Source organism: Neofelis nebulosa, chromosome 12 (assembly GCF_028018385.1).
Source record: "Neofelis nebulosa isolate mNeoNeb1 chromosome 12, mNeoNeb1.pri, whole genome shotgun sequence".
In the NCBI taxonomy this organism is placed as follows: Eukaryota; Metazoa; Chordata; class Mammalia; order Carnivora; family Felidae; genus Neofelis; species Neofelis nebulosa.
Genome location: NC_080793.1, coordinates 72,579,972 through 72,724,150, shown reverse-complemented (window position 1 = coordinate 72,724,150; position 144,179 = coordinate 72,579,972). Strand labels below are relative to the sequence as shown.

The following is a 144,179-nucleotide window of genomic DNA, read 5'->3' as shown; positions in this document are numbered from 1 at the left end:
CACAGACCATTGCTAGTTCTGTCCATACCCTCTTCTGAATAGACACAGTGATGTGCAACACCCTGAGTCCCTCAGGTGATTGGACCCAGGGTAGTTACCTAACCCAAAGTTTGCCTAAATCTACATTAGTCAAGGAAAGGTCATGGTTTCCATGTCTTCCCAGCAGCAGGACTTGTAAGTCCCCTCTACTAGCTCTATTTCCTGATAGACCCCATGAAACCTCATAAGAATTCCTTGCTCCTTTCTTGGACTGGTTTCAGTGAGTTTTTCCTTCTGAAATCAAGGAAAACCATCACTACCAATTTTGAGTCTAATACCGCAGCTTCTCTGTGCCTTTCAATGCCATCAAATCTGGGAAAACACTCCAAAGCCTGAATGTCTCATAATTCAGTGGCTCCTAAAGGACTTTCTGTTGGTATTTTGTTTATTGGATATGATGGATTCTATTACTGTTGCTCCACATTCAACATGTGTGGAGACATCAGTCAGTACTGAATCACCATAACAGGTTATCTCCATTTGCAAAAAAAAAAAAAAATTGTCTTGGCATCTACAGATTAATTCACCTATAAATATTAAAACATATCCTGAGCTGGGGCACCTGGGTGGCTCAGCCAGTTAAGCATCTGACTTCAGCTCAGGTCATGACCTCACAATTCATGAGTTCAAGCCCCACGTCAGGCTCTGTATTGATAGCTCTGTCTCTGTCTTTCAAAAATAAACATAAAACGTTAAAAAAAATTAAAACAAATCTTGAGCTAAAGAAAAACACTGGTTAGTATTTCTCAGCAGAAAAACAGAATCAACAGATGAGTTTTCAAATCAAACTTCTTACCCTTCATTGTGAAACTTAATCAAAGGATGCTATGGAGCACCTGGGTGGCTCAGTTGGTTAAGCATCCGACTTCGACTCAGGTCATGATCGCAGTTCGTGCTCTGAGCCCCCATTGGGCTCTGTGCTGACAGCTCAGAGCCTGGAGCTTGCTTCAGATTCTTTGTCTCCCTTTCTCTCTGCCCACCCCCCACACTCAGGCTCGCTGACTCTCGTGCACGCTCTCTCTCTCTCAAAAAATAAACATTAAAAAAATTATTTTTAAAGGATGCTGAATACAAGAGGATAAAGCCCAGAGGTAGGAATCAAGAGGCACTGGTGCCAAATCTCCCTTTAACTAGCTCCATGACCTTGGGTGCTTGTCTACCAGAACTTGCAGGTTCCTTCCCATACTAATGAGGGTAACAACGCTTTCCCAAGCTCACAGAATTGGTAGAGGGAGTCAGTATGGCAACAGAAGCACAGAGATGACTAAATACTTACAATGTAACATCAATAGGTTTTAAGAAATAATATATTATTTACTGTTATAAGTAGAATTCCACCTTGATTATTTCATAGTATGATTATGCCTCCATTTTGAAATGCAAGAATGTGACGCTTAAAATTTAAGGAAATGTCCTCTTATCTAACAAGCGTGCACTTTGACATGCAAAAATCTACTCAGGAGAACCTGCAGCTCTTCTTGCAGCTCCCCACCTCAGGCCTAGCTTGGACACGAGTTGGGCTTGACAAGTGCATGATGGCTAACATCAACTTCCTTTCCTCATCCACACATCTACTTCCACTCTTCCTATTTCAATCTTAAGCATCAAGTAAATCTACCTTACTGTGCATTATACATTTGGTGCTCCCAAAATTCTGTGTTCTATAAATACTGCTGAACACTTTTCAAATAAATAAAACTTCCCTGCAAATTACTCCTTCTTGTACACAAACTACACTATTACAACACAAATTTTCTCATCCCCTCATTTAAAAAAAAATTTTTTGGGGGGGGGCACCTGGGTGGCTCAGTCGGTTGAGCGGCCGACTTCGGCTCAGGTCATGATCTCACGGTCCGTGGGTTCGAGCCCCGCGTCGGGCCCTGTGCTGACAGCTCAGAGCCTGGAGCCTGTTTCGGATTCTGTGTCTCCCTCTCTCTGACCCTCCCCCATTCATGCTCTGTCTCTCTCTGTCTCAAAAATAAATAAACGTTAAAAAAATTTTTTTTTTAATTTTTTTTAATCTTTATTTATTTTGAGAGAGAGACAGAGTGTGAGCAGGGGAGGAACAGAGAGAGAGGGAGACACAGAACCCGAAGCAGGCTCCAGGCTCTGAGCTGTCAGCACAGAGCCTGATGTGGGGCTCAAACTCACAAACTGTGAGATCATGACCTGAGCTGAAGTCAGATGCTCAAGTGACTGAGCCACCCAGGAGCCCCATCATCCCCTCATTTTTATTTAGGAATCCTCATAATACCTTTAGAAAAAACATACACATTACTCTTCCAACTTGATTTAAATTACTGAAGTCAGGAAATTTGCCTGCCTTTTTATATCTTTTCCATTGCCTTTAATGCAGAAGGAAAAAAGTAATCTGGTTGACTGGTTGGATAACAATTTGAAAATTTAATGAAATTGTCAATTCATTAAAAAAAAAAGGTCAAATCTCTTGTGTGATGAATTGACTGATTGATCCCTCAATCTTTTATCATACAAACTCCTCTGGCTTTTAAGGAGCAGTGGTTTGAACCAGTATGTCCAGAGAGTCACAGGTTTTTAATTCTTAACCTTCTTATTAATACATTACACTATTTTATTAATTACTCTGTGCTTTCAAACCTACTTTGTTTCAATAGGGAAAGAATACGTAAGAAGAATATGTAAAAGAATATGTAAAAGACATCCCTGGGAAAAGAGGATGGAATTAAATTTGAGGTTTTCTAGTTTGAAAATATTAAAAAGCATTCCAAAATAAAACAAGTCAGCATTCTCAATACTGGAAAATGGCAGTGACTAAAAGTCTTTCGGCCTGTATGAGCACTGTCCTCTGTCCCCATCCCCAGTGCTAGGTAACTCAGAGATATAATTTATGATGGATTCACAAACAGAATGGTCAATGGTTCAGCACAAACCAAACATGAGCAGACACATTTCTAAACCCAACCGTCATGCTGCTTACACAATCTGTTGATCCATTGAACAAATATATGTTGAAAGATTAAGCGGGAGTTGACTGCCATTCAGGAAGATAAATGTAGAGTAGACTCATTTTCCGCCTGACTTAATGCTTAAGGATTTGTATTAGAAGGTTGTTGGGGAGGGGGATGTCTGCAAGGGATGGGAGGAAAGGAAATTCCAGTCACCCAGATCTTTAGAATGAGATTATCTCACCAAGAACCTCACACAGAGGCCTTTACCAGCCACCTTTCACATCCAGGACCTTACTTTTCCCCTTATTCTTTTATTGTGAGGGGAAAAAATCCAAGGAAATAAACAAGTGTTTCAGGAGCACTTGCCTTGGCTATTCAGGCCTTGTTGAAGGAACGATAGGAGACAGAATGTCTTATACAGTACAGTTTGAGATTTAAAAGGGGAAAAAAGAATCAGGCTATCATAAAAGCACATTGTTATCCAGCTGTCTCATAAAAGGGCTGTGAGCCATTAAGCTATAGAGAGAACTGAAAGCCTGAAGCTAGGAACTCAGTGTTCCCACTGTTGGAGCCAATGCCATCCCCAAGCAGAGCCCCAAGCTGGGCCAGCCTTGACTCAGCTCATACATGTTGACACCTTCCTCAATGGAAGTATGAGGCCAGGCTTCTGGAAATGCATTTGTCCAGCTTTGCCAGGCTGAAAAAGACAGCCCTTCACTGCTGTTGATCCTGTTATAAATAATGTCTGAGTTTCATAAGAGGGCTTTGTTAAAAAGAAAGTAAAAGAAAGAAAGGGGAGGGATAAGGAAGAGATGATGAAGGGAGGAAGAAGGGAAGGAAGGGAGGGACGGAGGGAGGAAGAAGGGAATGGAGGAGGAAGAAATGAGAACAAAAGAGAAAGAACAACCATTTGTAAAGTAAAATGGAATTTCCTTGATGTGTAAACCTGAGACATGTCTGCAATGCAATAATACAATCATGCTGCTTCCTTGTTTAGCAAGCTGTGAACAATTTTCAGAGACATCCAACAACTCTGGCCTAGTCAGGAGCACATTCAAAAAGAAAACCACTGAGCACTGCTAAAAGAGATGCATCTTGACCTACCGAAGTACATTTGCCAATAAATGCACTGGAACACAGTTCACTTCAATTCGACATTTACTGAGTGCCCATATGGGTTGTGGCATAGAAGAAGGATCATACAAGCTTACCAGACACCGTGGTCTTACCCTTGCAAAGTACATATCCCAACAAAGACCATGTGGACATGTGCAGGATGGTGGCTAGATGTCCAGGGAGAGGTATGTTTCCTTTTGTATTGAAGAATAAGTTGAATCTTCTAAATTGGGAAAAAATTTAGGCAGGTGCTAGATTTAAGGAGTGCTGTGAGGACATAAAGGGAGATGAGCATGGGCAGCTTCAAATACACAGGGTGAACATGAAGGTCAAAGAAGAAATGGTATTCAGAGTAAGCTAAGAAGATCTTAATTTGCCAAGCAAAGTGAGGAGTTTGAAAATCAAAAGGGTGTAGGGTAAAAATGACTGATAATAGGTTTTGAAGTTATTTTTATCCAGTCACGAGCCCTTGTTTTTCATTTTTTAAATGCATCTAATACAGGATGAAAAATTGCTAAAATACAAATATATGCACATAATTCTCTAAACCAGACTCTAACTTTATTCTTAATTCTTTAGTCCTCTTTAACTTTTAACTTTGTTCCTTTTCATCCAATTTTCTACCCTGAGTAATCACAACCCCCCAAAGTTGAAGACATAAAAGACCAACATATTCTCACCCCCTGTTTTAGTTTCTAACTGTTTTTGTTGTTTTATTTCACTTGGAAATGTTGCCAGGACTTAAAATGATGCCACACAGCAGATGAGAATGGACCATTCCCTCAACATAATATCCCCACTTTCTCTTTGGTGCTGTGGTTATTGGCTTTATTTTTCATGAGCTCTTGACTTCCGAGTAAAACCAACCATCTAATAGCACTAAGTCTCAGTCAACGAGTTTTAGCTTTTGGACCTGTGAGTCTGCAGTCCATTTTATTCCATTTATTTATTTTAACCAAATGTCACTGACTTTGAACTGTTTAATCTGAAGCATCTGATCTCTCCTGTTCTTGGATGGCTAGAATTTGGCAAGCCAAAATGTTAACTACAAGAATAGAAAAGAAGAAACACTGAAACTAATGAATTCACTGGGAATGGTTTGCAGTCTAAAGAAAATACGACCATCTGGGTTAAGTTATTGTAGGTTATGGATTGGGCTTTCTGTTTGCTTTGGCTTGGAGCAGAGGGAAGTTCTCCCTCCTATCACCCTCTATACTTATGTCTACCAGCACAGTGTCAGATTGTATTATTCTATGAGTGGCTTTAGGTCTTCTGCAAGGCTATCCCATTAGACAAATCTACATGAATCTTGCATATGATGGGAATTGGAAGCATTCTCACATACATTCACACAGCCTCCCTAAACTTTGCCCTGGAGTACACAGGAAACATAGTGTATGATCTACTCGCAGTAGATCCGGGTACCTCAGGTCCAGGTGAGCAACTCTGTCTTTAAAAACCTCCACAGGTGACTATGAGCTAGCTGAAGGCAAAGCACAATCTGAGAGAATCTTTTTACCAAACACGGGCAAGGACTAGTACAGCCTCTCCTGACTGATTTGCGGCTGTCCCAGGGAAGGGAAAAGGATGAATGTGAGCCCAACCCTACTCTGGCAAGAGGTAATACTGGCCTGGATGCCCCTCAATAAAGGGGTACAGAACAATAAGTGGTCACTGGGGGATTTCAAGAAGAAGAAAAGTTAATGATTCTGCCACAAAATTCTATTCTGGATTGAAAAAAAATTCATTTTTATCCCCTAAACCTAGGAGAAGTTCTTCCAGACTAGCAAAACTAATGATAGCAAAAGCTAATGAAGTGTTTTCAAAAGTATTTTATTCTTTCTCAGTGAAGCTCCCTGTATGATTACATTTTCAGAAGGAGCTAAAAGTTATTTTGCCAAAATTAAAAGCATAGGTAGAAAATCTGCTCCAAATACAATGGTCTGCTGGATTTGAAATATTGCTCCAGGGACAAGCCACATGGTGCTAGAGAATACCTGAATCAGCAGAAGGTGGGAAGGACCATGAAGACGGTATTTATTATGTCTTGAGACGACTCCATAGGTCACTGCTGATTTCTGTTTACACTGTGCTGACCTTTCACACTCCAGAGCAGTTTGTTCAGCTGTGATCTACAACCAAGAGCACACGCAGTATGTTATCTGCAGGGCCCTGGGCTAGCCGATCGGTATACCCAAGGAAAGAGGCAGGACACAGACCGAAAAATGTCCATCGGCCTGTTCTTTGCATGGTCTGCTTTCTCACTTTCTACTTTTGTACAAAAATTTACATGTCTTGGGATACTAGTGCAAAGCATGATCCTAACAGAGTGCATTTTAACAAAGTGAGAATTTCACTTTACATTATGGTAACTGGAAAATGAACCTGTAGAAACGATCCTATCTCTAGGTCATTATTTCACCCATCTCAATTAAGGTATGTTCAGTATCGGAGTACAACAAAATACATTTTGTAATGGTCTGTGCCTACTCTTTTGCAAAGCATTATTTGAGGTCACCAAGCTGTGACTGTAAAGAAACCATGGGCAGTTATTTTATCCTTTGAGATAAAAAGGATATCCCCTGACTCACTGGGACTCTGTTTCTTGAATTTGGAGCTCCCTGAGCATTTTACCCACCCATGCAAAAGCAGATTCCTCCTATTCTTCCTAGATGTGATTGCTTAACTCCACTGCCACAGGAAAAATGTATTGTGATTTTCAAGACTAAAAAAAAAGTCTCATGCACAGGTAACATAAGCAATAATAACATAGTGTTTGTTTCCCAGACAGAACTCCAGTTCCAGGGACTAGACTCCTTTATGCACTCCTCTCCTACAGTATTAGCTCATATGAGATCTCTCAAAGAGGAACTCCCATGTACAGATTATCCTTAATGATGGCCTCCTTCAGGAAACCTTCCGCATATTCTGTGTTCACTTTGCACTGTGTACTTCTCCCTAACAGCTCTCCACACGGTACCATCACCCCCACACAACTGGGTATTTGAAAGCAGGTCCTTATTCATCCATAAAGCATCAGTTCCTAGCACAGTGCCTGACACACAGTAGGCACTTAATAAATGTGGAAGTAAATATTGATTCTTTTACTTCTTCCTTAAAATCCATTGCTACATTGGGCTCTAGAGCCAGGGATTCCTTCAAAAAGGAAGAAGGATTGAGAAAGAAAAGAAAAAAAAGAGAAGGAAAGGGAGAGGAAAGAAAAGGAGGAGGAAAGAATGAGAGAGGAGGAAAGAAAACAAAACGAAAAATTGAAAGAAAAAAGGAATGGAAGAAGGAAAGGAAAGAGGGAAATGAAGGGAAACCCACAGCTCAGTGTCTACCATAAGAAATGAGGGAAAATAACAGAAGTAATGCAGATGAATATAAAGTAATTAAGTAAGCATTATTTTTTGAAGATGAAACAAACAGAATTTGGAATTCTGTTTCCAGCAACATGGCAGATTCATCCCTCCAGGCAGAGCTAAAATGCTGAATAAAATATTTAAAATGTCATTTGAATGCATGGCTTCGCTAGCAGGAAAATACAAGGATGGATTGGAGGCCAGAGATGAAAACTGTGAATCCAGAACAGTAAGCAAGCAGTAAAGAAAGAACTTGTCTTAGGATTATCTAAAAATCTTCAAGAGACTTATAACTCATTCTTCCCTGGGCTGCACCCCAGTTCTAGCATGAGAACAGGTCAGTCTGAGAAGCTTGGGTATAAAGTTCCCCACACCTCCACCCCCTTACCAAATACACACACTCTCAGAGGACAGAGGAAAAAAATACTCCATGCACTTTACAGAGGGAGATTCTGGGAATATATGCCTCACTGAGCTTTGGCTTTGGCTTCAGATGAAATAGAAAAAAAAAATTATGCCTTGAGAATTTCTAACCACAAACCCCATTTATTTGGGTATGATAAAAGAATTCCCCTCTGGCTGTGTGACTCCCAAGAAAATACACATTGAAGAAAAAATTCCTTCAAGTGGTCAAGCCATCACATTCACATGCCATGAATGAAAGAGAACAGGAGAAAGACATATCACTTCCATTTCCCAGAAGTTGTACACAACAATTCTGGCCACGACTTACTCATGTGACCTGACCTAGCTGTGTATGCCATCTTTATTCTGGGTTCCAGGACTCTACTGATAAAGAGAAATGGATGTATAAATATTGGGGTGGAGAGAGTGGAAGTAAGCTCTATCTTTATTTTTAAATACTGAAATGACTCCCAGGAGACAATCAAGGTAATACTTGTTCCCTGGACATGTTTCTGGTTAGCGACAGAATTTTTGAGTTTTATTGTGGAATAAATCAATTTTGTTTATCTTCAAATTTTCATTAAAAAGTATAATGAGATAAAAAATATATTTGAAATTAGCAATCAATTTCTTAAATAATAAAAAAAAGGCGAAGAAGAATCCAAGAATAAGAAGTCATTTAAACTGCAATTAGAGTTCTTTTTCTAGGAGAACTTGGCAGTTTCTAAGCTAGACAAAACTGACCAGAACTGAAGCACCCTTATTATTTCTTATCTCTTTCCTTTCATTTTTCTCCTCATAAGACAAATTTCCTCAAAAGAGCATAGTGGCAGAGCACTCCTGCAGAGGTAGAAAAACAGAGAAATAACTGAATGGTTTCTTTTTGATGAATGAAGCATAGGAAATTGCCATCTTAAATTTTAAAAAGGTTTAAAAAGAGATTTTCTATAATAAGATAGCATCTTACAAAAAAAAAAAAACAGCACATCTACAGCTCATGTTACTAAATGTTCTTTGCAGAAGGGAACTGTAAGTTTCTCTTTATAGGATTACCTTTATATCCAAAACAAACAAACAAAAAACCGCAATACCAAATCTGAAAATCCATAACAGAGGCATGTGCATTTCCCAGATATAAGGGGGATATTTGCGCGCGCGCGCGTGCGTGTGTGTGTGTGTGTGTGTGTGTGGTGCTTCCAGCTAATCTACCAAAAATAAATAAATAACACTTACTATTGTGCAAATATCAGAGTAACAGCCACTGGTGGGAATAATTATTCTGGCTGAGTTAAAGAGAGAACTATTACAGGCTAGTTTCCAGATGCAAGGAGGATGCTCTCACACTCCCTTGCACACTCAAGCACACATGTATATCATATACTTTTGTTGAGTTGCAACAACCACTTATATTAGCACAAAAGATCTCCAAATGATTCAGCTCTATTATCTGAATTTTCAGTATCTCTACCAACTCCCTGCACACAGATAGCAATAAATCTACAATAATCTAGTGCCACGAGGGAGAGGAAAACAAATAGCCTCTGCTAAAAAGTGGTTGCTTGCTAAAGAGCAGACAGCTTGTCATCTAGCTTTTTAATGAATCTAGATCTATCTGTTAAGTGTTTTCCTTGCAGCAGGCCATAGAGCAATCCTCTCCACTCCAGTCTTCTTTCTTCCCCCCTCTATTTCTGAAACTCCCTGGCTCCAGGATAGGAAGACACCAAAATGTAGAATTTACCCAATGGACTTACTAGTTCTCTGAAAGACTGGGATTACGGAAAATACTAAAAATAGTTAAGTCGCAATTTGATATGGGTGTATTTTGTAGGATTGTTTTGGGGTTCAATGTAATGTAGATCCACATAAAAAAGGTTGAGCAAATAGGGCTTTGTTTTCCTCTAGTGACAAGTTGAGGAGTAGGCCATCCTGCTCTATTATTATCTTTTCATGCTGCCATCTTTAGCATTTTGCTTTCATCCTCATGGTCTCTATATGGCAGCCATACCTCCCAGCATCACATCTATATTTCAGACACACAGAAGAAACAAGTGACAAAGAGGAAAATGATATGTCTGTATCAAGAAAACAAAACTTTCCTTGATATCCCTAACAGAACTTAACTTAGGTCTTGCTGGCCAGCCAGAATTGAGAAAAAAGCTGCAGGAAAGGCTAGACAATGGATTGTTTTCACAACACATATTGCCATCTCAAACAAATCAAGGTTCTAACAGAAAAGATATGAAAAGATGGTATAAATACTTAATGCCAATATTCTGGAATTTCAATCCATAGAAAAAGTAATAAAGCTTCTCAGAGGAAAGTACAATATTATATTCATTTTTTGCTCTCCAAGTGCTGAAACATAGTACACAGTCAACTACTTCTTGAGTTCCTATTATACACCAGGTGCTACCTTAGGTGTTTGGGATACACCCAGATAAAAATTCTTGTCCCCTGTCAGGCTCTGGGCTGATGGCTCGGAGCCTGGAGCCTGTTTCCGGTTCTGTGTCTCCCTCTCTCTCTGCCCCTCCCCCGTTCATGCTATGTCTCTCTCTGTCCCAAAAATAAAAAAAAAAAAAAAAAAAAAAACGTTGAAAAAAAAAAAATTCTTGTCCCCTTAGATCTCACATTCTAGCAGGCAGAGACAGATAATAAACTATATTCACAATAAACAAATACATTCTATAGTTTATTCAAAGGTGATAAATTCTATGGAGAAAAAGGTATAGTTGAGTAAGGAAAATCTGGAGTAAAAAGGTCAAATGGATGTGTTATAACAAAAATAAACAAGAGTTGTATATTAATTTGCTCCTCTTTTTACTTTATACCCTTATAATTTCTGGGACATATAGTGTGCTTTTATCTTTGGGAAAAACAGTTCATTATTTTTTCAACTTTCATTCTTGAAAGTGCTGAATCCAGCTGCTGTTATTTACACAAGAAATGTCAACGATTGTGTCAGGTAGTGTGTTAGGCTAGACACTGCTTCACACAGGGGGAACTGTTTGCAATTTACTTAAAGGGTCTAATTCTGTGAGGAAGAAGGAAAGTTCTGAAGAAAAAAAGGAGCAATCAACAGAGAAAATGCTCTTCTGACCTGGTGCCTTTTGAGTGTCAGAAGCATAGTCTTTCTGGGGAATTTGGCTTTTCAGCGGGCACAGTGTACTTGGACTAACTCTCCTCTGGTTTAAACCATAAAAATAGGAACTAGACACAACACACACACACCACACACACACACACACACACACACACACACACACAGTTACACTTCAGAGTTTAAAAAAAAAAACAAAAAACTCCAAAACCAACATCTCCCAAGGGATTGGGGTTTGACTGATTTTATTTAAAGTCTGGGTGGGTTTCTGACCACTAAATATTTGCTTAATTATCCCAGCAATGAAGAGTGATGCTCTCATTAGCAAGGGTTAGAAGCCCATCTGTGTTCTCTGTTGGTTTTTTGTACAGGACTGTAAACCTGCAAATTGCATGTACAGTTGGGGAGTTGGAAAATTGTAATTGCAGCTCTGATATTCATTATCTTATGAACTTGGGTAATGCAATTTTTTCCCTGGGCCTTGGCCTATTTGTGCATAAATTGTAGCTAATAGTACTCCACTACAAACACAATTTCGATATTTTATGCTAAGCCAGAAAGTCTTGTCTTGTGTACTACTCAATGGCAAAAAATGGTGCTCTCCAAGATCCTGAAGCTGAGATTATTACACAGAATCCAAAGAAATTACTGCACAGTTAGAAAGCAAGAGGAATCCTGCCACTTTAGAATTTGTAAACACATACATCACAAACATGCAGCGTTCCCTGTCCCTGAAGAAAATAGAAAGTGAATACTTCTCCAGAAGGATGTGAAATACGGTGAGCTGAATTTCACAAGTGTTTGGGGAAATGACCAAACTAAAGTCATTTGATAACTACTCTCAGCAGGGGCAAATCCAGATTCTGCAGGCCTGGAGCTTTTACATTTTTGTCAGAGAGAGGGAGGTGCTCTTTAGCACAAAGAATACTTAGTATTTCTTTAGAATGAAAAAAAGTCACAACACATAATCATTTTTTTTTAAGTGGAAAATATCACAAAATTCACAAGATATGTAAAAAAAAAAACTGACATCTGTAACTTTCTGATGCACCGGACTAATATTTCTCCCTAAAATTTTTTGTTTGCATCCTTGACCATCTCTTCACACAATTGTGAAAAGCATTTTCAGAAGCAGATTTACCATGAAGCAGATGAAGCTTCAGCTTCAGGGCCCCTCACTCCCATGGGTCCTTTGCAAGGCCCTATACCAATTTTGTATTTTCTTCAATTCCCATCACAATGGGGAAAAAATTATGGTGTTTTTATAACTGTATATGTTACATTATCAGGCTATATTCCTGAGAGGAAAGAACTTTCATTTACTAGGCTTCGATGAGAAGCAAATTTTCTACTAAGAGCTGAGGACTGAACAAATTGTCCTTATTAGTTTCTGACTCTGTGTGTTTCAATTTTTTTCTCTCCACTACTCACACCCTTACAGTGCTGGGCTCTGAGATGTTATGTTCACAGGGCAAGACCACTCCTTCCTCACACCTTCATGGCAAAACACTGCCTCAACTGGCACAGTGGGCTGTAGGGACGTTCCTGGAAGCCATTCTCACAGCAGGACACCTAGCCTAACCCTCATTCTAAATAAACATTCACTATGTCCTTCTAAAAGTGACTATGAACCACATAAACACATCTCACTAACTCCAGACTGCACATATCCTCAATTCAGTTTCTTCTTCGTTAGATTCTCAACACATATGGCCATTCCAATACCACCCTATGCAAAGGAAAGAACAGTGGAAGGAGTGCTGGAATGGAAAAAGACCATGATTTTAAACAATATGTTTAAAATATTTTACTTTTACAAATTTCATACAAATGACCTTGCAAGTGAGTGGCCCTGAAGTTGAAACATCATTTGCTTAATGGTAAACCTTTACTGATTCTGAGTCCTGAGGGCTCCACACATGCTCCCATGATGGGGTGACGCTTCGGAGGAAGTAAATGGCTACACAGGTGTAGAATTCTCTGAGCCGCAGAAATAGCATTTTGGCATTTCTAGCTCATTTGAATCTGGAGCTATGAATTCTGGCTTGGATTCAGAGGACACAAATTATTCATTCAGCTGTGGTTCACTCATCTATCAAGTCACCCCAAAAAATACTTATCATCAAGAGACTATGTGTAGTTGATGGAAAAATAAGTAAGCTGCAGTCCCTACCCTTAAGGAATCTAGAGCCTACTGGAGAAGACCAAAAAAAAAAAAAAACAAAAAAAAACAAAACATAATGCAAGGCAGACTGCGTTGGAAGAACAAAGAAAGAAAATGTTCAAATTAGAGTCCAAATGATCAAACTGTGGGATCATGCATCTGAATAATTTTACAACCTCTGATCCTCTTTGATCCTCAGTTACCCTATCTATAAAAGGCAAGTAGTATTATTCATCTCACAGACTAATGTAAAGATTAAAGAAGATAAAATTACAAAAAAGTTCCCTAAATAGAAGGCTTTCTGTAAATATTATTCCCTCAAAGTAAAAATAATCTTATTTTTTTATATATCTCCTTTTATGCTAATGCTCAATAAATCTCTGTTGAAAGCAGGATAGTAGGGTTTCAAGTGGCTCAGTTGGTTAAACATCCAACTCTTGATTTCAACTCAGATCATAATCTCACAGTTGTGAGATGGAGCCCTACACTGGGCTCCACACCCAGTGTGGAGCCTGCTTAAGATTCTCTCTCCCTCTCCCCAGCTTGCACTCTCTCAAAAAAAAAATTTTTTTTTAAGTAGAAAGTATAATAGTAAATAAAAGGGTAATAAAATAAAAATATAAGAAGATGTGGGGTGCCTGGGTGGCTCAGTCAATTAAGCGTCCGACTTCAGCTCAGGTCATGATCTCACAGTTCATAGGTTTGAGGCCCGCATCGGGGTCTGCACTGATGGTGCAGAGCCTGGAGCCTGCTTCACATTCTGTGTGTCTCTCTCTGTCCCTCCCCTACTTGTGCTCTCTCTTGCTATCTCTCACTCTTTCTCTGTCTCAAGAATAAATAAATAAACATTAAAAATATTAAAGAAAAGAAGAAGATATGAGGGCATCCCAGGGAATATCTGATCTTACAATCTTACGCAAGCCTTGAAGATGTTTTGAACATGGCAAAGAGATACCAAAAAATGCATCAGACAGGAGTCTTTCAATGACAAATGACAAACTCAAACTGGCTTCATTGAAAAAGAGGGAATGGTTGGCTTATGAAACTGAGAAGACCAAGAGCAAGTTTGGCTGCAGGCTGGCAGAACCCTGGTATCCAAACAATATTCTCAGAACCAGGCTCTCTCCACTGCTCAGCTTTGCTTTTCTTCATGTTAGCTTTATTCCTAGGCAAATTCTTCCCACACCATGGCCAACAGTCATCTTCAGCTCCAGGTTTATGTGGGCCTAAAACTGCAATCTCTGTGGAGTGTCTCAAATTTGGAATATGCTAATGAGCCCACACATGAAGATGGCTGGAGGGATGGCATACATACAGGGAGGCATTCCACCCAACCTGAATTTCAGAGACTGAGAATGGGGACTGGGTAGATCCCTAACAAAATCCAACAGCTAAACAGAAGGGGAGAAAGAACTGCTGTGGAATTCTACAAAGGACATTTCAGGTAGAGAAGAAAACAAGAGCAAGGGCTCAAATGTTTACTGAGTACACACTGCCCTAGTGTCTGGGAGGACAGAGAGGTGAGAAGGATGTGATTCTGGCCTCAAGTAGGGGAGGTAAGGCATGTCTGAAAAATAAACAGCCATCCTCCAAGATAGGAAGCGAGTAAAGCCCTAAAAAGGTACATAAACACCATTCATTCAGAGAAGGCAGAGATCTCTTTCAACTGGAAGGACTGGAAGCCTTTTAGAAAAGACTTGGATCTGAACTGGATTTTGAAGGAGCCTGTAGGAAAAATGGTGTTCATAAATCATCTCAAAATCAGCCCTAGCATTGGCTTTTGGAACTGTGGACATCAGAACTTCCAGTCATCTCTCAAATCATCCTCATGGTCAAAGATTAGAGTGGAAACAAAGGCAGACAAGAAAGGTTACAGGGTAGTTTGTATTGGGGCAAGAGTTAGATCGCCTGGGCTAAAATGTCCATTTTATATAATAGGTAATTATATGTTCTTCCATTTGTCCTTTTATTCATCAATTTAACCAGACATATTTCTTTTACTGAGGTAAAATTCACATAACATAAAATCAAGCATTTTAAAGTATATGATTCAGTGGCATTTAGTAAATTCACAAGGTTGTTCAATCATTACCTCTATCTAGTTCCAAAATATTCTCATTTCTCTAAAAGGAAAACCTGTATCTATTAAACAATCACTCCCCATTACCCCATCCTCCACATCCCCTACCCCCTGGCAACCACTCATCTGCTTTCTATCTCTATTGATTTACCTGTTCTGAGTATTTCATATAAGTGGAATTATATACTATGTGAATTTCTGTGTCTGGCTTTTTGACGTAACATAATATTTTCAAGGTTAACTGGACCTCTTTTGATATTCCGTCCCATATTCTATAATGTGGGGCTATATATATCAACTCTATACCTAAGTTCCACTACCTAGCAGCACTCCTGGAATGGATCTTCTACCCCGCAATGTCTACTCACCCTGGTAATCAGTATACCCCCAGGGGTCACGTCTTAAGAAGTTCCTTGGGGTCTTCTGTAGACATAAGCAAGTCTTGATGCATAATGATCGGTCAATCAGCTGGTTGCATGTTGGCTGCTTACAGACTCCAAAACACATTCTTTGGCCAAATAGAACTCCTTCTCCAAGGATAGTCAGTCAAGGAAAGCCCAAGAAGGCAGAAAGCAGAGTAGCAGCTCAGCCTTCAAGTCCACCCCCAACCTTTTTACCCTTTATCACAGAATTTAACATCTCAAAGGGTTCTTAGAGAACATCCATTTTTTTATATAATGAAACTGAGGCCCTAGAAGCTTAAAAAAAAGTACCCAGAATCACACAGGTAAAGTATATAAAAGCTCAGAGCTCATATAAAAGCTCAGAAATTCGTGGGCTAAATTCAGTGTTCTTTGATATGACATGATATCCAGTACTTTTCTCTCTAGAAGCAAGCACCAAATGTAAGAAAGCAGCAAACCTAAAGAAAACCTCTCAACTCTGGGAAAGCTGAGAGGAGTCTCATTTAGCTCTTTTTTAATTTGTGCAAATAATAAAAGGTAACACTATACTTCATAAGGGAAGAGAAGCTGGTATATCTGCATCCCACCATCTCATTTTGGATTTGCTCCCAAGGGCACTGAAAGTGAATGACCCAGTACTGGGGAAGAGGGTAGGATTAGGGGACAATGCTTAGGGTTCAACGGCAATGAGGGCATCTTATTCATTCAGGAGCAGCTAAAACTCTCTTCTCCCTCTCCAAAACTATAGCTTGTAAATGCAAGCTGAGATCCTTCTAGGTAGAAATACAAGCCTGTAAATACCATGTCAGGATCTTGATTTTTTTGTAACATAAAGTTAATGATGCTTAAAATATGCACAATATGTACCCCTGTGGAACACTGAATTATCTTGATGTCTGAACTTCTGGGGATGGTCTATAAAAAAAATAATTCCGAAGCAAGTAGACATAGACGGAATTGTAAAACGCAATTAGGGAGGAGGGCGGGGAGGCCCCAGATGTATGTGCGGCAGAACCAAGGGGGAAGCAAAACAATGCTCCAATGTGCTCATCTGTGTTTTTTACTCTCATCTTTGAAAGATTTACTTCCTGGATTTTTGCCTGAGAGATCTGTGAGCATTTCCTTGGGACAATTTACTTTTTTTTTCTTTTTACCTTCAGGAAAAGGTGTTTTCAAAAACAAGCCAACTGGACCGTTTTCTCCCTGCAGACCCACAACACTCAAACACTCTGCGCCTAAAACAAACAAATAAACCAAAAAAATAAAAAATAAAAAAATTATTTTAACTAATATTTAGGCTTTCAAAAGCAGGTTGGCTTCGAGCCTCGCTAGGATAATCATTTGCACCTTCCTTCAGCCACACATAATACAGTCTTTATTCAGCAAATAGCAAAGTCGTTTCCCGGCAAGTCAAAGGTCACTTCTTGCTGTATTAATAGCTGCTCTGGGAGGGTCAGTGTTGTGCTATCCTACATTTTTTCCAGGGCCTGGAGATGCAATTTCCTACAATCTGCAGGCAATTTCCTACCAATTTTCTTGGGGAGCTAATAGGCTGTGACAGGAGATGGAGCTAGCAAGCAGCAGGCGGCTTCAGAAAAGACAAATTGCATCTCTGCCACCTAACTGGGCAATCTAGATCGACAGAGTTTATAGCTTTGTAGTGTTATTGGGCCCCATGCTAACAGCAAATCATTCACGCTGCTCGCTGAATTTCATATTCCCTTCCTTCTGACTTTGTTATTGCCACATATCACTTTGTAGCACTTTCCCTGGAAATTGCGGTAAAAAGGGGGATCACATTTATATTAGTGACTTAAATGTCTCCTAAATTGCTTACCAGAAATTATTAGCATTCAATAATTTCTGTTTACAGAGTTAGGGCTGAGCTGGTGATTTTTAAGTGACGGGATGGGAAGGTTGGAAAAAAGAGTCAAAAGGGAAGGAAGAAGGTGATGTGCAACAGGTCACAGCCCTCTGGCCAGCACAGGAGAGATGATTTCTTCTATCTAGCATGTCCCTGTGCTTGTGTACAGTCAAATGCATTTCAAAAGATAATATAAACATTTGCAAAATGTGCTGATGACACTGATTTATCCTTTGTCTAGACTGTTTTTAAATTTTTTTTTTTCAACGTTTTTTATTTATTTCTGGGACAGAGAGAGACAGAGCATGAACGGGGGAGGGGCAGAGAGAGAGGGAGACACAGAGTCGGAAACAGGCTCCAGGCTCCGAGCCATCAGCCCAGAGCCTGACGCGGGGCTCGAACTCACGGACCGCGAGATCGTGACCTGGCTGAAGTCGGACGCTTAACCAACTGCGCCATCCAGGCGCCCCTGTCTAGACTGTTTTTAAAGTTAACAGTTTAATATAACAGTGGAAATGCTTTCACAGGATTAAAAAGAAACCTTATTTTATTGAAACATTCTGTCTTCTGTTTCAGGTTGTACAGTCAACCTGAAAAATTTAGAAAAGGTAAGTAAGAGAAGGAAAAAAAAGTCTGATTGAAAAAAACACCTAACCACTGTATCTTTTTTAAAAATTAATTTACCAGAGTACAGCTCTGTACCATGCATTGCACAAAAATGAGTAAGACAGCCTCCTGCTGCCAGGGATTTCAGTCTAGTGGAGGAGACAGGCATGCAAACAGATACATTGTAAGACACTGTGCCCTAGCATCTGAATGCCAATTGTGAAGAAAGGGGGAACAGACTGCCTGCAAAAGTAAATTGAGGAAAGAAGCAGAACAATTCAGATGGAGTTAAATAGTGCTGGTAAATAAACAACAGAGATTCAGAGTCAGCTCTGCTTTCCTAAAGTAGTCTTATTTGAGAGGATCGATGTGGAAATAGTAACCAAAAGCACTCTCATTATTTACATCTAGAGACTGTCACTTGAAAACAGAATAAACAGTAATGTTTTGGACAACATGATTTATGTTGTAATGACTGTACTAATATCAGAGTAATAGTACAGTAACTACACCCTCATCCTGGTATAAGAAGGCTAGAATGAGCCTTAGGGATCCAAGGATCTGCACAGGAAAGGGTGTTGAGCAGAGTATGTGTCAGACAGAAGTGCAGAATTCCTGCCTACTTTTATGAATTTTATTTCTAAATGATATCTAACTCCAAAAACTGAGAGAAAGCTGGAATGTTAGGAAAGAAAGAAAGAAAGAAAGAAAGAAAGAAAGAAAGAAAGAAAGAAAGAAGAAAAGAAAAGAAAGGAAAAAAGAAAACGAATGGAAAAAAGGAAGGAAGGAAGGAAGGAAGGAAGGAAAGAAGGAAGGAAGGAAGGAAGGAAGGAAGGAAGGAAGGAAGGAAGGAAGGAGGCTCTAGGGAGGCCAATCACTTCCTAGAGATTACCGATCCTTACAGATGAGTAAAATTGAAGCAGAAACGCCTCTCATTTCTCTGGGCTAGATTAGGGGGTCACTGGTAGAACTGTGTGGTCTCTGCTATATTTGCTGACACCTCCATAAGAAGTAGTGTTATGATGCTGTCTTTTTCAGCTATCATACCAGGTATGTGTAAAGGTAAATAAACATAAAGGATCACCTCAAAGAGGGAAAAGGAAAAGTTTTGGTGTGGAAATGTTTAAACCTTGGGATTTGTGGGGTTGATTTCAGCAGATCATCCTAGCTCGATGGTTTTGAGGGGAGACAGGGGAGGTTCACTCAAGTAATAGAAACATGAAGGATTCCAGCAAGATTTTTTCTTCTAAGTGATTTCTTCCACTTGCCATTTGTGAAATCTGAAATTTTATCATCCATATTTGTTCCTATCTGGAAAGCTTATTTAGATGACCAGCAGCCTTAAAGACAGAATGTGTTTTAATCTCAAGGTGTTCAGAGTCAGGCCCATAATGATCCTTGGTATACAATGACTGGACGAATTGAATAGAATCAAGAATTCCTTGATTAAAATGCACATACCCTCTGGTATAACCCAGTCATTATCCATCTACTGCCACCGGCCACACCCGAGGAAATTGAACAGGTCTGGGCAAAGGCCTGGAATCTGCAGGTTTGACTCTCCTACTCACTGTTTTAGGAAGCCCCTGAGATAGGTTTAGGTGGAGAGGGGTAGAATAGACACCAAAGTACACCCAGAAGGAATCTCTAAGGAGATGATGACACATTGTGGAAAAAGCCTGTGAATGGGCCCTCCATTCAAAGCCACACTTCAAATCTCACGAGCTATGGGAATTAAGCCAAGTGACCTAGTCAGAACATTTCATTTACTTATCTACTACAGCGTAGGTGGTTGTAAGTGTCACAGCGTAGGTGGAGGTAATGCTTGTGAAGCTCACCCTATCAAGGCCAGGACTGGGAGAGCATCTTGCACAGGGGGGCTTACAATAAATGACAACTCTTCGCCCTTGCTCTCCTTCTCCTCTTCCTCATCATCCTTTCCCTCTCCTTCCTTCTCCTCCCCCAAGGTTGACAGCGGATGTTCTATCCTTCCCTGCCCAAGCCATTCCTGACAACATGAAGTACAAAGTCCCGCCACAGTTTCTCAGGATCCACATGGATTCAGTCCAAGCCCTGGGTACATACAGTGTTCTCTCTCCATCCTCCCTCTTTCCTTTCTCTGTCACTGCATTGTCTTGGGCATAACTTCCAAATGGGTGAGCCATTATAGAATATTATTACACCAGAATGGATGCTTTCAGTTCCTTCTTGCCATTTGCAGACATAATGGCTTTTAATCAGATTTACCACCACTTCTTGTGTGCTACAATCATTTCTCTCATTCCATAAGTATCAGAAAAGTGAACCCTAAACTGAATACCACTGGAACTGTATGACACAAAATGGCACCCCGTGGCTTGAAAGAGTCAAAGGGCTTCATTGAGTATTTTACTTGCTACTTGAAGAATTAGGTGAGGGAGAGAGAATTTAGGTCAGTAAATTTCCTTCATAGCTAAAGTGAGGGACCTGTCCAAGATCACGCAACATTTCATATATTCCCTGATGTTAACATTAAAGAAAAACTTACAGGCATATTTTCATGAACTTCATGGACTTAGATATAACGGGTTCAGACTCTATGACTTTCATGGGGCCACCTAAGAATCAGGAATGAACTAGGAAAGGTCACTAGTAAGACAACAAAATTACATCTTTCATTTCTACTTAAGTTTTAATGCTAAATGGCCATCAGTTACTGAATCTAAGAATACTCAGAAAGAAATAATGTTAAATAAAATTAGTAAAGCTTGAAATTTTTTGTAATATGTATAAATGAGACAGAATTAAAAATATTTCCTACTTAAATTAACACTGTCCAGTGGGAAAGAAAATTAGTTTATGCTTAGTGGAAAGATACATAAAATTTTACTATAATTCAGCCCTAAGGAATTTTTTAATTACCTCAGTAATGAAAATGTAAAATTACTGTGAGTGCATGTTCTGGGATCTTTCGACACCCATTCCTCAGCTTTAAACCACTTTCCATTTGAATATCTAATTTCGTAAATATTAGATTTCCAAAATGTTTGGCCCTTCAAAAGACAGGAGTGAATATAAGATAGCATCTAGCAATAACTTGCACTCAGCAAAGAAAAAAATGGTAATATCCACAGATTGTACAGATTCAACTGAGTTTAAATTCCAGCCACTCATTTCTTAATCAAGAACAGTGACAAAATCACAAATTCCATTGCTGCTCTGTCTTCAGAATTAGGTCCAACAAATCAAAAATAACGACCTTTACTAGTCTGTGTGATCTGGCAAAGGATTAAGCCAAAAAAATAAAATATTTTCCCAATCAGCAAATGTTCCTATGAATGGATTGGCCAACAACTCCAAATGCATTTCTTTGAATTATATCTTGCATGCAATCCCATTTTTCCAATGATCCATTAGTTAACCAGAAATACTGTACATATTTTAATGGGTTAGGAGACCTTAAGGGAATGGATGCATCTCAAATGAATGCCTCAGGGGACTCTGGTTCATTGCATAGAAGATAATTCTTTCCTGAAAAGGGGCAAGCTTCATTTCAAATTAAGATTTGGAGACCATAAACAGAATCAATCCAGCCAAGAAGTCTTGTATAATGTATGGAGCATGGGAGGGAAATGAGCATTTGAAGGTTATGTAGGGAGTAAAAGGAAGGCCTAGTGGAATTATAGAACCTTTTCCCCTACCTGTGTCACTCCACAGGCCTGTAAACAGTATGTTTGGTGAAGGAGACTTACAGGATTTCCTAGTCAATGTGCTGCACTAAGAAGTTCATTCTTGAGGGAGAGAGAGAGGGAGAGAGGGAAAGAAAGAAAGAAAGAAAGAAAGAAAGAAAGAAAGAAAGAAAGAAAAGAAGGAAGGAAGTTAGGAAGAAAGAAAGAAAGAAAGAAAAGAGAGAGAGGTGGGAGAATAAATGTTGGTCATGTTCCAGAATATCTCTGACACCGTTAACCACAAAATAAGTTATTAGCTTATTGTAAGTGCAGCCAGTTTTTAAAGTAATGGAGTAATCCACTGTGGATTACAGCAAGGAAGTGGAACAAAGGGTGTGAAATGAGCAGATGGATTTGATTTTAAACAAATTAGACCCATGACAAGGGACGTAACAAGTCATTTTTCAGTTTTCCATGCTATGGGTTAACTTCCCTTCGTGACCTTTCCAGCCTGCTAGCTCATTTTTCCCCTACCCGGATCTCAGGCCTTTCTGGGAGAGCAGCTTTGTGCTTTGCAATTGTAAACCACTGTCTCTTGCTTCTACTAAACTGATCAAACAAGGCACCACAGGGACTGCCACAGCTGAATCCTTGATGACTTAATCTCCAAACTATTTGTTCTTTTAATCTCGGACTCATTCCCGGACACACTGATAAATACATGACCAAATGTTCAGGAGATGTCACACCTTTCTAACTCTGGATTCTCAGAGTATTCAACAATCCCATACTGGTTTACCCATCAGTGTGGCTGATGCCAACCCCAGGCTGACTCATGACATGGATCATCGTTGTCCCTTCCACTCTCTTTAATTCCATGCTTGCCTCCCTGCCCCAACTTCACGTGGTCGATGACTAAAAGCTGCCAGAGGCCAACCCTGTGCAGTGAGGTGCACCCCTCCACCAAGCCTGTGACCACTGCCTCTAAATATCCTGTTGTCATCTCACTACCTCAATAAAACTCCCATGTCTTTACCGCTAATCTTAGAGTTTTGGAGGGAAGCAATAGGCATATAAAAATTCATACTAAGAGGTGAATGACTGACCCCTTTGACCTAAATTGCAAGTGTCCTAACTGACCTTCACCCTCTAGTCCACCTTCACAGTGATACCAGGATGATCTGTCCAAAAAGCAAAATTGACCATGTTCTGATGGTTCCCTGTGACCCACAGAAAATGTTTACGCTCCCACCCTCACTCCATCTGCATCCCCACTCTCCCCAAACACCCACCATTTTGCCCAGGACTCAGACCTTGTTCCTCCCTCTTCCATCCCAGAACCATACTGAAATATTTACCTTTCCTCTAAACTTTCACAACTCAACCTAGAACACACTTCCTCACGCACAACCATTTAGAAAAATCTGATTTCAAAATCTCAGTTCAAGCATCACTTACTCTGGCAACTTCCCTGACTCACATCCACCCAGCTAAGATTGCGGCTCACTGCTTGGTACCAAACCCTCACCTGGTTCATAACAGCAACTCCCAGCAACATTCACTTGATTTCTGCAAATTCGACCAAATTGTTTCAAAGGCCAACTATAAAATGTGCGTGGAAGGACACCTGTGCATCAAGAAATAAAAAATAACCCAGTGTATGAACAAAAGTCAAAACAGGAGTGCGCGGCAGAGTGGAGCCCACACGTGGAGGTTCCCTCTCGCACTCCCAAAGGGCCACTGAGGCCGTGTCCTTTAGTCTCACCCCACAGTTAGACGCAAAGGGACAGGCCAAAGCGGGCTGAGGTGGGGGAAGCCTCCAAGGTTCCAGAAATGATGTCAGCCCCCAGTGCCACCGTGCGAACAGGTCAGCGTCACCTGTCTTCCCCTTCTCTCAAACACGCCCTCCAAACCCATTACCTACACAAAGGTCTGTCTCTGTGAGCCTAGTCCGCGGTCTTGTGCGGACACAGAATGCAGAAAATGTGCAGCAGGCACGACGTGAGAGGCGACAGGAATGCGGAAAGCTGTCTGCCAGGGGATCCGTCCTCAGACGTGCTCCCCCCCCGCGCAGAGGACGTGCAAGGCACAAAGCAGAACAGGCTGCTACAGGTCACAGACAGCGAGGACCCGGAGGGAAACTGAAAAGGTACGAGGGCTGGGTTCCAGGAGATTCTTCAGGTGAGCTGAGAGAAGCTTTCAGACCTCTCAGAGGAGAGAGGGAAACTGTATAAAGGAGGAACGTGTCGTTAACTGCTACGGCAGATCTCGCGAGAACGGAAAAACCGACTTCATCCAAAACGGTGGTTGCCTCGGGGATATTGACGGAGACGGGGCGCAAAGGAGTCTCCCGTGGTTCCGGAAGCATTTGCATACCCTGACCTCGGTGGTGAAGCCTTGCCAGATAAAATCGAAGACAAATTTTTAAAAATTATTGTTTACCCAGGGGCGCCTGGGTGGCGCAGTCGGTTAAGCGGCCGACTTCAGCCAGGTCACGATCTCGCGGTCCGTGAGTTCGAGCCCCGCGTCGGGCTCTGTGCTGACGGCTCGGAGCCTGGAGCCTGTTTCCGATTCTGTGTCTCCCTCTCTCTCTGCCCCTCCCCCGTTCATGCTCTGTCTCTCTCTGTCCCAAAAATAAATTAAAAACGTTGAAAAAAAATTTTTTTTAAAATTATTGTTTACCTGAAATTCAAATTTAACTGGGTCTCTTGTATCTGTATTTGCTAAATCTGGCAAACTGAGGATGGTGGTTACATGGGTGTGTAGACCAGTGCTTCTCAACTTGGGGTGATTTTGCCCCACTGGAAATTTGTCAACATCTGTAGGTATCTTTGGTTGTCATAACTGGGTGGGCATGCTACTGGCACCGAGAGAGTAGAGGCCAGACATCCTACATTGCACAGAGCAACTCCCACAGTAAATTACCCAGTCTGAATGTCAGCAGTGTTCATCTATGTAAAAATTCAGCAGCTGACATTTGATAGGTTCTTTTTACTGTGTGTACAACACAGTAAATGAATTTATGACAAAAAATTCTAAACCAACAAAATTAATTACTCTGCAATATTGGAGACCTTAAATGTATAAACATTTTAATTGATCGGGATAAAGCATCTCAGGAACACCTTCAGAAAAAAAATGAACTCCCATTTTTTTAAGTTTATTTATTTTGAGAGAGAGAGAGAGAGGAAGGGGCAGAGAGAGAGAGAGAGGGAGAGAGAATCTCAAGCATGCCCCTCTGTCAGTGCAGAGCCTGATGTGGGGCTCGAACTCACAAACCATGAGATCATGACCTGAGCCAAAGGTGGATGTTCAAACAACTGAGCCACCAGGTGCCCCTCATTTATTTTTAAAACCGCTTTTATCAAGGTATGGTTGACAGACCAAAAGCTATATATATTTAATGTGCACAGCTTGATGAGTTTGGAGATAAGTATATACCTGTGAAACCATCATCACCAAAAAATATTCCTTTTTGTAGAAGGAGCTTGTTACTCACAAAAGAAAGTAGCTAAAGTATGATTTCAGCCAATGGGATAAAATACAAAAACCCACAAGAGAGATGAGAAAGGAAGTGAAGAAAATTGGGGACCAGAAGATTTGAGTAGTAGGGTTTTCTTTCCCTGTGTCTTGACATGACACTGCAGACACAACAGCCCCCTCTGTTCGTGGGCATGGCTTGGCCTTCTTCCTTTCAGCACAAAAAGCTGAAAATAAAATTTCCTGGGCTGAACATTAGAGAAACTGATGTCACCACATCTATCTCATAATCACCAGTGGAAAACAGCCCATTCCTCCTCAAGTTAGCATAGAATTTTTCAGATGTGTTCAAAGCACTGCCACAGACATTGTCATGTTGTCATCTGCTTCTCACTTAGCAAACAGCACAAACACCACCAGACCCCAAAAAGCCTGGCCCTGGTTAAAATTCTCTGGCTTTCCAGAAGGCATCCAGGCCTCTCTGCTTTTCCACAGGGCAGCATCCCCTTGACCTTTTGCGGTTTTCCACAATTGTGTCATATCTAGACACTCACAGACAAGTACAATTAAGTTGCATCGTCTGGTGCCAGGGCAGAAATGCCAAGCTGGTGAGGAAATGAATCAAAATGAATTGAAATTACCTGCAGAGAACTGATGAGGAAGACTCAAGCTGCAGAAAAAAAATCAATGAGTAAAAAAAAAAAAAAAAAAAAAAAAAGATCTGCCTGAGAAAATCAATGAAACCAAGATGGGCTGACCATAGAGAAGAATTCTCTCATATACTACACAGGCCGTGCCTGACCTCAGATATGTTTAGCAAATCCAGCACTCGCCCAGCTTGCTAAAGAGAGCATGACCTCTTTCCTCTGTAGCAGTGATTCTCGAACTTTATCGTGTCCATGAGTTACCTGGGGATCTTGTTAACATGCCGATTCTGAGTCAGTGGGTACAGGGTGGGGCCTGAGAATCTACACTTCTAACAAGCTTCCAGGAGATACTGATGATGCTGGTATGCAGACCCCACTTGAGTAGCAGGCTTCATGGTGTGTTCTCCCTGGACCAAAAACATCAGCATCATCTGGGAACTTATTAGAAATGCAAATTCTTAGACCACACTCCAGACAGACTGAATCAGAAACTCTGGATAGAGGGTATAGAAATCTGAGTTTTAACAAGCTCTCCAGGTAACTCTGATGTGCTCTCAAGTTTGGGAACCACAAACCTTCTAGATCTAGACCATTTTCTCACATACATTCATGCCCTTCTCTACCATGAAAACTTCCCTTGGTAAGCAAACATTAAGATCTCTTGCCTTCCTCTGAAATCATCATCCTTTACCTCCCTTTTAACTTTTCACATGCCCTTATTTGTCTCCTAAATTATATCAATAACTGTTGTCTTGTCTTCCAAGCTATCTCAACAACTACTTGAGAACAGGGACTGTACTTTGTTCAGCTCTATCTCCAGCTCAGCAGTGTTTGCCATATACCAAGTGATCAATAAATACTTGCTGATAGGTTGATGATATAATGTGGATTCATAGTGAAGCCAAACATGACTCAGTGAGGGGTAACAATTTGGTTGCTAATTTGAGCATTCTCTTCAAATGGATAAAATATAGGTATTTATATTCATTATCTAATATTGCATAACAAACCACAAGAAGAACTTTAATGGCTTAAATCAACAATACTGATTTAGTCTCTCATGGCTTCTGTGAATCAGGAATTTAGGGCAGGCTTGGCTGGGCAGTTCTAGCTTGGCTTGGGGTCTCTGATGAGGTTGGAGTCAGATAAGGGTGGGCTGAAGCAAACCAAAGGCTTGACTGGGCCATAAGAATCTGCTTCGAGGGGTGCCTGGATGGCATAGTCAGTTAAGCAGCCAACTCTTGATTCGGCTCAGGTCATGATCTCACAGTCTTGGGATTGAGCCCTGTGTCAGGCTCCATACTGACTGTGGAGACTGCTTGGGATTCTTTCTCTCCCTCTCTCTCTGGCCCTCTGCACCCCCTCTCAAAATAAATACATAAACATTTAAAAAAAAAAAAAGATTGGCTCACTCACATGGTTGGCAAATTGGGCTGGATGTTAGTAGAGCCCTCACGTCCTCTCTATAGGGTTGCTTGAGTGCCCTCACAACACGGCAGCTGGCTTCCCCCAAAGGAAGCCACCCAAAAGAAAATGTTATGTTGTCAATTCCTTAGTATTCTATTGGTCACATATTCCTGATTCAGTATAGGAAGGGATTACACAGGGCCTAAAAGGGATAACTGGAGGCCATCTTGGGGGCTAGCTATTATAATGTATATCTTCTGGTTGCTACAGATAGTAAGTTTGCTCTCAAGGAATTCAACGTCTTAGGAAGGGAAGAAAAATAGTAAAGTTCACAAAAAGGATTTGAAACAAACACGTGCATAAAGAAATAACAGAAGGAGACAAAGTGGGAGAGTGACCTTACATAATAAAGTCGGGGGACTCTCTGAGGTAATGATAGTAGAGCTGAATGGCATATAGGAACCTCCATGCGGCAACAAGACAGAAGGAACAGTTTGTGCAAAGGCACTGGACCAACCTGAACAAGCTCGATGTGTTTCAGAAACAGAAAGAAAGCAAGTGTGTCTGGAGGGTAGTATAGAAACAGGGAGTGCCAGTGAGAAGAGGCCAGCATCCAGAAAGATAGATGGCAACCTAGAAGAATTTGGTGTCTCCAAAACTGAGAAAAGAGAGTTTCTAAAAGGACAGAGTAATCAACTGTTTTAATGGCTAGTTTCTGGGGCGTGGCGCCTGGGGGGCTCAGTCGGTTAAAGCATACAACTCCTGATTTCAGCTCAGGTCATGATGTCATGGTTCATGACCTCGAGTCCTGTGTCGGGCTCTGCGCTGGCAGCATGGAGGCTGCTTGGAATTTTCTGTCTCCTGTCTCTCTCATAAATAAATAAACTAAAAAAAAAAAAAAAAAAAAAAAAAAAAAGCTGCTGAGAGTTTGAACAAGTCAAACAGAAAACATTGGTCAATGGATTTAGCAGGAAGAGCACCAGAGACCTTGTCACAAGCAGTTTCCAAGACATGGTTGGGATTAAAAGCCTGAGTGTGTTAAGCCGAGGCTGGACATGAAGAAAGGGAGGCAAATGGTATGGAATTACTCTGAAAAGAGCTGAGGTGACACAGAGAGGACAAATGGCCAGTCCCTCTGGGGCATGGAGCTCAGCGAGCTTGTTTTGCTTTGACTTTGGGATTTGAGTTTGGTTTTTGGTTTAAAGATGGGAGATAGGCCAGCCTGCATGGGCTGAAAGGTAAGATGCAGAAGTCTCTGGAACACCGCAGTCACTCAGTAAATGCAGTTTCCATCCTTACCCTTGTGACTAGATTTTATTTAGACCCAACTAATTTGAGACAGCTAATTTGGCAACTTGGGACATTTTTGTTCCTAATTTAATTGAGAATGGTAATTCTTCTGATAGCTCTTCTCATTTAACCCATGAGTAGCTATTGAGATTTTAGCATCTAATTTGCTGAGTTTATGGAAGTAATAAAAGAATCTTTTTTCTACAGTATGCAATTTTAAATTTAGACTTGTCTCTTCTCTTACACTCTTGTGGCTTATTCCTACTGAGCTCTTGTGATTAAATGTGGCAGGGTGTAGACTCACAGCCCCAGGTGGGCCCAGTCTAGAGAATGTCCAGTGATCTCAAGCGGTAGTGAAAAATATCGTACAGATTATTAAAGGTCAACTTTGATCTACTGTAATTACATATACATGCCATAAAAGGAAGTTTTTTGGTTTTGTTTTTAACAAATAGCCAGATCTTCCCACTGGTTGCCCTGAAACACATTCGGGGGAACCACCGTCCCCTCAGTGGTTGTGATACTCAGCAGCAGCTCACTCTATGTTCCCTCGTAGTATCTTATTAATATTTTCCTGTTCTGCATGTACCACAGCCTGAAGGAGGTTAAGAAATAATTACTTAAAAACAGAGTTGGGGAGGGGGGCACCTAGGTGGCTCGGTCAGTTAAGCGTCCGACTTCAGCTCAGGTCATGATCTCACCGTTTGTGGGTTCCAGCCCTGTGTCAGGGTCTGTGCTGACAGCTCAGAGCCTGGAGCCTGCTTCAGATTCTGTGTCTTCCTCTCTCTCTGCCCCAATCCTGCTCGTGCTCTGTCTCTCTGTCTCTCTCTCTCTCAAAAATAAATAAACATTAAAGCAAGCAAACAAACAAACAAACACCGAGTGAGAGTCAAAAGTCAAACCAGTCCTTCTGCTTTTTTCCTAACTCCTCCTGGATGGGCCCCTGGTTGCCCCCCTCCCCGCCACAACCTCCATTGTCTGCCCTGCCTTTCTCCCTTGGAGAGTTCCTATCCTCTCTCAGGTCAGCAGTCTTGTATAGGACAGTGTTACACGTAAGTTTGAGGTTGCTATCTGGAAAAAGAGGCCGATAAAATCAGTGATCCACACATCCATGTAGGTTAATGGCAATCTCCCTGGTTGCCATGAGTGTGAACCCTACTCAGGAATCTCTACTCCAGGGGCAGTTAATCAGGAAGCAAAGAACCCTAATCAAGAGTCTATACTCCAGATTCTGCAAATGCTTCAAATACTATCTAAATCAGCACCAAGTTTCCTTAATTAGCACAGAGAGACTAGGTTTAAGTTTTTCACTGGGGAAATAAGTGTGTTAAAGCTTATGATTATGCATGTACCACCATCCTGCAGGAACAAAACATCAAGCCTGCAGCACGACTTCAGAACCTTCCCCACGTCCAGAATGCCATGTGGTCCTGAAAGGACTCGTTGCCTGATCCAACTGGAGGACTTGTGGACCCTTTCATGCAGGATGCTGTTCAGAACACCTATGAGGACAGAGAACAGGGACACTACCAGCCCAGAAGGGTTGTGTGATGTTTTTGAACCTGTTTTCCTACAAAAGTTGGCACATTCTATTGGAGACCAGCATCCATTTCTAACAGACCACCTGCTTCGGTTACCTGTTGCTGTGTGATGAACCAGCCCAAACTTAGTGGTTTGAAGCAATGATTTATCAGTTTTCAAAATTCTGTTGGTTGGAAGTCTGGGCCATTGTTCTGCTGGTCTCATGCACGTATGGTAGTCTGGTGATTTGACTGGGGCTATTGGTGCTGGCTGTCAGCAGAGCCCCTCATCCTCCGTGTGAACAGTCAGCCTCCAGAAGGCTGGATTCTGAATTCTTCATAGATGATGATCGTGGGCTTCTCAGACTGTGAATGGAAGCTGAAAGGCCTGCAGAGAAACTACCTCAATGTCACTTCTGTCATGTGCTATATATTGGTCAAAGGGAGTGAGTCCCAAGACCACCTCAAATTCAAGGGCACAGAAAAATAGACACTGACACTCGATGGGACTAGCAGCAACATCACAGTGCAAAGAGGTCACAGGGAGCAATAAAGCATGGGGCCATTATGATAATGACCTGCTCCCCCATTGGTTATGTGGGGGTGGGGTGGGGGACAAAGAACTCCCATGTACTCCCACCTTGAATCATTTAACACAAGAACGCAGCACATGAGGTTAAGGCACATCCTTAACCAGAGTAGATGTTAACCTCTCTCTTCAAAGAGTCTTCTTGTTAATTTTGAATTTTCCTTCTGGACAAACTTCTTGTGAGATTCCCCCTCTTTTTTTTAATCTCATAATTTATCTGACGAAGAGTTCAAAATATTCCAAGCAGAAAAAGGGTCAGCACGAACATTTTGGGTTGTGCATGTTTGTATCACTAATAATACTTTCAACCTCCAGCTCCACTGCTGAAAGGTTGTAAAGTCACCTCTACAACTGGTAAGAGTGAGTTGGCTAAAATTAGGTGCATTTGTACAGAAATCTATTTCACCTGAACATGGAATTTGCAACACATTGCAATTTGCTATGAGGACACCACGGTCAACCCACACTCCACTGGCCCTGCCATTTCTTGACGCATCTTCTCATTAACTGAATGGGACATACAGCCTGCTGACATAGATGGACTCAGTAGGGATTATAATGTTAAACCTGCTTTTAGAACCTACTTTTAAATATCAGTAAGCTTTATTATTCTATAAGTAAATAAATACTACTTCAATTAATATCTATTTAAATTTATAAAGAATATATATCAAAGTAGTAATATTTGTATATACACCCATGTATGTATGTAAATAGTAAATCTACGTTTATAATTGACGCTATATTTCCTTCCCGTGCCTCTGGCAGAGCATCTTTCATACCTCTCTTTGGCGACTATAACAATTACCTTAATGGAATATACCATTTATTACCTTATTTTATAATTAGCTGTGTGTATGACATCTGTCATACTCAGGGCTGAAACTAGGGTGAGAGGCACTCACTGTGGGCACAAAATTTAAAGGGGTGTCGGGAAACTGTGCAATCAAAAGAAATGTTTTAAAGCAGTACTTTTAAAAAATTGATGCAAAAAATCCATAATGAACAGTGTCAAAATTTTAAGCAAAGCCAGGATCCAATATGATCAGATGTAGGGTAAGGTGAGGGGTAGGGGGCAATATTATGCAAGGATAGGGTTAGATATGCTTTGATTTAAAATCTTCATACTGTATTGATTATGGATTTTTTAAGGAGACTTTATTTTTTAGAACAGTGTTAGGTTCACCATGAAATTGAGTGGAAAGTACAGACTTTCCGTACACCCGCTGCCCCCACACAAACATACCTCCCCACTACCACCATCCCACACCCAAGTGGTACATTTGTTACAATTGGTGAATCTATTGCTTCACTTATTCATCCCTCCCTCTCCACTACCACCTTGGCAACCACAATCTTTCTACTGTCTTCATTGTTTTGCCTTTTCCAGAATGTCATATAGTTGGAATCCTAGGGTACACAGGCTTTTCAGATTGGCTTCTTTCACTTAGTAATGTGCATTTAAGTTTCTTCCATGACTTTTCATGGCCTGACGGTTCACCTCTTTTTACTGCTGAGTAACACTCCTTTGCCTGGATATGCCAGTGTTTATTCATCTACCATATTGGTCCAGGTTCTTCAAGGAAACAAAATCAATAGGTAATATATACATCTATGTATATATGTAAACACACACACACACACACACACACACACACACACACACACACAGAGAGAGAGAGAGAGAGAGAGAGAGAGAGATTTATTTTATGGAATTAGCTCATGTGATTATGGAGATGGAGAAGTCCCAAGTTCTGTAGTCAGTAAGCTGGAGACCCAGGGGAGCCAGTGATGTAATGCCAATCCAAGTCGGAGGCTGAAGGCAGAAGACAGTCCCAGTTTGAAAATAGGCAGAGAGTGAATTCTCTCTTACTAGTCTTTTTGTTCTATTTGGGCCTTCAAATATTGAATGAGACCCACTCATTAGGGAGGGCAATCTGCTTTATTCAGCTTATTCAACTCAAACACTAATCTCATCCAGAGATGCCATCACACACACACCAGAATAACGTTTTAGCAAATATATGGGCACACCAGGGGTTAGTCAAGTTGACACATAAAATTAATCACCATATCCACTCACTTAATGAAGGACATCATGGTTGCTTCCAAATTTTGACAATATTGAAGGAAGCTGCTATAAACATCTCTGTGTGGGTTTTTGTGTGGACATAAGTTTTCAACTCCTTTGGATAAATACCAAGGAGCATTGATTGCTGGACTATATGGTAAGAGTATGTTTGGTTTTCTAACAAACTGCCAACTGCCTTCCAAAGTGGCTGTAGCATTTTGCATTCCCACCAGCAATGAATGAGAGTCCCTCTTGTTTCAGATCATCACAGTTTTTTTTGCACTAATTTTGATATTTTAAAAATTAAAGCAAAACCTTATTTATCTTGATCACTGAGTTTTTTGGTGCCACCTTAAACTTGGGAGCCCAAGAATAGTTCTTCCTCAACTACCCTAGTGCTGGCCCCAACTCAGCTCCTTTAGGGCAGAAACCATGTCTTATTTTTAATGTTTATTTATTTTTCACACACACACACACACACACACACACACACACACAGAATCTGAAGAAGGCTCCAGGCTCTGAGCTGTCAACGCTGAGCCCGACATGGAGCTTTAAATCATGAGCCACAAGATCATGACGTGAGCTGAAGTCAGAGACTTAACCGACTGAGCCACCCATGTGCCCCACCAGGTCTTATTTTTAAATGAAATTTGGCAAATAGAGTACTTAGTGAAGTACCTGATATACAGTAAGTATTCAATAAATGTTAACCATAGTATTATGTCCCTCAAATAGCCTTTCAGAGTTACCTGAACAGAGTAAATGTTTATTGAATGAAGTATGGCTTTTCATACAATTGAAGTATCCTCTAAACTTTCATGTATTTTAAAAGTATGCTATTGTCTGCTTTGTCAGGCTGGGCAGATTTGGTGTTTGGGGCCTGTCCACATCTTTATGTTTACTTCTAACATTTCAAACACTGGAAATCAGATCTACTGCTTTTAGGTAGTAAATGCTTCCACTGGGTTCTGGATGGAAAAAAGAAAATATTTTCTATCCAGGCTGTAAAAAAAAAAACCTGGTTTCCTTTGCCTTTCTTGTTATGGAGTGCAAAGTGGATAGGTATTTGCTCCGGGATTCTACTGGTGATTAAAATAACATTATGATTCAATAAAAAGTGCCCCAGGCAGTGTCACTTACACATGGCTACATGTCACTGTGGTTATTTTCTATTTAAAGTTCAAAAACTAAAGTGTAATTCAGCACTGACTTTAGGGTTTGCTCTAATGTTTTTATCAACTCTAGTTTTACTTGATCAGCGTTTACTTCTTCTATGATTTTCCTCACATTCTAGAATCATTGAAATGTTGATCCAAAGGACGTAGAAGCTTTCAATTACTGGCAAAGTACAGAATTACAATTCCTAAAACTGAAATCGCCATAAACCAAAGTAGCTCAGAATATAAAATAATGACGAGAGAATCTTGTGAAATAGTCTATGGAAATGCCAGGAGAAACATTTCCCATTCAAACTGGATAGTCACTGATATTTTTGTGATTGTGCCAAGAAGTTATTCCAAAGGTTCTCACAATTGCACAAGGCAAGCTATTTAATAACCTGCTTTGAACAGCTGTTGATTGACAACATAAGGAACCATGGCATTACAGACAATGAAATTTCTGTTCAAATCAAATGCACATTTTTTTTGTTTATACGCATTTCTATATCTCCCAACCTAACTCAAAGAAATCATGTGTGTGTCAAGGGCTTCAGTCAAGCCCAGGTGGGATGTCAGCCTTGCCCATGACACAACATGAAGAAAGATAGAGGAGGAGAACAGAGAAAGTGGCAACTTAATTTTTTTTTAGCTTGTGAAAATATCAGCTCACTGGTGTCTTATCCTAATGTTTCTCTGTCCCCAGGAGTGGGGAGAAAGGCCAACACCAAAATCCGTGTCAGCACTTTTCCTGTGTGAGTCACTGAACCAACTCAACTAACTCTCTGTCACCTCGCCCCCAGAAAACGTGTTGAGTTGTCTAATGGGAAAGCTTCCCTCAGCTATGAATGTTAAGAGGAACGTGGCTGACAAGGGCAGCACGGACCCAGGGCTGAGCTTGTCATACGTTGGGACTGCTCTACAGATGTGTTTCATCAGACAGGCAGGTATGTGCTAAAAAATTTAAGAGTTTTATATATTTCATACCACCATTAACAGCAATTGATATTTACTAAGTGCAAATAATCCATTGATTTAAAACTTAGTGAACATCTAATTGATTCAGTCTAAATAATTTAAGTCTAATATTACTAGAGGAGCCCAGAGAAGATGGGATGCGAAACTAGAGGAGCCCAGAGAAGATGGGATGGGACCCCAGAGAAGATGGGATGGGATTTTAGCAAAAGCCAACGGAAAAGGCAAAAATTCATAATGTAAGTGATCCAGCATCTCTACACAATGGTAAGGGCTGAAATCCTTTTGAAGCCCTCTATTCCATTTATTTATTTATTTATTTATTTATTTATTTATTTATTTATTAACGTTTATTTATTTTTGAGACAGAGAGACACAAAGCATGAATGGGGGAGGGTCAGAGAGAGGGAGACACAGAATCTGAAACAGGCTCCAGACTCTGAGCTGTCAGCACAGAGCCCGATGCGGGGCTCGAACCCACAGACCGCGAGATCATGACCTGAGCCGAAGTTAGCCACTTAACCGACTGAGCCACCCAGGCGCCCCCCTCTATTCCTTTTAAAGAGTCCCTTCTGCTACTACTTTGCCCATGTTAAGAAATAGCCATCTTGTGTTGAAATGTTCAGTTGGATTATGGCCATGACAAAGCATTCTTGAATAGTATGTTGCTTACCTATGAGGGATTCAGCCCCTCATATGCTAGTGACCACCTAGAGCTTTTTAACTATTTAGATGTGTACATTAATTTCCAACTATTTCATCCTGAGAGTCCATGTCTTCGAGAAGGCAAAACATCCACAATGGATATAAATTAGTAGACAATATGACCAAATGTTTAGGCACCACTGCAGAGATTAAAATCAACACTAACATTTACATTCTATATGCTAACAGTCCAGAAAGTCCACACATATTGAGTGTCAGAATATCCAATGTAACCAAGTACAGCCCGGAGGAGATGCTCATCATGCTGTTACATGTTAGTCCAGAAATTAGAAAGACAAACACGGTAGACGCAAACAAGGTTTGCACATTGACAAAGTGGCTATCACGAAAGCAACAGTAATCACCTGAACAGTATGCCTGATTTATTTTTTGTCTGAAAGAAGTTAGAAGGACAGACATCTTGGCTAGGTGGATTCTATTTTATTCACTCTTCAAATAAGAGTCTTTCCAGCCCAATGATATGTCATGGGATTGAACAAATTGGCATTTACGGTTATCAAAAGGATGCCTGCCACCTAGAGAGACACGTGAGTTTACTGTCAGTTGCTGGCTGTCAGGGGCCTTTCTGATCTTGTTGCCATGGAAATTGACATTAGATAGTTGGCGAGAGGGGGAGTTATAGGTTGCATTCTTATTTCATTATTTCAAATAAGATGTTTGAACCTTTTGCCTTCTTTGCACCCTTCTGAAACTGGTTTCCCTGGTAACAGAAACAGGGATGCCGCCCCCTAAGAGCTGAGAGCAAGAACTCTTTCTTTGCTGATCTCAGAAGACAGCACTGAAGGGGAAAGCCAGCAAGGCGAGGATTCCTGGGATCAGCTGAGGGAGTGGAAAGAATTGGAAGTCACCTGTAACTTCCTAAGGTTAAAAAAAAAAAAGAATACAAGGTTTTCTTTAATTAAGGATCTAGTCATTCAAGCAAAACAAATATACAGGTAGTGGTCTGCCATTGACCTTAGAAACTGCCGCCACGCGAGGTAACTACCTAAACCCCGCTGATCTACACAACTCCTCTCCCTGTAGCTCAGACAGCCTGCTCATGCATTTTCATACACATCATGCTCATTTTTCTCAGAGGGGAAAAAAACAAAAAGGGAGGAAAATTCCAGACAAGGACTCACTGGATCATTTTCCCCCACAGATCAATGTTTTCTCATCCTAAGTGATTTGCTTTCCAAGCGACTATAAGTTGTTTTTAAAAGGATTTTCACCGCAGAGGGTATGTTCAGTGGAGAATGTGGTGGCACTGAAATGGCCGTCTGCTTAAAAAAAAAGAATACACAAGAAACCATAGGGGAAAGAAAAGAGTGGCCATTAAACTAAACTATTAAGAATGGTTGCACTTTACATTCCAAATGTGAAGTTATGTATTGGGGCTATTACAATTGCAGAGTGCTGTGCAGGGATTCAGTAGAATGGCCATGTAAATTGAAAAGCAAACTAATGTCTCTTCAAGCTCTGGAAACCACAGAAGGAATTTGCTCCCAAGTGGAAAACTCTAGGCAATCAACCAATGAATCACTCACCCAAAGAACAAGAGCTTTGTCTTTCTCATCAACTGTCTTTTATGCACAAGTAGGATATGGGTCACTTCATACAGTATCAGAAAGAAAAGCCGAAGGGCCTAGGTTTCAGCACGTAGACCTTATATGAGTGCTTGATGGTTTGTATTATGGGAAAGGAAACAGTGTGTTCCTTTCTTTAATTTTGCCATCGAAAACATTCCCGTGAAATATTATACCCGAAATGCTTGATAAAAATAAAACTCTTGATTGAGATGCTTGTGTTGGGTGGAGGTAACAGATTTTACTTTTGTGCAAACAGGAAAGCCAACTGCAGAAATGAAAAATGGGCTTCTGATACATTCACACCCTACGATCCAGCAATCCCATTCCTGAGATGATTCCAAGGAAATAGTTCAAAGGAAGAAGAAAGCAGTTCTATGTGTGAAGCTGCTTAATGCAGTAGTTATTAGAGTTAAAATGTGGTAAAAAAAAAAAATAGTCATGAAACATTGTAGGAGGAGTCTAATAAATGGTGGTGTATCATTTGATGGAGCCAATAAAAAGAACTGAAGACTACCCAGAAATATGGGGAAAGAAAGGACTCGTGATAGCTTAATGAGAAGAGCAGAATATGAAATGGGAGGAGCGTTGTGCTCGCATATGAATGAATGCATGGGAAACACATCAAAAATAGAAACATTAGGATGGAGGGGTTTGGGTTTTTTTTGATGCTTTGTAGCCCCTTCCCTCAATGATACGTATATATGTAAGGCAGTAATTGATTTTTGGACCCTTCCCACCTCACTTTTGCAAGTGGCTTTGCACATTGGCTGTTGCTTATGGCTTCAGCTTCACAGCATACAGTAAAGCTGGGTGTTACACTGGTTACTTTCCTAACCAGATACAGACTGAGGAAAGTAGGGAAATAATAGCATGCTCTGCTTACAGCAAGGGCAATGGCCACATGCATCAAAACATTGCTGACACACTGACAATTCATGGGGCAGGTAGAGTGGTGGGGATATAACTCAGTGGAACAGCATTTGATGGCATGGGGCAGGTGGAAATTATGCAAGCCTCATAGCTCACTCCTTTTGGGTGAAATGCATAATAGAGCCTTTAAAATGGCAAGAGGTACATACCACCCAAACTCTAACGGACATGGAAACACACATTCACCTCCTAGAGAGCATGGTCTGAATGATCAGTGTTCCAAAAACATGAAGAGAACCCTCCCAAACTAACCCATTAAGCTAAAGTTCATTCATCAGCACCATCAACATCTTTTTCCAGAGCACAGAGTGAACAAACACCCACAGCATGGCCCCCTCCCGCCCCCGCCCCCCAGTCCGAGCATGCTGCAAAACAATTCCAAGTTTCTCTACAAATTGCCTTTTCAGAAGGTGACATTTGAGTGTGGTTATTTCTAGGGAAAGATGCCAGTTCAGAGGGTCCTGGACACAGAGGCTTGACTTGACAAGATACACAGATGTTCCTGAACAGACTGAACTGGAGCCTCCAGTTACTGTTGTGGTTACTGATGTACAAGCTTTTGTTAAAGTCCACCCCGAGACCATCAACTCTCTGCTCAAGGCATTCACAATTAAAAGCCAGCTGATGAGTTCAATGGTCAGCTAAACTGGACCTAAAGCAGCAACTAAAAGAAAAACACAGCTAGTACTGTTAAATTCTCAAAACCGCTAAAATCTCAAAAAACAAAACAAAAAAAGATACAAATCCTTTAAAACCGTTCAGAAACTCTCAAATTTGTTAAAATTGTTAAATTCTCAGAAAATGGTATCTTGTTTAATCCCTTCAACAGCCCTGGTAAGATAGGTATTTTTATTTCCATTTTCATAGTTGTCGAAAAGTCCTGAGAGGGGCTAAGGAAGTTGCCCAGGGCCATACACAAATGATAAACACAAATCGCGCCCGGGATCTGTGCCGGATTCCAAACTTGGTGTCCTTCTAGCACATCGCCATGCCCGGTGGGCTACTTCCGGTTCACATTCTCCTTACAAGTAGGGTATCACACCTGCAACTACAAAAGAGCCTTTCATTTCAAACAACAAAAACAATATAGAAGCAAGTTATAGTTCCCTACTTTTAACTCACTACTAAGGTTTACCATCATTGGGGTTTGTAAATTACCTCTTTGAAGCAAGCAAAGGAACACGGTGAAAAATAATGAACACACTTTCTTAATACTGAAAATAGAACACATAAGTTTATATAATAGAAACCTATCCTGAGAAAATTGGACATCCACTTTAGGTGTCTACAAGAAGCTATCAAGGCTCTAGGAAAGGTTTCCTAGGAACCGTTAATGGACAGATATCTTAAGTATGAGGCTCGGATGGTCAATGAGCTGACCTCGTCACGATCCTTTCAAAGAACAAATCCAAGCTAGAGCAAAACTAAATGGGAAAATGAGGTATCACTTATTGCCTATCATTAGCAAATACTTTTCAGAGTAAGAACAATGTGTCTGACCTGAGGCAAGCCAGCATTACCATGCTCTGCTGGGAGTAACATAAATAGGCCCAGGATTTCTGGAAAGCAATTTGACAGTGTATATCAAAGATCTGAAATAACATTTTATCTTTTGATGTCGTAATTCCATTCCTTGGGATTGATCCTAAGGAAAAGGACAGAAATAAGGAGAGAAAATTATATATGAACATTTTCTTTCCAAGGATTATAATAATATCTCAATGTTTGAGATAGCCTACCTACCTAACAAATGAGAAATGAGCAAATTATAGTAAATCCAACATTGTAAGTTGTTTGTGAATAAATTTTAATGAAGAAAAATAAAGTCAACCAACTAGCAAAAACAAGAACAAAGGGACAAAGGACACAAGTAGATGTTTTTCCAAAGAAGACATACAAGTGGCCAACAGATACATGGGAAGGTGCTTAGCATCACTAATCATTAAAAGAAATCGAAAACAAAACCACAAGGTGATACCACCTCACACCTGTTAGGACATCTATTATCAAAAACACAAGAGATAACAAATTCTGGCAAGAATGTGGAGAAAAGGGGCCCCTTGTGCACTGTTGGTAGGGATGTTAACTGGTAGAGACACTAAGGAAAACAGTACGGAGGCTCCTCAAAAAATTTAAAATAGAACTATCATATGATCCAGTCACCCCAATTCTGGGTTTATATCCAAAGGAAATGAAATGACTATCTCAAAGGAGATATCTACACCCCATATCAATGCTGCATTGTTCACAACAGCTAAGGTATGGAAACAACCTAAGGGTCCATAAGTAGATGAACAGATAAAGGAAATGTCACACACACACACACACACACACACACACACACACACACAGAGTGATTATTCAGCCTTTAAAAAGAATGAAATGCTGGCATTTGTGACAACATAGATGAATCCAGAGGTCATTATACTAAACAAAATAAGTCGAGAAAGATAAATATTACATGGTATCAACTATCACCTATGTGCAATTAACAAAAAGAAGGTTGAACTCCTAGAAACAGAGTAGAACGGTGATTGCCAGGGGCTGGTTAGTGGGGGGTAATAGGCAGAGGTTGGTGAAGGGTACCAGCTTTCCGTTTTAAGGTGAATAAGGTCTGAGGATAATGATACCGTACTGTATAAGTTAAATTTGCTAAGTAGAACTTAAGTGTTCTCACTAAGCCCCCAAAAATAAATATTTGAGGTGACGGATATATTAATTAACTTGATGGAGGGAATCCTTTCATAATATATTCTTATATCAAATCATTACACTGTACACTTTAAATACCTACAATTTTTAATTTGTCCATTACACTTCAAGCTAAAAACAAGAAAAGTAAGAAACACATTATAAAACCATGTGGACAAGGAGGTAGAACAGATTTATTTTTAATTTTTTTTAATGTTTATCTTTAAGACAGAGAGAGAGCATAAGCAGGGGAGAGGCAGAGAGAGGGGGAGACACAGAATCTGAAGCAGGCTCCAGGCTCTGAGCTGTCAGCACAGAGCCCGACGCAGAGCTCGAACTCACAGACCATGAGATCATGACCTGAGCTGAAGTCAGACGCTCAACCGACTGAGCCACCCAGATGCCCCAGAACAGATTTAAAACAATTGGCTTTAGAGTCTGACCAAATGGGTTAAAATCTGACTCGACTAACAATTAGCCTTGAGCCTCCAGCCAGTTACTGCATCTCTGTGCCTCAGTTTCCTTATCTGTTAAATGAGCATGAACCCAGTAACTACCTCATTGGGCTTTTTTGAAGATTAAGTGGGATAACACAAATTGCTCAAATGTCCTTGGTATGTAGTAAATACCCAACAAATGTCTGTTATTCTGAATCATCTGTATTATATTGAACATATTTGGTAGGAAAATGGTAAAATATTGTTTCTAAGTGGCACAATTATGGGGCTTATTTTTCTTCTTTGTACCTTGCTATATTTTCCAAATTGAAATCAGAGGTATATGATACTTTTGTGAATAAAAAAAAAATTATCATGTCAGAACATCTGGAAGCCCTTGGCCCTGTGCCTGGCACACAACAGTTCCAAACACTTGCTGGAAGGGCACAATTGGTTGTCCCAGACAGCTGATGTCAAATGAGTAATTTACATCCAAGACTGTTAAGAGCTGCCTGTCCATCTGTTACTGCTGGGTTTCCTTAAGGCAGCGCCTCACCCATATCCCTCTCCGTTACCATCAGCAGATTCTTCCCCAGTCAACCCTCATTAAAAAAACTGCACCTTAGCCACCAGCCCCAGTGGCCACCTTGCCCCGTGCCGACTTCACATCCTTAGTAGATGCTGGCTGATTGACTGAATCTAATAGGATAATTTGAAGAACAAAAACATTCTATAAAGTCAGCAGTTTATTGTTCTACACACACCAAGTATTCCAATTTTCAAAGAACAATTTCTAACTTTTAATTATGCATCACCACTCCAATTAAGCATGGCTTCCACTACATTAGGTCATTCTGGTAGGTTTTCTAACCCTGATGGGAGACTCACATAACTCAGATTAAGTTATGACTAAGTAAAAAAAAGCAACTTTTTAAAGAACTCAATTTGCATTTAGATGGGTTGTAATAGTCAGCTTTAAAAGTTAGTTTGGCGAACAAAGACTAATGCAAGAACAGCCACTTCAAAACAGTATGTCTTGCATTTTGTTATCATTTTACTTTTTATCCTCACCAACAAAGATGGGAGAGTTCCAGTCTTAAGAGAATATGAATATACTCTAATAGTTTTTGAAAACACTGATAGTTCTATTGTAAAGATTATTGCTCTACTACATTAGCAGCTCTCAAAGTGTGGTCTCCAGACCAGCAGCCTCATGACGAAGTGGGAACTTGGGAAAAATACAAATTCTCAGGTCCCACCCTGATCTACTGACTCAAAAACTCACAGACCGGGACCCAGAAATCTGAATCTGATCCTCCTGGTGATTCTGATGCAGCCTGAAGTTTGAGAACAACTCTTTCTAGAAACAGGAACCCAACTAACAAACATTTAACTAAGTGCCAGCCCAGAACTGTGGTGACCTGACCATTTTGTTGCTGAGAGAGGAATGAAGATATCAGAGAAGAAAACAATCCATGGATCCACAGTAGAGTGGAGGGTTTGAAATGTCATCACTTGATTTCAAGCTGATGACAGAGGCAGCAGTCTCCTGATGGCATGAAACAGCATGCTGAAAAATTTGATCTCTCTCTCTGATTTGTTGGAAAACTTTTGGGAAAGTCACCACCTCTGTGTGCCATTAGCAAAAGTACAATTTGAAAATCCCTGTATGAATGCTCTATGGCTTTAGAACCAGATGCTACTTACAGTCATGAAATCTTAAAAAAACAAAACAAAACAAAAAAACCCGGGCCATCAAAAATCTTATCTCGGGGCAACCTGAGTGGTTCAGCCAGTTGAGCGTCCAACTTCTGCTCAGGTCATATCTCGTGGCTTTTGAGTTCAAGCCCCACAGTGTGTGGAGCCCACTCAGATCCTCTGTCCCCCCCACCATGTTGACCACCCCCCCAAATAAATAAAACATTTTAAAAAATCCGCTCGGGTGCCCAGGTGGTACAGTTGGTTAACTGTCTGACTCAATTTTGGCTCAGGTCATAATCTCACAGGTTTGTGAGTTCAAGCCCCACATCAGGCTCTGCGCTAGAGCATATAGCCTGCTTGGGATTCTCTCCCCTTCTCTCTCTGTCCCTCCCCTGCTTGTTCTCTTTCTCAAAATAAATTTATGAAAAAGGCATTCCAAACCTAATCTTACCAGGATTTCAATTTTTACCCAGTGAACTTCATTCCATGGGAGAGCTACATGGCAGAAATCTGCATTACAGGATGCAAAGACCTGTCCTTGGTATGTAGGACTGCATTACAGGATGCAAAAACCAAGATTAAATACAACTAGGGATAATAACAATCATCTCCTAACATTTTATAGGTGAAACCACCAGCACAGGTCTTGGCAAATACAGATGATCAATGAATGTCTAGTTGAATCCGAATTCACTGAACCCAAATTTGTAATCCATATGCAAGGCAAGGGGTTGCCTACACTAACATTTGGTTCACCAGGGTTTCAACAATCCCAGGATTCCAGTCTCCTTGGAGGCAAGACTGTGACTCCTATTCTCAGTTTAGGAAAAAATTGTTTTCCCACTCACATCCTCCAATTGTGAAACAGTTGCTACTCAGTCCCGCTTCACATACCTGCTTCTGACAGGACTCAGAGGCAGGCGTGACTACAGTATTGTTCCCATTTTACAAGTAGGGAAGTACTTGTCGCCACAATTCCCCAAGATTCCAAACACCCTGACTCGAGGAGCAGGACTAGCTCTGGAATGTCTCTTCCAGCACCAAACTAGCAAATGCAAGTGGTTTCATCAGATCCAAGATAATCGAGGAGTTGACAAGGTCTAAATCCTCAGAAAATCTCATTAGAGAAATAATATCAGAAACTTGGGAAACAAGAAAACATGGAAGGAAAAAAATACACCAACAGAAAACGGGGCTATTTCTTTAACCCAGAATCCTTTGACATGTGCCCCCCTCTTTTTTTTTTAAAGTTTATTTATTTATCCTGAGAGAGACAGAGAGAGCATGAGTAGGAGAGGGGCAGAGAGAGAATCTCAAGCAGGCTCCGCACTGTCAGTGCAGAGCCCGGCGTGGGGCTCAAGCTCACAAAACCATGAGATCATGACCTGACCTGAAACCAAGAGTTGGATGCTGAACCGACAGAGCCACCCAGATGCCCCTGTGCCCCGCTCTTCTTAATGGGCACAGAGCTGCACAGCAAGCAAGAGACCTCATTGCCCAGTCTCCCACGTGACTAAGTCCCAGCCAATGGAAATAATGGACAAATTATTAAGTCATCTGCTGGAAAGCACATCCGTCCCCCTGGACTTTCACTATCCCCACTCGTGGCTAGAAGTGGTGATGACTGAAGAAGCAGGAGAGCATAGAGCTGTACTGCTGGCCTGGGCCTCTATGTGAGACACAAGCCCCTGTGGTTTCTGAGCCACTGTATTGTTGGGTCTCTGTTCTAGCAACTTGACTTCTCCCCTTCTATTACAGAATATAGGGAAGTAAGGCAGGAAAGGAAAGAGAGAACAGAAAAGATAAATACTACAGTAATAAGTCATCAGCGTCTATAATATAGAAACCTACTTCATTAGATTAGGAAAGGATGAGAGAGAAATCAGCTTCAGTAATTAGGGCTTTGCCATTCACTTAACGAGAAGAGAAAATATTTAACAAACTGTACAAACAAATATTTTGGTAAAAAGCAAACAAAATACTGTTAAATGTATAAAAACAAGAAGGTCTGGGTAACAAACGAAAAATATTAAGACAAACTGCCAACAACTTGCTGGATCATAAGAAAACAAGAACATTAAAAATTCCTTAGGTTCTATTTTTAAACAGCCAGGAAACTTGGTTTAAAAATTTTCACCATTATTTCCTAAAACCTAACAGTAAATAATAGGTATATGAAGAGTGAGACATGGAGCATTTTGGGGAAGAAACATGCATAATCAACTTATTAAAAGCCTGGGGTTACAGATTTCATCTAATCAAATCAATGAAAGCTTGTCCACAAAGAGGAAGACCACACTAATGAGAGATCGAAATGGCTAGAAGCTTCAGGGAAAGCCTTAAGGAAAAGAACGGGGCTCAGTGCTAGGTGTGGTTGGCTAAGTCATTCCATATAACAGATCAAATTATAATGAGTATTATAATGAGTATTAATGAGACAAAACCAGTTGGCATCCCAACCTTTCTTTTACAGGTTAATGAATTCCATAGCTTTGTGAATATCGTCAGTCTTAACACTAAACCCAAGTCACCCACATGTCTTGAGATGTGATGCTTGCCAAGGGAGAAAATAAAAATTTGAAGATGCTGGGCTTTCATTCAGAAGACAATGTTCTGTCTCCCAAGGATTCGCCAAGAAAAAGGAGAGCTTTAATCTGTGACCTCCAATCACAAGAGTATCTTAGCAAAAACATGAATCCTGATGAAGTCACTTTAGCTTCCCAGATAAAACTGACATTAGTAAACCTTCAATTACTGAGGATTCCTAGTCTTGAGTTCCCGGTAACTCAGGCGTGTTGATTAGGTTCTAGTGTGATGCAAGGCGACGTCCAAATATATTTATAAATTAAGAGGTGCATTCATTTTAAACTTCTTCTGCAAATGTGTGAACTTTGCTTATAAAACCCCCATCAATGATCCCAAAGCTTTGATTAAAAATAACAAAGAAGGAAAAGGAAAACCACTTATTGGTACTAAAGCCTTTACTGTAATAAACCAAATATATTTACAATTTATACAAATGTTTAACCTTCAACAAAAATACAAAAAAACATTTCACAAGATGCAAAACCAAGAAACAAGTTCATTGGAGACACCACTGCTCTACCAAGCACAGAACATTGAGGGGAACTGCAAGGAACAGAAAGGTAATCTCGGCAGATCACACAGAAAGAAAAAAAAACAAAACAGGCTCTGCCTACCCCTTGGCCCCTCTGCCCACTTTGCTTCGGTGCTCCATTTGGTCTAGGTAGATAGGTGACCTTCAGCTGATGGACTCGTCGCCTCCTCTTTATAGACTCAAAGTAGTTTTGTGTCAAAGTTTGGAAATAGGTTTTCATGTTGTTTTTTTTTCCTTTTAAAATTACAACTTTTCTATTTCTACAAATTCAAAACATTTTGGCCCAATTCAACTATAAATGTGAAACCACATAATGTTTTCAGTAGATGACTTCGTAGACTGTAGCCTTCTTGTCCCCTGAGCCAGTGACTATGTACTTATCATCCACAGAGATGTCACAGCTAAGCACGGACGAGGACTCTTTGGACTGGAAGAGAAAATAACAGGCTCACGTTTAATGTGAATAGAGATACTCAGGGGCCCTGCTCCCCCCCCCCCCCCCCAGGCTTCTGAAGGCACCTTCGCTCCTGGAGTCACGGCGAATGCCATGATCAAATTGTCATTCTTGGTAAGGAGAGCTGACTTACCTGGAATATACTAGCTCCGTAGGGGGTCCGCCAAGCATTGAGGAGGTTGTCTTTGCCAGTACTCACAAACCATTTACCTAGAATTAGCAAACGAACATGTAGTTCAACAATATTAAAATTCCTGCTATACTATTAGCAACCTGGACTTAATTGAACTCCACGCATTTCTAATCACGAACTATCATGTCCAACGGGTTAGGCTAGAACTTGAGAGAGCAGGTTTTGAATCTGGGCTCCACTATGAACCGTCTGTGGTCTTGGGTTTTGTCAAAGCAGTGGCAGGGACCGTGTCAGCCCCATTAGCCACTAGACGGATACACTTCGGGTAGCATCACACCCAGCACACAGCGGGTCCTCAAATAGTGAATCAGTGAAGCTGCTGTTCTTTCAGTCAGTCTCCTCTTGATGAAATGGGACTAGGAAGGAATAAATGATGAACTTAAGTAAAATGCCAGACATGACGCATGGCACATAGAATGGGCTCAGTGACTAATGGCTACACATCTCTCCATCCATCCTGAGAACAAATATTTGACCCTACGTGAACTTCTTCATCTTCACTGCAGAGTATAACGGTCTGGGGGGAGCTAAAAATATTCTCTTCTCTGACCCTACTTCCCTCTCCTCCTCAGTCCATAATGACTTCCAACGTGGCTGCCCCAGGCTTCTATAAATCCTGCCCCCCTTCAGAGTGGTAACTACTTGTCCTCCACCTCTGCCTCAGACTCCCCCGCTAAAAAAAAAAAAGAAAAAAAAAATATCTGTGTCAAAACATCATATTAGGCAACTGCATCACCTGCTGACCTTTCTCCCATTACGAAAACAGGCCGAAACGGACATCACTATGCTCTGAGGGACATATTAAGACAATAGAATGATTGCATCCAGCTGCTCAGAGAACATTTTTTCCAGACATGATCTCTACTGTAATTTTTTTTTTAGAAGTATTTTCCATTGAGGCCATCGGTGTCCTCCCGTTTCCTTTCCGCTAAACTCACCACAATAAGCAAATTTGAGGGATAGCACACAGCTCTCATGGAGATGCAGCTGGTACTTGTCGGGTTTGTTTACGTGAAGAACTTCCACATTGCTACTCTCCATGCCCACGGCCAGCCACTCCCCAGTTGGGCAGTATCCAAGGGAGAATATCTGTAGGAAGCAGAACAGGCTCACTAGTGATTTTGCCCAATGAACTGAGAAGTGATAAACAAGAAATGGGGAAAATAGCAAGAAGAGGGGGATGTAATCCGCCAACTCCAGATTGTAGCATAGTCCACAGCACAAGAGACCGAACCCAGACAAGCCGAGTGTGGAAAACCTTTATGAAACAATCGGGAAACTTGGAACACTTATCACATGTGATTAAGTTAAGAAATTATTCTTAATAATAATGGCATTTGTGTATATGGCATTTTAAAGTGGTCCCTGTCTTTTGCAGATACTAACTGAAACACTTGCAGATAGTGTCTGAGATTTACTTTAAAATAATCCAGTGCAGGGGTGCCTCAGTGGCTCAGTCAGTTAAGTGTCTGACTCTTGATTTCAGCTCAGGTCATGATCTCACGGTTCATGAGTTTGAGCCCCACATCGGGCTCTGTACTCTCAGTGCGGATTCTGTCTCTCTCCTTCTCTCTCTGCCCCGCTTGCACTCTCTCTCTCAAAATGAATAATAAAAATAAACTTAAAAAAAAAAAACCCAATATTTAAAATAATCCAGCGTTTGGGGGCAGGGATGATACATGAGACCAGACTGGTCATGGGTTAGAAACTATAAAGCTGGGTGATGGGCATTTTAAGAAGCTTTAAAAAAAAAAGGCAGACCAAAAATAGTACCCTCCATATATTTGGAAAAAGACTGGAATGAGTAAGACTATAAGAAACTCAACAAAAGATTAACAGGGACATGAAATTTAGTAAAACACATGCTTGTAAACAAGTCGTAATCAAAAGAACAATTCTACCAACAGAAGGCACTTAACAAGGCAATGTCTTTCCCAAAGCAGGTCTAGATTCAGATTCAGATACTCCACATCTAGATAGTCTTCACAATCCATAAAGTTGCCATTTTATATCACTTCAAACTTCCATAAATCTAGTCAGCCATTGAGTCCATTTTCTAAGGGTTGAATAATAAAATGGGCCTCCAGTGAGATACTGCTGTCTTTTTTAAGCTCCCTGATGCAAGGGAAATGAATTAACTCCAGAGCTGTTGTGATTATTCTCTACTCCTTATAATAACCCTGCATATTTTTCAAGCTCTATTTATATGTGAATCAAATAATCTTCTCTTACCCCCACATTAGATGATGGGAACATGTACAACAGGTCCAACTGTCTATTCTTCACTGAACAAATTCCTTCAATGAACTCCTGTAGAAGTAAACAACTAGCAGGTCTTAACCAGTAGGGTTTTAGAAACCACTCTAAGCATTTCAGGGGTTCTGCTTGTCTGTGGGTTGTTGTTGTTTTTAATCAGTATCTCAAATTTAAGCCTGGTCCGTTGGCCCAGTTGTTATTACCATGAGATGTGAAGGGAGGGAGCAGGACGCCCCACACAGAGATTCCTGGTGGGGAAAAGCCCGTCACCTGTGAGGTGAAGTCATGCTGCTGTAGCTGCCGCCCTTCGCGCAGGTCCCAGGACCTGACCGTGTTGTCCAGGCCGCCCGTCCAGAGCTTGGTGCCATCATTAGAAATGTCAATACAGCTGGCCCCATCTGTGTGGCCCTGGAATTGCCTGATAAAACAAACCAGATTGAATAATGATTTCCTGCCAGAGCTCAAGGTAAACACTGTTGTGTTGTTAGTTTTGGACTCAGTGTGTGTGTGTGTGTGTGTGTGTGTGTGTGTGTGTGTGTGTGTGATCTCCTCAGTGTCTTCTGATGTGCAAGATCAAACTAACATCCCCCACCCCGAGGAGGAAACAGCACTCGCGGATTTTCTTTTTTCGCAATCCAAGCGTTAAAGACATGGAATGCCACTTTAGGTCATCATACGGGAGAAGCTAAATACACTCTTACAGCTCTTCTTACAAATCCGTCTGGAAGGGAAAATTCCTCCCAGGTCTGGAAAAAGTGTTTGAGTGTTAAAAGAAAAAGAAAAAAAGAAAAAGAAAAAGAAAAAGAAAAAGAAAAGAAAAGAAAAGAGAAAAGAAAAGAAAAGAGAAAAGAAAAGAAAAGAAAAGAAAAGAAAAGAAAAGAAAAGAAAAGAAAAGAAAAGAAAAGAAAAGAAAAGAAAAAGGACAAACACACAAAATCCCACATGTATTCTGTAAGGAAAGAGGTAGGCCTCCATCACTACATTATAAGCTCAGGGTCCAGAAGCACTCCTTTTCCATGAGTGAATCAACACAGCAATGCCCTTCATGCCAACAAAGCATGAGCTCACGTATTTACTCAACCTTGCTTTCTGTATTAGAAAGAGCCCTGCATTAGGAAATCTGGACTCCCAGAGACAAAGGGTCATGCTGGCCTCCTGACTTAGGGGCGCTGAACAGAGTCAGAGCTAATTGCTGAGGCGGCCCCGTGGGCACCTCTGCAGGACCCTGCCTGGAAGCTGAGCACATGCTTGTTCTCTGAAAGGGAAACCTTGTGCTTCAGTCAAAAAACACTACCAAAACCAATCAACCAACAGGGACTCACTGAGCACAGATGCTTTGCCAGGCCAAAGGCAGGGTTTGCTGAGGGGTAGGCAAAAGTGAGCTACCGCAGGGTTGGTGATCTGTGGGTCCTGGACCCGGTTTTGCATGCCAACAGGGAACTGGCAGGGAAGTGACCAGAACAGGCCCAATCACTATGGTGAACTAGGCGGGATGCATTCGAGTGGCTTGGGAATTTCAACACTCAGAGGAAGGTTTCTATGTCTGTCCTTCCTCTAGGTGCCCTTCCCCCCCTTATTTTTCCCACAGAGCTCCAAACTTTTAAACTGGGCTTGGAATTTAAAGAGCATGGAAGATAAGACAAAAGCACCACTTGCTGTGAATTCTGAGACAAGGTGAGAGCTATCATTTCAAAAATTGTTCCTCCAAAAGCTATTCTGAATGTCCATCTTAGTTCTCTGCCCCCACCCCTGTCCCATGCACACACACGTTCCTCCAACCACCCCAGCTTGCCTCCAAGACTCCCCCGCGGGTCACGCCAGTCCCAGATGCAGCTTTTGAAAGCTGATTTGCTCTTCTTTCCATCAAACTGCTCTGGAAACCCAGTGACCTCCCTCTGCATCCTCTAGAGGTCATAAAATACTTTCTCGCCTTGACTACAAATGCTGTTCTCTTCTGACTTCAGGTGCTTGGTGGTGGCGCCTCCACCCCCCTGTCTGCACATCGCAGCACTACCTCAGCCTCCTAGAAGGCAGATACCAGGACTGTCCAGGCTGTGGTGGGTCTCAGTAGATACTGAGATGCTCAGCAGACTCTGTGCTACCCTCTCACACAGAGTAGCCACTAGCCACCATGTGGTCAGCCCACACTGAGCAAGACATTTGTAAAGCACTACCCCATTGTATCCAGCAGGTGCTTACTCCCGGGAGCCGGCACAGAGCAGGGGTTCAGGGCACAGACAGAAGAGCAGCACGCCTGCACCCCATCACATCTCCCCCACGCCCGAATGTGTGAGCAGACAAGCTGACTTTTACCTTCTCTGTACCTCGGGTTCCTCATCTATAAAATTAGGATAATTACAATGCAGACATTATGAGGATTAAAAGGATTAGTGTTTAAAAAGCACTTAGAATTAAAATTTTGAAAGTGCTATTTATTAAGATTTTTTTCAAAAAAAGAAGAGGAAGAGGGGCACCTAGGTGGCTCAGTCATTCAGCTTCTGGCTCTTGGATTTGGCTCAGGTCATGATCTCATGGTTCGTGGGTTTCAGCCCTGCATCAGGCTCTGTGCTGGCAGTGTGGAGCCTGTTTGGGATTCTCTCTCTCCATCTCTCTCTGCCCCTCCCCTGCACGCTCTCTCTCTCTCTCAAACTAAATAAACTTAAAAAAGAAGAAGAAAAGAAAAACAACAAACACTTGCTAGGCTAAAAAAATCTGAAGTGGCTGTCAGCTCCAGCTACGTTTGTCAATTTTGCTCATTCTGAGTTGCCCAGTGCCCTACAAGGGAAAAATTACTACCAGAGTGCCACCCGTACGCAGGGACAGAGCCTGGTTTGGTGACACTGGATTTCTACAGAAGAGGTCTGAAGGGAGACGAAGCTGCTATAATGACTCCTAAAGTCTGTCCCCTTCACTGTGGCACTTGGGCCCAAAGCATGAGAAGAGCCCTACTAAATAATCTACACGCCTAAAATCACAATATCAACAAAGACCATTTCCGAGTGAAGATGAAATAGAAAACAAAAAAGCAAAAGATGACAGGTTTTCCCTGGGATGTTTAGCTAGCGCTTCCCTTCACAAAGACTTTGCTGTAAGTGTGGACTTCGACTTCGGCAGAGGGAATGGGGTGGCCAGAGCCGAGGAGAGACACAGAGATGGCAGGACTGCAGCTGTCAACAGTTCAGAGGAATGATTCCAGGAAGCCAGGCCCATTCCTGGGTGGAGTAACCCCTGGAAAGGGCTGATTTAGTTACTGAGAAACATGTATACTTTAATATAATTTTTGTGGGAGCACCTGGGTGGCTCAGTCAGTTAAACGTCAGACTTTGGCTCAGGTCATGATCTCACGGTTCGTGGTTTTGAGCCCCACGTTGAGCTGTCTGCTGTCAGGGCAGAGCCAGCTTCTCTGTCTCCCTCTCTCTCTGCCTCTCCCCTGCTCATGCTCTCTCTCTCAAAACTGAATAAACATTTAGAAAAAAATAAATAAAATCATTTTGCAAGTAAAGTTCATGGAATCTCCTCTTCTCATGTCCTTTTGTTGGTTTTCTGTTCTCCTTTATCACTCGGCTCCTGTTTGCACAAAGTTCTAGCCAAAGCCAAAAACATCGAGTATTAAGGACCCTTGATACTGCCAGGTAATCCATGGTGCACGTGCTGCCCCTTGGCAAAAATCAGGAATACTTTTTGGACAGGTCTGGCATCTGTAAGTGGCTGAAGAATGGGGACATCAGGGAGGTAAATATAAATTGTGGGGGACACTGAGCATAGCAGCCAGACTGTAAACCCCCCAGAGGGCAACTGCCACAGTTTTGTCTTCATACTCCCAATACCTGGAACTCCCAGCCTGGCACACAAGAGGCTCTGAACATGGGCCGAGAGCCTGGGTGCAGCCAGAGAAACAGAGGGGACAGGAGGCCTTCAGGCCCAGGTAGCTAAGGAGGGAACCCCCACCATAGGCAACCATGTCTGCTCACCTCACCAGCGTCTGGTTGTGCAGGTCCCAGACCGCGATGTTGCCGTCACTGCAGCACGAGAAGCAGACCTTGGAGTCGGGGCTGATGGCCAGGGCGTAGCACGCAGGGGCCGAGGACGTCAGCTCCGCCTTGATGCGCGGGGTTGGAGCCGCCAGGTCCCAGATGGACAGAGTGCTGGCTTCCCCTCCCACAATGAGGGTGCAACCATCAGGGAGCAATTTGCAGGAACGGATGTAGTTATCTCTGTTCTGTGAAATAAATGTAATTCAATTGCTATGATGCATTAGCCAGCACTAACAATACCATGTTCTCTAACTGCTATCTTGGCTTTTGACTTGAAAAATAGTATTTCATGGACACTATTTAATAAAGCAAGAGTTCTGTTGTAAAAATTGGGATCGAGTTGTAACTGTTCCCTTTGAAACGGCAAATAAAACAAACTCCTGGGCTTGCTCGGGCATGTGCAAACATTTGGATAGAACTGTTCCCGACGTCCAGTTTCCTGCTGAGTAGAAAGAACTGAAATGATCAGTGGATGCAAGATAGGTGTACATGTACCTCTCTATGAAGAAACCACTTTTCAAAGCTAGCTTATAAATGTCCGACCTCATCACCCTCCATTATTTACTATTTGGAAACTGCAGACCTACTGCCTAGGTTTTGATTTTCGTTACTGTTAAATCTCTACCTAAGGCTTGCACTAGTCATGTGGATCCTTATTAAGAATTTAACAGAGCTGCTTTCTCAAGCGATAACATGGCTGCTACCATATTCAAGCCTCTCAGTCCAAAGAAATCGATAAAAGATGGCATCTTCCTATCGAAAGCAACACACATTAAAAAAGTAAGGTGAGACCTAAAATAACCCTCCCCTCCCTGAAAGAAGTAATTGCTATTCTTCAACCCAAATAGACCGAGCTGAAGTTTTCACTATGCTTTGACCTGTCATTCATAAATTTCAAAAGAGACGATGAACATTACAAAACACTCCTACTATTTTAGAATGTCCGGCTATGTTTCAGCGTGTTTCAATTTCATTAATGGAGATTTTTTAAAGTTATTTGATTTGGGGAGCCTGGGTGGTTTAGTCAGTTGAGCATCGGACTTCGGCTCAGGTCATGATCTCATAGTTTGTGAGTTCTAGCCTCACATCCGATTCGCAGAGCCTGCTTCAGATCCTGTGTCTCCCTCTCTCTGCCCCTCCCCCGCTTGTGCTCGCTCTCTCATGAATAAACATCAAAATAAAAATAAAGTTATCTGATTAAAAAATAAATCAATGGGGCGCCTGGGTGGCTCAGATGGTTAAGTGTCTGACTTTAGCTCAGGCCACGATCTCTCGGTTCATGGGTTCAAGTCCCATGTCAAGCTCTGCTGACAGCTCGGAGCCTGGAGCCTGCTTCAGATTCTGTCTCCCTCTCTCTCTGCCTCTCCCCCACTTGCACTCTGTCTCTCTCTCTCAAAAATATAAACATTAAAAAATAAAATTGAAAATAAAATAAATCAATAACTACTCCAAAAAAGGCTTTTGTATCTCAAAAACACCGTTCTTCTTTCTGAACACTGTCTCTGGAATCCTCACCAGTCGCTAGGCACGCAGTGGGTGAACTGTTCCACCCATCACGGCGAAGTGCAAGCAAACACCACATCAGGGGCAAGGTGGCCTTTAGTCTGCTTAGGGCCAATGGTACGTGATCTGTAAATTCTGGGGTTACAGTTCAGAGAAGGGAACATGTCCCAACATGGCGTATGGATCCTGAAAAATGCAAAATGGCATTCTCACACTCTGGGAGGAGGTGGCTTCGGGTGCCTTGGGAAAGCGTTCTCACCGTTCCAGTTTTGCGGATGGCCACCCTGTTTCCTTGCAGTGTGATCTATTAACCTTTCCCGAAGTTAAGGTAATAAAACCCAGCCAGCCCTCCCAGGTCTCCCTGAAAACACAGGCCCTGTTCAGAACGGTTTTTATGCCACATTATGAAATGTTTACTATTCAATATTTATGCAAAGGCTGTAGGGAAATCACAAGTTAAGTGGACCGCAGGGCTCAGAGTCCAGGCCTAGTTCAATGGGAAACCCCCTTCTGAGTACACGTTCAAACAAGGACAGCTTCTGTAAACCACTGTAAAATATTTTGTGAAAGAAATCCATCAACTCTGGGATTTAACCACTGAAACAGCAACAAATGAAACCTTCACATTTCGGGCGGGGTGGTGGCGGTGCAGGGGCTAAATAGCTAACGCAGGAAACAGAAAGGGCTTCCATTTCCTCATAATGGGAATAAAACCCAGGCCCAAACAGCTATTTCCTTATTGAGTCTCCAGGGAGACATTACCCTTGTGCACCAGTTCCTGTTCGCTCACCAGACAGTCGAGCTGAGACACGGGGCTCTTGTTGCCAGGGTGGCTGATGTCCCAGACCTTGACGCAGCCCTTCCCGCCCGTGTACACGTGTCTCGTGGGGTTGCTGATGGTCACCGCGCACACCACCTCCCCGTGGTTCAGGGTGTTGATCTGGCGCGCGTGGCGGGGGATGCCGGGTCCAATGAGGGCGTCGGGGGGGAAAGGGACGGGCTGCATCTGACCGTCCGCGGTGACGTGGAAGGAGTATGCACTTTTGGGGAAGGGGACAGTTAGAGAGAGAGAGAGACAGGAGAGGAGACAGAGAAAACACGGATCATAAAGCAGTTAGTCATCACCTCAGCAGCCTCTGTGAGGAAGAAGAGGAAAGAACGATTCTCCTCATGATTCTCTTCTGAAATCAACAGAAGCTGAAGTATTTACCGAAGGAACAAATTTAAAATACATAATAGCAGAAGTCTAGGGTGTACGTATATTAAACTGTATTTTTTAAATATTTAGAAATTTCTCAATTGTGCCTAACCATTCCAGAAAGCATCCCTTCAAATCCCATCTACGACGCTAACTACGCTTCCTAATTAACATAAAATACCTCCTTCCCAACACACCCTGTATAATTGTATGATTTCTTACCATAAATTTAAATGATTATTTTTTATGCTTCAGATGAAGCCCTCAAGAACTCATAATAATTTCACACAGTAAACACTATATTCCAACACTAACATATGAAAACAGTTCTAAACGTACCAGTTTCAGGCTTGAAGTTACTCTTTTGCATAATCAAGAAAAAATAATAAAAGATTCTTTTTTTTAATGTTTATCTATTTTTGAGACAGAGCGTGAGCAGAGGAGGGGCAGAGAGACAGGGGGACAGAGGATCTGAAGCAGGCTCTGCACTGACAGCAGGGAGCCCGGCGCAGGGCTCGAACCCACAAACCACAAGGTCATGACCTGAGCCGAAGTCAGATGCTCAATTGACTGAGCCACCCAGGTGCCCCAATAAAAGACTGGCTTTATGACAGATTTTTTTTTTGATGTATATTTTTATTTTGGGGGAGGCTGGGGCAGAGAGAGAGAGAGAGAGAGAGAGAGAGACAGAGAATCTGAAGTAGGCTCCAGGCTCTGAGCTGTCAGCACAGAGCTCGACACGGGGCTAGAACCCACGAACCGTGAGATCATGACCTGAGCCGAAGTTGGTGGCCTAACCAACTGAGCCACCCAGGCACTCCAACTTTATGACAGATTTCAAGTTTTCTCCTCAACAATCTCCCTACCTTGGCCACGAACCCCAGTTTTATCTAAGGCAGCAAAGTACTCTTTGGTACCCTCCCCAGCTTCCCTTTGGCTAGGTATGCCACGTTTTCAGCAGTAAGAGGTACATGCTCAACATACATGCGCTGCTGGGGACATGTGGTTCATAACTTCAAAGAGAGGGATGCCAGGGGATCCAGAAGCTCTCTGTACTTTTGGCTCAATTTTGCTATGAACCTAAAACTGCTCTAAAAAACAAAGGCGATTAATTAAAAGAAAAAAAAAATTTAAGTGAGGAAGATCAGGATTCCCGTCCTCTTTTCTTCCTCCTTCCACTGCCTCAACTATGAGCAAGGTGCCTTGCTCAGCCAGCCCTTTTGGGGTCACCTTCAAGGTGACTCTGAAGATGGAAATCAATTGCTGGAGGAAGTAGAACACAAAGATAGGATGCAGAGGCCCTGTGACACTGTGGGGCTGTGAGACCTGCCCTGGGCTACTGACAGCCAGTATCTTTTATGGGAGAGAGAAATAAACCTTCATGTTGCTTAAGCTATTGTTTTCCTCTCCTGTAAAATACAAACCTAATCCCAGTACATATTTGTTTCCACCTCAAAATCTTAAGGCATATTTTATGTTTTGTGATCTAATGATTTAAACTCCAAGCAATAATATATTACAGATATAAAACATGCACAAAGAAAAGACACTTTAGAAGGTGGAAAATGCAGGGGCACCTGGGTGGCTCAGTTAAGCGTCCGACTTCTGCTCAGGTCATGATCTCATGGTTCGTGGGTTCGAGCCCCGCATCGGGCTCTGTACTGACAAGCTCAGACCCTGGAGTCTGCTTCGAATTCTGTATCTCCCTCTCTCTGCCCCTACCCCTCTCGTGCTCTCTCTCTCTCTCTCAAAAAAAGAAATAAACATTAAAAAAAAAGAAGGTGGAAGGTACAGAAGTGCTAATACCCGCCCCCAGCATCCAAGCAGATGGAATTATGCACATGACACTTTTGAAGAGACCACTACATTCACTTTCTTCTTATCTGAAACATCACTAGGCAGTCTAGAAGTTCAACATTAAGCCTTTTCTATAGGTCTGCATATATAATAAATGAAGGATGTAGAGTTTCCATAACCCTCTGGGATAAGTCTGGGGCACTTTCTGGAACTTGTCATTGGCACCTTACATGCCCTTTACAGATCTAAAGACCATGGGTATTACCACAGAACTCAAATTTTCATTTAAACGTTCACTCAAATTTTGTAAAATAACTTAGCACGCACAAAATTGAAAACTGATACAAGGTTATTAGGTTTCCAACATGCCTGCACATAAAACCCACATAATTCCCTAAGCTTGAGAAGAAAATTAGGCTATTATTTTCTCTTTATGAACGCAAAATATCATATACGTGGAAGGCTTGAAAAAGAACTGCCTTGACCCCAAACCAAACAACACAATCTTAGATATATGTTATTTCCTGACAGACTGGTTCCAGTAACTAATCTTAAATGGCTAGCTGAACCAAATCCTTAACATTACTCTTAATTTGAATAATTGAGCACACATAATGGGAGCCCTACAGAATGTCCTAGAAAATAAATATGCATACAAAACAACTACAGCTCCAAGCCCTTACAACACCACACGACTAAATTCCCTGTTTTTTACCCAATGGTATCCTTTGGTGTCCTTAGTAACACATCAAGCCCACATGATATTCTAATTCTAATACAAGCACACTGTAGTTAATTGAACCTATGCTATTTATTACAAGATATTTGGGGTGGGAATCAAATAACATTCACTGTATTGCCCTGAAGATAGGACCACAAGAACTGGAGATTAACTCTATTCATGTTCTGGAAGAATTCTTCAAGGTCCAGTAGTAAGTTGTGTGACCCAGACATCAGGTACCATGAGTTGAGTCTGAAAATAACAAACAGCCAGGTGAAGCTTAGAGAAATGACCAGAGCGTTTTCATAAAACAATTGAACTGAATGTATTTGGTTAGAACAATGGCTGACGTGGGGAGAGAACTTGCCTCTTAAAGCTTTCTATGCTGTGAGAATAATGGCGCTGTGTGAAGGTTAGTTTCTTGGTCTGCCATAAATCAAGGTGGGTGCCCCCAGGTGGGCAAACTTTCCATCAGGCACCCTTATAGCATTTCTAGATTTTTAGGGGAAGACAATTTTACCTTGTTTCAACTGGAAGCCCACTTATTATAGAGTTAAATGATCCAGATTAAAATCAATGCACAAAGTGTAGACAGAGAGCTGTACATTCATTTTTGGAAGATACCCGCCTCTCTCCCAGGTGTCCTCTTCTTTAAGCCACACAGGTGGGCTGTGATATCATACTGAGGCAATTTAAAATGGATTCACAGAGTAGTGAACTGCAGCCAGAAGCTGTAAACACTGCTTGGTCCCAGGAGAAACCCATATGGATGTTAATACATCAGTCACAGGGGGCCTTGCAGGAAGCTGGTGCTGCCCGCTGTGCTGGAAAGCCTAATCAAATGAACAAACCAGACCGATGCAAAGGGCTGATAGGTCTCAAAGAGGGATCAACTGGAAGGAAAAATGAGGGGAGCAAATGAGAGCCTGGAATTAGTTATTCACCTACAGGAAGAACAAGAATCTTGTTGAGAAAAGGCCACATTGATGGCATATCATGGCAACGTTAAAGACTTCCCAGAAGGAAACTTAGATTTCCTACTTATTGAAGAACCAGGAAAAGTAAAATCAACCAGGAAGGGGAATTTATAGAGAGTGAGGATTTAATAAATACCTCGCAAGCCTGAATTCAGAAAGAGGCCAGCCACCAAAGAATGTACATGGAATGACTGGATTTATAGAGTTTCAAATACAGGCAGAATTCATCTGTAATATTAATCCAGAGTGGTGATTCCCCACAGCTACTGCAAGGAACGTGAGAGGGGCTTTGTCAGTGTCCCTGGTGAAAAGTCACTGAGCTATACACATATGATTCATGCACTCTTCTATAGGTATATCTCAATTTTAATATTTTGTAGTTTTTTTTTTAAGTTTATGTATTTATTTTGAGAGAGCACGAGCGGGGGAAGGGATGAGAGAGAGGGAGACAGAGAGAATCCCAAGCAGGCTCCACGCTGTCAGCATGGAGCCCAACTCAGGGCTCAAACCCATGAACAATGAGATTATGACCTGAGTTTGGATGCTTAACCAACTAAGCCACCCAGGTACCCTTATGTATATATCTCAATTTTAAGATAAAGGTGAGATTTATTTGTTTATTCAAGAAAAAGTCAAGAGGGCTCCTGACCCATGATCAAGTAGACTGAGTCCACAGCCAAGTCGAGAGCCCTGACTCTACTGTTAAATATACAGGAAATGCCTGGCTCGCTGACCTCACTAACTGTGGTCGTCCTTACCAGCCTAACTATCTGCAGCCTATAATGTGTCCATTCCTGATCCACAAGATAATTAACAAAACAGAAGGGTTGCAAAGATTGCTGTAAGGATGAAAGGAGCTACAAAACCATAAAACATCGAATGCCACACTCCACACCTGCAGGGGCCTTCAGAAAATGGGAGCATTGGTATTAAAAAGAGGAAAGTGAGGGTATGCTCCATCAAGGGCTCTTTTATCAGTGGACAAGTGTACGAGCCAGGAATGCACAATGGGAGGAAGGTGCGGATGGGAGTCGAGAAAGCATACAGCAGTGACTAGGCAAAGAAAACCAGGAAACCCATAAATCCCTAAGGACAAGAATGGGGAGACAGTATTTGGCAAAGAGGAGAGGAAAATGTTTAGCTAGGACTGGGGCAAACTGTGAAGTGGAAAGAATAAGTCCCTGGTGCTCTTGTTAGAGGCCACACTGCTGGGGCCACCCACCTGCACAGAACTGAGCACCCCCCTCAACCCAGCTTTCTGAACAAACACCTGTTGATGAGGGCCTAATCCTGTGATCTAGTCGGGAGAACTGAAAAGAATAAAGCCCCCTGGACAGCACAAATGTAAAAACGGAATAAAATCAAACTCTTCCAGAGCGGATGACTCTTCCTTTATTGGACACACAGCAGAGGTGCGGGAACTCAAACTCATAGAGTCCCCACTGGGAATCCTCACAGGGAGTGGCAGGCTGGAAAACAAGACTGTGTTTTGGAGAAGCAGGTTTTTTCCTAGCAGACAGACTCCTGCTAATAAAACTATGCTGTGTTCTGAGACCAAAGGAAAACAGGTGTTTACAGAGTTGCTGGTTTGCTGGAAATAGGAACAGCAGCAGGATCCGGTCAACAGTGATGGAGAACCATGGACCCCAGAGGTAATGGCTGTGGCCAAGACCTTGCTGCCTGTGGACTTGGCGCTCTCAGCGGGGACTCTCTTGCTGTATTACCAGGTTTAGTGTCACTGGGCCTCAGTTCACATGACCGTCCTGTATCCTAAATCCCCTGCCATGTGGAATGATGGGCCAGTCCCCTAAAATATCATATGCCGTCACATCTCTGAGTTGTGCACAAACTGTTCCCTCCTGCTTAGAATAGCACCGCCTCCCTCCGACGTGCTCGGGCACTTGTTCTCTCTCCTCCTCGGTGGGCCACAACTTCTGCAGGCAGGAGGGTTCTTTTCCAGGGTCCTAGCTCTTCCTGTAAATCTCAACTATGGCACGTATCAGAACTGTGGACCACTGCACGTGTTGACACTTCTCATTCATTGTTTTTCTCAGTGGACTTTGCCAGCTCGCATACAGCTGGCACTCAGTACATGAATCTCAATTCCCCAGGTCATTTATCGCTACCCTAATCACTTATTAAACTGAGGCACGAGAGGTCGCTCTGGCAAGGAGAGAAAGCTACAAGAAAGTGGAGGAGGGTCTTCTAGCCACTTGGGTTATGCCAACCAACCTTCCCCAAGAATTTTCCAGTAGTCATACCAAATGTCGCTGGGAGATGCTATCAACATTCCTAGGGAGGGGAAAAGTGGTCCCTAGAGAGGTATTCTGGACCAAAACAAAGAACAATGAAAGCAACTATAGTAACGGAGTAAAGTCCATGGCCCTTTCCTAAGTCAGCAGAGCCCAGTGGATGCAGGACCCTTCCTTCCAAAGCAAAACACGGCAGAAGCTGCCATAGGTCACATGCAAAAAAGCACGATCCTGTGTCTGGCCACTGAAAAGCATAGCTTTAAGTAGGGCCACCTGGGTGGCTCAGTTGGTTGAGTGTCCAGTGCTTGGTTTCAGCTCAGGTCATGATCGCATAGTTCATGGGTTTGAGCTGCGAGTCAGGCTCTCTGCTGACAGAGTGGGGCCTGCTTGGGATTCTCTCCCCTTCCCTCTCTGCCCTCCTCCACTTGTGCACACAAGCACGTGCGTGCTCTCTCACTCTCTCTCAAAATAAATACATGAACTTAAAAAGTAAATGGAAAAGCCAAGATCCAAGTCCAGGGCACCCAGGGAAGGCCTGCCACAAACGTAGAACTTTTAATCTTCGACCTAGCTTCACATTGGCACTACCTTGGACACCTTCCCCTGAAGAGGGAGAACACATGCCCATCAGGATAGAAACATGTAACTTACACAAAAGAGACCTTCATGTCAATGCCACCAGTGCAATTTCATTATAGAGTCCTGGCACTGGAGGCTTTGAGGGCTGGAGCATGTGGGTCATTCTAAGGTAGATGAGAATAATTAATTTATGATGGTGGAGATACTCTTAGCCTCAAGAATGAGTGCAATGAAGGTGGTGACTAGGGGGATTGTAATGTGAGGTCATAAAGAAATCAGAGCCATATTATTCTAAGATTTCAGGGGAAAAAAAACAGGTCCCTGGGAATATAATTCACCTATTTATGTTAAAATCTCCTTCACCGCCAATATAACAAGGTTGATCTTTAACTCTTCTTAGGGTCTGCATCTCTCACCCATAACATCTATAAAATGCAGAATTTTTCCAGCTTGGCCTCCTGGCCTCCTCCCAAACAGCAAATATGCAGATCAGGGTACAATTCGTACCCTATTTGGAAGACAGCATTTCTACATGAATGGAGGGCTTTGCTAACAATTCAATTACACGGTGTGAACTTAAAGCATTAAGATGAGAGCCTTTTTTTGTCTGTTTCCTTATTTACTTTAACACATGGCCATTCTCGTTTCTTGAAAAGGCAAATGCAGAACTTCTTAGAATGGACATGATAAGGAAAATCACTAGACAGAGAAAACAGGAGACTGGCTACTTGATAAAACTAGGAGATTCTCTAGCAAAGTTAGCATTCATGATTCTGAATTCTAGGCCCTACTTCTTCCACCAACTAAATGTTTCAAAATGTGTAAATGTGTTAGGGGAGCAACGAGGCTTCCATGCAGGGCAAAGATTCAAACCGAGAGATTCCTGGATGAAAAATAAGACAAAGAAAAGTTTAAAATACAGTCATTTCTAAGCTGAATTTGAAAAGTCTAGCAGAGGAACCAACTACTATGGGCAAAGAAGCATTATCTGAGCAAGAAATAAACTACATTTCTATCTGATAAACTGAAAGGCATTTCTGAGGAGGTGAGGAGGGAGAAGGGAGATATGTGCAGGGAGGACAACTGTCTAGAAACTAAACATAACACACATCAAAATAAAGGGCCTCACATTTCAACAGATTCTCAAGAAATTAACTCTGCAATCCCAGAAGATCAAATAGTATAAAAATAGAAATTAAACCAAAACCCAAATGCGGCATCTGGGTGGCTCTGTTGGTTAAGCGTCCGACTCTTGATTTCGGCTAAGGTCATGATCTGGGAGTTCATGAGATGGAGCCCCATGAAGGGCTCCTCGCTGACAGTGCAGAGGCTGCTTGGAATTCTCTCTCTCTCTATGTCCCTCCCCGCTGCTTACGCATGCTTACGTGCTCTCTCTCTCCAAATCAATAAATAAACTTTAAAAATAAATATGTGGGGCGCCTGGGTGGCTCAGTCGGTTAAGCGGCCGACTTCAGCTCGGGTCATGATCTCGCGGTCCGTGAGTTCGAGCCCCGCGTCGGGCTCTGTGCTGACAGCTCAGAGCCTGGAGCCTGTTTCAGATTCTGTGTCTCCCTCTCTCTCTGTTCCTCCCCCGTTCGTGCTCTGTCTCTTTATCTCTTTGATAAAATTTATTTTATCAAAAATAAATAAACGTTACAAAAAAAATTTAAAAAAAAATAAAAATAAATACGTAAAATAAACCAAAACCCAATGGTGATAATATGGCACAAAACAGGCAAGTTACTTTCAGCATTTAATAGACAAAAAATACCCAAAAACCATGCCAAGTAAAAAGAGGGCTGAATTAATTTTCAAATCCACTAAACAAGCCAGTTGTGGATTCTAGACATCTAGACATCGTCAACAGAGGAACCAGAAGCAAGATCAAGAATGGAAAATGGAGTTGGGGAGGGAGGGGGGACTGACCACGGAAATGTCTCCTTGGCTAGCAGCAGGGATAGCCTCTATTCACTGCTGCAAAACATGTTTTCCTAAGAGGCAATTTTACCCCATATGTAGTTAAGATTTTCTTTCCTCTTTAGGCTCCAACTCCAAAAAGGTACTTTAAAGATTTATTTAAACACTAAACGAGTGGGTGTAAGATTTCTCAATTACATGTCTAGCATTAAAACACAGGGTGAAGGAACTTGGAACTAAGCTGGAATCTTAAGCCAAACTATTATTAGTCTGAGTTATTACTGACCTCTAGGTGCTACTACATGAGGCAGGTAGAGCCCAGCTCCCAAGTATTTATGGGGAGGAAGCCAGTACATCAGGGCCAGGATGACGTCTTGGGGGTAGTGCAGTGGGAAGCATAGCAAAGAGATGTTGACCTGACTAACCTTGAGAATTTCTCTTACCGGGGATCTCCACAAAGCTCAGGGGAGCACATTTCCTAAAACTAAAAGTGAGTTCACATAAAGCTGACCAAATAATACCAATTAAATCTCGCCTCAAGGGTTTGAAAACACAGGGTTACTTCTTATAAATCAACAGTGCTGAACTCTAAAATGCAAAATGTGAATCTCCTTTGGAAAGGATGAATCATAGAGTCTTACACAATCCTGGACTCATCTCCCACCTACTCAATGCACCAAATATGTGTTTACTGGGTATATGAGCTCAGAGGGACAGAGGGACTTCAGAAGCTTCAATTCTACTGGGGAAGAAGCAGGTACAAGTATGACATGCACACATGATGATAACTCAAGGCCATGGTGTGCAACATGTCACAAGATGTTACAAGGTGCTCCTGGAGAGGGCTCACATTTAACAAGGCACCAGTGAAGGCTTCGAGTTAAGGCCGCAACAGAAGTGGCTAGACAGGAAGGACAAGAAGTATTCCCACAGGAAGAGGTAAGACTGGTAGAAGGGTCACTGCTCCAGAGAAAAAGGAAAGGCTTTCAGGGAATGGAACGTTATCTCTTTCAGCCCAAGCACAAGATGCAAGGAACACATGACATGAGGCTAGAAAAGCAGGTGGGGGTAATACTACTAGAAGGGCCTTGAATGTCCCCCATCATGAGTATATGTGCAACTCCTGAAGATCTCTGAAGCAAGAAAAGACCTAACCAGGTAAGCACTTTAAAAGGGGGAAAACTTGGGGTGCCTGGGTGGCTCAATCAGTTAAATGTCCAACTCGTGGTTTCAGCTCAGGTCGTGATCCCAGGGTTGTAGGATCAAGCCCTGCCTCAGGCTCTTTGCTGAGCATGGAATCTGTTTGGGACTCTCTCCCTCTCTCTGCCCGTTCCCTGCCTGTGCTCACTTTGTCTCTCTTTCAATCTCTCTCAAAATAAATAAATAAACATTTAAAAAAATAAAAAGGGGGCGCACACACCTAGGATCTTACTGACAAAAGTGAGTAGGAAATAAGTGGGGATTTTAACGAATAAAGTTGGTAAAATGTGACTTAAAAAAGGAAGAATTACAGGCTACAGTTTGTGCCAGATGTCAGAGAGAATGGGGAAGATGCCTTTAACAAACTGAAGTTCGGAGACACTGTTATGGGGGTGAGGGAGACAGGGAAAATGACCAGGTTGGCTGGGAAACCCTACTGAGATCTTACATCACTGTGACACCAACAACAAGTACAGAACAGTGGCAACACAAGTCACCTACCTTGCTCTATTCCACTTTGATTAAAAAAAAATAAAAGTAAGGCCACAGGGCCTTTGTATATACAGGTTCCTCAGCCTAGAGGTTTAAGTCCAGCCCCTATGGAGTTAAAGCAGCTCAGAACACTCTTTCTTGACCCTCTCAGAAAGGATGAGCCTGTCACATGCTTTGATGGGATAGTGTTCCTCTCAGTCATAGCTCTTCTCTCAATTATGATTATGCACTTATTTTTGTGATTATTTGATTAATGTAGTCTCTCCATCACTAAGCTGTGAGCTTCCAATAGGGTCCCCCATGCCTATGTAGCAGGTCTCAATGAAATCTATGAAAGAGGGGACAAGAGAGAGGTGACTGTTAGATTTTAGTGAGCAGATGGTGTGGGGACCTGAAATCACATCCCACAAGAGAGGGCTGAAGCAACGGACATATTCAGCCAGAAGAGAAGCCTCATGGCAAGCTGGTGGTCTCCAAATATCTGAAGGGCTATTGTGGGGACGATGGATTAATGGTGCACTGTGTGGTCTCCAGGGGTAGAAAAGGACCAGGACCGATGGATAAAGGTTCCAAGGAGACAGATCTCAGCTCAAGGGCTGGAGCAATTTTGACGGAGCCAGGGAAAATGGCTTCCTCCAGGCACCCACAAGTCCCTGTCACTAGACATGCTCGGTCAGAGGCACACAGCCACCTGGAGAGGCTACATAGGTGACTTGATGCACAGGTAGACATTTACGCTAGAGGCACTTTGAAGGTCCCTCCAGCCCCAACTGAACTCTTCTGGCTGTACTGCCCGCTCTCGGGAGGCACCCATGCGTTTGCACATGAATCCCTAGGAATAGGTCATGGGCTGTCCCCTCTACCTACAATGGCCCACCTTTTCCACTTTCTCTGCCCTGTGGGCTTGTTTCTCTTGCACAAGCCTCAGCTTTCTGTGTATCTCCCTCACCCCAAGGAAGCCCTTCCCGTCCTAACTGTGGTCACTCTTTACACTGCTCTGCCTTCACAGCACCTCTCACAAGTGTAATCACAGCATTTGTCCCTTTAATGTTTCCACATCAGTAGGCCCCCAAAGGCAGGGAAGATGAACATTCTCTTTCCTAGAGCCTGCCCAGCATCTAGCACAGAGTCTGACACGTGGGTCTTGCTTAAATGTCCACGGACAGCCATCCATCACCCTACCCAAATATTATTTCAATTGGTATTTCTCAGAGGGTGACACGTGCAAACTTTTACCACACCTTGTCCACCCTCACCCTGGCCATGCTGGTTTTTCCACCATTTCTCTTAAGTGCTTCACACCAAAGCTGCTCAAAGTGTGGTCTGCAAACATTTGCTACTCTCTGCACTGACATCAGCTCACTCATGGAGAGTAGGTGTTGAAAACGTTTCTACAGCAGCTTGACAAAGTCAGTTCCTGACAGCTGACTCTTGTAATAAAAAACTTGGGCTTGTATTTTCTAGCTTTCTTCCCCTATTCATCTGTACTTGTCTGTTACCAGAGTACCAATCTTGGTCATGTTGGGAAAAAACTGGAGAAGCACTGCCTCAAGAAGTATTCCTTTACTCAACAATGAGGACAGGAAGTCCTCTCACGCTAATTAATGGACCAAAACAAGGGGAGTAATATGTATAGCCCAGATCCCAAAGACAATGGTGAACTCCCATTTTTCCCTCTGATATTAACTCGATCATCCTCACATAATATAGCTCCCCTCAAACTTAAAAGAAAATCCTAAAAAATGTATTTTCACCGTGTTGGAGAGCAGTGACCACTCTGATCCAGAGACTCGCCCTCACAACTCTGCTGCTGAACCCACTGTCATTGTCCCTGAACACGTCGTATCTTATAATGGAGCTGTGAACACAAAGAAATCCAAGGTGCTCACAAGCCAAGGACATGAATATTTTGGCTTTAGTAAATGACACCAGTATTACCATTCACACAAGGTTTAAACTTGGTGTCTAATTGCATTATGAACACACACACCACTGTAAGGACCTAGTTAGGTCTGAGTTAATAGTCCTCTGCACAGCAACCTCCAACACCATCATGACAGCTCATTGCTCTTGTCACCCCACCCCAACTGCCTCACATATCCCATTCAGGGTGGGGTCCTGGCAGCCAGATGTACCCCCACACCTCCAACTCTTGAAACCGGCTTTCCCTACTGGTCAGTTGAACTTGGCATTACTTGTGCATTATTCCCCTGAAGATTCATCAGTTACTATTAATTATTGCCTCTTATTCACATTACTCATTTGCCCTTTATCCTCTCACCAGTTTGTAGGACACACAATAGCCACACTGCCAGAGATGACAGATAAATACCAATTACGTGCCCTGGGGCATCTCAGGCTGGATGCAGAGGGGCATACCCAACAAAATACATGACATAGCAGTTCACGGTTATTCAATCAGAAGAGATCTACCAGGTAAGAAAGCATTTGCAACACTCCTCCCCCTGCCCCAGTCCTGCTCTTCCCTGGGCCTAGATGTCACTGTAAATTCCTAACATCTCTACCAGTTCCTACTGTAGACAAAACTCTCATTTCGTCATGAATCAAATTACCATGAAACAGACATTACAATGCATGTGAAGTACAGCCATGGAAATCTGCTTTCCAAAATGCAGGTGATGGGAGTAAGGAATTCCATTCTTCCTCACGTTGCTGGTTAATTTGAAGAAAGGCTCCAATCAAAATCACACAAAGATGAGCAGGTGGTTGAATGGACCACTCAGAATAATGTAATATACAATACACAGTGGACACATAAATAAAAGCTAAAAGCAACCACACAAAGGTAGAGAGTATAAGAAAAATAAACTGGGGGCGCCTGGGGGGCTCAGTCAGTTAAGCATCTGACTCTTGATTTCAGCTCAGGTCATGATCTCACGGTCTGTGAGTTCAAGCCTCACATTAGGCTCTGAGCTGACAGCGCAGAGCCTGCTTGGGATTCTCTCTCTCTCTCTCTCTCTCTCTCTCTCTCTCTCTCTCTTTCTGTCCCTCCCCCGCTCATGCTCACTCTCTCTTAAAGTAAATAAACATTAAAAAAAAAAGAAAGAAAGAAAAAAAAAGAACTGAAGGCCTATGACACACAACCCTATTTGGAAAAACCAAAATTGTAAAAGGTCCTAGAAAGGCAGAGTGCACGATGGCAGATAAGACAGACACCCATAGTTTACTCTGCTTTGTACAAAAACTGAGAACTTTCAGAATTCTTTAAAATCACATTTCTAATTACTAATATATGGAAGCAAGTGATTTTAAGTGACCCTGGGAGAATAACCAACAGGGTTTTCCAAATTCTGAATGCTCTTTTGCCCCTTTAATCTATCTTTCTTGTTTTCTGTCAAAGCCATTCTGTGTTTTGTAGTTCTGGACCTCTCAGAGTAAAGCACGCACCAAACTTCAGTGGGCGGGTGGAGAGGTCCAATAACAGATGCCCAGATGCCACAACTACCCTTTGCACAACTCTAGTTTCCACCAAAATAACAAAAAGGTAGCGCTGAGCTGGGTAAAAAGACAACTCGTTTCAAGTTTGAGATTTCAAGAGTTTGTGACAGCTTACTGCTCACAACACAGTCCTGTTGGAAATCTCCAGCAGCTACCCTCTGACCAAAGGCAAAGCAGGGCAGCTTTCTGAAGAAGGGTCAAGCAAGGAGGGCCAACCACCCCCGGTTCTTGCCTTCCTCCTGGTCCCTGTCTACAACAGCTTCTCTCCAGAAATAACTAAATGCATGAGATCACCCATAGTGAGAAGACAGAGGCATGACACCTACAAGGTGCCTATTTATAGAAAGTGTTAACACTCCTCAGGAAAAGGCACTAGAAATCTCCTTGGAAACGCCCAAGCCTGTGCTCCCTTTGGAATTCTAGTCTGCTAATACCCATGACTAAGTAATTGCCTTTAAAACAAAACTGAGGAGTTAGAGGTACTTACGGTTTCCCCCCAGGGATTCCTGCCAGGTTGGGAGGGATTGTAGGTACTCTCATGTGAGGGGGAGGATCAAACCCAACCTGGAAACAAAATTAGGCATTGAAGACTCAGTTTATGTAGCGTAGGCACTTTGTGAACATCTATAAAGACTTTTCACTAGAAACTCCTAGATCTCCAAAGCAACATAAACAGGAACAGGAACATGTGCTAACATTTTTCAAAAGAAAAATTATAATGCAAGAAGTAATACAAGCACCTCTAGATGACAAGCTACGCATCTTTTTGGGGAGGTGGGCTGGAGCATGGTCTACTTGTACGTGGAGATCCAGCTTCCCACAGTAAATACTTCCTGTGGACTTAGGATGGCCTGTCTTGCCCAAACAAGTGCAGAGAGCAGTATGCTGCCTGAGTCAGGACTCCTTGACCTTGGCACGATCAATGTTTTTGGGCCGGATAGTTTGGGGCTGTCATGGGCATGGCAGGACGTTTAGCAGCACCCCTGGCTTCTACACAATACGTACCAAAAGTATCAGTGCTACTGATCGTAAAAAGTGTCTCCACATATTACCAAATGTCCCAAGGGGGCAAAATAACCTCCCAGTTTCACAGTTACTGCTTAAACATTCATAGGTTCCCTAGTTTGTGCGCCCTAATGAAGATACCTAGCCCCTTGGCTGCCCACTTTGCTTTAAACTATCTTGCCCTCGGGGTGCCTGGGTGGCTCAGCTGGTTAAGTGTCCGACTTCAGCTTAGGTCACGATCTCACAATTCGTGGGTTCAAGACCCACACTGGGCTCTGTGCTGACAGCTCTGAGCCTAGAGCCTGCTTCAGATTCTGTGTCTCCCTCTCTCTCGACCCCTCCCCTGCCCATCAAAAGTAATTTTAAAAAAAGCCAAAAAACTATCTTGCCCTCTACCGCACAGCCGTTCCTACTAGTGCAATGTAAGAGAAAAAACACAAACTTCACTCTCAGCCCCAACTACTGGAGGTAACGCTATCTGAAGAGGGGAGAGGAGAAATATGAACACAACATATTCCAGTCAAGAGAATATATCGGGACTTCTATTCGGTATAATCTATTCCCTTTCTCTGATGCAGTCAAGGATTACAGTTGATTTTACCCTTTGCATGCAGTTTTGTATCGTCTGGATCAAAAAGGAGGTGGTTTACACAGTGGCAAAAGGCAGGGCAAGAACACGGCAACATGCCTGAAGGCTTCAGTCATCCCTGTTTTCTCCCTGTTACTGAGAGATCACTGCTTATACCTGAGCCACACTGTTGGGTTTAAAGGCACGGAAAGAACAAGTTACAGCTTCTCAAATATTTTTCCCTAATAATTAAAGAGGGGGGAAAAAAAAACCTCAAGAAAATGCATGAAAAGGCGTCTGTAAACTATTCGAGTCATTCCATCGCTTTCCAAAAAATAAACAAATAAAAAAAATCTACCTTGGGGGAGAAAATCGGCCGTCCCCAGAGCCATCAAAGCAGCTCCTTAACACTGCCTCGTTTCATCCACAAAAACAGTGATCCAAGACGCGGTGGGCCCTAACGTCACGAAGCGGCATGCTGAGGGCAGCAGGCGCGGGGACACTGGGGCTCTGTTCCGCAGGCGCGGGCGGGGACACCTACCATCGGGGAGCGCCCGTAGGCCACCACGGCGGCGGCGGCGGCGGCCGCGCTCATCTGCGGGGACATGTTGTGCAGGCTGGCGTAGGCAGCGCCGGGGCTGGTCAGCTCCCCGTTCATGCCGGCGTGGGGCACCATCCCGAACGGGGCAGGGTACGGGCCGGGCACCGCCAGCGGCGTCCTCAGGCCGGCCGCTGCAAGGAAGCACAAGCCGCGCGCGTGACATGACTCAGCCGGCCGCTGTGGTCCAGCCTGATCGTCAGCTCCGGGGTCCCTTCTAGCGCCGTTCACGAGAGGCGAGGACAAGTCGGGAAAGCTTGGGTGGGTGGTTTGATCACCACCAACTTGGCTGACGTCCTCTCCAGGGAAAAAGAGACCCCAAGGAAAGCACTGCCCACGCACTGCTTCCTTGGTATAGGCTTGGCACCACTGAGAAATCAGGGAATTAAAATGAAGCAGCAGTATCGTACCCAATTCATAGATGGCAAACCAAAGCCCACACACTACCTGTCTACTTGACTTAATCCCAAAAGAAGGTTTGGATAAAATCCAAGATTTCTCCTTCAGTTCAAACTTTCCGCTCCTTGGTACCAATTCCAAACAAAAACCTGACCCTGGGTTTAGTAAGCCAAAGCATAGGTTCAGGAGGAATATTCTGGGGCCTATTTTCCTCTGGGCCCAAGGTGTTAAGGAAGATAAAGTCAGAAGTTACCAATTTATTCCCTCGACTCTCAGCGAAACCCTCCCAATTTCTCCTCCCGGAGAGACCAGTGATTCCTGAGGGATGAGCCGGCAGAAAACCCGCCAAGTAACGTGAGCAAGCGGCACACTTGGGCCACCCGTTTCAGTCAGAATTAGGGAACTCAGAAACACAGTGACAGTTCGGGAAGGAGCTTACATGCGGAATTATTATCGGAAACTTCATCGAAGTTCCTAGGATTTGGATTATTTGGAAATAAATTTTTTAAAAATGCCAAATGTAAACAGTCGGAGACTGAACAGGGTGCAGCTGCTGAACCTCTCAGGACAAACATCTGTTTCTTATCATGGCTTTTCAGGGATAGGAAGGAGGCAGGCAGGCAGTAAGTGCATTTCATATTCATGGGGAAATGGCGTCAGGAGTGCACAGACAACGAACCAAGCCGGGAAAGGGAAAAAACAAAACAAAGCACAACAAGAGGCAATGCTCTACCGGCTTGGTTAACGAGGGGGTCCATGGCTGGAGGCTTGCCGAGGCCTGGACGGAGTCCTGGAGTGGCGCTGGTGCCCGGCGTTGGCATGTCGCTCCGAGGCGTCGGTGTGCTGGATTTCAGAACAGGCGTGCTGGCTTTTTCATGCTGGTATCATTAAACAAATTAAATGAGTATTATTTTTAATCCAAGCCATATTACACAATTTATCACAACAGCAGCTGGGACACTGGGCACCTTCTAGCTACTCCCTCAGCCAATTTCCATAAATCCACACAATGTTGACAGCATTAACTTGTGAGCGAGAAATGTTGACCTTTCCTCTTCCTGCCAGAATTAAAACTCTAGCTAGAGACACAGAACATGATCACACTTCTTCCTCCGCAGATTTTATTTTAAAAAGTATTTTTCCATCAGGCGTGTGGACTTTGGAACTGGGCCAAGTTAGAATGATGACCACCCAGAGAAAAATTCCCAGTCACTCAGAAACAAATGGCCCGGTCACCAAGAATGTCAGAGGGAGGATCTCTATTTTCTAATCTTGCCTTTTAGTAGCAGTGGAATTGAGATGAATGGTGAGAGGCAGCAGGGCCACTGATCTGATGAGAAGCAAACCGGCATCTCAAAGGCAAAAGCCCGAGAAGGAGTCTTATCAGTTTGAGAGATGTGTGTGGAGTTTCACACGGCCACCCGCTTGCCTACATAACCAGTGTGGACCCTCGAGCACAGAGGCCTTCAGGAGTCAGTAACAGGGTTACAGGGCATCATCCTTGTCATCTCAACCTTTCATTCTTTAAATCCAGGCCTGAGAAGTGCTGTGGGGTAGCAAAGAGCATGCACGGGCTAGGGAGAGACCCCAGCCCCCTCTGGCCATGGATCTGATGGGCTGTGTAAACTTGGCAAGCTCCTCAGGCTTTCCTCCCCATCAGTGAAATGGGATAATGCCTAGGAAGACTGTGTAGGAATCAAACACAGGGTTGTTATGGCTCGGTTTTTGTGAGTTATGAGATGACACACTCCCCAGTATTTGCTGAACGGTTGAAAGCATGAACAGGCTCCAAGGCTCTGCCCTCCCCATGCCAGTTCCAGGCTTCCCCTGGGCCCCGGGGCCATTTGAGTACCTCCCCACTCTGACCCCAACCCAATTCCAACATGCCCTGACACAATGGGTCAGTTTAATACAAGGCAAAATGGACAGCTTAAGAAAATGAGGATTTCTCAGGACCTACGAGGTTGCCCAGTAAAAGGGTAATGGACGTGGAAGCTCTCTAATCACGGCCCAAAAGAGCCTACTGAGAGGGAGAAAGGAAAACACTGTGTGGGACAAAGAGTACGAGGAGCAGACTCACTTTAAACACTTAAAAACAGGACTCTCACTCAGTAAAAAAAAAAAAAAAAAAAAAAAAAAAAAAAAATCCCCACGTTTCAAATACTTGAGGGTCCTCTGAACCACAAAGGATAAGTAAACTGCTAAATGGGCAAGTGATGGCTCTTATGACCTACCAAGCTCATTTCTTTGGATTTCAAAGAAGTGGAGCTTCCCGAGGAGGCTGTGGATGCTGGGCTGCTAGAAGCATCTTTCTTCAGCAGACGGTTTTTGTCGATCCCGTTTTCCCTGGGTGAATGGGCAGGGCTTGCTCGCGGAGAAGAAGGGTCCTCAACAAGCATAAGTAAAGTTTTCGTGATTTCATTTACAATGGACGGACCTTGCGCTTTACAGACTCTATTTCCACACCAATTCTCTAAATTAAAGGAGGGCGCTCTAAGTCCTTTAGATCTGGGGGACTTGGGGGTGTGCAATGTTGTTATCATTACCAGGATGGTATTTGCAAACACACCCATGAAGACAGCACAGAGGAAGTTTTCTAGGAACTATCATATCCTCCCCTCATGCTCATACTTTGCCCAGAGGGCACAGGAAAGAAAGGAGCACCAGATATCCAGCATACAAATCCAAAATGATAGGGAAAACAGATTTTTCTTTTTAAAGGAAACAAAAGTTCTCATCAGGTAGACCACTGTCGTTCCACCCGTGAACAGCCACTAAGTTTTTAACGTGTAAAGTTGTAAGAAACCAAACACCATGGCTCTACCGTTCTGTTTTCTCAAAAGTCACTCTGAACATAAACTCTGAGAAAATGAATGGTTACCTCGTTAGACACATCCACAACTAAGTTGTCATCGCTTTTGTCACCATCGCTGTCCTGGAAAAAGACATTTTAATGCCATTTATTAAAGGGTTGGAGGCCCAGTTAAATTTCAAGAGTTCTTGGTAGCAGACAGACTAAAAAATGGCCTAGGACATGCCTACAGGTTCCATTCCAGATTGTCAGCCCCTTGTCCTTAACACCACGTCCCCGCTACTTATCTGACCTGGGGCTACGCAAAGCTCCAGTGAGGAACTGTTGCAGTTGCATACCTGCTACATATCATACTGGTGAGCGCAAGTTGCAAACACTGGGTACCTAGTAAGAGCTCAATAAATGCTTGTAACAGCTGAATCTCTTTTATAATCTAAAATCCGCCATGTCTTTATAAGAGGACTCTTTCCCACTGGATGTTAAGAATACAATTTCATGTCATTGCTTTGTGTGTATCATTCTTGAAGACAGCCAACAAATCTCGTGTTCATAGAAAATTTGTAATTACAAAGACAAACTTAAACCATGTTCCCATTGGGTTACTAATTACTGAGGAAAAAAAACAGCAAAAAACTAAAAACAACAAAGCTATCCACTCAACTGGAATAACGTTAGGACATGTTAAGAATAAACCTTGTTGGCAATGAGTTTGGAATATTTTTGGAGAGATGGAAGGAACACAGGACGGCAAAATCTGGAGGCACTAGAGTCCTGCCCTTGGGCTTTTATTTTCTCTTCATAAAGCCATAAAATTTGCTAATCAAGGAAACTGCAAGGTTGCACTAAGTTTGAAAAAGCTTCAGAAAGGCTATTCAATTTATGTTATCATTCCTACATCAAGTTTAGGGCAGACTGAAAAAGTCTACTTTCTTAGCCAAAAGGCTTTGCGTCCTTCAGTACAGAGTAATACAATGGGTACATGAAAGAAGTATGATGTCGCCATGGGTCCCGGTTCTCAAAAAGTAGTAGGTGACGAATTTATTTTTAAATTTTTTTTTCAACGTTTTTTATTTATTTTTGGGACAGAGAGAGACAGAGCATGAACGGGGGAGGGGCAGAGAGAAAGGGAGACACAGAATCGGAAACAGGCTCCAGGCTCCGAGCCATCAGCCCAGAGCCTGACGCGGGGCTCGAACTCACGGACCGCGAGATCGTGACCTGGCTGAAGTCGGACGCTTAACCGACTGCGCCACCCAGGCGCCCCTGGTGACGAATTTATGATCTAAACAATCCTTTTCCTGATGTCACTGTTAATTACGAATACACAAGTGTCTGACAATTTGTACTAGTAAGTATGAGGGCAAATATTAGCCACAATGGCTTTCTAAGGGGCCTCTATGTTCAACTAGAAAGTTATCTTCAACTTTAAATTCATACCTTTTAAATGTTTTCTTCTTTTTAAAATGTTTATTTATTTTTAGAAAGAGAGGGAAGAGAGAGAGCAGAAGCTGGGGAGGGGCAGAGAGAGAGAGGGAGACACAGATTCCGAAGCAGGCTCCAGGCTCTGAGCTGTCAGCATAGAGCCCCACACAGGGCTTGAACTCACGAACCGTGAGATCATGACCTGAGCTGAAGTCAGCTGTTTAACCAACTGAGCCACCCAGGAGCCCCTTAAATGTTTTTTTCTAACTGTACCTAGAATGTTACATGTGGAAGACCCAATTTACTTTCTTCCAACAGTGTGTTACTAGATTTACTTTAATCATTGTTGTTAAAGCACCATGCAATTCACTGTAACAACATAAAATTATAACCAGTGAGGAAGCCTGGGTAATTCAAAATAACAGCCTATTGAAAGAAATATTTTTATGTAATAAAAAAAAAAGTTAATACTAAAGAAAATTTGCTTTCTCTCTTAGTAAAAGACTTCAGAAAAGCACAAATGTTTTTCAGGCGTTAAGAACCCAAAGACAGCGGCAGTGAAAAATAGAAGCCAAAAGGTTTTCCCTTTTAGAAAAACAATTACAAAAATGGTTCACATATTGTACAAACTGGCAAAAAGTAGCAAATAACTCATTTACTACAATGAGCCTGTGAAGTCCTTAAGGAGTCTGTAATTTCAATCAGCTTTGCACTGGACGCTTCCGCCAATGTTAAGCCTTCACAGTACAGTGTGAAGGTCATCAAAGAGCTAAGGTCTGAGGACTTCGCCCCAGACTCTCCAACATCATGTCAACACATCACCCTGAACTACCTATACAACTGGCCATACCTAATATAAGCAGGTTATAAAACAGTAAGGCACAGCTATGGATTCTGGTCTCGATCACTTGCTACTAAATATCTACACAAGCCTCATGCAGAACTCAAAACTGTATTATCGGCAACCTCCAAATTTCTGCATGTCATGTCCTGGGAATGTTATCATAGTGCAAAGTGTGGACCAATACAAGGACCTCTGGCAAAATATCCATTCCTAGACCCTCAGTTTGGGAATCTTAACCTGGTGAAGACAATGCATTCTGGAGTTAGACTGCCTCCAGGCTCTGCCACTAACTCTGACCTTGGGCAAATCACTTACAAGCTCTGTGCCTCAGTTTCTTCCTCTAAAATGGAAGTCATGGCACTGAACTCACAGAGTTAAGAGCCCAATGAAACAATCCATGTAAAAGCACACAGTACCTGATACTAACAAGCTGTTGCTCAGGAAATATTACCCACTGTTGGCTCTTGGCTTGAGCCGGCCAGAAGGAGGCCGAGAGGCCTAGCGTGTAAACCCCCATATAACCTGCATGCCAGCCAGAGGCGGACACTTCTTCCACAAGCAACAGGAAGTGGCCTAATACAGCATTCTGGTCTCATGCTGTTCCCAGGAATGTGTCCATCTTGAAATAGACACACTCGGGGACACACAGAAAACGCCAAGTCATCTATCAGCTGCAGTTTATGACCCTCGGACCTGAGCCAATCGCCATGTGGCTTGGTTTGCTCTCCTTGTGAATGTGGTTGCAGCTAGATCTGAGTCAAGTGCCCTCCCTCCACAGGCCTGTGTTCTCAGTCTGCAGGGTCTGATTTAGATGCCTTCAGAGTTTTTCCCATTTTCACCAATGGACTTACATCGCTAAACTGCTTGCTGTTCAAGAGGATGAACTATACCTCAAGACCGAATATGAGTCTGAATACATCAACAGAACAGCATCCCAAAAGGTATTCTGTAACAGTGAAATTCTTACCCTGATTATTTTAGCAGGACAGGCTACCGAATTTGTAGGGCCGAGGACAGAAAGAAGATGCAGGCCCTTGTTCAAAAATTGAGAATTTGAAGATGATGAGAGCAGAGCATTAAACCAAGGGCAAGGTCCCTTTAAGAGCAGGGCCCTATGCAAACGCACAGGCTTCAGGTCCACAAAGGTAGTCCTGCATGCTTAAATCCCCTCTTAGGAGGAACTTAGGCAGAAAGCCTAAAATGTAATAGTGAGCCTGACAGAGCATAATTTACAGCTCTAGAGGGAAACAGTACCTTATAATGTAAGAATCTATTCTCTTTATAGTATTCGAAATTTAAAGGATGTGAGATTATCACTAAAATCTTAGAGTACGCTTGTATGTTCACTTAGAAGTAAGCAAACAAATACTGTTTCAAGTCCTTTATTTACTTACATAGTGGCTGGAGTCCTTGTCATCCACCTTTCTTTTTTTGATGTCATTGGAAAATTCAGGCCCATTTCTGCGTTTATCTGTGCCCCTTAGACTGTCTGGGACCAAGAGGGAATTACTCTGCAAGACAAAAAAAAAAAAAAAAAAAAAAAAAAAAATCAAGGATTCCTTCCCAGGTCTCTTTGTACACATGAAAACCCAACCTGGATGTGACAGCTATATTAGAAAGGTGATACCTACACAGCCTTTCATTCCATTTAATTCATCTTGGCTGAAGACTTTGATGGCAAACATTTATGGAGGTTCAAGCACTTAAAAGAGAGACCCTGACTATGCAATCAAACCATCTGAAGCCTGGTGGATCCTTCAGGCCCTACTCACTTAAAATGTTCTTCCGTTCTTTTTACTGTTAGAGAAATGGGAGCTTGCTGTTTACATGAGGATGTGTTTTTTATTCTTTCCCACTGCGATTTCCTGGTCAGGAATATAAATGGCCTATGAGCAGAACCTGAGATTATTCTATTAGACGTATTCTGAGACTGTAACAGTCAATGTGTGCCCCTCAAAAAACACACACCGAGAGAGCAGGTGAGATTAACAGCGTGGCTTCCTAAAAGGCAAATCACATTTTCCACAGCAACAATGAAGGAACTCTTTTGAATTCTTTTAATTTACTGTTGAAAATAAGATTTGGTGTTCCTTGCCAATAGCACTGAAATTTAAGACCCAAAGCGGGCATTTCAGCCAGTGAATCTTCAACAGCTAAGCCAGCTCCCCCACACAAAAGCAGGAGCAAGGACTAATCTTTTCTACCAACCACACAGGAGACTTTCATTCCCAAGTGCCAAGTAGGAACTGTTGACCCAAAGAAAACAAGCATTTTAGGTATTTGGGGGTCACATGACACGATCTGCCATCCCTTCAATTCCCATCTCCCCTCAGGCTAAAGCATCAGAACAAGTTACAATGAGTCCTTTTAAGTACGGGATTAGCATATGCAAGGGGGCAATTTGTTCAGTGATGTGTTACTGCCTTGAACAATACTGAAGGAGCTGTGCAAAAATCTCCTTCACAAAGCCCAGATAACCCCAATTTCTGCAAGATGTAGGAGAACTAACAAGAGGATGTCCAGGGCCAACAGACAATTATGTAACCTTTCTCTGCCACAATGTAAAATGGAAGGGGCTGGGGAAAACCTTTAAGTTAGACCACCCCTAATGCAATGGCATGTACCAGAAACAAATTTTTAAAAGCCGGGGTGGGGGGTTGGGGGTGGGGGGGTCTTCACTCCTAACCAGTCCAAGATGATAGCCAGGTGGCTGGCTCTCAAAGCCTCCTCGTGAAAACTGTGGACTTCACCATGGGAGCATTCCCAGCTCAACCACACACAGGAGGAAATCAAAACTGGGGACCAGGAGGCAATCTGAAGCCTCTTTGCCCACTGCAGGGGCTGACACCGAAGTGAGCTGAGCTTTGATTCATGACCATTCAAGCTATACAAATGCAGGAGGCTTTCATAAAAGCAGAGGGAGGGACCCATGCAATTCAATACAGAGTAGCTCCGAGTACTGTCTTTAGCACAGTGTGTGGGGCTGAAAGGTGAGCTGGCTGGATCCCTAAACTAATTACCTTAGTAAATGTCTGCTAAAGACTAACCCTTCCGACCCAGACTAACCGCCACCCCCCCTCCCCCGCCGCCCCCAATAGGACACAGGAGACTTAAGAAAACTCCTGAAAGTGTTAATGCGTATTCCTAAAAGCTGAGCCATGGAGGGGAGGAGCAGCTTGTGCTCAGGTGTAAACAGCGTCCAATAAATGCACCTGCCTGTGTTTTCGATGTTATCAGCTCTGAAGTCTCCTTGTCCAGACACTGACCAGATAGATGCATTAAGGGCAGTGCCGCAGCGCACTCAACTTTACAGCTGCCCCAGTGCCCTGAAGAATGCAGCATAGGCTTGGTGTCCACATGCAATTTTAAAGTTAAGTCTCTCCATAGCCTTCCTGCTATAACCAGCACTGGACATCCAAACCGCTCAGCCATTCATAGACAGTTTTTTAAGGATCCTATTATTTTTTTTAATGATGTCAAGTGGTATTGTAAACATAAAAGTAAACTACACTTCTGTTAGCAACAATGCAATTTGTCAGAAACAGTGACATTTCTATAGCCAGACCCATAAGCCTGTCAAGCTCTGACACCTCTGCTTCTGTACACGTTAGAAGTTACTACTGTAATTCCCGCATGAAGGGCTTCAGTGAGGTCTATAATCTGAATAGGTTTTGAAAAGCTCTGGAAGTTCCTCTAAATTTGGACACAGCTAGTAATTAGCACCCCTACTTATGTGAAAATTGGCTCCATTCAAAATGGCAGACCAGACAAGTTACGAAACACAATGTCATGGTACCTTTGATGCCATAAAATGGATTCAAAACAAGGCCCCAAAGACTGTGGGTGGAAAGGCCTGGGAGAGCCACAGTCAGGAGCCAGGGGGTAGCTGGTTCATGCCGCAACCCCACCAAAAACAGACCACTTCCTTTTACCCTTGTTCCCATGAACCCAGTCTCCTTTGTGTAACTGTCCCCGACATCTTCCAGCTCTGACACTGCTTTCATTGTTTTTCCTGATTTAAGCAAACAGTTCCAGCCTAATGAACTTCACTGTCGGCAACAACAGCTGTTTTGGTTAAACTACTGCCTAGGTGACCCTAATCTTCATGGTCCCCTTGTGCACTCCCCAGAAACCCAAAAGTGACTTCACAGGTATTAGTGGCTGTCTCGTGATACCATAAGCTCCCCCTACCCCCCAGAGCTCTGTGCTTTCCTCACACACCAGCTTCTGTTCCTCACAGCTCAAGGGTGAGTAATAGTCATTAGGAGCCATTTTATACACACTGTAAGAATAAAAAGATTATTCCTGGGTAGTGACTGAGTATCATTTGGATTTTTCAAAATTTAGAGTTCTATCTTGATTTGTTAGATCTGGACTTCGATAAGATAGTATCACATTCAACATTAACATTTAACATTTAATCAACATTGAAAAAGGCCCAAGAATGAAACTTAAGGCTGCTTCACTGTTTTTTTAAACTTGTACATTGGAAATACAGATGGTAATTAGATCAAACCTTTGAAGAGGCCAAAGCAACCTTAAAGAGACTTACTATTCATCTTCTTCATCCCCCTCCTTTTATCTGGAGGCTGACCAGAGAGGGGAGGCAATTTATCTAAAGTCACAAAGCTCTTCCTATTAAGTCAGTGTCTCCACTCCCAGAGGAGTGATTCTTATATGTAACTTATGTACATTGAATACTTTCCCCCACATACTTATCACTTAAAAGTCACACTGGCTCTGTTAACCATTAACATTTAACCATTTAACATTCTTTTTTTTTTTTTAACGTTTATTTATTTTTGAGAGACAGAGAAAGATAGGGTGCAAGCAAAGGAGGATCAGAGAGAGAGGAGGAGACAGAATCTGAGGCAGGCTCCAGGCTCTGAGCTGTCAGCACAGAGCCCAAAGTGGGGCTCAAACCCATGAACCTTCAGATCATGACTGGAGCCAAAGTCGTTGCTTAACTGACTGAGCCACCCAGGCGCCCCTACCCACTTAACATTCTAATATGACAGAACAATACCTAATGCAAGCTGCATGCTTTCTCTGACAACGCCCCCCCCCCACTCAGATTCCTTAACAGTCTCTGTCTCTGTCTCTCTCTCACACACACACAAACACACACTTGGTTTTATGCCACCATACAAAAACTGTGAACATGTTTTAAAAAATTACATTCTATATTAAAATGACCCCAAGACAGTCCCAAATTCCTGCCTTTCCACTCCTGAATCCTGCCATTTGCAACCCAAGATGCAAACTAAAACAGGCGTCAGCAGAGGGCAACTCAAAGTAGTCCAGGGACCCACAGCATCACTTCACGCGATGTCAACCACAGCCACTAGCCGCTGTGCAGACTTAGTTGCCACCAGACTTCTCCCAGCGTTCATATTTTGAAAGGCTTTAATCTATTAAACAGCATTCATCACGTAAAGTTCATTTTCAAACATTTAATCTGCCAAATAAATATTTAATTGCGAATCAGAGTTTTTTTAATCCGCATGAGAACTAGGGTTATCACACGGACTGATATACTCTAATTCTAGCCAAGAAACTCAATGTTTTATTTCACCTTGCAGCTGGTAAAATTTAAATATCTGCCAGAAATTTTCAAAAACGATAATTACTGGGCAAATTTCTATTACAAATGTCCTGAGTCTGGGATTTTTGAGACTGCATGTAAGTGTCCCTTTGTTTTTAAAATTGTTTTAACTAAACAAAATCATCTTATTTACTCTGTATCTTCCACAAGAGCTCGAAATTGGGAGATTTACACAGCCACAGGGGAGATTACAAATCTGAGCAAATCAAGGTCGAAAAACACATTATGACTTCAAAACAAACTGAAATTCTAAAACCATGGGGTGCCTGGGTGGCTCAGCTAGTTATGTGTTGGACTTTTTGTTTGTTTGTTTGTTTGTTTATTTTGAGAGAGAGAGAGAGAGAGCGCTAGCATGTGGGGGGAGGGGCAGAGAGAGAGAGAGAGAGAGAGAGAGAGAGAGAGAGAGAATGAGAATCCCAAGCAGACTCCAAGCTGTCAGCCCGGAGCCCGATGCAATGCAGGACTCAAACTCACAAACTGTGAGATCTGACCTGAGCTGGACACTTAACCAAATGACACACCCAGGCACCCTGGTTAAGTGTCTGACTCTTGATTTCAGCTCAGGTAGAGATCTCACCTGAGCTTGTGAGATCGAGCCCCGCATCGGGCTCCCATGTGAGCACGGAGCCTGCTCAGGATTCTCCCTCTTTCTGCCCTCTCCCCAGTCTCTCTCTCAAAATGGATAAACTTTAAAAAACCATTAAAAATAAAAAAAAAAAATTCTAAAACCGCGATGATTTTCTGTACATGTGGCACACACTTATGAGAAGAGAGCCAAGGAAAACAGTAAAGGGAGAGGTACATCTGACAGGTGTCTAGAGAAAAAAAAAAGATCCCCCTCCAATGCTGACCACCAGTCAGAAGAAAGAGGGTCCACAAGACCTGTCAGCCCCATGGCATACGGTTCTCTCCATCTGCAGGTAGAAAACTACACATGAAATAAATAGATGAGGTGCAGGGACAAAGAAAACATGTGCCCCAAGGGAAATCTCCCTCTTAAAAAATCTGGAGAACATAAAATCTCAGTGTGCACCTTCCCTGACAACGGGCGAGTTGTTCACTACAATTAATACACACTCCCTGAGGGTCGTTTCTCCTCCCATTCAGTGATGTGATGGTTAAGAACAGTCACAAGAGTAAAAGAGCTACTCAGAGAAGAAAAGAAAAAAAGTGGCAGATCTATTACAAGTGGTATACACTCCCTTGAGCTGCTGGATCCTGATCCCGTCATCCCAACTGGGTGAAACACGTTTTCTAAAAACACATACCAGGACTATTCCCTGCTGTAGCTCTCTGGGTGCAAGTTGGCACCTAGAGAGTTGGCAGAGTGTTTGAACCTCGTGGGGAGAAGTGGACAATGTATTATTCTCATAAATCAAAAATAAACATCCACATGCAATTATTAAACCATGCCTTCATTCAAGAACTTTTGATGTTAAGCATTAAGAGCCTGCTGACCTGGAGACTGTTCATTCAGTTGAATCAAACAAGTACATCAAGATTTGGACTTTGTGTGACCTTTATTCTCACCACCCTGGACAATGACGTTTCTATTTCATGCTCTAAATATCTACTCAAAAATGAGACAGAGAGACCCAGATCCTTCAATACAGATGAAAACCAGTCTTTATACCCTTTGTTCCAAAACTTGCACTTTTCTTTAGCAATTTAACAGTAATGGCTGTTCATGTCGGTGGAGATATTCTGGAAGGTAAACTCCAGAAAATATGAAAGAAAGCGAGTTTAATGGAATGTTACACTGTCAGTGTTACCAGAACACTTGTTACAGAGCCTTCATGTATCCTTCATCGATTCTGAGACCTCAAAGCAACTCTTCTGCCAACCGTGTCTAAACCTTGAAGCCACCAGCAGCAAATCTGAAAGGAAAACTCACTCGTGGAGAAAGCAAAAGCTAGACAGCTTTCCCTAATGTGAAAATAATGCACATTATTCAAATGGATTTCTTGAGCTGCCATGCTGATTCCCCTTGGGAACTTTCTCCTCCCCGCAGGAAAAGTGTTTGTGTCACAGGTACAGATTGGAAACTCATGACACCTCATTTATCCTCAGTTACACTAAGGCAGTGGGAACCTAATTTGCTAGCACACTCTACACTGACAATTAACTTCTCGGTGAACATTAAAACAATTAGGTAGTGACGCACCCCCATCACATCTGTGTGCCTTCTCCAGCTACACCTGGTGCCAATTAAGCCATCACCCTGCCGCTGTACTTTTTGCGGCAGTCCAACAGGTCATTCACAGATTGTGCCTGACATTTCAACAAATGCATTTTTAACCCCTAAAACTAACAGGATCCCTGCTTGTCAACGGCGAGAAGTGTAAGAAAGTGAAGATGTGTGGAAATGTGTCCACTTGGCACCCTCATCGCGCCCTAGGAGCGCTGGAGGGTCTGAAGGGTATGCATCCATTTTTCATAGGGTTTGAATGCAAAATGTGGGAAAGAAGCCGCGTGTTCTCGCACTTCGATCTAGGAATTCAGCGCTGTCGGAGGCAGATGAGCGCTTCAGTCAGGAGAACTCTCAGAAAGGAAGGTGGCCAGGTAGAAGACCCACACACCCAGTAAATACGTGGTCTGGAGGAGGCACTATATAGTCACCCTTGGCCTCTCTTGCTAAGTCCCCGGGTTGCCCTTCCACTACTGCGTTCTCCAGGTAAAGCAAAATAAAACACACCACACGTACACAACAAATACGATTATTTCAAAGTAACTTTTAAATGCCCTCATGACAACTTCATTCCCCCTGATCAGGACCCTGGTGACAGCAAAAATCAAATCCATATTTCAAATCATTTTTAAAAACACTTTTTGTACAGCCACTTAGCTCTGCTTAGCTGTTAATGTCCCACTTCCTTCTCCAGTCCCAGATGAGGTACTTTCTAATATAAGAAATTAGAAAGCACTGGGTCAGGACTTGCCTGTGAGTTACCTGAATATCTGATGGCACTCACATCCACCTCTTCTCATCTGAAAGACGGACACACAGTTTGTTGCTTACTACGTTTCAGAAGGAATGGTAAAAATGATCATGGGGCCAAAAGGAAGATAAAATTTTCAAAAACCTACTCGAAATGATGGGCATTAAGTTTCCTACTTGCAGAGCACAAACTGAAGTCTGAAAACAGCTTTGGAGGAAATATTCTCCATCTGCTTTTTGGTTTTTTAGAGTAAAGATGCCTGATGGCCGATCTTCACTGTAAGCACAGTGAGATAAAACCTGAACATTTCTCTAGTCACACACAGGCTCTGGTACCCACTCAGTGAGTTACGGCATCCACGGTAGACAGACCCCTCCGCCCGGTACAGGGATGGACCACTCCCCACCACCTAGAAAATGCTGGAGCCTTCCATTCTTCAGGGTTCACCCTTCCCACAGCAGTGATGCAGTGAGCAGTTTTCCCAGAGGATTTTTTTAAGCACATAGTTTTCAATTTTGCCAAAAAGGAAATCTGCTGAGACAACTGCTTAAGAAAACTTAAGTGTTTTCCACAGTGCCTAAATATTGAGATTTTAGGTGACTCATCTCAGTTTTATCCTTAGTTTCCAGGCAATCCCTTGAAATATGCCAGCACATAAATTCATAAACGTTTAGGTGGAAACACCTCCTCCTTTCATGAACTGAATAGCATGAAACTAATCAAGTTCATAATAGACTCAGGTCAGTCTTATCTCGACACTGAGAAACATCAGTAATGGCCCACATCTTCACAACTGCCTTACATTTTTTAAAGTTTATTTATTTAAGGGGCGCCTGGGTGGCTCAGTTGGTCAGATGTCCCACTTCAGCTCAGGTCATGATCTCATGGTTGGTGAGTTTGAGCCCCGTGTCGGGCTCTGTGCTGACAGCTCAGAGCCTAGAGCCTGCTTTGCATTCTGTGTCTCCTTCTCTCTACACCTCCCCAGCTTGCACTCTCTCTTTCTCAAAAAAGAAGTAAACATTAGGAAAAAAAATTAAATAAAGTTTATTTATTTGAGAGAGAGTCAGCCCACATGTGTGGGGGAGGGGCAGAGGCAGGGGGCTGGGGGAGGGGAGGAGAGGGAGGGTGGGGGAGAGAGAATCTCAAGCAGGCACCACCCTGTCAGCACAAAGCCCAATGCAGAGCTTGATCTCTCCTGAGATCATGACCCTGATCCAAAGAAATCAAGAGTCAGCTGCTTAACCGACTGAGCCACCCAGGAGCCCCATGCCTCACACATTTTAAAAAAGGAAAAGAAACCAATAGTCACTACATTGAGCATGACTAATAATGCATTTATTGCTGTCCTGCTACTCTGCAGGTAGGGAGGACAGGGAGAACATTCCTAAAAGCTATGCTATGTCTGATGACTTTGCATTTGTGGTCCCTAAAACCCCTCACCCTGTGAGGCAGACTCCATCACCAATTCACAGATGAGGCTAGGGGAATGTTCAAAAGGATGAAAAACCTTGCCTGTGCAGTGACAATTCCACTGAGATCTACTTAAGTGCAACAGCCACAGAAGAAACACAAAGACACCACCTCATAGGAGATAAAGTGATGGCTGTCATCGTTATTTTTAAATAAGTTCTAAAGATGAACTTGGTAATTCCAGAAGTCAGTTATGGGAGAGTGACAAAACAGTCCCTTGGGCAAGAAGACATAATCTTAATCTCTACCTCCATTAATTAACTACACGATTAGAGGCACCTAGCCTCCTTGAGCTTGGTGTCTTACCGGTAAGATGATGGTGTTGCACCGTTATGACCTCTAAACAGATCCACAATGATTACGCTTTTCTGGACCAGGAGCCCCTTTTGAGAATTTGATTAAAGTAGAGCACGAACCCAGAACAATGTGGACACAACTGGAAAGGGATTCAAGGACCTTCTGAAGCCCATCTGTGTGCCCCACCTAAGTCCAAGACTCTGCTTCTGCTCTGGAGTCTCTCCCAGACACCTATCACCATCGTCTTCTCCCTTCCCCAAATGTTCCAAATAGTGATCACATGTGTGAGGTATCCCAGTGTTTTTCATTCAACAGATATTTGTGACATTAAAAGGCATCACTGCAAAATGGCAGCAGGTACAGGTGACGCATGAACAGTGTGGGGATTTGGGGCGCCCCCACCTCAGTAAAAAAATCCATGCCTAACTTTTGACTCCCCCAGAACTTAAGTACTAATAGTCTAATGCTGACTAGAAGTCTTACTGATCACAGTTGATTAACACATACGTTGCATATGTGTTATATACTGTATTCTTAAAGGTAAGCCAAAGAGAATGTTAATAATGAGGAAGAAGAAAATATAAAGTACTATATTGTGTTTATCAACAAAAATCCAGTGTTCAAACCCATGTTGTTAACTGTACATGCAGTGCCTTACACAGTGCCTGGCACACAGTAAGTGCTCAATGAATGTTTGTTTAAAAAAATAAACACATGTTCTATCATACTTTTTCAAAAGCCATACAACGTTTTGTCAATTCTCTGATTCCAGATCTTTCAAGCAGACTTACTAAATACTTCCTTCATCCAAAATTGAACACAATTCATCTTTAAATTAATTGAAATATCTCAAGTTTTTATTACTACGTAAGAAATAAAGTCCTTTTTGTTAGGTCATATTTCTTTGCTCAACTGTAGCATTCGGAGAAGCAGCCTTATGTTTAAAAAAAAAAAAGCAAACAAGTTTTGCAAATTAATAAAAACAGTAGTCAAATCTTAATTTAAAATCAATAGCCAAATAGCAAACCCTCTTAAAAGTTACCACCTTTATCATTCATCCCTGTCAAAAAGAAGAAACTTAAAAAATAGTGTCCATATTTTCACTGTCCTTAGTACCTTCATTTCCTAGGTTTTACATTCAAACAGGCCACAGTAGGGCTCATTTGTTTTCCTACCAACAAAACTTTAAACTAGGGAATGAAATAATTTTGTCACTAACAATAAACAAACTATCTACAAACCAGTTTTAGACTCACAGATGAAAATCCATACATACTCACATCCCCTCTGGATCTATAAAAGTCCCTAACTTCTGCACTTGACACATATAATTATCGTATTGTTCAATACAGAAAGAACAGCAGGAAAAAAATAAGACTATATACCAGCGTGGGATGTTTCAGAACTCCTTAGCCTTATTTATTTTTTTTTTAAATTTTTTTTTTTCAACGTTTTTTATTTATTTTTGGGACAGAGAGAGACAGAGCATGAACGGGGGAGGGGCAGAGAGAGGGAGACACAGAATTGGAAACAGGCTCCAGGCTCCGAGCCATCAGCCCAGAGCCCGACGCGGGGCTCGAACTCACAGACCGCGAGATCGTGACCTGGCTGAAGTCGGACGCTTAACCGACTGCGCCACCCAGGCGCCCCACCTTAGCCTTATTTATGACAGAGGTTCTCAGGTTGGTCCAAGGGCCCCCTGAGGTTCCCAGAGACTGTTACAAATCTCTATGGGGGCAGATTTTCTTCCTTATACTTCAGCCAAAACAATGTCTTGCAAAAGATTGGATGCAGATGTGGACGAGAATATATCTATCCTCTTTTTAGTCAAGCACTGAAGATGTCTGCAATCGTGCAAAACAAAGCCATTCTTCCCACTATAATTTTTTGTTTTGGAAAATAGTTTTCACTAATCATGTTATTTACGGTAACCCAAATTAAGTAGCTCTTTACCTGTTAAAGTGATTTTTAATTTTTTTTTTAATTTCCAGAAAATTTTCAAAATATATGATCCACATAAACAAAAATTCTCTGGGGTCATCAATAATTTTAATTTAAGATGTAAAGATCCTGAGACCATAAGGTTTGAAAACCAGTGCCCTGTAGCAACTGCCCTTAACCCTTCACTGGTTGGGGCAAAAAAACAAAAAATAAAAAACAAACCACAGCCACCATATGGTGATCAACTGACTTTTTCTGCCAAGTAAAATACTTCATAATTCAAACCACTTTATTAAATAAGTAAGTACTACAATATTTTAGGCAACTAATAGTACACATCATCTCATTATCCATTGCTTTTCATATTCAATTTTACACAAAGTTTAAAGAGCTACTTCATTTTATACAACTGCAGCGAAATCCCACTTATGTGGACAGTGAACAATTTCATTCCTCTCTACAGACTGAATTAAATGTTTAGGTTACAAATTAGTGTCGTTTTCTCATTTTATATCATCGTCACCAAGAGATGCTTGTAGGAATTAGGCAGGAAACACAGTACCTATACTTATTCCGAAAATACCCATTAAAATTATCATTAAAAAACTTGTGTAAAATTTGTTGTGAAAGAAATATGCAAACAACACATTAACCATTTATTTTGTGTTATTGCATAGATTGGTTTATGCAATGTATCCACCATATTTTGACTTAACAGTCCAGACTGTGAACTCAACATGAGGACCTAGAAACAATCCACAGCTGTCTGAAATTCAAGAACTGTTTTGTATTTGGAGGGTAGAACTCCTTACCCTTCCTCCACCCACCCTCACTTCCCCAATGAATTAAGTTCTTGCTTACATTCGTCAGCCAAAAATATAAATAGGAAGTTATTCGATACACTCAAAAATACACACGCGGCGGTATGGAAAACACCAGTCTCGCGACGGCATCTCAGATACATACCATGGTACCCCTTCGACAATTGTCTAGAACTCCTGCTGAAACTTTCTACAGGCTTAAATCTTGTAGTATTTTTGTCACATTTTCTCAGTTCTTTGAGAAAAGGCTTGTAATATGTGTGCCTACATATCTCTAACTATAGCTGCATTTCCCATGTAGCCTTACATATATAGCAAGTACTCAATAAATATATATTGGTTTTTAGATGAAACAGTCCTGAGAACAGAAAGCTAAATTAGAAATATAGTTCTAAACGTAGCATAAGCTCAATAAATTAAAACCTGCAGCAGACTACAGGACAGGAGCTTTCTCAACATCTCCTGCCATCTCTGTTCTTTGGTCTAGGATTAGGGTTTTTAATCTGACACTCTACTAAAAGAACATGGTATAAAAAACTATGACAATGACAACCTACAGTGATACTGAACCAGCAACAAACATAAAGGTCACCTCCATCAAAGTCAGTTTACTTAGGTTTGTACTTTGGGAGTAGGATATTTTATTCCCTAGCTGTAATTTTTCCTCCCATCTTTCCTTCCCAACGTTTTCCAGAGAAAACTTATAGTACAAGGATTTTAAAACTAGCTACCCCATCCTTTCACCCTTACCCAATGCCCCCAATGCATCCTGATACATAAAGTACACTGAGATCAGTCTCAAAGAGAATTTTAAAAGTGCCACTATTCTACACAGAAGAGGTAAGGGGAACTTTTCAAACTCAAATGACTTACATATCTTCCCCCAAACTCATTAAAAAAAAAAAAAAGGATCAGAATGATTTAAAAGTTCAGTATCCCAATTTTGCTACCTTATTTAGATTTAACATGGCCAAAATACTGCCGTGTTTAGAAGGAAAAAGGAAAGGGGGCAAAAAACTGTAGGTCATCCCAGCTGAAAGGGGCCAATTTCTCACTCCAATTGCTCCACAACATTTGAGAGATGCATTTTAGGTACAGATCTCCCCACAGCTAACTGGCAAGTGCATGTACAGATTGAACGTGCAGTATGTAAAATGGCTAAGGTTTAGGCTGGTGAAAAAATGGAACCGTAGAAGCCCAGAACCGCCGTCCACTGAATTTCCTTGTTTTTAAGAACTTACTCAGACACACGGTTCTTCAGTTGAAAATAAATTAAAGTTCAAGTTCACCCTCCAAGGACAATTACGGAAGGAAAACCAGATATGGAAACCTAGCAACTAAGATGCATTTGTAGAGGATAATGAATGGTTTAGGTAGAAATAACACATTACTAACCAATTTCACATATGGATTGTGACCTCTTGCCTGTAAAACTGATTTAAGATAAAAATGAATACTCTTTTAAACTAGAGGCAACCTGGACTCGGAATGCAATGATAAACATATTTTTAAAGTGGGTTCGGAGCACCTACAGATCAAAGCATATTTCCAAGTGAGTAATCATAGCAGACAGCTTTGCCTCCAAATCATGTCCCTCTCACCTAACGAAAGTTTTATTTAAAAAATAAATAAATAAATAAATAAATAAAAGACAAAAGGCAGGGGGAAATGGGGGATAGTCCTATGAAAAAAAAAGAAAAAGAAAAAAACCAGGTCGCTGAGAGAGACAGGGAGAATATACGTGTCTGTGCCTGTTTCACAAAAGGCAGCTTGGGGTGCATTGGAGGAAGGGAAATGTATTATGTGCAGCAGGCGGTTGAGTACTTACTGTGCCCGGTTCTCTGTCTGCTCCCGAGGTTACCAAGAAACGCACAGACATGCCCGTTCAGACACAGAGGCAAGAACAGAAATAAAAAAAAGGGGGGAATAATTAGAACACAAGCCCCAAACAGTTTTAAAAATGGCTTTTATTTATATAAGTCATTGCACATTCCTAATACAGTGATTTCCTGAAAATTACAGTATTTTGTAAACATAAGATTTACAGTTTAACCATACACAAAGCCTATTTTTTTATTTCTTGACAGAATAAATTACTTTTCTTCAAAAAATTAGTCAAGTGCAATTTTGCCCAATATTTTATGCATACTAGAATTAAAGCCTATGAAACTAAGTAGTAACAGATGCAATTATCAAACCTTTCATTTGAACACATTCACTTTCAAATTTAACTTCTTATTTCGCCCCATTTAACAACATTACTTTCTTTGAAAATTACCCAATTAAGCAGTTAACAGTTTTCCATAATATGGTACAGGCCACTGGCATTAACTAGGCAGTTGCCAAGATGTCAAGATGCCTGCAATCTAAAGAGATCGGGAAATCTACAGATGCCCACGTTAAACCCTGAAAACTTCCAGGGAGGACTGTGTTTCAGTGGCCAAGCTTTGCGGCAGTTCCTCTTAGCTCATTGTTTGCTCTCTGCATGGGGTGGGGCTCTCTTTAGCGGTGCACACAACTTTGCAGCACTGTATGAGTGTTAGGACCAAGTCCTAATCTGGCTTGCCCGGCCTCTCACCTCTGTGGTGCTCTGCATCATGGTGCTTCTTGTCATCTTTTATTGCCAAGTGAGACTGCCCACTCAGAGCACTAGACAGTGCCAGGAGGCCAGCACTGCCCCCGAGGGGCGGGATGCCAGGAGGCTGAAGTCCCGAGGGGTGAGGTGTTAGGGGCACTGGGGGTCCATGGCCGTGAGAAAGATGCTGAGCTTGCAACTGCTGCTGCTGTTGGTGGCAGTGAGAGAGGAAGCGGGGGGAGGAGGAGGAGGAACAGGGAGGAAGGAGGAGAAGGAAAAGATGGCGGGAAGGGGAAAAGGTGAGAGAGGAAGGGGGAGGAGAAGGAGGGAAGGAGGTGAGAGATGAAGGGGAGGAGGAAGGGAAGGAGAAGGAAGAGATGGGAGGAAGAGGAGGAGCGGAGAGAGGAAGGTGGAGGAGAAGGAAGGGGAGGAGGTGAGAGAAGAAGGGGAGGAGGTGAGAGAAGAAGGGGAGGAGGTGAGAGAAGAAGGGGAGGAGGTGAGAGAAGAGGGGAGGAGGTGAGAGAAGAAGGGGAGGAGGTGAGAGAAGAAGGGGGGAGGAGGAGAAGGAAGTGATGGGGAAGGGGAGAAGATGAGACAGGAAGTATAAGAGGAGGGGAAAGGAGGGGGGAGGAGGGGAAGGAAGGGGAGGAGGTGAGAATGGAAGGGGAGAAGGAAGGGAGGGAGGAGGGGAAGGAAGAGATGTGAGGAAGGGGAGGAGGTGAGAGAGGAAGTATAGGAGGAAGGGATTGGAGGAGAGGAAAGAAGGGGAGGAGAGGGAAGAGGAAGGAGAAGAGGTGATGAGACAGCAAGGGGGAGAAGATGAGGGAAGAGGTGGCAGTGGTACAGCAACATCCAGAGGACAAATACCCACGACATGAGAGAGTGGGGGAAACAAAACAGGAGGTTCAACAAACACATGAAAAGAACAAAGACACAAAAGGGAGAAAAGGAAAAAATGTGATTAGTGTTTTCAGTTCATCAAAAGCTTCCACCTATACAGTTACCTCTCCCCATCTTCCCCAAACAGACTCGGAGCTCTATCTACACTGCCTCCTTCTGGCACGGGTCCTCCTGGCACAGTGTCGATGACCAGCAGTGAGCTGGCCTAGTGGGTAGGCACTCCAATGTTAGATCCACCTCTCCACGCCTCCAGGGACGAAACCCAGTGTGCTGCTGAAGGTGAGACTCTTCCTGATTTCAGGAAAGTTAAAGCAGGGGAGGTGCAGATGTGCACCCCACAGACCGTAACTCTACTCTCAACCAGTCACCAGGCACTGGTGACATGAGGTGACCCTGTTTCCCCAATATTCTTGTGCTAAATTACCACAGTGGTATGAGGAGACATAACCAAAATACTACCTTAAATTAATGGAAGGCTGAAGAAAGAATCAGCATCTTAGGCATATCCCCTCCCCTCCCAAGTACTCCTGGGTCCTCATTTCACAAGCCCTCACACAAGTAGGAGGAAGTACTGACATTCCCATTTCACAGAAGGAACGGAGGCTCAGGGTGTTGACTGAACTGCCAAGGTTGTCCCGCCAGGCGTTAGGGGAGTGGGGTCATGTAGCAATGCCCCTCAAGGCTGCCCTCATCCCACCACACACAGAGGGAGGCACCAAGGGCCACACTGTGATAGCTGGAAGAAACCATAGCATGAGACTTTGTTTATTGCTTCCTTTCCCTAAACCCACCCCTGTAGTGTCACAGAGGACAACACTGAGAGGCCTTGATGAGGAACACACTCTCCCCTGTTGTGTGGACTCTACCCACGGTGACCCAAGCCCCCACTCCCAATGCCTTTGCCTCTATCCCTTAACCCATTCCAGAAGTTAGAAATCTGTTCACACTGAAAAGTACCATTACTCTCATATATTATATTTAAGAGCATGTTGTAGTAAATGAAAAAGTACCCAAGAAATGGCCCCTGAGCCATAAATCTGGCCACATTTCAGCTGTCCAACATAAAACTCATTTTTGATGAGACAGTAAAAACGATTAAAGCTCAATTTCTAAGGTGTAATGTTAGAAAATTCTTAAGATTCTGATTTGTGCTCACTTCCCTGGGACTCAATTACTCGTTTATTTATTACCCCCTCGCGTGTACTGAATACATTAAATCTTCACGCCAGATCTTCAGTAGTTTCTACCCAGACCACTGGTCCTTAATTGAATCCTAAATATGCTTCCCGCCCTCCAGAGTGAGAGAAAACAGCATCTTAAAGCCAGAAATTGGTGTCTCAGTCAGTTTACAATAAATTTTCAACCACTCCTAGCGTCTTTTAAAAAATCTTTGGTTGGGGCGCCTGGGTGGCGCAGTCGGTTAAGCGTCCGACTTCAGCCAGGTCACGATCTCGCGGTCCGTGAGTTCGAGCCCCGCGTCAGGCTCTGGGCTGATGGCTCGGAGCCTGGAGCCTGTTTCCGATTCTGTGTCTCCCTCTCTCTCTGCCCCTCCCCCGTTCATGCTCTGTCTCTCTCTGTCCCAAAAATAAATAAAAAATGTTAAATAAAAAAAAAAAAAAAAAAAAAAAAAATCTTTGGGAGCCAACCTTCTCTTGAGACTCCCAATTCCTTCCGAGGGGAGCACAGTGCTAAACAGAGGAAAAGTGGAAAGGGGGAGAGGTCAGAGCAGGCGGCATTGATAGTATCCTTGCAAAGTATTTATAAACTCCTCATTCACCATCTGAGATCATAATAACAATTTCTTTATGCATAAAATCACCTTCCTGTCATCCCAAAGACACTAATTCTTGCTCTGTCACCTTTTAAGAGCTTGGCAACAGCAAGACATAAAACTGGAGGGGCTGGCAGCAGGCTCATGGTCCACTAGGCATGCTCATTAGCGCTTAATTAAGAACTAGACACCTGCCATAAGAAATGTGCTCGGAGAAGGATGAGGAACAGGTCTGCCCTACCAGCAATTGCTATCATTACTTGGAGAATAAGAGCTATGTCCGGCTTCTGGGAGGGAAAGGCAATGATGCATACACAAGCAAGTGCAACGGGGTAATTAAGCACGGCACGGATTACAAGATGAGAGAGGCCAAGCAGAGGGGAAGGGATTTAACTACCGGGTGGAGGCCACCACCCTTTCACCCCTCCCTGCACACCCCGTTCCCCCAAAAATCCAGAACAGAGTCACCAAAAGATGTTCCTGGAGGTGCGATTTTATGTCACAGCAAAGGCACACTTGAAGCAAATGTCTGGATACCCGAGAAGTAGAGCTTTTCTGCCAAACCCAAGTTGGTTTTGAGAAAGATGAACTAGAAAGCATTGTCTGATATATCAGTGAAAAGAAAAACTAGCTTATATAATAAAGGGGCTTCACCACAGCTGTGAGGTAGACCCACGTGATTAAACCCAACATTTAAGCGAATAACTATCAACAGGGATATCCAACAGCCTAATAGGCCCCGGGGAAACTCCCCTCCTCTTGAAGAAAGCTCCCTGTTCATTACTGGAGGCAACCAAGTTCCTCCATCCCTAGCTTAGCCACACCTCTTCCCTCTTTTAAAGCAAAATCCTATCAAACTGGAAGGAGTACTAAGCAGTGACAGGATGGATCACAACTACCGAAGACGCTGTGGATCCAGGGAACGTGGATTCTGTGGCCTCACATTCTACTTCTTTTCCTGCCATGCAGCACTCCTAGACATCTTCGTGTCCACTACATGGCCTCAGCTCAGAACACACCCAAGGCAAGAAGGGTGGGCATCACAGATCCCATTTCACAGAGAAGAGAGTGGCTTACATGGGGCTCACAGCCACAATGAGGACTATAAGCCTTTCATTCCCTAGAACAGTATTTCTCCTATGACCCAGCAGCCCAGCCCTGTTCACAAGCAGTTAGATAGAGTGTTCTCCCAAGCAAGAGGAAGGAAGAGGTGATCTCCTACAACAAAGACCTCCCATGTCTCTCCCTTCCCAGGTAAGGGGATGCTCCTGTGGGCATATAATGCCACATATCCTGAGACAATCCACCTTCACCACTGGACGTTTGCCAGAGATAAATCCACCTTTACCATGAAGCCTTAACAGCAGTGACAGATGGAAACGTGTTCTTAGATTTGTGCCTCATGAGCCCCACTCTCTAGTCTCCAGTCCCCAATCCTCTGTCCCTGTGTTTGAAAAAGAAGGATCTCTTTTGTTCCAGCTCTCTTCCAAGGAAGCTTGCAAAGAATCAAGCCTGAACAGTGGCAGCTATGGCTTCTTGCAGAAGAAGACGCTTAACAAATAAAAAGTGTTATTTCTGAACATCACACACATATTGGAATGCACACAAGGACCACATCCAGAAGAGTAAACAATTAAGTCCAAAAGAGCAGCCCACCTGCACCGTGTGTCTTTGAAAGGACATTTTCTCTCAACAGGGCTCACTGGAAACAATCCAGTGATTGTTTCCTTCACCTTCACCAAAATGGGGGGGGGGGGGGAGGGAGGGAATGGGATAGCATGAATGCTACCTGAAAAATGTATTTTACAACAAAAGTGATACTGACATTGCCATACAGCCAGGAAAACCTCAAAAAAACAAAACAAACAAAAAAACCCCAAAGGCTCTACCAACTACAGGAACCTACATGCATCGGTCTTCCATAGACCCAAACTTGCACAGATCAATGGGGAAACTGAGATGTTTCTCAACATGACAGCAAGGGTGAGAAAATCCAACCTTCCACTTCCTGGTTACCTTATACTAATTAGTAAACCTTTTTTTTCCTTTTTTTTTAGTTAATGCTTGCAGATTTATACAGCACAGGACACACAGGCAAAAAGCTTGTCAAGCTACCAGAAAAGATATTTTGGATGAGCAATGGTCGTTTTTAGCAATGCAGGTGGTTTCTCAGACAACCAGTGGTTCTCAAACAGCAATTTTGACACCCTCCTTTCCCCACCCTAGGGACATCTGGCAATGTATAGAGACATTTACAGTTGTCACACCTGGAGGAATTGTGGGGGTGGGAGGAGTGCTGTTAAATATCCTACAATGCAAAGGACAGCCCCCTCCCACCCACCACAGAGAACAAGCCCAAAATGTCAACCGTACAGAGGCTGAAAACTTTTAGTCTAGATCGAAGCTGGAATCCTGCCCCATTACATTAGAATTCATGTTATTATACAGCAAGTGACCTGACAAATTGTTGCTTAAAAAAATAAAAACGCTTTCCAGCATTCAATTGTTCACTGTCCCTTCATCGCCATGAAATACCCTGTCAAAACTCACAAAACAAGCATCTGCTTCCCAGAGCTGACTAGTATTTTAAAATAAAACAATGGGAAAAAAGTTCACATTTCATCAAACAATTTTAAAAAACTACACTGGGGGGAAAAAAAGGCAAAAAAAAAAAAAAAAAAAAAAAGGTACAACAGCTACACTGGAAACTTCCAGATACTGGTGTTTTTGCGCCTCTCAGGTGGTTCTGTAAAGGTTTTGGTGTTGACAGAAGGAGAGACATGCACTTGCTCTTACCCAAACAATGTGGACAGGCTGGGAGCGAGACAAGTAAAACAAACACGAAACCCTGAGTTAATGATAATGAAAACCCACAAAGAATAAAGTCACCTCATCCATGTCAAACAACAGCCACGCACTCAGAATTTTAATTCCCATTTTACCTAGTGCAGCCTGGGTCAATTATGTTACTATAATGAAATTGACTTTGCTGTTTACATTCCCAGCTTTAATGTAATGCTGTAGTGGTTTCTACAGTTTTCTTTCTGAAACAGCTGTAGCACATGCTTTATCGCCACAGAGCTGCCTGTACAACTGGAAAGGACACCCAGAAAGAAAAAGAAGGCTAACGCCCACCTTAACCTCACCAGATTGCTAAGCTCTTTATCACCGACCACAGAATCAACTTGAATTTTTGAAAGTTAACCCGCTTTATAACCTTAGGGAAAACCACGTCACAAGATCACAAACTGAACCCAACCAGAACTAAAACCATGGCCCAAAATAGCATCTCTAATGCTAAAAGCGTGACAGTAAGTGGCATTTATGGTGTTTGGTATTTAAACACTTTTAAAGGGAAAAAAAAAAATGTGAAAAGTAGCATTTGTTGACAGTTCTCTCCAAATCATTCTTCCTCGATTTCTATTTCCCTGTTCTTTAAAACACTCAGTTCTTATCTTGGGAGACTGCAGAAAAAGAAAATTGGCATGCTACAGTAAACAAGCAGGGAGAGTGGGAAAGAGCTGTATGGGAGCAGAAGCATCAAGGACACTATTATAGGAGCCACCTGAAAACCTCCCATTATGTGAATGGCCTCTCTCATGAAGAGGGGCAAGGGTGATAAACAGGCAGAAACTGCTTAGTGGGGCCAAGAATTCTCAAGCCACTTGAACACAGTTTAACACACACACACCACCACCACCACCACCACCAACAAAACCCAATCCACTTCAAGGCCCCATCTCAATGCAGGAGCGCACAGAAAATGATGCAGGCAAAATGGACAGCCTATATGAAGGCAGGCACCAGGATGAAGGGCGAAATTTCTAAAGAGGATCTGAACTCATCTTTATTTTTTCTGCATTTCAGAGAATCCACAAAAGCCAACTCATCCTGCATCATCACCGACTTACTTGTTCGTCCCACCTGCCCTAGATGACGGTTACAGTGGTGACAATACTCAGAGAGCGCTAGGACTGAAAGGCCTGAATTAGAGTAAGTTTTAAAACACCATGTTTATTTAGGTAGATCCACTTCTTTTTTTTAATATTTATTTATTTAGTTTTGAGAGAGAGACAGAGAGAGGAAAAAAAACAAGTTGGGGAGAGGCAGAGAGGAGAGACAGAAGCCCAAGAGGCTCTGCGCTGCGTGGAGCCTAATGTGGGGCTTGAACTCATAAATCACTGGTGAGATCATGACCTGAGGAGAGATCAAGAGTCAGATGCTCAACCGACTGAGCCACCCAAGCACCCCTAGGTAGATCCACTTCTAAAACCATGTAAAGTTTTGATGAAAAGATGTTCAACGTCAGTAGCCATCAGGGAAATGCAAATCTAAATCACAAACAAGATACCATGTTACACCCACTGGAAGGGCTAGCATCAAAAAGATGGACAAGAACAAATGTTGGAGAAAATGTCGAAAAACTGGAATTCTCATCCACTACTTTAAGAAACAATCTGGCGATTGCTCAAAAAGTTAAACAGAGTAACCACATAACTCGGCGATCACACTTGTAGGCTTAGACTCACAACAGAAGAAAATGCGTCCACACGACATGTACACAACATTCACTGTGTTTTATTCATAACAGCTAAAAGGTGGAAACAACCTAAATGTCCATCAACTGATGACTGGATTAATACATGTGATATATTGGTACAATGGAATATTATTCATGAGTAAAAAGGGTTACAGTACATGCTACATGAATAAACCTTGAAAACTTCATGCGAAGTGCAAGAACCCAGACACAAAAGGCCACATGTTATAGGATTCCTTTTCCATGAAATGTTCGGAACAGGCAAACCCATAGAGACAGAAAGATCAGTGGTTGCAGGGACTGGGGGGTGGGAGGCATGGGGAGTAACTGCTAATGGACATGCGGTTTCTTTTTGAAGTGATAAAAATGTTCTAGAATTAGCAGTGATGGCTGCACAAGTTTGTGAATATACTAAAACCCACTGATTCGTATGCTTTAAAAGAGTGAATGTTATGGTATGTAAATTATACATCAACTTTAAAAAAACACCAAAATCTAACTCTTAGCAGTCCATCGCCTTAACCACTCGGCTACCTCGTCTGCTCAAAATTCGAACTCTTAACATGGGGTGCTCTACTTTCTACTCTGAAAAGAGAGAAAACATGATGATGTCTTCTTCCAAGGAATCAAGTACAGATCACATGGATAGATGCGGGTAAATGAAAAAGTAAACAATGCCTCAACAAGTTTTCTAATAACTAAAAAGCACACAGACTATTCGGAAGAACCCAGACTTTGAAGCCAAGCCCTGCATTTGGCAGACATACCTACATCAACTCTCAGTAAAAATCTAACCTGAACCAAAGAAGTGGGATACATGTAACAGACTTTGCAATATTGCTCCTTCTCCTTGGAAAATTAATAAATGGGCTGGACCACTAGAATTTAGGTGGAGGGTATATCACTAAATGTAAGTTAGCAGAGCTAGAAGATCCATGCTTGTTGTAGCCATTTCATTTTCTCCTCTTGGTAGCAGGCTATGCATTATTCTCCTAGGGCAAATTTGCTTTATAAAGAAACTTACAGCTGGGTTATTGATGGGCTTTCCAGGGATTAACTGCATACTCATAAGAATAAGAGGCTAACCTCATCCTCTTAAACTTCACACACTACAATCCTATAGATAGCTGACAGCTACAGCCGGAGGAGAAAAATAATCCTACATTTTACTAATCCTTAAACCAATCACCTCATGCAACAATGGGGAGCCTGTAGGTCTACAACTCAATCTCTTAAGGACAGGAAGTCTACTACAGACACATCAGGAGTTTGTATTCATAGCCATCCCCTACACAAACATAGATAGTCAGACATCACAAAAGCCCCCAGACTTCTCTCGTTTCATACTGAGTTGTTTCAAAATATAGAGAGTTATAAGTTTGCCTATGAAGCAGGAATATACACATCTGACCAATAACTGCAGCTTCAAAGGCCTTGGCAGAAGTTCTATTCATGGAAAATTAAGTCAGACAAGATCCAAATAAACAAGAAAGGAAAAACAAGGTGGCCTACATTAACCCTAAATGTTCGGAGTTCCTGAAGTTCACAGGCATTGCTACGGGAAATTGCTCAAATGTTCTTACATCCAACACGTCAGCACTCGGGCAGCTATCAAATATCAGGCATTCTGTGGTATGGGAAGGGCAACCCCGCCCCGGTCATCTGGTCACCTCTTCTCTCTCTCTTTCCAATTCCATCACAATGATCTGTGCAATCCCTCAGTGCCAGCAAAAGCCTTGTTTCCCTTCCTCTTAAGGAAGCCAACGGGGTCTTATCCTCACTTTTGCTTCTCAATTTTCTCTCCATCTGTTCCCCAAATTTAACTTTTTCCTCTGTTTTGAACCTTAATTTTGCTCATCTAAAGTCAAATAGCCGACCTTTCTTCACTGCTGCCTCCTTATTAAAAGTCATTCATGCACGACAACGGAATGGCAGGAGCAGAGCGTCTGGATGGGTCTAATCTCAAACACCGACACCCCACGTAACCACTAGAGAAGACAAAAGGGGAGGTGACCCGCTACTTGCAGCCATCACCCCTCATGGGCACTTAGCCAAATGGACTCACAGATCTGCTGCAGGTACTTAGAGACGAGGCAGACAGAACTGCAGTTCAAGGAGTCAGGACACCATGCTGGGTAAAGGCTGCCAGTCAAGGTTTTATCCCCACAAAAGCCATGCAGGGTAGAAGGTATTATCCATCTATAGATGGTGACACTAAAGGAGGTTAACTGACTGTACAGGGTCATAAGGCTACAGAGTGGCAGCACCAAGTGTCCTACTTAAGTCCATTTGATCCTAGACCTATGCTCTGTCCAAGGTAACACAAGGCAAATGCTCTTAGAAAGATGAGTACAGAACACCATGAAGTTGGGCAGCCAGTACTCGGATGGAAGTGGACATACAATCATGCAGGGTTTGTTTTGTTTTGTTTTGTTTTAAATTACACTTGGCCAATCATTTTTTATTTTTCAATCAAAAAGCAACTGGGGCACCTGGCTGGCTCATCAAAAAGCAACCGGGCGCCTGGCTGGCTCAGTTGGTGAAGCGTCTGACTCTTGATTTCAGCTCAGGTCATGATCTCATGGCTGTGAGATGGAGCCCCGAGTCATGCTCCATGCTGTGTGAGGAGCCTGCTTTAGATTTTCTCTTCCTCTCTCAAAAAAACAAAAACAACAACAAAAAACAAACAAAAACCATCTTTCTTTGGGAGTAGAGAAACACTGGCTAAGAAAAAGTACAAGGGAACTTCCTGGGGTGAAAGAGAAAACTTGCACTGCAAAAGTAGTGTGGGGTACAGGGTATGTGCACACACCAAAGTGATCTATATGTGTAAGATAGGTGCAATTCACGAGCACCAGGGTGGCTCAGTCAGTTAAGCATCCAACTCTTGATTTTGCCTCAGGTCATGATCTCATGGTCCCTAAGTGTGAGACCCAAGTCAGGCTCTGCACTGAGAGCAGAGAGCCTGCTTGGGATTCTCCCCATCTCCCTCTCTCTCTCCCTCCTGCTCTCTCTAAGATAAATAAATAAACCTTAAAAAAAAAAACAAAAAAAAAAGATCGGTGTGGGTCACCTGGGTGGCTCTGTCAGTTGAGCATCCAACTTTGGCTCAGATCATGATCTCACAGTTCATGAGTTTGAGCCCCGCATCGGGCTTGCTGCTGTCAGCACAGAGCCCACTTGGGATTCTGTGTCCCTGGTTCTCTCTGCCCCTCACCGACTCACTCTCTCTCAAAAAATAAATACTTTTTTTAATTAAAAAAAAAAAAAAAAAGATTGGTGCAATTTAGAACAATATAAAATATACCTCAATTTTTTAAAAAGCCCATATGTACAAATATATATGTATCTACGTGATCTATATTAATTACATGTGACATAAACCCATTAAAAGATAACACCAATTATCTGGAAACTAATCTCAATGAAAATCAATTATTATTATAGCAAGTAGAAGAAAAGTTCTTAGTGCCAAACTCCCCAAATAATACAAGGAAAGGTGATCTTGAAGAGTCCTTGAATCATTTTCCCTGCCTTCAGGGATGTTAACTATTCCAAAAACTGTTGTCATCTAAAAACCTATTTTGTTTTGAGCATTTTTAACAGAATTCTAAATTGGAAAAAGAAAAAAAATCTTCTAAAATTTTTTTTTAATGTTTATTAATTTTTGAGAGAGACAGAGACAGAATGTGAGTGGGTTAGAGGGAGAGAGAGAGGGAGACACAGAATGTGAAGCAGGCTCCAGGCTCTGAGCTGTCAGCACAGAGCCCGATGTGGGGCCCGAACTCACAAGCTGTGAGATCATGACCTGAGCTGAAGTCGGGACGCTCAACCGACTGAGCCACCCACGTGCCCCAAAGAAAAAAAATCTTTTGAGGAAGACTGCTTACATCATGGAGACTGTCCTGATGTAAAAAAATAAATAAATTTAATTGATTAAATAAAAAAAAAAAAATCAAGGCCTCCAGTAAGTTTCCCTTCCCACCTGTTTTCTAAAGCACAAGTGAGCTGTGTCAAACCAAATAAACACTGTGCCTATTAAGATCTCTGCATTATTAAATACTTTCTATTGCTACAAGAACATAACTTGTTTAATAGCAAAAGAGCTTATAAAAAACCAAAATTCAGGAATCAGGGTTGCAATTATTCCACCAATTATCAAATGATATCAGTGAAACTGTTGAGAAAAAAAAAAAAGTATGGCCAAACTATTTCAATAGTTTCTCCAAATATCAAGTATCCAAGAGACTTATCTTTCTTAAATACCAATAATCTGTAAGTTAAAGGCAGGTGCTATCTGTAGTGGAAAAGATTTAAAATTCAGTGTTTTTTGTCAAGTACGAGAACTAAGTTTGCTACGCTGCTGAGAAATGGGCGTCATTAATTCACTCAACAAGGACGCAAAAAATTGAACCTCTCTCGTCCTTCTCCAAGACCGTCCAGAGTCCCAGGACACAAGCTGAGCCTGCGTTAGAAGCTTGGTGTCCTTGAGAAGATTTCACTTTTTCCAGGTTTGCTAAAGAGAAATGTCTTTAGCCCTGCCAAGCAAGCAGTAAGCCCCCTTGATTGTACCTTAAAGGGAATGAGAATGTTTCGGCTCATTTGCATTTTAAAGGCTACTCTTTCATGATCTTTCACACTTGTAATAGATGTCTAAACCGTTAAATTACTATTTCTTTTCTTAGCCTGAAAGTCGATGCAGACGAAGAGCGTGGCCTCTCCCATTGTTCTTCATCCTGAGTCGTTCCTGAACAATACTGACAGCTGCTATCAAACCGGGCTGCATTTACTCTGTGCGCAGCTGCTGCTTGTAGGAACAGACAGCCTCCCGGAGCCTCCTCCCCTCTGGGGAGACAGGTTGACACACTGCATGTTCAATGAAGGGGTGCAAAGGTCCACTGAATTGTCAACCCAATTTTATGCTACTTCAATTTTCCGGGACGCGCACAATTCCTTTCAAGCAAAAATCAAGCATATGCCAGAGCATGAAACTTACGGTTGCAGGATAATTATTGATCACTACGAACTTTAAAAGAGCCTTCTGACATAAATTAATATACTGAGCCAAAAATTACAATTATAAAAAACTGCACATGCTGGAGACATGCAATTGGCATTAAGTCTTGTGCTAGGCCCAATTCACTGATTTGAGTTATCGTTGCTAGCTATCAGAGCTAATCTGCCTTTATAATCTCAACAACATGTTTCCTGGATGAAAGCCATTCATAAAATTAGCGATTCATCTGCCCTTCTAGAGCAACCTGCTATTTTTATTTTCTGATTCAATTCAAAGTGGGTATTACCTATAAACATCTGGTTAATACAATTTCCTCCTTTCTAATGTGGAGGACCGGGCAGTGCCTTTGAGAATTTGTAGGTACGAGGATGATATGTAAAAATTGAGAGACTATCAGAAAACAAACATGTTCCACAAAGTTTAACTGGGTACTTGAGAACTGCTTTGCATATGTTTTTCTTTAATCAAAACAGGCTTTTCCATCCTCATTCATTTGGGTTAAAAAATTTCTGTGCTCGAGCTACAAGTACAATTTGCTATTAGTCTTTGCTAATCAAACACGGTACATGCAAAAGTACCAGCGAATATTTGATTTGATCTCTGAAATAAAGCAATTCATTACACAAGAAAAGGGTACAGAAGGCAGCCGACAAATGCAGATGTAATTGTGTTTTTTGTTGAAATGTGATTAGAGAGCCCACTAAGTAACAGTCAAAAATGTGATCTAAAGGGGGAGAAAGGCAGAGCCTGGGTCTGGGGGAAAGAGGAGGAGGGGAGAATTGTTTATGCAGAGCTAAGCTGTCAAGTGTAATAAAGCAGCTTGAATAAAATTTAAGCTGAAAATCCACTGAAGCTCCCCATTTCGGGGAGGAAAAAGCTATTAAAAGGAAATGAAGGTCACCCTCCCAGTTTATTTCACCTAATTGACTGCCAATAGCTTACCACAGGCAACCCGACTGCAGATCCGCAATTGAGAAACTGATGAAAGGAGAGTTTTCAAGCTGAGGCTCATTCTTTAATCCTCCTTGGCTCTTATGTTTTTTCTCCATCTCCAGTTGGGATGTAATTTTAAACCCTGATGGATTAACTGGTTCCATTGTCTGTGGCCGTCATTGGACTATGGCACTCTTAATCCGTACAGCAGCATGTCTAATTATCATTACAAAGTGTCTGAGGGAACTATAAAGACCAGCAGGGCATCTTCTCACAAGCAATTAACATAAATTGATAAATGAGTGATTTGAATCCGCTCAAGGCAGTCACATATGAATAAAATCAGAAAGGATGGTCCCTTGTTTCAGCTACTTCTCTGGCTTAGTCTGGAAGGGCAGCAAACATGAGAACCATCCAGGGTCCTGCAGTGGCGGGGGAAGGGCTCATGCAGGGGATGGACCGCATGGTTCACTGGGCTCATTAATGCAGAGCAAATGACCTGTGATTGACAAGCAGTCGCCAGCATGGAGTGCTAACTGAACTCAAGGCAGGAGAGCAGAAACCTGGTGAAAGGCTAGAGAGCACTGGGGCAGACAATTATCACTTCTTCAACGGCAAGAGAGCGCTCTTTTCATTGTGGTGCCACTTAAAAATTCATGAAGGAGGCACAAGAAAGGGAAAGAGCAGTTCCATTGGGTCTAATACCCTAGATGACCAAAGAAGGGTAATTCTGAGACCTGTCTTGACCTCTCTGTGATCCAAAGGTATAAAAAAAGCCAGAAGTAAGGGAAGTATATACAACTCTAACCTGAAGCTCTGATTTAACTAATAGAGCAAGGGTGATTTAAGTGTCAGAGGATACACGGCACTTAAGTTCCCATTGAAAAGTAGGTATTTCTTCCCCTCCTCAACATGTTGCTATCACCTTCCTTATGCTCCTCTGTATTTCCCCTACACACCTTGCCATACCTAAGCCCCCCACCCCCATACTTATCAAACAGGCCAATGTTAAACCACATAACACTATACAGATAGGTAGACAGATTAAGCCATCAAATTAATAAGAAATGAAAGCTGGTTATACACACTGTAGGAGGTAGACCTGGAAGGCCACGTACCCCGATGATGGCATTCAACTCTGCCATGGTCACCTGTTTGGCACGCTCGACGGCCTGGGCCACCTGTTGTTGATGCTTCGAAAACAAAGAGAACAAAAAGTGTTAGCAAAGAACTTCACTGTACCTTCCAACAACAACAAAAACACAAAGGCACATGCAATGCAGATCAAGGAGACTATGGATTCAAATGTGAAGGTTCTCAAGCACTTACTGCTATTTCACAGAACACAAGTACAGCAGGAAAAGGAAAACAGAGAAGGGCACTTCCCTATTTCTAACCAACACTAGTCCCCGCTTAACTTCAGATGGGAATTTGGGGCTTGGAATGATAGAAAAGTCAAAAAGGATATCCAAACTGATAACCCGAAGCCTTAGAAAATCAATAGTACGGGATTCGGAAGATCACCCTGGCCTGCAAAAGGGGTTTGTTGTAAGTTTGAACAGGTAAAGTTTACAGCTAGTTTAAAACCCCCATTTCTATACTGAAAATTTAAACTTGAAATCTTCGATTACTTCTCTGGCCAACAAATCTCAACCCACCAGCAGTTTTTGGGAACTCTGGGAATTCCTCTCCTTCTTTAGCCTTTAGATTTTTCATCCTCCTGAGGGGAAAACGAAGGACCCCCCACCCCCCCCCCTCAACAATTAGTTCACACACTGGAAACACCCTGCATACCTCCCAACTCCACCCACAAATAAAAACAAAGCCACATCTTTGTTCTGGGAAGCATGAGACTTTAGCAGAAACCAGGATTACTCAAGTCTAACAACATGATGCCAAAGGTTAACAAATTGAACTTGTAACATCAAGTAGATGTTTTAGGCAGGAAAAGGCAGAGGGGTGCTATCCAGCAAGGAGCAGCAGATACCAACAAGAACACACACCCAGTATTCTAGCTGCGGGCCCAAAAAGCTTTTACAGCTTTTCTGTCTCAAGACACATGCATCCTGTACACACTTAAAACAGTTTAGCATTTATCGGCATGTATCCGAAAGTAAACTTGAAGAGTGTGAACATCCGCTTCCTCCGTGGACAGCGTGAAGTCAACCTGACTTGAGGTACAAGGACCGACCAATGAGACACACGCTTTCATGGTCAAGTCAACCCTGATGGAACTATTCTGAAAACGCAGCAAAGGAAAAGCTCTCTAGAGGAAGGACACTTGAATCAGGAGCAGCTACCAGGCTTATACTACTCGTCAAAGAAAAGAAAAGCTGTTCTGTTTGATCGTCATTTTGCAGTCTTCCACAGGAAAAAAAAATTAATTTGGGGTTGAGCTATTGTCACCACTTTTACAGTGTGCCCTCAGATCTGTGAGATGGAATAGCAGGGGGTTTACACACTTCAGCTGTAACAGATGTTCTTCACACTTGTTCCTTGTGATAAAATTAACATCTTAAAACTAGCTAATTTGCAAACAGAGAAGCAACATAATTGCACTTTAACAGCTGAACAGTTTTACTTACTTCCTGAGACAGAAATGGAATGACTTGTGCACAAATTGTATTCAATCTCTTGGCGATTTCAGTCTATAAAGACAAAGCCAGATAAATGTTTAGTATACTTCATAATCAGTTCAGAAAGATAAAACTTCATGCCCAACACTTGAGCCCTCCACTACCTCACTCTCAAGGGCATAAAACTGGCTTTTCCCGGCCTGTGCTGCTAATATTTATCTGGAGATAAACAGCAGATATTAATCCCACTTGCAAAGTAAGACATAACCACACGCTTTATTGGTCACTTAAAGAAAAGATAATGGGTAGTTTAATTGAGTTGGGAAATCTGCATGGTTTAAGGCTGTATGATCCTTTAACCTGGTGATTGCCAAGCCCCTTGTACGCTTATTCAATTATGGTGTACCAACACACATTTACACTGTTACAGCAAGTTTATTCCTACTGGTGTCAGAGGCCAGCGGGGCAGGGGCCCGGTCAAACACCATCTAGCTTTCAAGACAAAGTCGAGAGCGAGAGAGAAGAAAGGAGCCCACAGACCTCCTTCCTGCTTGTCCCCACTCTTTTTTTTTTTTTTTAATGTTTAATTTATTTTTGAGAGAGAGAGACAGAACACAAGCAGGAGAGGAGCAGAGAGAGGGAGACACAGAATCTGAAGCAGGCTCCAGGCTCTGAGCTGTCACCACAAAGCCCGACGTGGGGCTCAAACTCATGAACTGTGAGACTGTGACCTGAGCCGAGGTCAGATGCTCAACCCACTGAGCCACCCAGGTGCCCCCTTGCTTGTCCCACCTGTTATACAACTCATATTCGACTTCAACGTTAGTAGCCTTCACTGAGTCTCGCTGTCTCAAACAAGCTAAGAAAAACATTGCTGAAACAGAACCCAAGTCCAACATGAGGGTCATATTGAGATGTTCTAGGTATTTGTCAAGTTTGCCCACAATTCAGCATCAAATGCAAACACCTCCCTGACAGAGCCCAAGGGTCAGCTGAACATAACAAAATGTGTCCTGAGTGTCTGTGGAACAGACTATTGTAAAGAAAGCAGAAGTCCCTGCCTCGAGTCCAAATCCACAGCAGTCCCTCTGCTCTAAGGAACAAACTGGCCAAGAGAAGAAATAAAGGTGCTCTGCTTCCAGCCTAGGGGAGAATCTACCTGCCCACCCCACCTCCAACATCCTCCAGCACTGCAAAGCAGCTATGCTTTCTTCTAACTCTGAAGAACCAGTTCCGCTTGGGAAAAAAAAAAAAAAAAAAGTCATCTTAAAAGAGTCCCAGCGTTGACCTTATTTATTTCATCATTTTCTGTCAATGCTTACTAATGCCACCTCTATTACCGAATTAGGCAATGAAAAGGAACATGAGGAGAAGAAAATTATGAAGTGCACAGACCATGCCCTTGAGAAAGCGAGAATGGAATAAGTAAGATGAAGTAGAAAACTCGGGAACTGTGTAATCAAGTACATTAAAAAGAGCTGCCTTTGTCCTCCAAGATGATTCCAGTTAAATGAGCAACAAGGCCTTTGGTTTTATGGGATGGGATTTAGGCCAACCCAACCATTCTCCCTGACCACCAATGAGATAGGGTTACATACAGACCTTGCCTTGGAAGAAAGGGGGAAATGACTAGCACAGAGAGCAAACCCGTGACCTTGCTTTAACCAGCGGGGCAAATAGATCTATGCAAAAAGGCTGAAGCTGTACCAGGTGCAAAAACAGAACTGGGTGAGCCCCACCCAGCTCGTTTGATCACAGCCACACACTCAAGCTAACTCAAGGTCATGGTTCTCCTCGAAAGTATGGGCGGGCTTCCCTTTCTTTCACAACAGGGTTCTGCACTATATGTTTGGGTACGTGTGAAGGAGTAGGGATGCCCTTTGTGGACTTGTAGGTCGTCAGCCTCCACTCCATACATTCCAACAGTATTCTGTATTTTCCCCTTCTCAAAATTTCTCCTAAGATTTTCCACTTTTAGAGATGATATATGCTCACTTTGAGCATACACAGGCACACACACAGCTGTATATACAGAAATAAAAAAGAAAGTTAAAATAACCTTAAGTCTATCATCCATGATTAGTTAACATTTTGGTGATTCTGGAAAGCATCATTCCAGACTTTCATTATATATGTGCACACAAGCCCAGAGGGGAAACAGCTACTTCTACACGAAGAGGTCCCATTATAAACACTGCTTTTCCATAATATGTTATGTCTAGGAAAAAAAAAAAACGTATATGGGTACCTTTCCACTCAATGAATACACATATGACGGGCGCCTGGGGGCTCAGCCGGTTGAGCATCTGACTCCTGATTTTGGCTCAGGTCATGATCTCACGGTTTGTGTTGGACTCTTCGCTGACAGTTCAGGGGGTGGGGTGGGGGAGTCCTGCTTGGGATTCTCTCTCCCTCTCTCTCTCTGCCCCTCCCCTGCTTGTATGTGCTCGCTGGCACTCTCTCTCTCAAAATAAATAAATGAACTTAGAAAAACAAACAAACAAAAAAGAACACCATCCACTATACAAGCATGCTAGTGTTTAAGCACTCCTGGTATCTGTAGATATTCATACTTCACTTAATTTTCCATAATTACAAACTCTGTGTGGAATAACCCGCTACATAGATCTCCAAAAGGCATCGCTAGAAGTGAAACTGCTAGGTCAAAGTGTATACATATTTTACATTGTAATGCATGCTGATAAAGTACCCAGCAGAGAAGGTTACAATTTACAGTATCATTGGTCTATGAGGGGGCTTGTTCTCCTACCCAATGTCAATATTGGGTTTTGTTGACCTTTCTAAAATCTTTAGCCACCTAGTAGATTTTTTAAAATGACCTCATTTTTATTTGCATTAGATTCTCCCTTAAGTTAAACATCTTTTCATATTATTTATTGATCCACATTATATGTCCTTTTCTCTATTTTTCCTTTGGTGTTTCTTCATCGCTTTTTGTAATACTCCTTTCCATATGACAAATACTGACCCTTTCCCATAGTTTTTCCAGCTTGCCATTTGTCTTTCAACCTTGCTTACTATGGATTTTTTTGCCGTAAGTAACTTTAAATTTTTATGTGGTCACAATAAAGAATTTTTTCCTGTGTTCCTGGCTTTCAGGCCAGGGTTAGAACACCCCAAAATTATAGAAGCCATTCTTAATTTTCTTCTAGGGCTGTTAATGGAATTTATTTTGTTTAAGAAGATGTAATTTGTAATAATAATTATATGTGTTATTACATAAAATGGCTTTAAGGGAGAACTAAACTTAATTGCCAGGGGACAGTTAAGACTCTGAATGGAATGAACTCACGAACCTTTAATAATATCAAAGTTACTAAACACAAAAGGAGAAAAGTACAGATTAAAGCAGAGACAATATAAATTAGGGGAGAGTAGGTAAGAACGAAAACAGAAGAAGGTTAAAGATCAAAGCTCAAACCAATGAAGAAACATCAAAAGCCATACCATCTGCCCCGGGAATTCGCAATAAATGATCTGGAGAAAGAATGGAAATAAGAAAAACAGAGGAGGTTCTTATCCTAGCTGTCCCCTCCTCCGCCAGGTCTCAAAGCCCTCATCTTAAACTATCCTCTGATACGTGAGCTGGATTTTGAGCCACGAAGCTGAATTCAGATCTCACCTCTGACTTATTGACATTCCTCCAGCTGCCCTGGTTCTCCACAAAGAGAGTACCTACCCTCCAGAGGATGCCACTTGCTTCCCTGATAGTATGCTCTGGGCGTTCTAAAATATCCGCCCCCCCCCCCCCCACCCCAGGACGGTTTCATAAACATTCTTCCCAGCCCTTAAATAAAACAGTGTGGATGATAGCATAAAAACTGACAATAATTCTTCAGTATTACCTCTTGCCTGAATGCAAGGATATTCTTGATAAGACCTTTCATTTAGCACAAATTAACAAGGTGCAGTTTTCCACTTGTGCTTCTAATTCCTAACCACAGAGTTTGCAAGCAGGTTAAACTAGACGTGTGACCCTGCTTCAGCAGGGATTGAGAAAGTTCTGTGACTCTTTCAAGACTGCCTTCTACATCTTCCGAGGGCTGGACAACTCCGGGGGGGGGGGGGGAGCGTTGAAGGGGGGAACCTGAAGGCTAACCATATTTTCCACCTAGAAATCCTTCTCCTGCCCAAAGCTGAAGATTATATTCGGTCCCTGCTAATAGTCATAACGCTTATAAATAAACTTTCCCTGTGCTTGTATTTCTGACACCACATAAGGTAACAACATTAAGTCAGCATTCAAGAGCTTTCCCCAAACCAGATTTGCAAGGAAACTTAGTGCCCAGAAGCTTAACCAGCAGGTGAAAGGCTCCAGTATCAAGCCTTACTTCATGAACAGCTGCCACACTGAAGCAGCAAGCAGGAAGCAGGAATCCAAACTGCCTGTCCAGAAAGATCTTCAATTCTCCTTGTCAATGCCAACTCCCCATACTGATTTGCTTATAACAGGGTTGGCTCTCCTAATCCAAAAACTTGGGTTTGCATCTCAGCAAATGAGTAGGAGGTGTCCTCAGGGAAGTCACTTCAACTGCTGGGCCCCAGGTCTCTGCCAACCTGCTTTAGTGTTTCATCAGAATCAAGTGAGCAAATATGTCAACTATAGCTACACTACTACAAAGTGCTATGCTCTTGGGGCACCTGGGTGGCTCAGTTGATTAAGCATCTGACTTCGGCTCAGATCACCATCTCACAGTTTATGAGTTCAAGCCCTGCATCGGGCTCTCTGCTGTCAGCACAGAACCTGCTTCAGAGCCTCTGTCTTTCTGCCCCTCCCCCACTTGCTCTCTGTCTCTCTCAAAATAAACAAACTTGAAGGAAAAAAAAAGACAAAGTGTTACACTCTTTTTTTTTTTTTAATTTTTTTTTTTTTTTTAAATGTTTATTTATTTTTGGGACAGAGAGAGACAGAGCATGAACGGGGGAGGGGCAGAGAGAGAGGGAGACACAGAATCGGAAACAGGCTCCAGGCTCCGAGCCATCAGCCCAGAGCCTGACGCGGGGCTCGAACTCACGGACCGTGAGATCGTGACCTGGCTGAAGTCGGACGCTTAACCGACTGCGCCACCCAGGCGCCCCAAAGTGTTACACTCTTACCCCAACTCTTGAAGGCCTGTCTCAAATCCAGTCAGAAGCTGCCCCATAACACCAAAACCACTTGTCTAGGCCCTTCAAGATCTTCCACAGCATTTACTGTCATTTACCAAACTAAGCCTCTATGTCAATTTATTTTTTAATTTTTTTTTTTAACATTTATTCATTTTTGAGAGACAGAGCATGAGTGGCGGAGGGCCAGAGAGACAGGGGAAACACAGACCCTGGAGCAGGCCCCAGGCTCTGAGCTGTCAGCAGAGCCTGATGCAGGGCTCGAACTCAAAGCCATGAAATCACGACCTGAGCAGAAAGGTGGAAGCTTAATCGATTGAGCCACCCAGGCGCCCCAAGCCTCTATGTTTAAAATCACATTTACATAAAGCTTCTGTACAGTTTCCTACCAGCTTTTCTGGCATTAAAGTCTTCTCCGTGCAAGATGGGAAGCATGAGAACAAGACATCCACTGAACAGGGACACAGCTCCTCACCATACCTGCCCCACCAACACTGACCACACGGTATACATTCAACACACTTTGAAAGGAATGTTTCACTAAAACTAAAATGGAATCTCCACACACCCTAAACTCAATGACCAAGATGCAACCAGATAAGATGTGTCTAAACAGTGTTTGAATAAGGCTTTGTTCACATGAAGAAATCATATCTAAGCAAGGAGAAGATCCACGTACATGTATTTTTTGACTGAGTTAAATATGGTCAAATACCTCCAAGGCCAGCTATGAACCAAACCCTGGTGTATCTTTGCAGGGCTTTTGAACTGAACACATGTTCTTCCGGGCATCTGAACTTAAAAGTTGTAGGATCTTATGATTCTGAAGAGCTCGGCTCTCCAGTTTTTCATACTCCTTATACCTTCCATCTACTTACCAGCCTGAAGAGTCCACTCCCCAACGTCTGCCCATTTCTCCACTACACAGAGTAATACAGAATGAGTGTTGTCTGAAGCACAAAACAGGGCGAAGACTGCTTAAGAATAATTGTCCATGGGTCTCCAAGCAATCCAATGAATGGCACCTTGCCCAAAGTCTGCTTAGGGAGGGGAAACTCCACCACCATTAAATTGCAAATTGAAGGATCATAAAAAATGCTGCTTGTGCTGAGGGCTGGCAAACTGATCTTTTGGTTTCCTTGAACCAAGCGGGAAGCCAAGAGAAAAACACAGTAAAGTGTTGGTAAGAAGTGTCTGGCAACAGATAAACGGGCAAGAACATGACAACAAAGCATACAAAAAAAGAAATAAATAATCTCTAAATCCCTTATGACTGGAAGTTTCTGAGTCTGTGAACTGACAACCTGAAATACAGAAAAAAAAACCCACAAAAAACAGTTCAATCTCACTGACAACCAAGGTGGGTCATTCTGCACCAGTTAAGTTAGTTTATTAAAAAAAAAAGAATTAATAAAACTCAACAATGATGAGTCCTCTGGGAAGCCAGAACAATCAAACATTACTGATGACAGAGTAAATTGGTATAGTCATCTTGGAAAGAACTCGGCAATGTGTTTCAAGAGCATGAAATTATTCAAACCCTTTGGTAAAGCTTCCCACAGCTAAGAATTTATCCTAAGGAAATAGTTCAGATGAAAAGCATTCCATGCATGAAGCTGTTCACTGCGGCACTCGCTTCAAAGCAAAAGAGAAAAAGCCAGGTAAAGATATAAGAGCAGTTCAACACATCACAACCATCTGCAGAGTTTTTGAAAAACTTAACATTTGCCCTCCTGATACATCAGTTGTCTAATACTAGGAGAATGTTTAAATATACTACATCAACCCAAAGGCATGGCTAGCAACCATTAAAGTCATTTTTATGGATAATGATGCTTAAATGGCCAACACATTTACTAGGTGAAGAAAGAGGGGAAGAACAAAGATGTGGTGTTAGGCTGCCTATTCCAAAAAAAAAAAAAAAAAAAAAAAAAACAACGCATGTGGCCAAGCACTGTAATTTGATACCCAAAATAAAAACAGTAATTATGCTGGGGTGGCAGGGTTATCTGTAACTTTTTTTCCCCCTCCAGTGGCCTTGGGAACACCACCCTTGATTTACTGTTTAAGTGTATGATTACATGGGGAAGGGAGAAAAGAACGGTCAGACCCACTCACTACTCCTGTGACTGACAAGTGGCACTGACTTAAACCCTGAAACCCTTTGGGTGTGCCCAGCCTCTTACAACCCTCTTATCACACATGGAAAAACCAATGTCTAAAGGAAATGATTGGCCCAGGATCATAAAGCAAGATTAGAAACCACTTTCTCTGCCTAGTCCTTTCTCTAAGAAGTAGAAGTGGGAAATAGGGACACACTCAAAACCGGAAACAAAGCTGATGAACTCAGCCTTGTTTGCTAAGCAATACAGCCAAACAGGACCACAGCAGCTCAAAGCCAAGAGCGTGTTATTCCTCAGCCAACAATGGTACCACAACAAGTGGCCCCAGTCTGTCACTGATACGGCAGAAGTGCTCTGCAAGGCAGAGCAGGAATTTCATAAGGGACCTCCGTTAATAAATTGCAAATAAAGAGTAGCCGCCCCACTCTCTGCATTTTCATCCTCCCCTTCACAGGCAGAGAATCAGTGCGTCAGCCCTAACATCAGACAATCTAGCTCCACCGTAAAGCAAACTCCACAAAAACACATCCACGAATACATTTCTATAATCCTAAAGATGACATCTGATATACCTAAGAAAAATTCAAGATGTTTGAATAAAAACTGCGTACCTAAAATGATATATGCAAAACACTGTAAATAATCTTTCAATACTCTGCCCTGTCCTTTACAGGAGGAGAAAGGCTCCTTGCCTGGAGACCTTCTTCAGAAGGCCGGCTTTTTAGCAGACCTCCACATGCCATCCCAGCATGATGGCACCTTGCTTCACAGGTACGCTAATGGAAAGATAATTTTATCTTATATTCTAATGAATCAGAGTAGCTTTCTGTTTAAAATATAAATACGTAGATAAATGACTAACCACATTTTGGGGAAATCCAAATGGAAAGGGTCTGGTGTCTCTTTGAGGTTTTAATGGTTTAACGAGGTTGTCAGTGGTTTTCAAACTTAAAGGGTGCAGTGAGATCACATGAAAGCCTTGTTAAAACACAGATGACTGGGCGCCCCCCCCCCTCCCCGAGTCTGAGTCCAGAGGTCTGTAGCCCAAGCATCTGCATTCCTAACAAGTTCCCAGATGATCTGCAGCTATTGGACCAGGAACCCACGCTGAAAACATGGTCCACCAGGACAGTGGCTGCAGCGACAACTGCTTAGTGCACAAACAGGGCCGACCCTCTCACACCTGTCAATCTGTACAGGTTCCCAGAGAGAAGGGGCTGAAAGGTTAGCAAAACCTGTCTGGGGTCAGAAACAAGCAGGTAGGGAGGTCAGGCCCATCTCTCCCCCAAGGCCTTGCCACAAGCCACGGAGCCCTTCTCCACTCAATTTTACCAAATTAGAGCAAGACAGGAACACAACCGGGGGGGGGGGGGGGGGGGGGGGATGTAGGAGCACATTTGCCTACTGTGGGAAACCTCAAACAATATTCATTTAAATGATTCCATCCCTGGCAATGTAGTCTCGTCCCTGCTTAAACCCTATGATTAAAACAAAACAAAGAAGAGTACCAGATGACAGAAACCCTTTAGTGGCTCAATTAATCAGAACAGAAGTCACCAATTACTGGCAGATAATAACTTTTATGTCCTACCTCCCCCTCATTTGGCAGCTCCTACCGTGTTCTAAACCTGAGCCCTTTCCAACTGGGCACATACTCCATCCTCCCCCCTCCCCATCTTTCACACTCCCGGCTCCTCTGAAAACAAGGAGGGGTTAAAAGGAAGGGGAGGGGGAAAAAAACCCCTGCTGAAGGCTGCTGGGGCTGAGATAGCAACACTAATTGCTCCCATTCTCTGGCTCCTCGTGAGGCAGATTGTAGGGGCCTGCATCTCCGGAGAAAGCTCTCAGCAGAGCAACTCAAGTGCCCTTAATTGTTTATGTTCTTAATGCAGAGCCTCTTGAATGCATTCATTTTTAATAGCAGGCTTGAGTGTGGGGCCCATCAAAGAATGACAAAGCAACTCTATTCATTGGTTCTCTGTCCTGCAATGATGGTCTTTTGATTTATTTGCAAATGACAAGCCTGGCAGGCCCCACTTGAGGGCTGCCCTCATTTTTTTTTTTTTGTAAGAATTCAGTTGCATTTTCCAAGATGAAGTTGAGTCTGCAACACTGTGTATTTGTGTAAAAATTTTCCCCCTTCAGTTCCTTCTAATTAATGACTTAAATGTTTTGACCCAACTGTTGCCAAGCAGAGCATTTGGGCTTTAATTTGTCATTTTGGTAAAGATGCATCCTTGACAAAAGCATCGCAGCTGTTTCAGGGCTCAAACAGCACATTTCCATTATTCAGAAACCCTTGTTACGGAGTTCAGCAAGTGCTGCTCACATGAAATAGTACGGACTTGTCCCGTGATGGAAAAAGACAGCTTTTGGTGGCCCTTAAAGGAAAATGCACTACTATGCCACAGAAGGTTTTCAAGTTACATTCCGTGGGGTGAATCACAGAACACGACCATGAAGTCACCACCTATTGTTCTCGCTCTGGAAAGAGAACAAGCCTCTCCTGGAACACACCCAGAGCAAGCCCACACCTTTCACCCTCTTTACGGGTCTTAGTCATTAGGGAACTCATGAGAAATTAGATAATATCATACAATAGCAGGGTTAGTGGGAGGAAAAGCAGACTACATCATCCTGGCACGAAGGCTAAAATTACAATTACGAAAATAAAACATGCCTATGTAAAGACAAAGACTGCACAGGAATATGCAAAAATCCAGTTACCTCTGAAAATGGGGTTTAGGAGGCTGTTCTTTTTCAAAAATTGTTAACATTATTTTCCTCCCAAAAGAATGTAGTAACACCTACCTTTTAGAACTGTGTAACCTGTCTTTGGTTGGTACTGACTTCCAACCGTCTACAATCACCATCTCCACGTCTTCCGTCACGACAAAGCAAACAACCAGTGCACATTAACTGTATAAAGCCCTAGCCATCATTATTAGCTTTACCATGAACCATTGCCTCGTTTCCCACATCTTGTTTGGAGATCACTGAATAAATAGTTGGGCACTGAGTATTTCCCTAAACAGGTTGGAATCTTTAGCCAATCCAGATAGTGGGAAAGGAAATTCCAGCCCGGGGTGACCATGAGCCAGGGATTCCCAAACTTTAAAAAGCATGCTGCAGATGAATGACCCACACACATGCATGACGGCTGCTATTCTTCTTCCAAAGCAACTTCTTAGGGAAAGAAAGCAGCTACCCTACCGGGAGGCCTAGCCCATCAGTGCCATGTGGCATGGCAGCAGAATGGCCACAAGTTAGATACAGGTTTGTGATGGTGAGCACCCAGGCAAAGCCTTCAGAGCCCCAAATTCAGTCTCAACTGGGAAGTCCCACCCCTGGGCTTTATTCCTCACAGGCTGAGCTACTGGAAAGGTGGTCCTTTGGGAAGGAAGACAAGGTTCCTGGCCTTTCCCAGTTGGAACCTGGGATTCTCTTTCCAATCCACAATCGAAGAAGCCCACAAAGCTCCAGAATGCAGCAAGTATGGAGGGCAGGGGGAGCCATCACAGGCTGGGAGCCACTGAGGTAGAAAAAGAACCTGTGCACAGTGAAATCAACAGTCAAGAAACAAATTATTTTCTTGAAAAGCATCTTAGATCATGATTAAAATGAAATGTGGGATGCTGGTGAAAATTTTCAACGCATACTCCTTTTGCAAAAGTTTTTAAATATTTAGAAGAGGGTAAGTACAAGGATTCTAGATGACAGACTTCACTAGTGTATTAAAGATTCACAGAGTATTTACTCAGCAATGCAAGTGGAGGCAAACAGGAATATCATTTTAAATATAAAATTAAATTACTAAAAAAAACAACAAAAAAACAAAAAAACAACCCTGACCATAGCATCACAATGCAATCTGTGGAAAAATCTAAGCAACAAAAAAATTACCAACTCTTCAAAACAACAATCAAGCCACTTTGGGGGTAGGGGTGCTGCATGAGAGATATTTATTCAGGGTTACATGGATTGACCAAAAATATGTATAATTAAAAGCATGTCAAAGAAAAACCCGGAGTCCCCTTATACCGAGTTGTCACGCCAACTTGTAATTTGAAAATGAACCAGCGTTATGATGTCACTGTGTTGTCTAAGCTATACTGAGGAAGCATTACCTAGAAGGGGGAACAATCAGGGCCATGAATGTGAAAACAAGTTATAAGCCACAGGCCACCAGAAGTCACTACTCCTGTAACTCACCAGTTCTTTTACAAATGGACAAATCAATTTATATGCTTATGTGTGTTTTTAGAAAGCATCCCAGATACCCTTTCATTCATTATGTGGGTTTGGGACATGTCAATTCTTGTTTCCCAGAGCAGCAGAAACCAAACTGAACCCTGTATTCTGTTACACTGGTTCCCACCAGGCTGGGCTGCCTCAATAATGCTGAGCTCCTTCTGGAAGAACAGAATAGACTTCCTGCCATTTGGACTGTGAAACAGTAATCCACCAGGGAATAAAGGTCAATGTTGCACTTTTGGTCATTACTGAATCATTTGAGATGATCTGTGGTGAGGATGAGAGGAAAATCGAAGGCTGAGAGAACACTGCAAATGGCCTGACCTCAGACCAATTTTCATCTCCATCTGTCTAATAGACATGTGGATAAAAGGCCCTCTCCCCCTCCCTCCTTCTGGGCCACTCGGCTGTTTCCAAATCCGCAGCACAAGCCAGGAACCAGTTAAACAATACATTAATGAGGGGAAATAACCTCCTAAGCCCCAGACCGACGCTTACTCAGGTTTTAGGCCATCGGCTAAAGTTTGGAACGCAATTTTCCAGTCTGCACGCGGCACTGCAAAGTAGAAATTTTAACGAATACGGAGAATCCTCTGCAGTGCAGGGGCATGTGCCAAAATCTCCTTGTTTGTACATGCAAATATATGCATACTTACACCTCCACCCCCACCAAAAGACATCCACACGATTTCTATTACATCTGCGAGCACACACACACACAAAGAGGGAACAGCAGTAGTTCCAGAAACTGCATGCTGCTATGAAATAAATCTTTTTTTTCCAAGTGTCCAATTAATGCTGCTTAATCATTATTAAGGCATTTCAATCCTTAAATACAAAACATTTCTGGGAACGCAGACCCTAATTATCATTTAGGCCATGGAATAAACATTAATATCCTGACTTTATACTAATACCCACCCCTCCCACCCCCTCCCCGCTTCACTGGTTTGGCGGAGCTCCTTTTTTAAGGTAATGTTGCACCATATATAAGTTTAGGCCCCCACAGTATATCAATGTCAAACAACATCGTGTCAAGCTAAGATTCAATTCAGGTAAGTGCCACTGCCAAATTTTCTTGTTCCCAGACGGGCTTTAAGATTATTTTATTGCTTAAAATTTAATTTGTTCCAACTCGTGTCTCCATGACAACGTTGGCTAACCCTGCAAATCATTTGGGTAATTGGATATCTTATCTTTCTATTGCTCTCAAATCGAATGATTCTGCTAGAATTGTAACAGCCAATCAAATTTACAGTCCTCCTGAGTAATAGACTTGGAAAAGTAGCCACATTCATCTCCTCTTTACAGCCATATTAACCAGTATGCGACAAACAGTAGAATCTGGTCTTCAAACTATACTCCAAATTATAAATGGTGTCAATACCAATATTCTCACAGTGCAAAGTCTACTCAAAAGCTCCTTCTCTTTTATACTGTTTTAATTTGAGAAGCAACAATTGGGATTCATTCCACACAAACCCTGAGCAATTTCAGTACTTGGAAGGAAACTGACAAGAGTAATTCCACAAGCTAATCAGAAAAAATAAAAATAAAAATCACAGCTTTTTGGAGGTATCTGACCTTGTGATAAAATAATAACCAAAACAATGGCTACACAAGATTCTATCAGTGCACTGACATTGATCTGTCTGGGCTCTTTAGGTGGGTAAGCCATATTTGATGCATTAGTCAAGAATAAGAATGAATACAGAATTCAACAACTAGCTCAAAAATCTCTGTACCCTTAGAGAAAGCCAAACATGTAGTCAAAAGTGACACCTTTCTGTACTTCAGTTAATGTACAAATATTACAGCATCTTGGGTAAGTCTATTATGGAATACAGATTTCTTAGGAGATTCAAAAGTCAACAATTCCCCTCTTGAGTTAGTGGTATGCTTCTGGCCTTTGGTCAGCTAAAAAGTACAGAAGCTGGACACATTTCAGCGGTCCAATTCCAATCTTCTGGGTAGCTGTGCAAGGAGACTGGCTCTGCAGGCAGGAGCTCGTGGCCCGAGCACTGTAAAAGAGCCAGCGGCTCACAAAAAGGCTCCAGAACCCAGGCCAACTGGCAGGCTGAATGGGTTGTGGAGAACCTCGTGCTTCCCCTGCAGATATTCAGGACTTCAGGACTGCTTCTCTCAAGCTCAACACAGAGATAGCAACATGGGGCTTCTCAGGACACAGATGTCAGCAGGTGGCCGAGCCTTGAATTAAGTGTGAGAGCAGGTAATGGCACAACTGGAACACAATTTGAGCAGTGCCCTCCTCATCCCAGACACTTATGATGATGTCCAGTTTCTCCTGCATCGTGCCTGGCAGTAAGAGCCAACAGCCTAATCTTCCACTGTGTCTAATCCCAATGGCCCTGCTTTCCCCTCCTGTGTGTTTTTTTTTTCCTGCTTCCCCAAATACCAGCACATAAGCAGCAGCTATGAAGGTGACAGTCCACAAAAATCCCAAGCCCAAGGAGTACGTGGAGAAAATAAGACAAGTGTCTACTCAAGCTGAAAGGACACTGGTCTGTATGTATACCTTGGTGACTTTTTCCTTCTCAAACCAAGCAACAACTGAACCTGGTAATCCTGATCTCCCTTTTTTTTTTCAGGATGACAAAATCTCTCTTCCAATTAAGAGATGAACTTTCACACTACATTAAAAAAAAATTTAAAAAAATGAAGCTCTCATCTTTTTCCCCCAAAACTCACTTCCACAAAATGAACTAAATCCTCTGTTTCTTCTCCATCCCCTTAAATGAAAAAAACTCCACATAACTCTATTCTCAATGGTAGCTGTATTAAATACTTAAGACCGTTGCCTTGCAAGGAGACATTCTGCTGCTTAGCCTAAATAAGGCATTTTAATTCCTCTAGATTCCTTAGACAACAGAGGTTACCAATGGGTGACTTAAAACAAAACAAAACAAAAACATTTCCTTTTGAGCCTAAAGATAAATTCTTCTGATCTTAGAAGGAAACAAATAAAAACCTTTGTAATTGAAGGGAAATAATGAGAAGTGAATGATTCAGATGTAGGGAGGAAGGAAGCTGTTGGGCTTTGGAAAAACAAGATGGGAGCATGGCCTAGAATTCCAACAACAGGGTATAGTTTCAAAGCGACCAATAATATATTTAGATAATCAATTTCAAGAACAGGTGTTCTTCCCTCAAAGTGTCCAAGTGCCAGACACCAATGTAATTGCTCCCATGTGAGAAACTCACTCCCGACAACTAACCTACATGGAGTAGGCACTGTTGCCATCCCCCATCCCACTAGCCTTCCTTCTCTTTTGTAAGCAGGAATAATAACCACACAAAAGGAGGCTGGGAGGACTTATACACAGCTCCTAGGGTACATGGGCACTCAATGGATGGGAGCCATGACTGCTCACTCTGATGTCCCAAATCAGCTTACTCTACAACAATCAGCCCGAGATGCTGACTTTTGAAATCCAAAGCGCTGAAAAAGACAACTAGGAACCGAGTGGGCACCTGTAGCTGCAGGCTGCTTGGACACTGGATACCCTTCCTCCATCCCGGTGGCCCAACCTTCCTTCTCTCCATTCCAGACCAAGATGCAGATCAATGTTAAGACCTCCTTTCCTAAACTGAACTCAACCTTTTTATTTTCACTCACTAATCCATAGAAGCCTTTCAAATGGCACAAATAAAGGCGGCTGCATTTTGTGCTCTAAATCAATTTTCTCCCCAGCCATCAACTAGATGTTCCCGCACAGAGAAAGAACAGCCCTTCCCTTCTAATTCAAAAATCCATACTGCCATTGCCCTTGCAAACTGCTAAACAAGCAGTATCGGCAAGTCACTTGTGTTCTGTAATATATTTACTGCAAATCCCAACGGCTTGCCTCCTAATGCAGTTTTCTATTGTGTCTGTGCGTGTCAATACACTGGCTGGTCACCTTACTTGTAAGAGGCTCTGACCGGCTGTTTGCTCAAGGCATCAAGAAGGTGCCTATGAGAGACAAAGACTGTGCTCCTGGAGGGCCCAGCCTTGGAGAGCTTCCTCCTCACGCTGGGGTCCTCAAAGAGGTTTGTTTTTTGGCACTTCTTATCCCTGCACCACCCATGGCCTCTGAGGCCAACTTAAACTCTCTAATAGGACAGTTTCCAGTCATACAAAGTTCAAAATCAGAGTCCTTTAGCACAATTATTTCCTGGTTTCCTACCTAAGGACGCTCAAACTATTCCCCACTGCAAACATGCTGGTGGCACCTTAAAGGTACATTACAAAAGACTAAAAAGTAGGAAGGCTTGGGGAGAAAGGGAGTCTGGCTTTTCTGTTAAGTGCAAATCTCTGCTTCCAGGTGACAGCTGAAAAAGAAAGCACCCTAACACCATATAATGGTGGATCCCCCTAATACAACCAGGCCAAAACACAAAGGGTGAGTCCAGGAGAAAGTACTATAAAATGTTGTAAACACCTGTTGAGATGGAAATCTTAAAATGTACCTGGAGAAAAGCCCTTCTTCATCTACCAGTCTAAAACAGGGTAGGTAGCTAAAGAAATGCCTGGCCCTCCAACAAATCCTTCCAAGTTTTCCAGAGTTATTTGCTTATCTATTGGGGAGAGGGGAGCAAAAGCTCTTTGTAAGGTACGCAACAGGCAAATAACACAAAATGTTAATTTATAGACTCCTGGCATCATACAAGTGGGGATAGCATGGGTGTTCACTCTGTATTTCCTTCTTCTTTTCTGTATATTTGAAATTCTCCAGGGGCACCTGGATGATTCATTCAGTTAAGCATCTAACTTCATGAGTTTGAGCCCTGCATCAAGCTCTCTGCTGTCTGCGCAGAACCCGCTTTGGATCGTGACCCCTCTGTCTCTACCCCTCCCCCACTTGTGTGCACACTCGCTTTCTCTCTCTCTCAAAAATAAACATGAAAAAAAAAAAAGGAAATTCTCAATAAAATGTTTGGTGGGGTGAAGGAACCATGCAACGGCCAAAAGTAAATCATCAAGGGGTATGATCATTATTATTAAATCTGGCAACTAAGGCAAGTTAAATGCCTTTATACTTAATGCATTACAAGCAACTAATCCACAACTCTATTTAGGGGCTGTGGTCATCCTGAAGAGACACACAGGGGCTTCAGGGACAGAGATGCACACACACACTCAGTTCACACAGAAACCCAGGTCTCGGCCACACACTACTTCTGTTTTCGCGGTCTTTTCTTCAGTACAAACCCAAATATATCACTATAATGAAACTCCCCACTACAAAGCCTCTGGATGTGCGCCTGAGTAGCTCAGTGGGTTGAGTGTCTGACTTCAAATAGGTCATGATCATGCAGTTTGTGAGTTCAAGCCCTGCATCGGGCTTTGTGCTGACAGTTCAGCCTGGAGCCTGGAGGCTACTTCAGATTCTGTGTCTCCCTCTCTGCCCCTCCCCCACTTGTGCTCTGTCTCTCTCTCTCTCTCTCTCAAAAATAAATAAACATTAAAAAAAATTTTTTTAAAAAGCCTCTGGATATTCTGACCATAAATCACTTTTCCAAAAGAAAAACAACTGAGCAAAAGTGGTTATGTGAGAACTAAAGTCCTGTAAAACATCTAGTGATATCAAACAGACTTCATTTTTTTTTTTTTTTATGTTTATTTATGAGAGAGAGAGTGCAGGCAGAGCTGGGACAGGGAGAGGAAGACACAGAATCCAAAGCAGACTCTAGGCTCTGAGCTGTCAGCACAGACCCCAACGTGGGGCTCAAACCCACAGACTATGAGATCAGGACCGGAGCCGAAGTTGGATGCTTAACCAACTGAACCACCCAGGTGCCTCAAAGAGATTTCATTCTGAATTTCAGCATTAGGACCCAGACTCGTACTCTTGGCTCAAGTTTTCAATCTGGATTCCACAGATTTACTGAAGGATTGTAAGATGTCCACAAACGGCCAAAGTTGTTGGGGAAAAGCTATGTTGTGTATAAAAACATGTGGGATGTTTTTTTCTCTCTCTCTCTCAAAAATAAATAAACATTTAAAAATTTTTTTAAAAATTGGGGGGGCGCCTGGGTGGCTTAGTCAATTGAGTGTCCGACTTTGGCTCAGGTCATGATCTCATGGCTCATGGGTTAGAGCCCCGTGTCAGGCTCTGTGCTGATAGCTCAGAGCCTGGAGCCTGCTTTGGATTTCAGATTCTGTTTCCCTCTCTGCCCCTCCCCAGCTCGTGTGTGTGTGTGTGTGTGTGTGTGTGTGTGTGTGTGTAATCTGAAAAATAAATAAACATTAGGGGCACCTGGGTGGCTCAGTTGGCTAAGCGTCCGACTTGGGCTCAGGTCATGAACTCATAGTTCATGGGTTCAAGCCCCGCGTCAGGCTCTGTGCTCACAGTTCAGAGCCTAGAGCCTGTTTCAGATTGTCTCCCTCTCTCTCTGCCTCTCCCCTGCTCATGCTCTGTCTTTCCATCAAAAGTAAATAAACATTAAAAATAAATAAATAAATAAATAAATAAACATTAAAGAAATTTTTTTTAAACGTGTGGGATTTTTTTGCCAAGCAACTTCTACCTGATTTTCATACAGGCTCAGGATCCGCAATGCTTACAAGTAGCACCCTCCATAGGAAGCACATTAAACACTACAAAACTAGTGCCCCCTCAGTCCAACCCACTGGCAAGGGTACGGAGGGAAGTCTTGAATGCAAGCTTCAAGCAGTCCGCAGCCTCCTTGGGAGTAACAAAAGACACACATGAAAAAAACATGATTACAGAACTTGGAGCAAAAATCAGTGGTGTGACAGGCCACTGTTGGAGCTGTCGTGGAAGGCCTTGAAGTACACATGAGTGTTGTTATTTGAACTGGACCTTGAAGGATATTGAGAAAGGTCATGTGAAGCTTCACAAAAAGGCCTGGACTTTTTATAAAGAAAACACAACAACACACAGCACTTTTTCAGGCACGAAGAGGAGACCCACTGGCTGGAATAAAGGACTTGTTAAGAGGAGGACAAAGCTGACCTGGTAAGACTACCAAGGACAGTGATCAGGGCAGACACACGAAGCTGTATGAGTGACGGGCAAAGAGGCCATTACTGGAGTAAGAAGTCAAAATCAGAAAGAACAGACATAACAACATACCCAGAGACCCTAAAGGGGTTTTGCCTTCACTACTTTAAAGATGCCCCAATACCAGGGCTGGAGTCATGAGCGTCTGGACGTAAGCTGGTGGTCTCTAAAGTAGAGTGCACATATGCCAGAGGCCGCCCAGGACATGCCAATAGGGGGCACGGAGGATGTGATGAGAACTTGTATTTTAACCCCTCGGCTTAAAATTTCCACTTATTACAAATGTATACAATATATTAGTACATAATATATTTATAACTTATAAATCTGTAAGTATAAGTCTGGTGATACATTTTCAAGCGTTTTACTGACATGTTGCACAAAATACCACTGGCTAATAATCCAGTTAGACCAATAACAGCACTAATACCAAACCCAATACAGTACTGCATGTATTTCGGCAGCTATACAAATCATATGATTTGAACGTGCAAAACTCAAACATACTTACATTCTCAAAAACTGATTCCACTTCATCAAGTGAATAATGAAAATCTAATGAATATCTACCAGTACACAGGAAATAGCTGTACACACAACTCTACCTCTCCCACATGTACGGTGGTATACACACACCACACTTCACAGTTTTCTCTATTTGGCAGATGAAAAAATAAATTCAATGGATGGAAGTCTCCGTTTGTTTTTTCCTCCCAGTCTTTTCCTTATATCCAAAATGACCTTCACCCTACCCTTTCTTGGCTAACGTTTTGTGGTCAAAGAACATCTAAGCAGCAAATAATACTTCCAGAAAAGCCAAGATTTGTTTGTTATACCTTGTGCGAGAATGCGTGGGGGAAGGTTATAAACATTGTGCTCTGAGTTGCTTTCATGTTGCTTCAAAGCAGGCAAACAGAATTAAACTCAGTAATGATTAAAAACTGAAACGTGAGGGGCGCCTAGGTGGCCTAGTCGGTTAAACGTTGAACACTTAATTTCGGCTCAGGTCATGATCTCACAGTTTGTGACATGGAGCCCGGCGTTGGGCTCCACACTCACAGCACAGAGCCTGCTTGGGATTCTCTCTCTCCCTCTCTCTCTGCCCCTCGCCTACTCACGCTTGATGCTCACTCTCTCTCTCTCTTTCAAAATAAACTTAAAAAAATTGAAATGTGAAATGATGAAATACAGGTTTGTGCAAATTCACAGGTTGTATGATAACACTGTGTCAGCATTTCTTGGTTTCATAAAACGCATGGCAAGTGGGTGGTCTATAAACTAAACGATTCTGTGAACATCATCATTCTGCAAACAATTTTATTTTATTTTTTTTTAATTTTTTTTTTTTAACATTTATTTATTTTTGAGACAGAGAGAGACAGAGCATGAACGGGGGAGGGGCAGAGAGAGAGGGAGACACAGAATCCGAAACGGGCTCCAGGCTCTGAGCAGTCAGCACAGAGCCCGACGAGGGGCTCGAACTCATGGACCGCGAGATCGTGACCTGAGCCGAAGTCGGACGCTTAACCGACTGAGCCACCCAGGCGCCCCAATTTTGCAAACAATTTTAGAAACTGTTTTTTTGTTAAGCCAAGTGAATAACAACAAATGAATACCTTAATTTATGTTAAACATTTCAGTGTAAATTTTTTTCATTTTTCAGATCAAGCTACGTCTCAGAAAAAAATTAGAAAAGCTCTCCCACATGAGTGCCCACACCTACACACACACACACACACACACACACACACACACACACTCGGGCATGCACTCTAACTCAAAACACCCAACTACAGTCATAGAACAATACTATGGCATGTTTCATATTGCAAAACTCACCAATCCCATTGGTGAGGACTGTTTTCTATCTATAAATGCCTACTCTTGTCAGTTATTAGCCACCCTCTGAAACAACTGCCTAAAACTTAATTAAAAATCATTATACCAAATATTCAGCATTAAAGGCACTAGAGTTCTAAAAAAAATCTCAATTTTCAAAATCTGAAGTAACAGTAAGCAACAGGGATGGGGGTGGGAGGGACAATCCAGCCAATCCAAGCCTATGAGAAGCCCAGTCAGTTTCTTAGTTTCGTCCAATTTAATCCACTCCTGAAGACCACAAATATTTAATAACAGAAGAGCAAAGACTCAAAATCTATGGAAAACTAAAATGGTTCCATGAGCCCAAAACTGAATATATCATTAGTTTAACTACCACATAAGATGATTTACTTAAATATTTGCTAAAGGAACAGATTCTTTCTGTGTTTCTTAATAAACACAGAAGAGGAACGTCTTAAGCCCTCTGGCCAAAGACTCTTCTCAATGGATACACAACCCAAGCACTGGGTTTCAAACACTGGTTGGAGGTGAGGTCTGGAGGGATGACTCTCCTCTCCTAAGAGAAGCCATACTTGAGAACCTGCCCAGTCTAACCTCATTTACAGAAAGGGAAACTGAGGCCCAGGCAACTAGTCAATGCTCACCCAGTCACTAATCAAAGTCCCCTAAATGAACTGTATTTTACACCAAGGGCCATCCGAAATAAAGATCACATATTTTGTTCCTCACAGAGTTTGTTTTTGGGTTGTTGTTTTGCAGGGGTAGGGGCCGAGGGAGAGAGAGAGAGAGAGAGAGAGAGAGAGAGAGAATCAAGCAGGCTACAGGCCCAGCACAGAGACTGACACGGCGTTCCGTGAGATCATGATCTGAACTGAAATCGAGTCAGACACTTAACCATTGAAGCACCCAGGCACCCCTGGTTCCTCATAGTTTTTTGGCATTAATTTTGAATTTTAAAAATATTTTTATCTTAAGGACTATGTTTTGTGAACCCTCCCTTAAATTCTGTGCCCAAGGCAAGTGCATACCTCACCTCACCCTAGTCCAGGCTCTGGAGAGAAACCGTGAACTAGTTGATTATTGAAGGGGTCGGGCAGGGTGACAGAAAGTAGGGAGGAATCGCCCTGATTGCCAATAAAAAAACAAAGGCTAACCTTGTGCCTCAAAATGTGGGTTCTAAATACACAGGGAACTTTCTCTGTTTTAACTGATGCTTATCAAGGGCAGGCCTGGCTACTGAAGTAAAGTTGGGAACCACTTCAGTCTTGATGACAGCTGCTGTATCACAAGGTTACTAACACCTGGTGGAGCTTAACTCTGAGTGCAAGTACTCCAGCTAGTCTTTTCCCATTCTGAGACGTGGACTTAGAAAAAAAAAATCTCAAAGTGAGAACAGTAGACAGAAAACACACATGGTTAAAAAGCAGGAAGAAAGGTAAGACTTGCAGACAAATAGTAAGTCACATCTAAGGGATTAACCCACAGGTGAACCCTTAACAGGGCCACCTAAGCACTTTTAAAACACTACCAGAGAACAATTTATTTTTTAAGGGAAACTTTAAAGCACATATCAAAACGGTGGAAGCACTGTCACTCCGAAATTTACGTGGTCTGAGACACCACGCTGGCTGCAACATCACATGGAGCTTGGTTAGGCTCTCATCTGTTTTTTTCTCTTTCTCCTCTCCTTCCCCACCCCACAACCAGCACTGCAGAATACCTCTTTCCTTCCAGAGCTAGTCCTTTCATTTATTTTTAAATTCTTGGCCGCCCTGGAGAGCCCCGAGTGCCTACTCTGCCCGCTCTTCAGAAGAAGAGAGGCACAGAGAGACAAAGTGACTGATCACACTCGCTGGCTGTGAGCTCGGCCTCAACCAGGAGTCCCGACAACAGTTTCAAATTTTCTTTTGTTCTTAGACATATTTTAACCTGCAGACAGTATTGCTCGGTTGGCTACAACTTTCTACCGACCCATGGCTGTGACCTCCACAGACCAGTCAGTACTGCTGATTTTCACGAACTCCTAGAACATGCACCGAGGCCCGATGTGATTGTGTATCATGAAGCTGTCAGCACAAAGAGCGAGAGAACAGGAGAGACACACAGCCAGGCAGACTGGGCCACCACACAGGCCTAAAGGTGATTTCATCACTAGCCTCATCCTCCAATGGCAGCGGGGTGGGTAAAGGAATGAAGCCCTAAATTCTAGGGACGAGGTGACCCAAATCCAGCTTCAACAGAAACTTGGGCTTGACAAATCCCACACTCTGAACACAGGCCCAGAGCTGCAGGCAGATCAAAACACCTACCCAAAATACCTCATCACAGGATGGGGCTAATCACTTTTCAAAACTGTTAAGTGCTATATAAATTCACACCACTAAAGACAACTTATGGCATGGCTTCATCAGCACGCTGAAAAGATACACAAGTAGAATAAATAAGGCTTATGTATTTACAGTGAATCTTGTTCCAAAACTATCAAATGAGGTAATACCACACACCACATGACAGAAAACAAAACTTTAAAGATCACACTGCCAAACACACTAGCCACAGCCCTCAAAACAACTAGATTCACATTAACCTGCTATTTTCTAACGCACCCTAACACTTTGGTGGTATCAAATTGCCTCAATTTTTCATGAGATGTCTCCACCTCTCCTGTAGAGATATACCTAAAATTTATGATCTACCTGGAGAGAGAAGGAAGGACAGGCAGAGATCTATAAAAGACTCAAAACAAAAAAAAAAAAAACAAAAAAACTGTCTTAGCGCTACAATAACAAATTTAAGTACCCATTACCATCCCTAGTCCGCTGACTTTTCAGTAACCAGCCACAAATGGGAACAGAGAAAGTAAGGGGAAGGCTTATCAGGAAGTGTTGACACAACATAAACATGGACCGTGGGCACAAAACCAAGTAAGGAAACCACAATTATACCATTCTCGATTTGGACGCACTTCCACTTTAAAACTTCCAGACGGAAAAGTCGGTGGTGAGATCTGACACTGAAATCTCTACAACTCACTCTGTCGACAAACCCGCTGAAAGGTGGGGAGAGAGAGCGGTAGTCACAGTGCAGACAAATCTTAACAACATTAAAGCTCTCTCCACGGAAAGTTTCCCCATCGCTGTGTTTTGTTTTTTTTTTTTCAGTAACAAAGATGTTGTCAGAAATGACAATTTTTTGTGTCCCTTGATGATGCCTTGCTAGCATTTGGTTATAAGCCATAAAGCAGGACTAATTCCAGCCTGTCAGGAGTCTCGCTAATGCCCAGTTTCCCCCCAGAGAGAATTCCTGTCAAATCTAATGAGAGCTCCAAAGGCTCTCTCTACAATATAATGAGCACTTAGGCCATGCTGGTGATCAGGCGGCAAAAAGCATCAATTTGAGCCTGGCTACACCCTGGGGGCCAGACGTCACCAGTTTTAATAAGAATTATGATTACTAGCTGCACCAAATGCCTCCTCAGAACTTATTATTAATGTGTGACATTCAGAAGGATGTTTTTCAAATGTAAGGCCACTTTAAACTGAATTATAGCACTGCTTTGCACACCACTCTAGTTAAGGGTCTGTCAGCATTTACAGTATAAACTAAATTTCAGGGGACTTAATACCCTACCATGAAGAACATGGCATCTCTCAGCTTTTCACATTTTTCAAATTACTGAGCCAATTACACACAGCATATTATTAATGCATACTGGCTCATGGATGGACAATATACACCCACAAATGCCCGATAGAGTATAGAAACTCATTAGAAACCTATTTTCACACCATGGGGCTCCTGACCCTCTTCACCCCTTCTTCCTTTTTCCTACTTGATAACGAAGAGGTCATGTAACCTACAGGAACCCAGAAGAATTATACACCTCCTTTACCTCCCCAATAAATCCTGCACCAGCATACAACATCATACGGAGGTGGTGCTTCCTTGTAAAGGAGTTGGTGAAGTTATTAAATTCTTTGAGTTCATGAGTTTAAGAAAAAACTCAGTCTCCTCTTACCCTTCTACGATATTTGTTAGCAAAATATGTGCCTTTAGGGTAACTTACAAAAAAAGTGGCAGGTTACAACTCTTCACCCAGTTTATTTGCATAATTCATTTAAATGACCATACAACTTCTTGCCCAATTACTATCAACAAGTTACAACTGCCTCAATCAGACACTAGCCACTGAAACACACAAAAAACAAAGGCACAAGCCCAACATAATCTAGGCTACCAACTTTGCAAATCAGAATAAAATCAGCATTTTAAAGGCCCAATTATATTATTAATGAAAGGCCTTGAACTTAACTATCTCTTTCCAAAAACATATCTGAGAACAGATCTACTGTACAAGATGGTAACTTAACATTATGAAATCTATGATGAATTAAAAATCAAAGAGTGCGGAGTTACAAAAGCAGAATTCAACTCTGAAACACACTTGCTTAATGAAAGTCTTTGAATATAAGGAAGATCTGAAGGCTGAACTAATCAATTTCTCCACTGTGCCCCAGCCGGTCAGCCATGCTCTTTAATTTAATGAAACAAGGGTTTGAGATGAAATAGCACATATACATCAAGTAAGAATTGTATTGTTGCACTTTGAAATGTGTCCAACTGTGCAACTTCATCTGATGATAATTTTTTAAGAGGCAATCGATTTCTAAAAGACTTATTGTACCAGCGTCTTGATGAAAAAGTGAATGTCAGCATATCTCCAGAATACTTACACCCTGCCATTAATGCTTTCTTTGGCAGACAATGACTACTCAATCGAGGGTCCTTTGGGCTGAGCAATCATTTAGCTTTTCTTCTCTTATGAGGTCCTTAGTGCCTTGTTCCAGCTCAATACTCTTTTTATACACCATTATAGTAGCCATAAGTGTGAATTTTATGGGAACTTGCAAACTCATAGTCATAGCTAGAGCTTTCCAGTCACTAATCTTTTCATGCTTTTAAAACCACTAGGACTGAAGCAACTCCCAACATATGCTGTGGCCATAAAAGAATGCTTTTTCACCTCCAAATCCGCATCAATTGAGAAATTTTTCAAAAAGATGTCTGCTAATAAGCCACTAACCTTGAGTGTCATTTTATGCAACCCCAAAGCATAAAAGAGAACCCCATAGTTAGTCATACATTTTTTAACCTGATTAGGGAACTCCCAAATATCCTTCTTTCCCCCAAAAGACCACACTGCTTTCCAAACTAGCAAAAAAACATTAGCTATTCTGAATTCCAGAATGCTACAGGATACCCAGATCTTTCAAGAGAAGAATAAATCTATCCAGGTGGAAAAGTCAACTCAAGACTCAATTTCTATCAGTTTGTAAACAGGTTGGTTCACATTTTCAAAGCACCTCTCATCTAGTCATTTAAAGATTCTGTAATTGTCAAGAAGCAACCCTTGCTGCAAAAACAGTCACCAATTCACAGGAAGGGAAACCAAGGCAGAAAACCAGCATACAAATCCTCCCACTATTGAGGATAAAGCCAGTTTTATAGAATCGTCACTAATTTCTCATTTCAACTTGATTTAACTAAAGCTTACCTGTTTATGCATTTCTATGTTTAATCCATAAGACATTTCATAATACTGCAAAAAGAAAAAAATCAAGCATTTCGTTAACTCATGTTTTAAAACGTTAAGAACACATATTTGCTAATATTACATAAAAAGGAAAAAAGGACAATCTTTGATACCTACCATCACATAGTGCCTCTGCATTTCTGTCTTTTCACTTGCCAGTTTCTCACATTCCAATTTAAGGCTACAAAAACAAAACATGCAACTTAATGTAAACATTATGTCACTTGTTTTAACATCTGCCTCACATATTTGCACTTCAAGTAAAAACACAGACCAATGTGGAAAAGCCATAAACTATCTAGGTAAACATCCAAAAGCTTTGTCCTTGCATTTAATAGGGAAAAGGGATAAGGTGAACAGTATAGGGTATCCATTCAGCTATTATTTTCCTTCTTAGTGTATACCTGGTCAGATGCCAAGAATGAAGAATCTGTCAAAAAAAAACCTCTGATCTTCCCAGAAGACCAATTCCTCCTCCTGGTCATCTGTTCCCTCCTACTTCCCCACACCAGTTTGCTCCTTTGGACTCCACCAAAATCTGGCCTTTGCACAATTCTCAGCCTCAGACATAGACTGTACTACCTTTGCCAACTCAAATAGTCTCTAGGTTTGAAAACTGTACTTATAAAGTTACTTCTACAATTGTTGGTCCGTTTTAAAACCTTTGGTTTTTAAATCCCTGCCAAAATATGTTAAGTAGCTGCTGCAATAAAGTGCTTTGAAGTCCTCCTTGCTTGGTAAACACTAGTGGGCAGGTATGCCTCAAGTTCCAGAGATAATTATCTTGAAGCAGACAAAAGGTCAATAATCAGAAAGCCTCTGACAAAAGAAGAAAATTCACACCCAAGTGTCTGTGTGCTTTTTCTCAAGCAGGACAAAAATAAAAACCGTCATTACAGTTATCTCTTAGCGCTAATCAGCTAAGACTTCATAGAAACAAGGAAAGAAAATAACATTTCTGGAAAATTCACTATGGACAGGTGTTTTAAATCATTTTTCATTTATGAACCTCTTGAAGTAGGTCTCATCAGGTGAAGAGACTAACCTGAAATGTATATAAATGAGACTGGAATCCCTTGTCCTACCCAAACCAAGGAAGAATGACGCCAAAGCAGGGAAGCTTTACCCTACACATATCCACCCCCATCTTCACTACCAATGATGGGCACAGCTACCAGCATCTAGCCTTCCATGATGGACTTTGCCTCAGACAAACCAATCCTTTAGTATAGCAGAGCGATTTCAACATTGGCTCTGCCTCCCTAAACCTGCACTCCAGGGCTGGGGCATCGATTGAACCAAGGTTTCAGCTCAGCTTGTTGCAAAATAAATAAACGAAGTGCAAATATTGACGGTTCTCATGCAACTCCTAAATACTCGAAAAGACTCCCTGGAACAGCAGCAAACGGGCAAAAGGGAAACAATGGTAGGAGGAGGAGACTAGAGAAGAGGCGGCCCGGGAAGAACCTGGAAAGGGGGTAACTTGAATGACAGGTCTTAACTGCGACTCCACACGCCACCGCCTGGACGCAAGTACTAAGTACAGCCGCCACCGCCACCAGGCAGGGCGAGGAGGGGCACCGGGCTGCCCCTGGGCTACTGCTCGCCCAGCGCGGCCGGACACGCACCTGTGATACTGGGCCTGCAGAAACTGGAATTCCTCTTTAATCCGGTCCAGGGACTCCGGGATAGTGAACTTGAAGGGCTGGCCTGCAGCCTGGTGCGGCGTCTGGGGGCCACCAGTGAGGGGAACCGAGGGACGGGGGTGGGGGCAGATAGATAAAACAGTAAGTCAGAGAACGGAGAAGTGGGTGGGACATAAAAAATAGTTAGAAATGGCAAGAAACGGAGCCCCGAACTCGAGTTTGCTCCGCACTTTACAGAGGCAGGAAGTGGTCCTTCGCCGGTGCTCGAGCCTCCAAAGAGATTCAGAGCTTCTTCCAGGCTTCAGGGCGGGTCGCGGTTACGTGCGCCCAAGTCGCCCGGCTGGAACGACAGAGGCTCCCGGGCGGCCGGGGAACACCCGGCCAGATTGTCATCGAGGACACCGCCCCCTCCCCCAAGGGAGCAATAATGACCCCAAGGATCAGAGTAGAAAAACAACTCCCTAACGCTCCCCGTTCCCAGAATCGCCAGGGCCATCTCCAGGAGCGCCGGAACGGGGGCTGCATTGACATGTAAATAGGCGAGACGAGAAACAAAGGGGTGGGGGCGCCCTACCCGCCACAGGGAGGCGGGGGGGGGGGGGGGCGATGTCGCTTCGAAAAAGAAACCCCAGCCTCCCCGGGCGCCCCCACCCGCCCTGTCTAGACATCAACTTCGAGGGGGCCCATAGTAAAGGGGGGAAATTGAGAGTTTCAGCTCATTCCCCAGCCCAAGAGGGGACCTAATCAGCCTTGCACCCCTAGAGGCTAGGGAGTCCTCCAGAAATGTAACAGAGACCCGTCTCCAGCTCGGGAAAAGCGCCCATCCCTACCCCACCCCCCATCCCACAGCCCAGACCCTCCAACCAGCACCCTGCCGCGCCTCACCGGGTGCCGGCTCTGCGGGAACATCGCTCTGGCGGCGGCCGCAGCTCTGTTTCCGGACAACTCGATTCTCCGCTCAATTTCCAACTTTAATCCCGCCGAGGAAAATTTAGCCGAGAAGCCAGGCAGAAACGAGGAGCGCGGGGAGCGCGCTGGCCACGCACGCAGGCGCGCTCGGCGGGGCGCACCGGTCACTTGGCGCCCGGCTGCTCCTGCTCCCGCCGCTGCGGGTTCCCTCGCTCAGGGCCACATTTCGGGGCGCCCCAGGCCCGGCTGCACCAAGAACCTGCGCGGTGACGCCGGCCCCCAAGAAAAGGGCGCGGGGGCTGCGATCCAACCCGCGGGCCTCGGCCGCCCCGGCGGGGAGGTGAGGGCGCGGTGATTCTGGCCGCGCTCCTCTCGGCGATCCGCGTGCGCGGCACTCTTCCGGGGCAAACAAATCCAAGCGGACTGCTTTTCTTCGCTCTTCCCCCGGTCCGCCTCCTCTCCGGGTTTTCCCCGCGGCGCCGACCGCGGGTGAGGTGCAGGTGGCCCGGCGCCCCCGGCTAACACCACACAAACAAACCTGGCGACGTTAAGGACCGACCGCTGCGGGTCCGGGCAGCGCCTTCAGCCGGGCGCTCGCGGGCTCCGGGGAGCGGCAGAGGCTCCGCGCCCGGCGCTCCGAAGCCTCAGCCCGGGCGGAGGAGCGCGGGATGACGATGAGGCGGGGAAAGTGCGGAGGGCGCGCCGGGAGGCGGTTCGGCACGCCCCGTGCGACCAACACTCGGTGTTCTCCCCGGTTGCACAAACCCTCCTGGCCCGGCGGGGCTACTCCACGGAGGGTAGTCCCGCAGCCGCCCGCTGCTCCTCGATCCCGGGGCGCATCCGGGCGCCGCGCCCCGCGCGCACTCGCCCCGCACGGCCGGCCCGGCCGCTCTGGACTCTTCCTCCGAGCCCCTTCCTCGGCCCTCTTTCCTTCCTTCCCTTCGTCTGCTGCTCCGCAAAGGGCGCTCCAGCCCGCTGCAAAGTTCTCTCACGACCCGGGGGGCGACATCCACGAGATGATGGGGGAAAAAAGCAGGAGTGCGCTCCGAAGCTCGGCCTCCCTACCCGGCGGGCAAACTCCGCGGGCGGGTCGGGAGTAGTCGCGGCGGGGGTTAGGTCGCCACCGGCCGGCGGAGGTCCGGGATGGTGGCGCGGGTCCCGCCCGGCCGTGAGAGAGTGGGGGTGGCGCAGTCGGCCGCCTCAGGGACGCGGGGCACAGGGTACCCGCCGCTGCTGCTGTTCTGCAGCCGCCGCCGCCCGCGCCTCTCGCGCCGGTTACATTAACACGCGGTTTCACACTCCGGAGCTAACCAGCGCCGGCCCCGCCCAGCTCCGCGCGGGCGGGGGGCGGGAGCGCAGAGCCGGCGGGGACGTGGGCCCGGCGGGGAGGGGGGGAGTTGGGGGGGGAAAGCAGGGAAGCGTCGCCAGCCAATCGCGCGCGTCGCGCCCAACGTGGGGTGCTGACGCGACGCGTCCCCGGAGCCTATGGCAGCAGAGCACCGGACGGACCGTCCTCCCCCTCCTCTCCTACCCCGTTTGCTTCCATCTCCGCCGTCTCCTCGGTCTCCCCTCCCACCCCTCTACCCCTCCTCCGCCAGCCGCGTCCTCCCGGGCTCGGAGAGGAACTGTTCCTGGAGGAGCCGCGGGACGTCGAAACCAACCAATGAGAAGAGGCGAGACTCGGAGATTGGCACTGTGGATGGGAAGGTCGGTGGGAAGGAGAGCGGCGGGGCTGGGCTGTCAATCAAAGTAACGTGGGGCCTGCGAGGGAGCGCGCGGGAGCGCGCGAGCGGGAGGGCCCAGAGAGTGTGTAGTCGCGGAAGCTGGGGGCTCGAGTTTGCAAAAAAAAAAAAAAAAACAAAAAAACTTGCCACTTGTTCACTTTTCCCTTTAATGGAAATCCTAAAATATCAGTGAAAGTAACTCAACTAACCGCGTAGTTTCTTATGGGGTGCGGGAGTTGGGGGTGGGAGGGGTGGTAGCTTGAGCCAAACGCGTCTTTCAGTGTTCGCCCCTTGTTTGATGCTCCTCTTTTGAAAGTGAGGTCACATTCAAAAATTTCTCTGAGGATTGTTTTTCCTTGAGCTGCCTTTTCGTGAGAAGGCGGGCGTGGACTGTGCACTTGGTGGAAAATGCGGCAGCGCCTTGGCTGGCGTACGTACACCGGCCGTCTAAGACTAGGCTTTTAATTTTAGTGCTCACTCCCTTCTTTGCACCCAACGTGGTAGAGATTGGCTTTTATTGGCGCCTTTCAAAAGACTTTGCAAAAAGGTTGGCCTGTTTTCGTTTGGCGGGAAGGATACCTAAGTTACTGCCTGGGTAAGGCACGCGCGTCCCAGTCTTAAATCGAGGCTTTTGCCCGGGTTCGAAATCTCTGGTCCTTGTCTTCAAAGTATGGACTTCGCGGGCTTGGAGTAGGGGACTGCTGAGAGTTTTAGGGGCCTCTCAGCAGCTTGAGCACGAGTCTGATTCCAATTACTAGAAACAAAGGGAGACAATGGGATAAACCAGCTTTGAGACCTGGAAACCTGTCCTGCCCACTCTTAGCCCCATGCTTCGGGTGGTTTCCCCGGGCTGAGCTGCGTAAGGAGCTAAATGGGAAGCGTTGGGTGCATGACATGGCTAAAATTCTTATGAGTGGAATTTGACCTAAAAGGTTTTTTGAGATTTTAAATAAACGGGCACACTGTGTAAATCTCCGGTTTTTGTCTGTTTCTCCAAATATACCACCCAGCAGAAAATCTTCAGTATTGCCGCATTTATATTTTTGTTTAAAGAATAGTTAGGTTGAGCTGTTGCCACACACACACACACACACACACACACACACACACACACACACGATTGGTGGATGAACAACGGTGTTGTAGCCTAATGGTGGTGAATTCTTCCATAAGAAAGACACATCGACAAGCATTGATCCTACGTTGGAATATACTTAACACGTTTTTGGTATTAATAGCCCCCGTGTCCTCATTATTTTACTTTCAAGAGACTTATGAAAAGGCATTTATTTAAACAGAAATACATTTTATTCGAAGGTTTGCTTTCTCAGAGACCTTTTTCTTGAAATATTAAAAGAATCATTTTAGATAATACATTTCACTGTTGGAGTTGATTTTAAATATGTATGATATTGATTTGTCTATAATTGCATCAATCCCAAATATCAATTATAAATGAAAAATTAAAGGAGCAATTTTAGCCAGCTTGTACAAGGCCATAGTAAATTCTTAAACAAGTTTCGGCATGCGGTTTTCCAGTGTTCTCATTAAGTGGGTTTGGGGAGGGGGTTATATTCATTTTGCTAACTTGGAGAATGAAAAGGAAGCAAGCACTGCCCCACTTTCCTGAGTTAGATTGATTGATGACTCAAAGCAGGCTTGCTCCACATATAGGACTTTTTGAAATAATATGATCCATGGGCAACTAAGCTTTGACTTTGGCAACCTGCGTTCCCTCGAAAACTTGGTCTCTTGAGTGGGCCAGTCTGTGGTCAGTTCATCCCATAATCAGCCTCAGGACTGTGTAAAAAGAACTTGGATGCCACAAATATGCCTGTGCCTGCTCGTCCAACTGAAACAACTGAGACTTCTCCCTGGCTTACCCAAGCTTTACTTTGATTTACTGGCACACACTGGTAATTAGGTTTAAACAGAGAAATTAAAACGGTATATTTTGAGACAGGAGCCTTCTGAATTCCTTATAATGTAGTATCTGGAAAAAAGAAAGAGTAATGATTTTAAAATTGGAAGACCTTTAATTGTGTGCATAAAGATGGTTGGTTTTCGAGTGTATCCCATCCTTGACAGAGGGAGAAGGCTGGGCCCCTTTTCAAGGTGGTTTTCGAGTGTATCCCATCCTCCTTGACAGAGGGAGAAGGCTGGGCCCCTTTTCAAGGTCATATTTTCCTCTGTGATTGTCATGCTGTAATAATTATACTACAAAACTCTCATCAAACTGCATTACAAATGATGGTGTTTAAACAATCAAGTAGCTTTAATCTTATGTTTTAAATGATATATGTGCAGATTGTCTACAGCCTGTTTAGAAGAAAATAATCCTACTCATGAAATCTATAATTTTAGTCTTCTATTTAAAGTCTGCTAACCATAGTCTTTTTTACCTTTAACATATTCATATGTTGGTGATGTTTTAACATGAAATGATATTAAGTACTGCGCTTCCACAGAAAATTGCCTCTGAAAAAAACAATCCCCTTTTTATCCTCTGCAAAGAAACAAAAAGATTGCCAGATTGTTTATTTTATCGTTGATGTATATATGGGTATATTTCCATTCATTTGTTGCTGACTATCAAATTTTCATAACTCATGAAATGGCACAAGTCATTACAAAAACTAGATGTTGTATATAGTATAGATTCTGGACAAAATAGAAAACACTGTGGATGCTGGTCATAGAAATTATGCATCTTTTAAATCTATTACTTTTTTATTTGAAATGAATAATATCTAAAGTTCACTTGTTATTTTCTCTTATAGCTGTGAATTATTTCTTATATGTTTTCTCATCTGCCTTTTTTTTTTTTAACTGAGGGTTTTCTTAAACCGGAGAATGTAGGGTCCAAAAGAAATTTTCTCAGCATTGCTATATAACCCTTTCCCCCACCTCTTTACCAAAGAAAAGGGCAGTACGGGCGTGGGGCATGGAGGAGAGAAAGCAAAGAAAGAAAAAAAAAATCAGTAGCAGATCCATGCAGCAGTAAAACCTCAAATAAAATCACATCCAAAGAATCTCTTGCGGTTTCACACAATATGGTAAAATTAGAGATTGCAGGAAACCAACTAAATTAAACTGGGAGCATTTGAAGAGAAACGAGCAGAGTTTATGAAAATGACACATTGACTGACCAGTATGCTTTTTTATCAACAATTTCTTTGTTAAGATGCAGATCAAAGGAACCTGCATATGTTTTCATTTTGTTCTAACTAGAAAATTACATCCAGATGTTTAATAGGCATTTGGTTGGTTTTTCAGCATTGATTAGATATGTTGGTTCTGTTTGCTTACAAGTGTAGCCGGATCATTAGCTAATGCAAAGAAATGTTTGCTGTGAGTTGCTAATTAGGGCTTTTGGAAACCCTCCATGCTCAAGAACAATTTGTACAGTGGCCAGATGAACTTGAGGGACTTGAGGAAGTTGTTTTCCTTCTCTGGTAGGGTGGGGAGTAGCAGACAGCCCCATTCCCTAATCTCCCTTTGCCTATGGGGATTGGGATGCTATCCCTGAGGATTAGAGTACAAATAAATTAGGAAGAGACCACACAGGCACTCCCAAACACGGAGATCAATGTGCCTTTTCTGGAACCACCATGTTGTCTTTGGGAGTGGGGGAAAGTGAACATCTAAAACGCTGAACATTAACATGTGGAAGATGCTTGGTGCTAATGTTATCAAATACACAGCCTTTTTAAGTATACTTTAGAGACAGATGGGAAAGCCCTTTATGATAAACGAGTGTACTTGAATTCATTACTGTAGTACTTATAATTAAAAATGTCTCTTTTGCAATTTCAGTACTTGCACAGGGTACAAGAGACCAAGCTTGGGAAGGGGAAAGCTGGGGCTAGTGGCAGGGTTGGAGGGAACAGAATTTTGGAGCCAAGGATGAGCCTGAGAGGAAATGCAGTGTTTACTTTCACAGCCACTCATTTGTTTACCTTGTTAAAGCCCCAAAACTTGTAGGAGATTAGCCATTCACATGGTATTCAAATAAACTGTTTGAGAATTTGAGGCACCAGGCGGATAAACTTCTTAGCTGGCCAGTCACGTTTTTCAAAACACTTGGCCTGCAGAAGAACACCACCTCCGTGGAGGCTGAACTTTTGTTTATTTAAGTCTGTATTTCTAGAGAGGTATCTGTCCAAAATAGCCTGTGTCCATAAGCCGTCATGGAAGCACAGATACAAACCCCACTAGAGCATTTTCTCCCACATACACATGCCCCCTCGGCCTGTTTCCATCTTATGTGCATGGATGGCATGCTCCTATGTATTCATAGATTCACGATTAGTTTTCCTTGAAATAGTTCAAGCAGAGGGCCTTTCCGTCAGAGTGCTCCAAGTCTTTGGGGAGCTGCCCTTGAAAAGCAAAGCAAAATTTTGAGGCAAGATCAGATAATTCCTGGAGCTCAGACCATAACATACCAGTGTGTCTCAGTGAAGTTAGCAAGCACCTGCCTCTTTTAGCCCATTCCAATGTCCGATAAAAGTTTAATTTCAGTTTACCATTTAGCTCAACAGAAGCTGAAGAGTCAAAAGAAAAAAAGAAAAAAGTAGTTAAAGGAAGCACCTTTGCTGGTCCTTCTGACATGTTCACCTCACAAGAGCCAACCTTGACCCCTGAATGCTGTCTGTGATGACCTACCTTGCTGCAGGCCCTGGACTTGCTAGGAAATCAACATGAAACCGGGACACCTCTCTCTTGACCTTAAAAGCTTTTGCTTTGGCAGTATCGTTTAAATAACTTTTCTTCCTGACACTAGCAATTGTTTTTGAGGAGTTGAAGCTGGAGTTCAGCTAATCTCTGATCTCTTGGTGTTCCTCATGGTGGAAGGCGGGTGAGCTCTGGGAATAGATAAGGAGCTAGAAGCCTAGGCAATATTCCAGTTGGCTTCAAGGTCTCTAGATTGGAAATTCTATGCCTAGATGAACAAATCATGTGGCATAAGTACAGGATGTTGGGACATTTCATGAGACAACTGGCCTGGAGGCTCCTGGGTAGTTCAGTTGGTTAAGTTGGTTTGGGTTTGAGCCCCACATCTGTCTCTGCATCGACAGTGCTGAGCCTGCCTGAGATTCTCTCTCCCCTCTCTCTCTGCACCTCTCCTGCTTGCTCTCTCTCTCTCTCTCTCTCAAAATAAATAAACTTAAAAACAAACAAACAAAAAAAACACCTCAGGGTACTAGGTTGAAGCCCCAAGTTGGATGCGGAGCCTATTTTAGAACAAATAAATAAATAAAAATTAAAAGTCAATATTATGGGTGTGGGGAAGGGAATGGGGAAGAGTATTCCCTAAAAACAAAGACATAACCATGGAAATGCAATATGTTAATCTTTATTGTCTCCTTGTTCAAAAAAGAAAGAAAGAAAGAAAGAAAGAAAGAAAGAAAGAAAGAAAGAAAGAAAGAAAGAAAGAAAGAAAGAAATTAAGAAAAAGAAAACCAGCAACTAGGAAAGACTTTCTTGGGCACTTTGAATGTGGACTAGATATTAGGTTATACAGAACTATGGTTAATTTTCTTGATGTGAGAAAATTCTGGTTGTATAGGAGGATGTTGTTCTGAGAAGATGCATGGCATGCAACTTCAAGTGATGTCTGCAACCACAAATAACGAGTGTGTGTGCAGAAAGAAAAAGCAAATTTGATGAGGGTCTGCAGTCACAGAATGTAGGGATAGAACCTGTAGCTACCCCTTTTAGCATTTCAACTTTTCTGTATGTTTGAAATTTTTCATGATAAAAGATGGGAAAACCACTTCAAGATCAGTGTTACACCTTTTTCTTCATGTGTTAAAAAGGGAATTCCGAAAAGATTGATTCATGATG

General features: G+C 42.8%; 1 protein-coding gene and 1 long non-coding RNA gene across 16 annotated transcripts in view; both read right to left on the bottom strand.

Annotated features, from left to right (window-relative positions):
- The window catches only part of LOC131492027 (uncharacterized), a 509,746-nt gene extending 485,709 nt beyond the window's left edge, over window positions 1–24,037 (bottom strand). The window contains exons 1-2 of one of the 6 annotated variants that reach the window (XR_009251796.1): window positions 23,636–24,037; window positions 16,749–16,829 (exon numbers count right to left, since the gene is read on the bottom strand). This is a non-coding gene — a long non-coding RNA (uncharacterized LOC131492027). The remainder of the gene's footprint in view (window positions 1–16,748; window positions 16,830–23,635) is intronic. The other 5 variants (XR_009251786.1, XR_009251789.1, XR_009251792.1 and 2 more) reach the window with 5 other exon arrangements.
- Window positions 24,038–45,866: 21,829 nt separating this feature from the next.
- TLE1 (TLE family member 1, transcriptional corepressor) lies at window positions 45,867–137,903 on the bottom strand. Of its 10 annotated transcripts, none has more exons than XM_058695618.1 (20): window positions 136,585–137,903; window positions 135,682–135,782; window positions 134,171–134,234; window positions 134,015–134,059; window positions 108,096–108,158; window positions 106,599–106,703; window positions 92,353–92,554; window positions 91,603–91,619; window positions 78,096–78,212; window positions 74,505–74,558; window positions 73,858–74,010; window positions 72,357–72,501; window positions 71,168–71,358; window positions 69,541–69,617; window positions 55,252–55,501; window positions 52,896–53,143; window positions 49,195–49,342; window positions 47,607–47,757; window positions 46,609–46,685; window positions 45,867–46,448 (listed from the first exon to the last, which is right to left on the bottom strand). In XM_058695618.1, the coding sequence occupies exons 1-20, from the start codon at window positions 136,606–136,608 to the stop codon at window positions 46,341–46,343; spliced, it is 2,340 nt and encodes a 779-aa protein (XP_058551601.1). In that variant the 5' UTR covers window positions 136,609–137,903; the 3' UTR covers window positions 45,867–46,340. The 10 variants fall into 10 exon arrangements, with proteins under 10 accessions (XP_058551601.1, XP_058551600.1, XP_058551604.1 ...); XM_058695617.1 differs by having other exon boundaries at window positions 92,353–92,557; window positions 136,585–137,902; XM_058695621.1 differs by having other exon boundaries at window positions 106,629–106,703; window positions 136,585–137,902.
- Between the last annotated feature and the right edge of the window lie 6,276 nt (window positions 137,904–144,179).

What these genes read in the sequence shown, in the direction of transcription:
- TLE1 (XM_058695617.1), bottom strand. Translation starts at nt 136,608, where the DNA reads ATGTTCCCGCAGAGCCGGCACCCG. An exon ending in TCCCGCAGAGCCGGCACCCG is followed by an intron (nt 135,783 to 136,584) that starts GTGAGGCGCGGC and finishes GGTGGCCCCCAG; the next exon opens with ACGCCGCACCAGGCTGCAGG. An exon ending in TTCCATTTCTGTCTCAGGAA is followed by an intron (nt 106,704 to 108,095) that starts GTAAGTAAAACT and finishes TTGTTTTCGAAG; the next exon opens with CATCAACAACAGGTGGCCCA.